The 144,179-nt window shown below is 44.8% G+C and overlaps 1 protein-coding gene across 6 annotated transcripts; it reads right to left on the bottom strand.

Moving 5' to 3' along the window:
- Positions 1-92,918: 92,918 nt before the first annotated feature.
- Positions 92,919-143,863, bottom strand: LOC309633083 (phosphoserine aminotransferase). 6 transcript variants are annotated; one of them, XM_082401487.1, is made up of 10 exons: positions 135,142-135,272; positions 133,520-133,638; positions 118,817-118,877; positions 117,813-117,882; positions 115,249-115,454; positions 114,243-114,415; positions 112,518-112,687; positions 104,878-105,006; positions 94,778-94,915; positions 92,919-94,098 (listed from the first exon to the last, which is right to left on the bottom strand). In XM_082401487.1, the coding sequence occupies exons 2-10, from the start codon at positions 133,595-133,597 to the stop codon at positions 93,993-93,995; spliced, it is 1,131 nt and encodes a 376-aa protein (XP_082257613.1). In that variant the 5' UTR covers positions 133,598-133,638; positions 135,142-135,272; the 3' UTR covers positions 92,919-93,992. The 6 variants fall into 6 exon arrangements, with proteins under 6 accessions (XP_082257613.1, XP_082257610.1, XP_082257615.1 ...); XM_082401484.1 differs by lacking the exons at positions 133,520-133,638; positions 135,142-135,272 and adding an exon at positions 143,663-143,863; XM_082401489.1 differs by lacking the exon at positions 133,520-133,638.
- Between the last annotated feature and the right edge of the window lie 316 nt (positions 143,864-144,179).

The raw sequence follows: 144,179 nt of genomic DNA, 5'->3' as shown, positions 1-144,179 counted from the left end.
AACAAATACCCTTAAATAATGATTTAACAAAGAAGCCTGGACCCTACTACAGAAATATGTCAGTGTCCCCAGCAGACACAGATGCGGGGGGCCATCTTTATGGTGATAATACAGTAAGCCATCAAAGAAAGCTGGATATGGACACAAGAGATATTTCTACTGTAAAAGCTGTATTATTGACCCCATAGAAATATTTTCAATTAAAAAAATTGTCAGACATTTTAATTCATTTAAAATTCATGTTATACCTTGCACCATACAATAGTTCATTCACCACAAGTTTATGGAATGCTGATTATGCATTGAGCATCATGAGAGATATTGAGAAATATAAAGGCAAACAAAATGTAGTCTCTACCCTGAAGGAACCTGCATCGTTTTAGTAATTATATATCTAGGTCTAACAGATAATACGTTAATCGTTATATTTTTAGTTTGCATTTGGGCCATGATTTGTAATTAAAAATAGGCTTTTGATTAGTCTATAAAGACCGTAGAATCAGGTCTCTGAAAAACATGAGAAATAGATATTTGCTGAAAACTATTACATGCCTAGCCCTGGGTTAGGCATTATGGAGCTTATAAATCACTGAACAAATGCAGAATATAAGCCTCCCACCATCTCCCCTTATAATTAGGCTGAGTCAGCTACTAGGACAGTTGAGTTAGCAAGACTAAACTACTTGGCACTGACACTCAAATCGGAACACCATGGGTGGTTATATTTTGACATCACAGCTAACTCTATCCAACCAACAAAGCCACTCCCCCACTGCAGACAAAACCTCTCAGTCTCACTCCCATAGAGCTTCCTTCCTCAACTCTCCCTCTGTCCATTCCTAAGCCTCAGCATCCTCCCGACTATCCTGTTACCTCCAACTTGACTCAACAACCTCTCCTTTTTGAAAATTCATGGCATCCACCCATTCTACCATCCCCTTCCTTTTTACAGTTAGTTGCTTCCTGCTTCCTGGCCATCCTACCTTCCCCACTTCAGCATCTGGATCAGAGCTTGTGTCTCAGTCCGTCTCCTGCCATCATCATGATCAAATTCCTCATCCAAGTTCAAGCTACTTTGACACTCCATAGTAGCCACACCTACCCTTGACCATCCTGCCTTTCTTCTGCCCTCTGTAATCTCCTCCTAGGAACTCATTCATTTCCATGGCTTCGATTATTATAACTAAAGATACCCAAATCTCTATCTTTACCCTCAGATAGTCCCCAGAGCCCTAGATACACATTTCCATCTGTTGGACAGGTATGTTGGTAGATGACTTGTTATGTGCAAGTTAGTTCATCATCCTTCCTCAACAAACACCCCAGCACAGTTCTTTCCCTTCTTCTATCTCTCATAGCCCCAGTATTCTCTCCTTCTCAGGGGTTCAGATGACTGGCTTCACTTCAACTCCTTGTGCCCTGTCACATCCAATATGTTTCCAGGTCCTACAGACTCACCCCCAAGAAATGTTTGTCTTTACTTCCTTGCTGCTGTCATTCATTGATGTCTTCTTTTAACAGCAGTGATAATATCATGTCATCTTTGTGTTTGTCTCAAGACATAAAACATTGCGGATGATTAACATCCATAGTTTAAATTCGATTCTACAATACGCTTTTTCACTTATTGTCAGGTATGGACCCATGTTCAGGGTCTTGATGCTTACAAAACTGAAGGAAAATTCTTTTAATATTATGGGTACAAATTTAGATACAGCAGGACCTTGGAAGGAGCCTATACAATGAAGGGTCCTGAACATTAAGATTCATTGGCTTCCCTGTAATGCATACTTTACTTCGTAAATACAGATACAACTTATAATGGAGGCATATTGTAATTTTTAACTCTAAAATTTTCTATTAAAGTGATATATTGTGTAATCAATGGCATTTTAGAATCAAAATTTCTATCTCTTGCTGGGCTTTTGTAATAGTCTTCTAAAGCTTTAATCTCATACTGCTCCAAACTTAACTCCATACAACTTTTGGGTTTACCTTCCTAGTTCAGAGCTTCTAGCATGTCACGCTCCATTCAAAAACTTCCCGCAACCTATGGATCTGACTACAAATCTCACCATCTGGCCTTCAAAGCCCATGATTATTAAAAACCGGAAGGATGGTAGTTTTGAGATATTAGTTATTTTTTTCCTCTCTCCCTCCCTCCAGTGAGTCAAGTCAACGTTTATTACTTTAGGAGAAGTGGCAGATATAAAGCAGAAAGAGCCTAACAGTATACTCCTGGCCATACCTTCCAAAAGCTTGAGTTCTCAGACAAATGCTGAGGATTCTGGGTGTAGTAAAAATACTGGGAAGAAATAGAATTTGAAAAGAGAAGTCTTTCCCCAGCTTTGAGGAAAATAGAGGAGAAAGAGATTTGGGTGCTAGAGAGAAATATTCTGAGTTCTGTTTTCCATACAGAGAGACCTCCACATCTCCAAAAAGGTTTGAGAGGCCCAAGAACAGAGAGGATCTGCACTCTATCTCAGAACCCTAAGGAAAGAGGAAAAACGTCCTGCTAAACTGAGACGTGCAGCAGCCTTGTTGAGATCCCCATGGTGTGTGGAGGTACAAAAGTAGCAAGTGGACACGGGCTCTAAAGCAACAGCCTGTATGAGTGGCTGATGGAAGACCAAGGTGGGCCCTGCAAAGTCTTGACCACAACCAACCTCTAGGGCTTTGCCACAATTCTGGGCAAAAGTGGTGGGGGGCTGGGCGGACACTGGGAATCGACTGAGATAAGTTTTTTGCCATGCCAGAGTAATACCAATTACATTGAACTTCAGAAAAATGAAGAACTGTATGTTTCTTACACACTTGAGCATGCACTGAGATTCATAGCCATTCAAGTGCTGACCCAGCCCTAAGATTCTAGCTACTCCTTTGCTGGAATTAAGGCCTTAATTCCAGCAAAGTCGTTTCAGAGCTGGCCTCCCTAGATGCCTCCATGTTCAACCTGCACAGGCACCCAGTTGCTTTCCTTTCAAAATACCTACATCTGAAAACAGTCTGGTTAGCCTCTCTTTACTGGGAGGATGTACATCAGAGCAGTCCAGCACCTTGCCAAGAGGGCTCTTCTTTGCAAAATTCAGAGATTTGTGGGTCTCTCCCCCTAAACCACAAATCAGAAAAGCAGGAAAGGCTGACCAGCAAATAATTCCACTAAGAAAACAGCAGCCCATTCTAGGTCAGATTTGGGTGACAGATGTGCTTACTTTCATTGCATAACCACCAATAAATAATCCTTGTGGTAATGCCCAGAAATGACTACCTTGTATAAATGTCACCCTCCTAGATTTGTGCAGCACAAAAGGGGAGATTCATTAATAAGGGCAAATTAGACACAGAGGACAACCCAACAGAGAGAGATAAATGAGACAGCAATGCCAGCCGATCTACCGCATATGAGTTACGAAGAAGAATGGGCACTTGGTTTTGAAAACATAATTTCCCTACTTATTTTTTCTCTGTTTTACAAAATGTACCAAAGCACACTTCAGCCATATTCTCATGTCACTAACAGAAGAAAGAAGAGTGTAGGAAAGTGATAGTAATCAGGCTGGACTTTGCTTTTATCTTCATGCCTTTCTTCCAAGGATCTTTCTGTCCTTAAATAATAATTGATTAAATTTCACAACATCCCTACTGAAGGTATCTTCTGATAGGCCCAGATAGAAGCAGAGAGAAGTGGAGTGGATGGGATCACCCAGGGTCAGGCCATGGGGCTCTAATAGAGTCAGAAAAAAACAAGAGAATCACCTCCCCCATCACCACTTATCATCACCGGGAAATAGCCTGTCTCCTCATGATTGTTGGCCAGATGACCCCCATTTTTGGAGTTAGCTATGTTTTTCATTTAATTATCCTTAGGACATCCGCCTTTGACAGCTGCTCTTCTGAGGTGGTGACCAGATAATTGTCAAAACGGTGCCTGTGGCCTCCAAAGAGTGTCACCTCCCGGGATCACTGTGGAGAGCCTCCAGGTAGCACATATCAAGTACAGTTTAGTAAATAGGGGGCTGCTGCCAAAGTACCTTCATGCTGACTAATTAATCTCTAATAATTAGCACTCAGATGTAACAAGTGTAGTATTTAAGGGCCGTAACAAGGGAAAGAAAATCTGCTCTTCAGAAATGTGCTCAACAGTTTGATTGCCTTTTTGAAGATAAATAATGGCACCCATCCATACAGGCACAAAAACTGGAGTAAGAAATTTACTTCACAGGCCCATGCTAAGTATTGTGCAAACATCCCTCAAATAATACTAGTAGGTCTAATTTCTTTAAAACCACTGCAAAGTCATAGAATCCTAAACTTATTAGAACTGGAGGCTCACTCCCTCTTGCGAGAGCACCAGAATCACAACTAACTGCTGAGGAATCATCGACAAGAAGACACTGGAACTCACCAAAAAAGATACCCCACATCCGAAGACAAAGGAGAAGCCACAGTGAGATGGTAGGAGGGGTGCAATCACAATAAAATCAAATCCCATAACTGCTGGGTGGGTGACTCACAAACTGGAAACACTTATACCACAGAAGTCCACCCACTGGAGTGAAGGTTCTGAGCCCCACGTCAGGCTTCCCAACCTGGGGGTCCGGCAATGGGAGGAGGAATTCCTAGAGAATCAGACTTTGAAGGCTAGCGGGATTTGATTGCAGGACTTCGACAGGACTGGGGGAAACATAGACTCCACTCTTGGAGGGCACACACAAAGTAGTGTGCGCATCGGGACCCAGGGGAAGGAGCAGTGACCCCATAGGAGACTGAACCAGACCTACCTGCTAGTGTTGGAGGGTCTCCTGTAGAGGCGGGGGTGGCTGTGTCTCACCACGAGGACAAGGACACTGGCAGCAGAAAGTTCTGGGAAGTACTCCTTGGTGTGAGCCCTCCCAGAGTCTGCCATTAGCCCCACCAAAGAGCCTGTAGCCTCCAGTGTTGGGTCACCTCAGGCCAAACAATCAACAGGAAGGGAATCCAGCCCCACCCATCAGCAGACAAGCGGATTAAAGCTTTACTGAGCTCTGCCCAACAGAACAACACACAGCTCTACCCACCACCAGTCCCTCCCATCAGGAAACTTGCACAAGCCTCTTAGATAGCCTCATCCACCAGAGGGCAGACAGCAGAAGCAAGAAGAACTACAATCCTGTAGCCTGTGGAACAAAAACCACATTCACAGAAAGACAGACAAGATGAAAAGGCAGAGTGCTATGTACCAGCTGAAGGAACAAGATAAAACCCCAGAAAAACAACTAAATGAAGTGGAGATAGGCAACCTTCCAGAAAAAGAATTCAGAATAATGACAGTGAAGATGATCCAGGACCTCGGAAAAAGAATGGAGGCAAAGATCAAGAAGATGCAAGAAATGTTTAACAAAGACCTAGAAGAATTAAAGAACAAACACCTAGAAGAATTAAAGAACAAACATACAGAGATGAACAATACAATAACTGAAATGAAAAATACACTAGAAGGAATCAACAGCAGAATAACTGAGGCAGAAGAACAGGTAAGTGACCTGTAAGACAGAATGGTGGAATTCACTGCTGCGGAACAGAATAAAAAAGAATGAAAAGAAATGTAGATAGCCTAAGAGACCTCTGGGACAGCATTAAACACAACAACATTCGCATTACAGGGGTCCCAGAAGGAGAAGAGAGAGAGAAAGGACCCGAGAAAATATTTGAAGAGATTATGGTCGAAAACTTCCCTAACATGGGAAAGGAAATGGCCACCCAATTCCAGGAGGCACAGAGAGTCCCAGGCAGGATAAACCCAAGGAGAAACACGCCAAGACACATAGTAATCAAACTGACAAAAATTAAAGACAAAGAAAAATTATTAAAAGCCACAAGGGAAAAACAACAAATAACATACAAGGGAAGTCCCATAAGGTTAACAGCTGATTTCTCAGCAGAAACTCTACAAGCCAGAAGGGAGTGGCATGATATACTTAAAGTGATGAAAGGGAAGAACCTACAACCAAGATTACTCTGCCTGGCAAAGATCTCACTCAGATTCGATGGAGAAATCAAAAGCTTTACAGACAGGCAAAAGCTAAGAGAATTCAGCACCAACAAACCAGCTCTACAACAAATGCTAAAGGAACTTCTCTAAGTGGGAAACACAAGTGAAGAAAAGGACCTACAAAAGCAAACCCAAAACAATTAAGAAAATGGTAACAGGAACATACATATCGATAATTACCTTAAACGTGAATGGATTAAATGTTCCAAACAAAAGACACAGGCTCTCTGAATGGATACAAAAACAAGGCCCATATATATGCTGTCTACAAGAGACCCACTTCAGACCTAGGGACACATACAGACTGAAAGTGAGGGGATGGAAAAAGATATTCCATGCAAATGGAAATCAAAAGAAAGCTGGAGTAGCAATAATCATATCAGATAAAAGAGACTTTAAAATAAGTAATGTTACAAGATACAAGGAAGGACACTACATAATGATCAAAGGATCAATCCAAGAAGAAGATATAATAATTATAAATACATATGCACCCAACATAGGAGCACCTCAATACATAAGGCAACTGCTAACAGCTATACAAGAGGAAATCGACAGTAACACAATAATAGTGGGGGACTTTAACACCTCACTTACACCAATGGACAGATCATCCAAACAGAAAATTAATAAAGGAAACACAAACTTTAAATGACACAGTAGACCAGATAGATTTAATTGATATTTATAGGACATTCCATCCAAAAACGGCAGATTACACTTCCTTCTCAAGTGCACATGGAACATTCTCCAGGATAGATCACATCTTGAGCCACAATTAAAGCCTCAGTAAATTTAAGAAAATTGAAACCATATCAAGCATCTTTTCTGACCGCAACGCTATGAGATTAGAAATCAATTACAGAGAAAAAAACATAAAAAACACAAACACATGGAGGCTAAATAATACATTACTAAATAACCAAGAGATCACTGAGGAAATCAAAAAATACCTAGAGACAAATGACAACGAAAACACGACGATTTAAAACCTATGGGATGCAGCAAAAGCAGTTCTAAGAGGGAAGTTTATAGCAATACAAGCCTACCTCAAGAAACAAGGAAAATCTCAAATAAACAATCTAACCTTACACCTAAAGGAACTAGAGAAAGAAGAATAAACAAAACCCAAAGTTAGCAGAAGGAAAGAAATCATGAAGATCATAGCAGAAATAAATAAAATAGAAACAAAGAAAACAATAGCAAAGATCAATAAAACTAAAAGCTAGTTCTTTGAGAAGATAACAAAACTGATAAACCATTAGCCAGACTCATCAAGAAAAAGAGGGAGGGGACTCAGATCAATAAAATTAGAAATGAAAAATGAGAAGTTACAACAGACACTGCAGAAATACAAAGCATCCTAAGAGACTACTACTAGCAAATCTATGCCAATAAAATGGACAACCTGGAAGAAATGGACAAACTCTTAGAAAGGTATAACCTTCCAAGACTGAACCAGGAAGAAATAGAAAATATGAACAGACCAATCACAAGTAATGAAATTGAAACTGTGATTAAAAATCTTCCAACAAACAAAAGTCCAGGACCAGATGGCTTCACACGTGAATTCTATCAAACATTTAGAGAAGAGCTAACACCCATCCTTCTCAAACTTTTCCAAAAAATTGCAGAGGAAGGAACACTCCCAAACTCATTCTATGAGGCCACCATCACCCTGATACCAAAACCAGACAGAGATACTACAAAAAAAGAAAATTACAGACCAATATCACTGATGAATATAGATGCAAAAATCCTCCACAAAATACTAGCAAACAGAATCCAACAACACATTAAAAGGATCATACACCATGATCAAGTGAGGTTTATCCCAGGGATGCAAGGATTCTTCACTATACACAAATCAATCAATGTGATACACCATATAAACAAACTGTAGAACAAAAACAATTTGATCATCTCAATAGATGCAGAAAAAGCTTTCAACAAAATTCAACACCCATTTATGATAAAAACTCTCCAGAAAGTGGGCATAGAGGGAACCTACCTCAACTTAATAAAGGCCGTATACGACAAACTCACAGCAAACATCATTCTCAATGGTGAAAAACTGAAAGCATTTCCTCTAAGATCAGGAACGAGACAAGGATGTCCACTCTCACCACTATTATTCAACATAGTTTTGGAAGTCCTAGCCATGGCAATCAGAGAAGAAAAAGAAATAAAAGGAATACAAATTGGAAAAGAAGAAGTAAAACTGTCACTGCTTGCAGATGATACTATACATAGAGAATCCTAAAGATGGCACCAGAAAACTACTAGAGCTAATCAATGAATGTGGTAAAGTAGCAGGATACAAAATTAATGCACAGAAATCTCTTGCATTCCTATACATTAATGACGAAAAATCTGAAAGAGTAATTAAGGAAACACTCCCATTTACCATTGCAGCAAAAAGAATAAAATACCTAGGAATAAACCTACCTAGGGAGACAAAAGACCTGTATGCAGAAAACTATAAGACACTGATGAAAGAAATTAATGATACCAACAGATGGAGAGATATACCATGTTCTTGGATTGGAAGAATCAATATTGTGAAAATGATTATACTACCCAAAGCAATCCACAGATTCAATGCAATCCCTAATAAATTACCAATGGCATTTTTTACGGAACTAGAAGAAAAAAATCTTAAAATTTGTATGGAGACACAAAAGACCCCGAATAGCCAAAGCAGTCTTGAGGGAAAAAAACAGAGCTGGAGGAATCAGACTCCCTGACTTCAGACTATACTACAAAGCTACACTAATCAAGACAATATGGTACTGGCACAAAAACAGAAATATAGATCAATGGAACAGGATAGAAAGCCCAGAGATAAACCCACGTACCTATGGTCAACTAATCTATGACAAAGGAAGCAAGGATAGACAATGGAGAAAAGACAGTCTCTTCAATAAGTGGTGCTGGGAAAACAGGACAGCTACATGTAAAAGAATGAAATTAGAACACTCCCTAACACCATACACAAAAATAAACTCAAAATGGATTAGAGACCTAAATGTAAGACTGGACACTCTAAAATTCTTAGAGGAAAACGTAGGAAGAACGTTCTTTGACATAAATCACAGCAAGATCTTTTTGATCCACCTCCTAGAGTAATGGAAATAAAAACAAAAATAAACAAATGGGACCTAATGAAACTTAAAAGCTTTTGCACAGCAAAGGAAACCACAAAGAAGATGAAAAGACAACACTCGGAATGGGAAAAAATATTTGCAAATGAATCAACTGACAAAGGATTAATCTCCAAGATTTACAAGCAGCTCATGCAGCTCAATATTAAAAAAACAAACAACCCAATCCAAAAACGGGCAGAAGATCTAAATAGACATTTCTCCAAAGAAGACATACAGATGGCCAAGAAACACATGAAAAGCTTCTCAACATCACTAATTATTAGAGAAATGTAAATCAAAACTACAATGAGGTATCACCTCACACCAGTTAGAATGGGCATCATCAGGAAATCTACAAACAACAAATGCTGGAGAGGGTGTAGAGAAAAGGAACCCTCTTGCACTGTTGGTGGGAATGTAAATTGATACAGCCACTATGGAGAACAGTATGGAGGTTCCCTAAAAACAACTAAAAATAGAATTACCATATGACCCAGCAATCTCACTACTGGGAATATACCCTGAGAAAACCATAATTCAAAGAGACACATGCACCCTAATGTTCACTGCAGCACTATTTACAATAGCCAGGTCATGGAAGCAACCTACATGCCCATCGACAGACGAATGGATAAAGAAGATGTGGTACATATACACAATGGAATATTACTCAGCCATAAAAAGGAACGTAATTGGGGTTTGTAGAGACGTGGATGGATCTAGAGACTGTCATACAGAGTGAAGTAAGTTAGAAAGAGAAAAACAAATATATTAACGCATATATGTGGAACCTAGAAAAATGGTACAGATGAACTGGTTTGCAGCACAGAAATAGAGACACAGATGTAGAGAACAAACGTATGACACCAAGGGGAGAAAGTGGCAGGGTGGGGGGGATGAATTGGGAGATTGGGATTGACATGTATACACTAATATGTATAAAATGGATAACTAATAAAAACCTGCTGTATAAAAATATAAATAAAATAAAATTCAAAAATTCAAAAAAAATAAAAATAAAAAAATAATGCATAATCCCACCATCAGTCAAAAAAAAGAACTGGAAAGAACTTCAGAAATCATCTAGCCCAACTTTTTCTTCCTGCAGATAAGGAAATTGAGGCCCAGAGAGGTGAAATGACCTGCCCAGGACCCTGCAGCTAGTTGGGAAAAAGCTGGGACTAGAAAGTGGGTTCGTCACTGAGCCTCGTGTTTCACCATGTCCCCTGTTTTCTTACATGAACAGGTTTGGACCCTGCCTGTCATTGGGCATCCTCAAGAACAGCCTGTGAAAAGTAGCCCCAGCAGTAGACTCGGGGGCCGGATGCCACGAGACCGGGATGCAGTCTCTCTTTGGTGCCTCCTTCATCTCCCTCACCTTGAACCACCATCTTTGCCTTGCTCTGCTTCCACTCTCACCATCAAGCTCTTACCCTATGTCTCATTCCTGGAGAACCCACTCCCAGATTGAAGGGTTATGCGATCCCCGCAATTAAAAGGCACACCCAGCTCAGGGCTACGTGTTTTCTTCTACAGAACACTGAGTCCAGAGGTTTTTATCTGCCAAAGGGACAGAGTTATGTTACACACACGTGCACATGCAGAGAGAGAGAAGGAGAGAGAGCGTGCACTTCCTCTGAATATCCTATCCGTACAACCATTCTAGACGGAGACAAAGATCTCTCTCCTATTAACCTCAGGGGAAATGATGGCGCCCACGGTGGATCATCTCCATTTATGCCTGCCACTCCCTCTCCCTTTGCTCCTTTGTCCATGCCTCTGCGTTCTTTTCCCCTCCCTGGCCCCAGATCTGATTCTCTTCCATCTCCTTATCTGAGCCAAATGATAAACCAAAGGCAGGCACTAGTCAATGAAGTTTCTCTGAAAGGGAGAACACTGGAGGCCCTGGTGTCTTCTTGCCATGGAAAGCCTTGCCCTACCCAGTATTTGAGAATGAGGAAAGGGAGTAGACAGGATGTGGACCTCTCACAGCCTCACCTCTGAGTGGTGCTGTGTTAACTGTCCATCAGCTAGGGAAATTCAGCTCCTCCTGGGCTGGCGTCGGGCAGGAAGTCTTACCACCAGTACACTGTTGTCCTTTATTTCTTTGTTTTGCTTTAGCTTTTCCTTTCTGTGAGTAGAAGGGGTGAAGGCAAATAATAAACCCTTCCAGAGCTTTCCCCTCCTGTTCTCATGTCTTGCAGCCAGCTCTGCAGAAGCCAGCCCCAGCCCTGGAGACGACAGCATGCATTGGCTGAAGCCCTGGATGGGTCCAAAAGGAGCACACCACTTCAACAACTCCTAATTCTCTTTGCCTCAGACTCCATCTGCATAATACAGGGCTTAGATTAGATGTTCTCAAAGGTTTCTTTCTGCTCTAAAATTATAGTCCTGCATTTTTTTTTCAGCCAGTATTTATTGAGCACCTACTTATGCAAATCGCTGTCCAAAATGCTGAAGATACAGAGGTCAGTTAAGCCTCAGTCCCTGCCCTCAAGGGTCTCGTATCAAGTGGCCACATGATTTGAAAAATACGATGATAGAACCATATCCAAGTGCTCTGGGCAATGGCAGTGAGGTTGTGGGTGAGGATGGGGGAGAGAACTTGGAAGCCTTCATGGAAGAGGGGACAATGGTATTGGTCATGAAAGATGAGTTGGAGTTTCCAGGTGAACAAGGCCTGAGGGGGGCGGGGGATGGAGGACGTTGCAGGTAAAATAACCTTCATACACAAAGGCCAAGGTTAGGGAATGTCAGATAGCATGGCACAGCTAGGGAGAGAAGAATGGCATACATGAGGGCTACATCATACTGAAGAGTTTAGACTGTGTATGTGACACGAGTTTATAAAATTGCTAATGTGTCAGTAACACCTATGAGACTAAGTCTGGTTTTTCTCATCACCAAAGTGCTGCATGGGAGTGTAACAGGAAACTCATAAAATCTTAACATCTGACCTTACTTCAACATGATATTTTTTCCTTTCTTGTGGGAAACAGGAAGCTAATAGACTAGGTCCATGGTTTTTAAGCAAGTTCCAACAAGATCCCCAAGATCCTTTCCCAAAAAAATAAGCTGCCTGTGGAAATAACGATGGGGAACAAGTAACGACTGCAAACTTTCTGGGTAAAATTCCTCTTCATCTAAAGACCACGCTTCTCTGCTTTCTGTTTCTATTATAGAAGAAAGAAATGAGCTCCCAGCATCCTGAAAGTGGTGAGAGGTAGGCTCACGATTCCTGCTCCAGGTACCACCTGCCTTTTTTTCAAATCTTTTCTTTTTTGGTGGGGGGAGGGGTGCAGGTGGGTGCTGCACCAAGTGGCTTGCGGGGATCTTAGTTCCCTGACCGGGGATTGAACCTGGGCCCTCAGTAGTGAACTTGCGGAGTCCTAACCACTGGACCGCTGGAGAATTCCCTGACCAACTGCCCCTTAACAATCTCCCTGAAAAACTCACAGAGGTTGGCTGTGGCTTGAGGGCTCCCCACTCCTTGGTCTGCCTCTCTGTTCTTTAAATCATGCCAGCTTAGCAGTCCACGACTACTTGAACACATAAAGAAACACCACCTTTGGCCAAGGACTGGAAACAGTGCGGCTAGGCATTGAGTTCTTGCCCTGTGACTGGGCAAGAACTTTTGATGTCCTGGAAACTACTGCCCCATCACAGCAGGAAGATTTAAGCTGGAAGCAGCCCAGAGAGAGACAGTATCCCCAAAACCCAGGCAGATTCTGAAAATGTCTATCACGTTGTCTCGTAAAAACCTAAAGACTAAAAGAATAAAAAGTACCCCTTCAACCCTCGTCACTGGTCCCAACCCCCACCCAGCAGTTTTTGTCCACAGCTTGTAGTGTCTCCTTCAAGACCATTTTCCCCATCCCCACAAGAACTCATTTCTCCTAAGCGAAGCAAATCTTAGACTGGCTTAATAAATTTAAAACTGCAGGTCCGGTTCCAGGGCAGGGAACCAACGCATTTCTCTGAAAGGGCCTGATAATATATATTTTTGGCTTTATGGGCCATACAGTCTGTCGGAACCATTGACTCTACTACTGCAGCATGAAAGTAGCTTTGGACAATTCATAAACAAGGGAACACGGCTGTGGTTCCAGCAGAACTTTATTTACAAAAACAGGCCACGGCAGGATCTGGCCCACAGATTGCTCATCCGTGACCCAAACCATGAACCCTGTGTGCACTTACATTTTGTTTTAAAGTAGAAGAGAGGTTCTCGTGCTTGTAAAGATCCAGATATGAGCGGAGTTTAATTATCTGAAATAATCACAGACAACACAAGACAACACAGGTATGACCTTGGGCACAGGGATTTCAATACCCATTCAAGTTCAGACACTGGAACCTCACTGTGTTGGGGCTGGTGAAGGAGACTGACCTCGATCCTTCGGGGGACACATTTCCAGTCCTCTTAATTCAGGCCATTCACAAATGGCTTGGAAAATGTTTAGGGACTGAAGCAGTTTGGGAAACCTACGAAATGGAACATCAGCTATTAGTGTCTGCCCCCCACCCCCCCAAGCGAACACACTGTAAAAGAGGAGCTCACACAAGCGTATTTTCAATGATTAATCTCACTGTTTCACTTTGAAACCTAAAAGGGGGGAAAAAATGGAAGCATTCCCATTTCCCATTGAAAGTAATCACAGCTTTATATCCCTCGGTGTTTACATAAAGAGAGCTGTTTATTTAGAATCCTTGCTGATAAGAACACCACAGGCTCATAACTTATTATATATTCCCTTTCCATTTTTTCTGTTTTTTGGAGGGGGGGGCGAATTATGTATATTTTATGATAACCCAAAATGACTTATACATAAAAAATACAGACTTTAAAGATAAAAAGGATTAGTCACAGGTAATGCATTTTCCATGAGTGGCTATAGGGCTCTCGGTTCCAAGAGGTACCGGCTGCATACAAATGAATTGATAAAAGTCTAACGCCGTGGATGGGTAGCAAGGCTCATGCTTTGCTGGAGATGATTCTTAAAGTTACAATAAATCAGACAGACAGTGTCGGCCTTTGAGGATAAACCTGTGATGGCTTGTTGTGCCTCTCTGAATCGCCTCAGAGGCCGAGGGACTCAAAAGTGCCTAGATGTCACATTAAATCTACCGGGAGGATGGAGCACTTCAAAGACGAACGCAATCAGATCTGATGGAAAATACATTTTCTGAAAGCTACTGACAAAAAAGTAATCTTTGATGTGGATGTTGAATAACAATTGATATTGTCTTCCCTGACATTTTTCATTATTGCTGTCTTATACAGCCTACTTCATGTATTAAAGCAATATTAACTGTTTGACAGGGACAAATCCTCCAACTATCACACAAGCAATTGTTTCTGAATTGTCCTAGCCCACTGCCTGTAAAACCTGTCCTGGTAACTGCTTTTAAATACGACGGTAGACTCTTTCTCCCGACTAGCTAGACAGTGTCTGAGCTCCAGCGTAGCTCAGTGGAGGCTGGGGAGTATTAAAAATGGTTAGGTGGTTATGAGGTGTCATTTGATTATAAGGGAGGAGCGGGAGTGTTTTTTGAAGGTGAGTTTTAATGAGAGAGGTCTATAAAAGTTAGTCCTTATTACTCCCCATCTTCGGTACACGTTTATACCGAGTAGACGTCCGCAAATCTCAGATCTGCTGCAATTCTTGCCATTCAAAGGGGAAAATAAAGGAACGTACAGAAGAATTTTGTTATTTATGCAGTGAAATAAAGCAGTCTCTGGCTGTGGAAGAACCTATAAAATATACTGGAATTAAGTCCCTCAATATGCTTCTGGAAAGAAATTCAAGCAGATCTGGGAGGCACATGTGTCACTTTCAAAACCCAGGCTACCTCCTGAGGTTTGATCTCTTAACCTCCAATTGTAAATACATGTGCTTTCACTGTAGGTACTTGTAAAGCTTAAAATCTCTAATTTTCTGATGACCTTGAGCTTCTTGAGAAATGGACAGGAGAAGTTCTATAAAAGAGCTAGAATTTTTTTTTTCATGAAATAGGGTTAATTGCACCCCAGAGTAAAAGACAGAAAACTAAAACCCCACAATTCAAAATCACAAAACCACAACAACCTGTGCTGTAAACTCTCAAAAGTTATCATTTGTGGCTAAGATACCTAGGGGATGTGATGTATATTCTTCACTTACATTATTATTATTTCCTCACCTTCCCTGGAGTTTCCAGCTTTCACACGCCTTGACAATATTGTAGCTCACCTGAATTTTTATGGTGCAGAAGTTTTTCTCAAAGTCTACTTGTCACTGGGATTGGAGGTACAGGGGGCTCAGTCTCCTTTACAATATTTGAAATAAGGCAGGTGATGGTGGGAAAAATGAACAAACCATTCCCCAAAAGTGGAGAATTATAAGATAAAGCATTGCCACTTGGGAATTTTTTGTGACCTTAGGCAAATCATTCACCCCTCTTTGCTCTCCATCAGGGGTCAGTAAGCTTTCTCTTAAAGGACCAGATAGAAAACAGTTGACACTTTGAGGGCCACACTGTCTCAATTCTGCTCTTATAGCACAAAAGCAGCCACTGCCAATACATAAATGAGTGGCATGGCTGTGTCCAGATAAAACTTTAAAAAACAGGCTGGTGAGCCATATTTGGCCCACAGACCAGATCTGGCCAGCGCCTGCTCTGGACCCCCTTTCTACAAAATGGGTACTAACAGAAAAACAGATCTAACACTTTTTACTGCTGAACAGATTAAACTAGTTCACAAATAAAACAGTGTTTCTACCTCTGATAGGAAAAGGCAACACGAAAAAGTCCACAACACAATAATTATCTTCCCAGAGTCATTTGATGAATATATTTATCCTAATAAAATGAAAAGGCTGTATCATTGCCTATTAACCCATTTGGTCAATTTTTTATGACTGTATATTTTAAGATTTAGCACAGCTATGTTCTCTTGAAGTCCTTTACAAACTCGCAAAATACATTATGTAGTTTCTCACATGGTCACAAGGAGTGGGAGGCTGGTAAAGTGTATCGAAATTGTTTAAGAAGAAGCTTCCAGATAGACACAGAAAGTTGCCCTCAGCTAGGCCTTTTCTGAATGCTTAAGTAGCCTTTCCTAATAACACAAATGTAAGATAAGTAAGTATGCATTGTTTATTAAGGTGCAGCAAGAACTGGAAAGGCTAGGGCCTCCCATACAATGACATAAAGACCAAATCAATCAGGACCAGTAAGGCTGTGCTGCAATAACAAGTAACCAGAATTTCTCCAAGGCTTAAAAAGCAACAAAGGTTATTTTTGTTCAGTGCTGCATTTCTATCTTGGGTCAGCAAGATGGCTTTGCTCATTTTAGGCACTCAGGGGCCCAGCCTGACAGACAATCTGATCCAGGCTTCCTTGATCAAGAAGGTAAAGGAAAAGTAAGTGTGCAGAACTTCACCCAAGCTCTTAAAAGTGGTGCACATTGAACTTCCACTCAAATCAAGTCACAAGGCCAAGCCTAACCTCAAAATGGTAAGGAAGTAAAATCCTTCACTTGTATACAGCAGTGGTGTCTATCACAGGGACCATGGTGTTTTCTTCGTGGAGAGAATGAAGGCCCTGACTTACCTGCTTCTGATGCGTAACTTCATTGGAAACTCTCTGCTGAACTGGGAAGACACTGAGCTGGGAAGGGCACAGACGGCCTCAAAGAGAGGCTCGCCACGGAGAAAGGAAAGGCAGATGGTGCTGGGTGGGGCTCCATTCCAGGGCTGAGAGGCTCACGGAAAAGTGCTGGCTCTGACACAACGCGGGGCCAGAAGCCCCTCTACGCTCAGCCCCACGTGTATGTATCAGCTAAAGAAAGCTGCAACCTGATGGCCCTGAGGCCTCAACAGGAATCTGCACTGTGCCACCTTCGTGGACAAACAGAGCCGTCCGGGTGGGCCCAATTCAAGAGTAACATTCCATAGACGGGATAGGACATCAGAGATAAGACCCTGGGTCTGCTGGTGGCACCATCAGATTCTCAACCCCACTGTCTCTCTGTCTAGAATGTGAAAGCATGACCCACTCAACTGGCCTGAGTCAACTCCTAGAACTTGGGGCTGGCGGTCCAGTGGTTAAGACTCCATGCTTCCACTGCAGGGGTTCGATCCCTGGTCGGGGAACTAAGATCCCGCATGCCGCAGCCAAAAAATATATATAAATAAAAAAATTTTAATAGTGTAAACTGTGAAAATCCAAACATTAAAAAAACATGTTTCTAAAAAAAAAAAAAAGTGAGATTGGCTCGGGGAGCATGACCTCACTACGTCATCCGAGGCTGGGGAAAGGGTCTTACAGTTACACAAGGAGGAGGGTCTATTCTCTTTTTTTCTTTTGTTTGTTCATCAGTGTCACGGTGTGAGCCAGCCTGAAGAAGTTCCTCCCTTCTGCTGAATCTGTGCTATCAGGCTTTCACCCACCCCTAAGTGACGATTTAATGAACTGTTATGCAGCTGGCTGGGAGGAGATGAGTTTTGCTGCTTAAGTACTAAATGTATAGAACAAAGGCTTTGGGAAACAATAAGGGGAGAGAGAGACCTCAAAAGCTTCCCAACAAGGGTAACAGGCTATGACTCCTTGTGCAGCTGGAGGCCCTCCTTCTCTGGCCCCTGAGAGCCACACTTACACCCTCGTATTCCACCTGGCAGCCACCTGCAGCTGACCCCAGCTCAGTTAACAGATTCAAATCAGACTGAAGCACATACTCAGTGCCAAGGCTGGGAGCACACCTTTCTTCCCAGCAATGCTGCTTTGCTCGCTCTCACAGCTCATCTGCCCTCCCAGGGTGAGCCATCACCACCAACCGTGGGGCGTGCTTCCCCCAGAGCGGTGAGGCTTACACTTAAGAGTCTCTAAGGTCTGAATACAACTTCTATGCTACAAGCTGTGTGGCTTTCAGAAAATCGCTCAACCTTTCTGTGCCTCAGTATTCACAGAGATAGGAGATAATAATAATCCTTACCTCACATGGAATTCAGGGGAGTGTCTAACACCTAGTAATTGCTATAGCATTAGCCATCACTATCATTCACATCTAAGTTTACTCCTTCACATTCTCAATTCTCATGCCACTCCTCTCTCTAGCCTGCCTGAGACGAGGAAGATGATGGAATTACTCTTTATTGAGCAACTATTATATACCAATAAATTAGTATATTTAATCTCACATATTCATGAATTTCATTTCATTTCATGGTCACAAGAGCCTACACACGTTTGTGCCCATCTTACAGATGACGAAACTGAGGCTTGGGTTAGGAAACGTATCCAAATCCACAACTAGAAAGGAGATTTTGAAGCAACTCTGAAATGCCTGTGAAGTGCTGCTTCTTCCCTTCCCTCCCTGAGCCAAACAGAGCAAGAGGAGGGGTGTGGGCAGGAGAGAAGGGACCTCATTGACTGACGAATCCTTCTACAGAAATAAAACAGCAGGGAGGAGGGCAGCATGGGAGATGGGAGGAGGGCACCGCAAAACAGACTGTGGGGCAGCAGTGCCATCTCAAGCCCTCGGAAAGGTGGCTGTCTCATCTCTTAACTCCCCAAGGATCTGTAGCTGTATTATTTCACAGCCAGGAAAGGACAAGCATAACCCTGTGAACATCTGTCTCAAGTCCATCTCTGCCCTCTCCACACTCCAGCCACTGGGTACACATTCCTGAAGACCCTCAAAGAATCTTCTGCCCCTTCCGACCTTCCTCCCCCCAGAGACACACACCCCGTCTGGATTTAACGGACATCCTTGAGTTTCAAAATAAAGCAACTCGACCAACTGGAAACTTTGTGAAATGTCCCCAGGGAGGTGTGTGCTGCCAGGCTCGACCGAGTCTCCAGCAGGAGGAGGTCTGGATTCTGGTCCTAACTGTCACAGGCTCACTGGGGCAAGAATCCCCCCACCTCCAGCTTGAGGAGTCCCCTCCTCACTGTGCTCAGACGCCCTGTCAGGAGAAGAGGAGATGATCTAACGGTTCCTCCAAATCTAAATAGCAAGTTCCAAATCTAACCCCTTCCCTGATTTGCTGTCCCAAACATACCTCTTTAAGTTCTGGAAAATTCCCAAATGGAATCCAGCACTGTCACTATCAATGCCCTCACTTTTTCCATGTCAGTTACATGGACCAAATTTGACAGAGTAAAAATGACCAACCTTAACAGAGAAGAGGAATGGTTTGTCGGTTAATCTTGAATATTAAAATAATTAAAACTGAAAAAATGTCACTGAGATATGGAAAGATAGCAACCAAATGCTTCACTATATATAACAACACAAAGCAAAAGCTCTTGTCCTGAGAGTACAATAAGCAGTAAACCAATAGAAGGGAGATTTTGTGCCAAATAGGAAGTGAGATGTTTGTGAAAATGCTTGAAAACCACCAAGTGTATACAAACGATCACCTAACGCGCCGTGATAATGGGAACAGCTGTAGCGCTGGCGATACTTGTCCTCAGGCTGTGATGATCATTTTTCTTAAGTTATGTAGGAGAGGTGTTAACCCAAATATTGTCTCTCTCAGAAGGGGAAAGAGAAGAGAGAAGATCTCTATGGGGCACCTACTCCACACCAGGCCCTGTGACAGGTGCTTACATACTTTCCCTCTCTCCCACCCTATGGGCAAAGTACCTCTGCTATGGATTTAATGTTTGCCTCCCCCAAAATTCATATGTTGAAATCCTAATCCCCAAGGTGATGGTATCAGGAGGTGGGGCATTTGGGAGGTGATAAGGTCATGAGGGTAGAGCCCTTATGAACAAAATTAGTGCCCTCATAAAAGAGACCCCGCAGAGGTCCCTTGACTTTTCTGCCATGGGAGGTTACAGAGAAAACATACCAACTGTGACCCAGGAAAATGATACTCACCAGACACTGAATCTGCGGGCACCCTGATCTTAAGACTTCCAGCCTCCAGAACTATGAGAAATAAATTTCTGTTGTTCATAAGCTACCCAGACTCTGGTATTTTGTTATAGCAGCCCAAATGGATTAAGATAACCTCTGTCCTTAGTTTTCAGACCTAGAAACTCAACTCTGTAGAGGTTACGAGGACCCTAAAGCCACTCAACCAGGCAGAGGCAGATTTGAAATTTAAGTCTCCAAGTCCACATGTACGTCTATCAGACCCTGTCTCCAGACATGATGTCATGAACAAGAGCTAATGCAGCAGAACAAAGAGTTTACATGCAGCAACACAATTAGCAAACAAAGTAAGAATATAGTAGACCGACTGTTTTTGTCACCCAATAGCCATTCACCACTCTTCCAGTTGAGCAGAAGCCAGGCCCCGTGGGCACATTCAGCCCTGCTGTTTTCACTTCCCAGATTTGAGGGGTAGAAAATTATCATCCCTCCTGGCCATCAGCACCCTGACCTCCACCACCCACCGGGCCAGCTTCAAGAACAGCTGGATCCACCTGTTCAAATGAAACAGGTCTGCTCTCCGTGGTGTTGGCTTCTAATTCAAGCAGCTGTCGGCACATGATAGCAAAGCTGGCTCCCAGCAGTTGCAAGCATGAATCCTACCAGCCTAGCAATCCCAACAGATACCTTTTAAGTATATTTTCCCCAAAGCTCCAGTTAAAAGTCCTAGGCTGATTACAATTTGACATGTTCTGGACAAACATTCTCTTTAGAACCAAGAAGGCTGCCAGACAAAATACAGGATGCCTGCCTCGTTAAAGCTGAACTTCAGATAAACAGTAATTTTTTTAGTAGAAGTATGTTGCATGCAATATTGAAGACACCCTAAAAAGTCGTGGTTTTCATCTGAGGTTCAGCTTTAACTGGGCGCCCCGTGTGGGCTTTGCCGGCTGTGGTCCGCTCTGTTGACTCTGGCAACCTAACAGCCAGTCGTGGGCGCTGAGCGGGGTCGGCGGGGACAGTGGGGGACTGTGGCCCGAGCCGGGTTGCACACCCAGCCCACAGCGTGCAAGGAGAGAGGGGCAGCCTCGTCTCCGCTGCAGGAGCTGAGACGCGGAGAAGGGGAGCGCCCCAAAAGGAAACCAGCTGCCCCTCCCAGGAGAGAGGAAAGGGCTGTTCAGCAGCCAGAAACAGCAGAGGAGCCCGAGCACCGGAGCGGCGGCCTCTGAGGACGAGGTGCACATGTTTCTGGTGGGCGAGGGGCCCGCGGGCCGTTCTGTGGGAAAGAGAGGAGCCCGCGGCGGCTCCTCCGCCTCCCGAGCCTGTGTGTTTCCCTAAAAAAGCAGCAGCTGTGCAAACTGACAGTTCACAGTTGTGATAAATCGCCTTAGGGAAGCACTTCGATTAAAGTCACATCTAACTAGAACACAAGAAGTCATCCCTGAACAAATCAATTGCGACTTGAATTTGCGGAGCCTTCGAGGGGTAGCTCTGGGCGCGCACCCACCCCGCTGTTGTTTTGCTTTCCTCGCAGGACGAGGGCTGCTCACTGGGTCGCGGGGACAGCGCGCTGTCTCAGCTGGGGAAGAGGCGCTTCCTCAGGACACAGGCGAAACCCAAAGTCTGAAATGAGGCCTTTATTCCATTCCTTTGGGGGATTTCTTAATGACGTAAAGCCCAACTTGGTTTCAGATCTGCCTGTCATTTCCATGCCAGAACCTTCCTGGGGGGGGGTCCACCCAGCAGCGGGGTGGCCAGGCGCCGCAGGGCTGTGCTCTCCTTCCCAAGCCAGTTCATCTCCATCTGTAGCATTTTCAGAGAAACTCACGGATAGGTTTTCTCCAACAGGTTCTTTTTCCTTCAGTTTAGAAAGTCATTCGCCTGCACAAAATGAACGGCCTGAAGACATCACTAAGCCTCTTCCTTCCAGGGTCAGGGCCAGCATGGCCCCCAGACCACAGGGGCCCAGGGCCCCACAATGGGCTTCAGGCCTTCCCCTCCCCTCCCGCCCCTCCCACCCCGCCCTACCCCTCCCCTCCTCCCACAGAAATCACATCCCTTTCTCCAGACTCCCCACTTCAGCTTGATTTCCAGCAGATCTTTACCCTGCCAGTTAGTAATTCAGGACTAATTAGGTGATTGCCTTCATTTATGGTAGCAGTTGGCGGGGGTGGGGGATGAAATGGCTTTGCCCCTATTCTTGTTGGAAAAATAAATTACAGCCATTGTCACTTGAGATCTTATTTTTCCCCCCAATCAAGCAAATTAGCAGCGTGGTTCATTTTCCCAGCATTCACTCCTGAACAGACAGCAGTGCCCTGGAATGTGGCTTAGAGCTGTGTGGTCAGTGCAATTGTTTGGGGCTGTTTGTGCCAACAATGAGAGGAGACGGCTGTCTCCCGAAAGAAGAGTGGCACTTGCCTTGCTTAGGCCAACGAGCTGCCGTGAGCTCTGCCTGCCTGGCTTCTGAGGAAGATGTACACCGCCATCTAGTGGAGATGGGGGCTCACTGCAATGTGCTCGTTCTCCCGCTTTTCCTTCTGGCCGGTAAGGACAAGCAATAATGTTTCTCGTAAGTGCCTAAAAATAGGGAGGTCTCTTTATATCACCAGGAGTGAAATGTTTGCCTCAATGTCTGTAATGAAAGTGCAACCCCATGCTTGCACAACGTCTGTCGTGTCAGTAGCCCTCTTTCATCCCGATGTTTAGGTCCAAGACAGGATTGTCATTGTCTGAGCAATGGGTATCTCTGAAGCTGGGTAGTTCTCCCCTGTCCCAAGTAGTGTGGGAGGAGACAGTCAGCACCTTCACAGGCGCCTTCATCTCTGCAGCCTCGCCATCACTCCTCATCTCACCCACAGCAAGCCCAATTCCAAAGTGCACAGGGTAGAGAGGCATTCGAAAGTTGGCTTGTTCAGCCAGGGGCATTGCCACTTCCCAGCGGGAGCCAGAAACACACCCACATCCTAAGACTCTTTTCAGTCTTGGTGTTGAGGGGGTTCCCACTCTGTCTCCTGACTACACACAAGTCAGTGTCTTTTTCCTTTCCGTTCATTCTACCTACATGAAAAGCACGTTGATCTCCCCAGTTGTAACACAGGAACCATGATTTTCTTGGGTTTTGTGTACAGGGGGGGGGAGAGAATGGGAGAGAGAGCAAGTACATCCCAATATGGAAGGGCTTGGGGCCGTGGTTCTCAACCAGGGGCCATTTTACACCCAGGAGACATTTAAAAGTGTCTTGGGACACTTTGGATTGTCACAACTTAGGGGAGGCTAAAAATCCTTCCATGCACAGGACAGGCCCCTCACAACAAAGAAGTATCCAGCCCCAAACAGCAGGAGTGCTGAGGCTGAGAAAGCTCACAGATATCTCCCTCCAGCAAGCCAGTGAGAGCACTGATTGTTCTCAAATGAGCCACACTGCAGAGGCTGTGGATAGATAATTCATCCTCTCCCAAGTCAGTATTTACCACCGTTTTTCTTCTTTTTAGACTCTTTCATTTTAAACATAATTTAGCTGTCTCTTTTTTTTCCCTCTGCTCTGCTGGGAAGAGAAAGGATTGGAAAGGGGGAGGGGAAGGCGACAGAAAAGGAGGATTAGAGGCCTGACCTGTTTCTCCTGGAGAAGCTGGGCACATTCCTCTCTCAGATGTGCTTTGTGACCGAGCAGGGTACAATTAAAAGCACAATAATTTGCTTGTTATTCAAGTCAGGCATTAGTCCGGGTAATGGCGTGCTTGGTGGAGAGATGGATTTCCTTGTTAGGAGCTAAGCACAGGATTAGCTGAATTCTCCATGGAGAAATCTTGATTTGTTCAAGGTCTTTCATGTTTTCTACAGAGAAGGGATTATGTCTTCTTAAAGAGGGGCCTTGCTTAAAAAGCTACAAAGTATAAGAAAAGGATTTAGGGCAGAGGGGCCTGTGGTTAAGTAGCCGAGGGGTACAGGGAATTTCAGAGCAAAGGATTATTTAAAGCCATAAAGTTCAAAAAATAATTGGTTTAGCACTACTGGGTCAGTGCCAGCGAGTCGCTGTAAAGGCAATTAAGCATGAGCTAATATTCATTTTACTTTGGCTAATTATTGCATGGATCCAGGAGAGGGAGGGGAAAGAAAACATGCCCCCTCCCTGGCAATCAGGGAGGACGTTGGTTTTGGTTTCTTCGCCTTATAGGCATGCTTATTAGTTGGGGTGCCCAGAGTCCAGCCATCACAAGGGCCTTACTAGATAAAACACAGGAAAATTGTTCTCTCAAGGCAGAACAGTGAATGCTCTGCTATCCCAGGGACCAAGCAGAAGCCACTACTGGTTTTAACTCCATCGATTATTGTTAGCCAGAGAGGACATGACATACACAGTCCTGACTTAACCCATGTGCCTGCTGAGCCTGGGTCAGGGGCTCTCAACCCAGAGCAACTCTGAACCCCTCCCCCCAGCTCCCCACCCCCAGGACAACTGACAATTTCAGGAGACATTTCTGCTTGTCACAGCTGGGGAAGGACTACTGGCGCCTACTAGGTAGAGGCCAGGGATACTGTAGGAATATCCTACAATGCCCAGGACAGCCCCACAGCGAAGAATTATCGGACACAAAATGTCACCAGTGGCAAAGGTAAGAGGTCCTGGTCTAGACAGATGCAATTTCCTCTCCTTGAGTAGGTGAAGGTCTTCAGAACCTCTGCTTCCTCAAATACATAATGGACAAGTCATCAGATGACCATATTTCATGCTAACTAACACGCTTTTCTTCCCCCCCTTTTCTACACTGGGTATTCATTCTCCCAATTCAGGAAATCGAGTGACGCTAAGAAAAACTTGCCCTGGAAGAATGGTCCACGGGGGCGAACCGAGACCCAAGTCGGTGTCTGCCCTCTCCTTCCACGATTCACACACACGCACCCAAGAGAGAAGACAGCGAGCTTCTCTGCAATTCCCTGGTTCGGAGTTTTGAGAAGTTTTATTCCCTTTTCTGAGATGACCCACTCCTCCCTGCATGAAGCATGTTCAGCGAAGTCATCTGTCCTGCAGCTTTACAGGAGTTAAAAGCCCGCAGCTGCGAGGTACCCATTTCCTCCCTGGGGAACGAGGACTCCCCCTGAGGGAGGTAAACGCTCAGGACAGGAGCGTCCGTGGAGCCGGTTACAGCCGAGGGGCTGTGACTCAGGACTGTCCCAGGCAGGCCATCAACTGTCTGGGAGAGCCTCCAGGATGCACTTAGCCTCCGTTTACAGGAGGTGAGGAGGGCAGAGTGCTGCAGACGGGGAGCGGGGGCGGCCACACCCAGACTAAACCCTACCGGGCACCCTGCAAGAGACAGAAAACCTCTCCCCTCAGGTCCCACCAGCCCTGCTCTCCCCTTCTGCGCACCCCCTCCAAACGCGTTTTTCTGCTTTGCCCCCTCCCATTCAATCCGTTCTAGGTACAGCGGTCACGGTGATCCTGGTAAGTCCCAAGTCAGAACGTGTCACTCGGAGCTCAAAACCCTTCAGAGGCTCCCATCTGGATTCGAATAAAAGCAAAGTCTTCTCCCTCTCTCCCCCTCCGCATCCCTCTCTCTGTCTCACTCTGTCTCTCTCTCTCTCTCTCTCTCTCTCTCTCTCTCTCTCTCTCACACACACACACACACACACACACTGTCCCTCCCCTTCCCTCAAGTCCTTCCAGACACACTGGCGCGCTGTCCCTGGCTGTTCCTAGCAGCTCCCTCCCTGTAGCCTCCTGCACTTACTATTCTCTCTGCCTAGAATGTTCTTTCTCTCTGTACCTACTGGGGCTGCTCCCTCCGGTCTGTCCACATGTCCCCTTCTAATTAGGGTAGCCCTCTTTCCCTTTGATGCCTTATTGTTCCCGTAATCTTCATCATCTGGTAACATGCTAAAAACTTCCGTGCTTTTATTTGGGGGTCCTCCCCTACCCGCACCTCTCACTCCCAGATTGCAAGGATCTCTGTATAACTTTTTCACAGCTGTCTATCTCGAGGACCAAGTACAGTGCCTGGCTCCAGCAAGCACTCAGATATTCGTTGAAGAAATTAGGAAATGAACCAGCCTACTTAGCTTCAGAAGCTCTTTCATGGAAGTTCCCATCACCCCCCCCCCCGCCCCGTTCCAGTTCTCAGCTAGTTGACTGAAGACTAGCACCCTGACAGTGAGGCAGCTCTAAACTGTGAACAACAAAAATATTTACTGTGTCTCCCAGGGGCACTTGTGTTGTGTTTGGTTGTTTTTTTTAATAATTTTTTAAATTAATTTTTAAATTTATTTATTTATTGATTTTTGGCTGCATTGGGTCCTCATTGCTGCACGTAGGCTTTCTCTAGTTGCGGCAAGCAGGGGCTACTCCTCGTTGCGGTGCGCGGGCTTCTCATTGCGGTGGCTTCTCTTGCTGCGGAGCATGGGCTCTAGGTGCACGGGCTTCAGTAGTTGTGGCACACAGGCTCAGTAGTTGTGGCTCGCAGGCTCTAGAGCGCAGGCTCAGTAGTTGTGGCGCACGGGCTTAGTTGCTCTGCGACATGTGGGATCTTCCCGGACCAGGGATCGAACCAGTGTCTCCTGCACTGGCAGGCGGATTCTTAACCACTACGCCACCAGGGAAGTCCATGTTTGGGTTTTAATTGTAGTGAAATGCACATAACATAAAATTTTATCATCGTATCATTTATGAGTGTAGAGTTTATAAATGTTAAGGACATTCACGTTGTTGGGCAACCAATCTCCAGAACTCTTTTCTTCTGGAAAAACTGGAACTCTATGCCCTTTCAGCAACCCCCTACTCCCAGCCCCTGGCGCCCACCATTCTACTTTCTGTCTGTATGAACTTGACCACTCTAGGTGCCTCATACAAGTGGAACTGACAGCATTTGTCTTTTTGTGACTGGTTAGTTAGCATAATGTCCTCAAGGTTCATCCATGTTGTAGCCTGTGTCAGAACTTCCTCTTTAAGGCTGAATAATATTCTGTTGTGTATACACCCCGTTTTGCTTATCTATTCATCTGTCAATGGGCAGCTGGGTTGCTTCCACAGTTTAGTTATGGTGAACAATGCTGCTGTGAACATAGGTATACAAAATATCTTGGAAAACCTGCTTTCAATTATTTTGGGTATATACCCAGAAGTGGAATTGCATCATATGGTAATCCTTTTAATTTTGAGGAACCACCATAATATTTTGCACAATGGCTCTACCATTTTACATTCTCACCAGTAGTGCACAGGGTTCCAGTTTCCTACATCCTCATCAACCCCTGTTATTTTTTGTTTTCATAGTCGCCACCCTTATGTGTGTAAGGCGGTATCTCACTGTAGTCCTGATTTGCATTTTCCTAATGATCAGTGATACTGAGCATCTTTTGATGTGTTTATGGGCCATTTTTGTATCTTCTTAGCAGAAATGTCTAATCAAGTCCTTTGCCCATTTTTTAACCAGGTTGTTTGCTTTGTGGTTGAGTTTTAGGAGTTCTCTGTACACTTTAGATATTAATCCCTTATCAGATATATGACTTCCAAACATCTTCTCTCATTCTGTGATTGCCCTTTTCCTCTGTTGATAGTGTCCTGCTGCACAAATTTTTTTAAATTTTCATTAAGTCCAATTTCTCTATTTTCCTTTTGTTGCCTGTGCCTTCAGTGTCATATTCAAGAAATCATTGCCAGGCTTCCCTGGTGGCGCAGTGGTTAAGAACTCACCTGCCAATGCAGGGGACACAGGTTCGAGCCCTGGTCCGGGAAGATCCCACATGTCGCAGAGCAACTAAGCCCATGCGCCACAACTACTGAGCCTGAGCTCTAGAGCCCACAAGCCACAACTACTGAGCCCGTGTGGCACAACTACTGAAGCCCACGCACCTAGAGCCTGTGCTCCACAACAAGAGAAGCCACAGCAATGAGAAGCCCGCGCACCGCAATGAAGAGTAGCCCCCGCTCGCCGCAACTAGAGAAAGCCCGTGCACAGCACAAGACCCAATGCAACCAAAAATAATTAATTAATTAATTAATTTTTTTTTTAAATGAAATCATTGCCAAAATCTAATGCCATTAAGCTTTGGGGCACTTGTGTTTTTTAAAAGGACTTTTTAATGACAAGTTCCCCAGTTTCAGCTCAGAGCCCTGAAACCTAACTATAAGTGTTCCCAATGCAGAAAGTATATAAGAACCAGAGTGCTTAATCAACATTTCTGTTGGCAAGCGAGGTCCCAAGGAGCGTGTGGAAGTACAGCGGAAGTAACACGGAGGACTTTTAGGAATGCTCTCTGCCACCTTTGTTTCCTCCCTCTTTCTCCATATATCCCTCCCATTTTTCCTTCCTTCCTTCCTTCCTTCCTTCCAGATAACATGTCTGGGGCAGGATATGGTGAGGAAAATGCTTTTACCTCACTCCCCTATAACAACACTGACTGCCCCATGAGCCTTGGAGAAACCATTTGCCTAATTTGGAGAGAAAAACTCCATTCAAGCTCTGCTGGGATTCAAGTTCAAATCTGCGTGACCACAAAACCCACGTTCATGGACCCACTTGCCTCTATTGCTTTTTTAAGCTATAGGAATGCTGGATGAGGAATGTTGTCTGTTATTAACTAGAAAAACATGATCCCCCTTTGAGCCTTCATGTCATTACCTATAAGATGAAAATGGACAAGCACAGCACGTTTCCAGTGTTAGTTTTGAAATTTTCAGTGCGATCTTACATGAAAATAACATTAACACAGAAGCAAACCTGCCTGATTCCCCCTTATGCCTTGACTTCTTGGCCTGCAAAGAGGTCTCCAAGACCCTCCTTGGATGATCCAGGGTTCAGCCCAGCACTGAGCTAGATGACCACGGGCTCCCTTCCAGCCCAGTGAGTCTTTGCATGACTGTTTTGGGGTTTTTTTCTAGACTCCCATTTCTTAAAAGTTTGAGAGTAGAACCAATCACAGATCTCCATTTCACCCGAGGGCTGGCATGCCACCAGGTCACCAATATTTGCTTTATGTACTGCTAAGAGATTAAGTGGCAGTATAATTTAAGAGAAAAGTTAGATTCCCTGGAAGTCAGGAACCCCAGCATCCTGCCCTTAAACACTCGAATGACCTTGAGCAATGAAAGGTCTCCAGACCTTCATTTCTCATCTTCAAATGAGAAGACAAATTGGACTACATCACTGTTTCCTAAAGTGTGGTGTGCACACCGCTGTGGAAATTAAGCAATAGGTAGAAAAAAGTTAGGTGCTTTTATCTTATGTATATATCTACCAAGCATGGAAATAAATACTTAAATATCCTCTCAGCTCTACAGTATCTTAGCTATTATTGCTTCAGCAAGGCTAAAGTCGGTGACACACACACAAGCAAGACCCAATGCTAGTACACGCGGTGAAGGTATCACACCTTCAGGAATTGTCCTTTCCACCCAAACTGTCCAGAAGTATTGACACCGATGAAATGGATAGCTAGTGTGGATCCTCATATACCAAATTCCCATGAGCTTTGCTGCGAAGACCTCAGCAGTGCATCAAAGCATCCCTCTGATGCAATGTGAATACGGTTTTAAAAAGTTATTCATGTGGTTAGTAACTAACTGCAGTTTGGGAACTCCCACACTTGATTTCTTGGTTTCTTCCACTTCTAGCTGTCTTTGACGTGTGATGTGCTTCGACGAAAGTCAGTGTGCTCTCTTCTTGTCAGTCTTAATCTATAACCTGTGTTATACATGTGCCTCATTAAGGACAAACTTTCTAGTTCCAGATGGGGAGTGTGGAGCAGGCTCTTTTCTCTCTAAATGAATGGGCCTCTCCTCCAAGAACACAGACTTCACATATATGGGTATAAACACATACATACACCAAAGTCAAGTCACCTTCTATCCCTCTATTCTCAGTTTAGGCCCTGAAGATATTGTTTACAGCCCGACACTTGGCCTGCAGGGAAGATTCTCATCCACCTGAGACCTTAGGCACAATGCCCTCAATCACCTCCTCTCTTTCTGTTAAATTCTGCAAAGGCAGGAAGTACCAGAGTGATGTAGAGGTTGGCTGGAAAATTGAGAAGAGGCCCCAAAGATGTAAGCCTTAGGATGACCCTAAAGAACAGATGGGGTTTGGACAGTCGCCATGGAAGCTAGAGAAAATTCCAACTGGGCAAGGAAGGAGTGGGCTGGGTTAGAGAGAGGTTCGAGGGGTGGTTTAGAGAGAGCATGATGGCCCGCTAAATCTTTTAAGCTCCACTCTGTGCCACTCACGTGTTACAAAAGGATTTATTTCAGTGTGAGGTAAGATGTAAGTGCTGCTTTAAAAATTTAACTGAACCAGAATGACCTGGGGACCAGGATGCTAGTCTACTATTATAGGTACTGTTCTCCTGGGGAAAAAAACCAACATAAAATGGTGCATTAGTCTGCTTGGGCTGCCATAATAGAATACTAGAGACTGGATGCTTAAACAACAGAAATTTACTTTCTGACAGTTCTGGAATTCTGCAGTCTAAAATCAAGGTGCCAGCAGAGTTGCTTTCTTCTGAGGCCTCTCTTCCTGGCTTGCAGACAGCTGCCTTCTCACTGAGTCCTCACATGGTCTTACCTGTGTGTGTGCATGGACAGAGAGAGGCCACTGATGTCTCTATCTTCTTATAAGGACACTAGTCCAATCTGATTAGGGCCTCACCATTATGACCTTATTTAACCTTAATTACCTCCTTAAAGACCCTATTTCCTAATACAGTCACATTAGAGGTGAGGGCTTTAACATAGGAATTGGCAGGGGTGGGGGGGATACAATTCAGTTTCCAATAAATGGTGTGAACTTGGACCAAAGCATGTGATCACAATGGAAATGCAAGGACAGGACAAGAGGGACTTTGGAAGGACAAAGAGAAGATATTTGTGAAGGGTAGAGAGGCATCAAGACAGCACTAATGTTAGCAACCCAAGCACATGGGGGCTGGAGATGCCTTCCAGAAGAGCCCCCTCGCAGGGCTTTATATGCCATTATCCTCCTCCCCATCACTCTCTCCTTCAGGGTGACTCATGCATTTTCCAATGTAAGAGCAGCCTGTCTTTTATCAAACGAGAATTGTTAGGACCAAGTATAAAGAGTTTTTATGATGGTACAATAGACTATAACTAAGGAAAATGGGATGGTATTAAATGAAGGGGATTTAGACTTCAGCCAAAAAAAGACCATAATATTGAGCTCTGTTAGACAGGATAATATTCAGTTTCCCAAAGGAAGAGCTGACACATTCATTCAGCGATCCAAAGCCAGTTTCAAAATTGCACTCAAGTGTGTTCGGCAAACCACTGTCAAAAGCTGTGACGCCTCTTCCTTTTTTCATCTAACTCCCAACGTACCTGAGAGCCAATGTCACCAGCCAGACCATCGTAACGTCCCATCTGACTAACAGTCATGCTAGCCCTTAATCATTTGCATTAAACGTCTGTGCCGTCAGAAACCTGAATATCGTTCACAAGCTGGCTTTGACTGCATTCCCCAGAAGCAGACCCTAAGATGAGGATTCGTGCACGTGTTCCCAGGGAGACTGGCAAGGGGAGGGGGGAAGCAGGACAGAGACGAGAGGAAGCCACGCGAAGACACACGGCCAGCAGGTCCTGCAGAGGGTAGTTTCACCCGAGTCCCTCAGGGTGCTCTGAAGTGCAAGTTGTGCCTCAGAGCTGGGCCCAAGGAGCTGGGCTTTCCTACTCCCTCATCTACCCATCACTGGCTAAGGGCTACACCAGAGTGATTTCCAGGCACCACAGTCACCCTTCAGGCACTTCAGTTTCTCCAGGTGTTCTGACAAACTCCCGTAGCCCAAGTGCAGTTTTCCCAAAAAGAGTCCCAGGTACCTACCGTGGCAGTGAAAGCACATCAAAGCCAGTGGGAACATAAAAACTGTAAAAAGGAATTCAAGGGAATCTGGCCAAACACACACACTCTAATTTCACAATTCTACTAAAATATAGGCAAAGGAAAAAGTCATGGATGGGCACAAAGATTTAACTGGGTATGTTTGTTGCAGTGCTGTTTTAAATGGATGTGTCACCTAGGATGCTTTTGGTTTCAAGTAACAGGAACCTCAACTCAAACTGGGCTCAGTCATACAGGGAGTCTGCGGTTCACCTACTGAAAGGTTCAGTAGTAGTTCGAATTTCCACCATGGTTCTACCTGGACTTCTCTGCCAGTTCTCCCAGCTCTGCCTTCCTCCATGTGCAGACTTTGGTCTTAACTTGGCGTCCACCTGCCTTTTTTTTTTTTTTAATGGCTGCAGCTGTTAGAGGAGAGGAATTTTTTTCCCTTTTTCCTAGACATAGAACACATAGAACATAGTACTGAGCTTCATTCCAATGGAATTAACTTAGGTTCCTTGCTTGCTCCTGAACCAATCCCTGTGGCAAATAGGCATGGGGCCACCTTGGGTTAGTTTACACCAAGCAGGGCTGATTTGGGCCGGGGAGGGAGAAGGGAAATCCTACCCTGACCATGTAGCTGATAGGCAGCGGACAAGGGGAAGTTCTAAATAGCCACTAGAGCCAGGCAAACTGACGATAACCTAAAATAACTGTAAATTGGACACTGGTTTTACAATTTATCTTCATTCGGTGGAATACCACACATCCATTTAAAACACGTAACGAAACAAAAAGATGTTCAAAATGTACTTTATACAGAAAGAGTAGATTATAAAACTCTTGGGAAGATATACACCCATTCATTCATTAACAGCCATTATCTCTATGTGGTGGCATTTTGTTTGGTTTTAAGATTTTCATGTTAAATTTTTACCTGTATTCATATTTTCCAAAATTTTATAATAAAATATTTTTCTTTGTAACAAGAAAAATATCCATTCTACTACCTTCATGCTTTTTAAGGGGCTGCATTTTTCTCATCTGCTTTTCCCATTAAACTTCCAAAGTAGGTAGTGTAGCATTTATTCTTTTTTTAATAAAAGAAATAGGTCCAACAAAATTATGTGACATCCCCAACTTCTCACAGCAAGTTATTATAGGAGTTGATGTTAAAAATCAAGGAATCTCAGTTTCTATGGCAATTCTGTTCCAGTTCTCCATGTTCAATGATTCCTTTCCCTGAGCTGATAAGGAATATTCACACTCTTGACACCTTTGCTCCAAACAAAATCAGCGCTGACAAAGGGACTTCTCCACTCGGCACCAAAAAGGCTCAACATTTCAAAGAAATGCCAGTTCCTTTCATATCACCCCAAAAGCAGTCTAGTGGACCCAGCCCTGATGAACAGGATTATTAGTGACACACAGTAAATGAGGTTCTCCAGGAAGCCCCCATTAGCGGCGCATGGCTAACTGCTGACTGCTGGGGCCAGTCCTGTTGGAATGGGAAACCTGACTCTACGTCCATGGGTTATTTTGTACTTTGTTTAACTGTCAGTGCTGGTGTGACGGAGGACTGATCCCACCATCGGGGCGCAGGGACTTCTCCCAGTTCACAGGCCCAGAGATGCACTGGGCTGTCTTTCCAACCTCTCCATCAATAGCAGTGCCAAGCCCTCCCTTGGGAAAATAACGCTAAGGGAAAGATCAAAATAACAGATCTATGTCCTTAGTGAACCACACTACGTGGGATATAGATAAATAATCGTCACACCCGCACCCTCATTACCAGCACCAGATTTCTCAGAACTACCACAAATCATCTCATTTTATCCTTCATGTATTTTCTATGAAATATCAGCCTTATTCTAAATTTGGGCCATTATTTTAGACTACCCAGGCCATACGGAACCCTCAATTATGAGGACTAATGAAAAACATAAGGTCTCTTTAAGGCCTAATGTAAAACTTCAAACTTCTGTGGCTCCAACATCAGCCTCCTTCCCGGAGGACATTCGCCTGGTACACGACTGCACTGTGTACTGTGACATCTTCTTTATCTATGGAGACATCGAGTGCGGGGCTCATCCCCTTCTGGGCACATGGAAAGATTACATCTTTGCTTCTTTTACCTTTGGGTCCTGTGACTAGTTCTGGCCAACTGGTTCTAAGGAGCAGTGATATGTGTCATTTCTGGGCCAAAGCACTTGACAGACAGTGAGACCCTCCACTCGCCTCCACCTACATCATCGATCACGGAAGTATGTGTGGAGATGGAGGGACCACGAGATTGAAGCAGCCTTTACCATTGAGCCAACCCTTGGAAGAGTCTCCCAGACCCACAGCCAACATTAGGTGAATGAAAGATAAATGTGTATGTTTTAAAGATACTTAAATCCTGTGTGGATTGTTACAATAACACAACTAGCCTACCTTGGCTAATAACACATGCTTACTATGGGGTCAGTCACAGTGCTGGGCACTCCACATGCATTATCTCACTTACTCTTCAAAAGTAAGATTGATTCTATTATGATTCCACTTCACTGATGGAGAAAACAGAAAGGTTAAGTAACTTATCCAAGATCACACAGCAACTAAGTGATGGAACTGGATTAGACTCCTCAACGTACATTCATAACCACCACATTGCTAAAGGAGCCAAAGGTGAGCTCATAATAATGAGCTGAGTCAAAAGAAGGAGAGAAGCAGGGAGCAAGAGAGCCTTAACGGCTAGGATTGAGAAAAATTTGAGGATTAGGAGAAAAGTAGGCACCTTAGAAAAAGGCCTAAGGCATCAACTCCCAAAATAACGTTTGGCAATTTAACTACATCAGAATTATTACAGGTTAAAAACTACAAATATATAAATAAACTAACAGTTAACTGAACTACATTTGTGTAAATGGAACATGTCACAATCAAGATGAGTATAGAAAAGTTTCACCTATTTTAAATGCTGAGAACAACTGCCTGTTTTCCTATCAGGTGAACACTGAGCCATTTTTCCTCACAAAATACTTTACTTCCAGTGACTACTCAGATGCCAGTCTTCATATAAACCCAACAAAAATTTTAGGAGAATAAATTCTATTGACCATTCGTTTGTTTAGAATATAACCAGACTTGGCATTCCATTGGACAGTAAATCAAAGAACCCAAAGTAATAACATTGAACCAGAGTCACTGTGGTGTGCCTTAGATGCAGACACATATATTGCCACTTTAAAGAAAATTTTCAAGATGTGATTATAAATAGACATCTCCTGAAGTTAGTAAAAAAAAATCTAAATTCAAAATTTCAAGCAATAAGCATGAAAGATGATTCTCCAGTAAATTAAAATTCATTTTCTAATAATGTTGGAAAACATCTACTTATATATATACACATTTATGCATATAACATTTTATTATGCTTTAAGGAAAGCCAATTGGAAGAATCAATATAAACGTATCATGTCTTAATATTCCCAAAGTTTAACTCCACCTAAATACTGACAATGAAAATATCAATTTTAATTTAACCCATAACTATAAGTTTGCTTTAGAATCTATGGAACTGTTTTAATTTCTTAACTTGTCAGAATCCACCTGCCCTGCACTCCTGCATTTAGTTCCTGGTTTCAACTTCCATCCTTTTCTGCCCTGTAGTCTTCATGTTTTTTCAGTTAGACTCTGGACTAAGAGATACAGGAAAGAACAACTACCCATCACCCCACTGTCCCACCTCTCCCCAACACACGATTGCCACTCCAGTTTGACTTCTCAGGGATCCCAGCACACAGCACGCCAGCACTTATTCTCACCCTTTGGTAAGTGCCCTTCCCGGATTCTTTTTCCTACCAGAACCTGCATATCCATCCTTCAGAGCCCAGTTCAAGTGCCACTCCACCATGAAGCCCCCATGAAAGTTCAACCCACTGGGATCTTTTCTAAATGTCTACTGTTCCAATCTTCTTTTATCACACACTCAGGATGGGGTTGTTTTCGTCAACATCTCCATGTGATTAGTCTTGTTCCCCCACCTAGACAGTAGCCTTCACACATTTTTATTCCCCAGAGTATCTAGCATGACATTGATCATATAGCAGAGGCTGAGTTTCAATGTGTTGTTTAGATAACTACGTATAATAATGAAATATTGAAAATGGGATAACAAAAAGTCAGACTTAAGGATTACAATCCAGTTTCCTCAATATAAGTAAACATCAGTCTTAATTGTGGCAAACCCAACGCCAATGACCTAATTCATCGTTTAAGGACCCATAAATAATTAATTTTTAAACATCCTTTGCTTCTAGGAGGGAACAAAAGGTTACAGCCTTGAGCTTTGACAATAACCCACTAACATATTCTGTAGAACAATGTGACCTGAGAAAGGCAGCTCAAAAATCATGCTGCAACTGAATTTCATTATGGCGAGACTAGATGGAAGGCAAGGGCTCCACAGTTGTAGTAATATTGATTTTTTGGAAAACTTGGTTTCAGTAGTACTAGCTTTTGTCCATTAAGCAGCAACCACTGCTGAGCATGTCAGACAAAACTTCTGAGAACCTAACATTAATGCTCTTTCATGCGAAATTTTGAAATTCAATTTAGTTATGTTATAGAACAGGAACCACTGAAAACAAGCTGACTCTCCAACAATAGGGGAACAGATGAGTTAAATGTAGGGTATGCTGCTGACGCCTCCCTTCCCACCTTGGGTGGCAGCCATGCTGCTTGGGCAGACCTTCCCCCACCCCCAATACAAGCCAGTCCAAATCATCTCATCCTCCCACACTTTGCTACAATGATTCTATCAGTTGTGGGCAAAAACCCAGCTAATCAGTTTGTGGCATTCCCTGGCTACCATGACTGGTTTCATCTAGTCCAATCAAAGTGAAGGCAGAGCTTTTGTTTGACAGCTGGGGGAGAAGATCTGTCTGGCAAGTCCAGTGCTATGGACTGAACTGCATCCCCCACCCCCAAATTCACATGAAGCCCTAACCTCCAATGGGATTACATTGGAAGATATGGCCTTCAGTTGGTTATTAGGTTTATAGGAGTTCATGAGGGTGGGGTGCCCTTAATGGGATTAGTGCCCTTATAAGAACAGACACCAAAGAGCTTGCTTCCTCTCTCTCTCCACCCACAGGCAGCAAGAAAAGGCCATGTGAGGACAAAGAGAAGGCAGCAGTCTGCACCCAAGGAGAGAGCCCTCACCAGATATTGACTCTGCTGTCACCTTGATCTTGGACTTGCAGTCTCTAGAATGGTGAGAAGTAAATTCCTGTGGTTGTGGTATTTGGTTCTGGCAGCCAAAGCTGAGCAGGACACCCGGTATGTAGGTGTGAAGCCTGAAACAGGAGGGGCCTTTTATATCCCCTGAAGAAAGCCAGCCTGAGGATGGAGCCTTCTGAAGAAGGGCAGACTTCTTGAGACAAAGAAATGCAAACAATGTCCTGATGACCTCACTCCTAATGTCACCTGAAGTTTGGGCTTCTTTCACTTGCTAATAAAAGCCTCCTAACACGCACAAATTATATAGGCACAAGAATAAGGTTTAAAAGAGAAAAAGGAAACATGAAAACATTGAATTTTCAGGGTAGGGAGGTTGGCAGTTTCTTTTATTCCAAATCAGTTCACCTTCATTAAGAGCTTACAAAGGGTCAGATATATGCATTATGTCATTTAATCCCCATTTTACAAGGAGATAACTGTAAGTGCAATATTAATGTTTGTTCCATAAATTAAAACTTGCACATTAATAACTGAACTGTTAAAAGATTACTTTACGTGCTCCTAGAAACCATTCTCCTATAGAATAATAACAGTATAGAGGTTGGTTGATACAGAAGAATCACTTTACATAATACACGAAGGGCAGATGGACAATCTCTTACCCAAACAAGTTTACAAAGGAAAGACAGCGCCAGCTGAACCTCACATAAATATCATTTAATCCTGCCCTTTATTACAGTGATAACAATATGGTTCATAGATAAGATGACCACAATACCAGGGACGTGGTAAGGATTCAATAAATATTTGTTGAATTTTATAAACAACCATGTGGTTAACTCTCTGCAATGTATTTCATTCCTTTAATAGTGTTTATTCAAATGCTTCTGTTGAGATAGCATTTCCATACTAGTCTGTTCAAACTAAAACTAAGAATTACACTCACCTGAATCCACATCAAACTGGCATCTCATTACTCTATCTGGAAGTCCTTGATATTTTAAAATGCTGTGCTCAATACTTCCATACGCCTCTCCAGACCCCCTCTCCACCCTTTCCACCCTGTGACCCATATGATCTATACTGACAAGCTTCCAGTTGCGTTTGGCCAATGGAGCAAACAGACAGTAGACAGGAGAACGAGGCTGGAATACTTATCCCTCTGGCTTTCCTTCTTCAGGGCCACCACAGGCTGGCAGTCTCCTGTCATTAGCCACTTCCATACAACCTGGCTCCACAAGTTGGTATCTCCATTGAGGGTAGTGCTAACAGACTCCCACAAACAACCCACTGTTTCTAGCCCCAGCACATGGCACAACTGCCTGTGATTCTGCCCCACACATAAATAATCCCTTTATCAAACTCACTACAAATTATCCAATTAGGGTATGACATTTGATTTCTCCAGGATCCTGACTGATACGTAGTGCCCAGGCAACTCTGTAATACAACTTGAAATCACAAAGGATACAGATGCTCTCTTAGCAAAATAAGACCTACAAGTTATGCAGATGTGACAGATGTGTCTCATATGTTGACTTAGTGGCCAAGTATTAAATATTACAGTAGAGATACCTAAATTTTTTTCAGATCTCCATAGAAACTAAAAGAGGGGGAAAAAAATTTTAAGCCACCACCCGGTGTCAAGGCCACCATGACTTCCTTTCCTTCCTCTACCATTCTTGGCATTCTAAGTCTCACCCCAACCCAAAAGTGAAAATAGGTAGGAGGAAGGGCACAGCTGTGATTTATACCCAACTTTGTAGGTCAAAGTACGGAGGAATCTGGGGAAAGCCACAGCTTGGGAAGAGAAGGGAGGTAGGAACTTCAGGAGAAGGGAAAGCATTAAAAGGACCTAGCCCCAAGGTTGGGGGACATAGGGTACAGGAAAGAGGAAGTATGTCCATGATAGAACACCCAACACTGGCAGAAGGAACCTCTAGGATACTAAACCAACATGGATGGTTGTGCAGTTGTGTGCTTCCCACCACACAACTCCAAGGAGCACCGTGTACTGTGTTACTCAATGGAAAGGCCATATAAGCAGCAGTCCTGCTGAATCTCACTCAGATCCCAAGTTCCCACGCAGTACCTTGGAGGGATTACCTAGACCAGATGTCATGCCCTACTTTTTAACCTCAAGCTTCTATCATTTGGATTCCATCACTATAAACATGAAGAACAGACGGAACCTTTGGGGCGTTCTGCGTGTGTGCAATGTCAGCTTACTTCCAATCATCCAAAAGCTCACAAGATTCTTTCACATGAGCGATAAACATGGAAAGGGGGCTACTCTAGGACTGGTCAGCAGTGTACCCTCAAAAGCACTTAAGGTATGTGTACATATATAATCTGAGTTGTCCGCCATCATGAAAACCTGGAACTCCAGTTGCTGTTGGAAAAATTCAAAAGTCTGGCAACGCTGGGCTCACAGTCCCAAAAAGCTGCCATCACTGGGCTGAATAACAGCCATGCCCGTAAACCAGGCCTTCCACCATCTGCCTTACCGACTTATGTTAAATCCTGGCTTCTGGAACCATCTAAGCAGGCCAAGCCTGAAAACTCAGACAAGGAGTTCCTGACCCCCCCTTCTCTGGGGAGAAACAAGACACTGCTTGTTACCAGCAACCTGTACGGCTCACTCTAATGAGGAGTCGAAATGCTTGGACCCTTGTGCCCGAGGGAGACAATCTCCTTCATCATAAGACGTGGCATCAGCTTTACTGTCGTTGATGAACAAAGAGTACCTACCCCAGATTACAGAAAGACTTCTAAGGACAACTGCACTTTCAGTTCCATAGTCTCTCTCCATCTAGAGACATTTAGGAGAACTCCTTAACTTTTCAAGCAGCATGCTGTTTTAGGTTTTACTCTGTACTGGGTCAGAGACTGGGTCTCTGGCTATGCCACCCACCCCAATCCCATCCTGGTGAGATGGTGAGAACATGTGCCCTCACCTGCAGTTCAGCTTCCTTGCTTTGGGAGGTGCAGGTTTGCCCCCCCATTCGCCTGTCTTTGGGGCTTTACATCACACTCTACCAGGCCTCTGATGAGAACAGAGGAGGAAAATACAAGAGCGTTTCATGAAACAAATGGGGAGCCACTCCTTTTTCATCTCTGTCAATCGTGCCACCATGACCATGAGAAACAGAAATGAGTACAGCCCTGAGGAAGCCTCGGCTAACTTCTCAGCCCAACAGCCCGTGGAAGCAGGAGGAAGTCTTCTGCCCTGAACACTGCCAGCCCTCCATACCTAATGCACCTAAAACAGTCGGCACTTATCCCACCACATCAGACTGCTGCGGGCAGAGCCACAAGCCCTTTTAGAGCTGGGAGGTCAGTGGTCTCCCAAGTCACCTCGGAAAAGTTCTCTAAACATAGCACGTGATTTTCAGGGTGGCTGCCACTTCCAAGGTTTTAAGGATTAAAGGGTGAGTGTTAACTTGGAAACCATAGGATTCCATAGCCCTGAAATGGCATAGGATGAATGAGCAAGGAAAACCCTGTGTGTGGATACCCAGGACCTCATAACAAAACCTTTGTCCCTCAGCTGGACAATGAGGTGCCACATGGGCTGCACAGCAGGGTCCCGGCAGATACCTTGGTCTAGTGGGGATGCCATGGGCAGGGACTCAGAAAACAATGTAACTGAATTAGGTCTTCATTCATATGACAACTAGAGTATTGCTTTTCATTCAAAAGATAATAACCGAGTTTTACTTCAATAACAAGTATGCTTTCTTTGCTGTTTACTTCTCTCTTATTAGAATCTTTGTGTACATGAGGTCTGGTGTTCATCATGGGCTTGTTCAGACCTATCTAGGATCTCCTGTGAATAGAATAAAAAGCTAAGTGTGGGCCCTAACAAACCAGAGGGTAATATGTTAACCAGATAGCACTCTCAAAGAGTCATTCCAAAGATAAATGCATTTTTGTGCACAGGTTCTTTCAGCTCCCAAGAAAAAAGATACGCTGTGCATCTGGTCCTGTTGATAACTTCTTTGGTTTTCATTTGTGCTCGTACCTGCGGTAACACAAGCAGCTATGCAGCCTGCTTCATTCATTCATGCATGCACTTTAAGTTTATGTACGAAAGTAAACAGTGGACCCTCCCACTTTTTTCAAAGTCTACATTTAAATAGAAAGCAGGGTCCGGGGAGACAAATAAAACCTTTTTTCCATCCTTGTTTAAATCTAAGTCTGTAACTCCCTGTAATTAGTCTTTTTCCAGGGATCTAAGGTACAGCATGGTGACTATAGTTAATACTGCGTTATATACTTGAAATGTGTAAAAACAGTAGATCTTATGTGTTCTCACCGCAAAAAAAGGTTAACTATGTGAGGTGACAGATGTTCATTAGCTTGATTGTGGTAATCATTTCATAATGCATACATATAGCCAATTACCATGGTATACACCTTCAATATATACAATTGTTATATGTCAGTTCTACCGCAATAAAGCTAGGGGAAGGGGGAAGGCAAATCTTCCAGCAGGAAGCTTGCTCTGTCCTACAGGCACCATCAATCGCTGGTACCTGCCCCTCAAGCCCACTGCCCACGAAAAGAACTCTACAAAGTCCAGACCCAAGTTATTAAATTACCCAGCCCTCTCAAGTCCTGAAAGATAGAAAAGGAAAAGTGAGGGAAGGTGAGAGACTATGGTGGTAAGAACAGTGCTAAAGCAGAGACACAAAGCAACAAATACAACGAAGTTCAGCGTCAAGGTTGCCACGGAGTCTTAAAGCAGGCCCGCTGTGTTTCGCTCCTGTGGAAGCACATCTGGCCTTCCATTAGTGGGTCTCCGAGCAGGGGACAACGTTATCACACCATATGTGCTGAGCGCAACAACGGGACTGATTTATGTGAGTGAGCGCGAGGGTTTCTCTTTGTATTTCATCTCCTTGTTGTTTCAAGAGAAATATAAGGATAGATTTATTCTGCCATTACGGAGAAGCTTCCTAGAGTTTGTTTGTTTAAAGTTGATAGTTTCCAGGAGGGTGAAGCAGATCTGTTTCCTACAAAAAGTTGGTGAAAGCTAGGATTTCCTTCCCTTCCTCTTCCCCTGAAATGAAAGCAGATTTATCCTCATCCCCAATCCCCCTCAAAGCTCATTCTAGAATCACGCACAAAGAACAAAGTCAAAGAATATTGTAGAGAATCATCACTCCATACTCTTAATGCTTATGTGTGGCCTCTCCTGTTTTTTTCTACTTCTTTCCACACCCCGAGGGGTAACTCTGATCAGCGGTGAATGACTTCACGAGGCTAATCAGGGAAATCCCAAGGATGTCAAATAACTAGATAGAAATTTTCGAGACAACAGGCCAGCTCTGCTCCCTTCATCTCCCTTGAAAAAAATGGTGTAATCGAAGTGGGTGTAAAAAAAGGAAGATGAAAGCTGGGTTTCCGATACCGGCACACGGAGAGAGGGCATTATTGCTTGTGGGATGTGCAAACAAGATGTCAGAGCTATCACCACATGCCCCACAGGATTCAGTCCCCTCTGGTCCTTTGAGCCAGAAAACCATTTACCTTGGGTGTCTCTAATCCTCTCTCCCACTAGGCGTCACCCCCATTTCTGAACCCAAACCAGACAGCACCCTAGAGTTATGTGACAGTCCCACGACAGCCTAAAACATCCCCTCCCCTCCCAATGCAGGTCCCCCAAATCCTCTTTCATCAGAGCTCCCATTTCCTCTAATCAACAGAGACCAAATAGGTGGAAAGCATTCTAAAGCTTAAACTAATTGACCTGAGGTGTGAGTGGCTGATAGCCATCCTAGAGCTAGTCTCTGCTTCCAGGTCAACTGTAGGTAATAGGAATGAATTTCTAGCTGGTAGAAATGCAGAATATGAGACAAAAGGGGAGAGAATCTTCTTAAGCATTGTGGGGAAGAAGCACACTTTTAGCCTGAACTCTCAACTTTATCAGACTACATCTACCTCCTACATGCACCCCATTCATCTCTTTCTTGCTCACTACTTTTTCCTAGTAGATCAAGAATAAGATGGAGCTCTGGGTTAGCAAAAAAGTCAAGGGCAAGAACCCAGCATTTGGAGGAATCCTTATTCTTTAGCTAACACACATCTTTGCCTTACGACAGGAAAGTTCTCTTTCCCTCATCTACTTCTTTCAAATTGAGAAGGTGATTTAAAGAATCAAATCCTACCTGTTATATAACAAGTATCCTGAAAAGCAAAGTAAGGTATTTGAAAACACGTGTGTTGTAAAGTGGTAACAAGTACAGCTTTAGACTCAGGCCGACTTAAGTTCAGTCTGGGGCTTTGTCATGTACTACCTGCATGATTTAGGGTAATTACGACCCCTCTAGATTTCAGTTCTCTCATCTGTAAAATGGGGTGATTCACACCTATGTCATGAAGTGTTGAGAGGACTGAATGAGATGAAGTCTGGAGACACTTAGCCAAGGACCCGGCATATTGTGAGTGCTCAGTAGCAACTGGTTTTTGTTGGGGAGGGGGTCGCGGTTATTGACAGACCCCGTTCTCACCACACTGAACACTAGCTGACAGGCATTGTGTCCTCCGCCCCTCACCACAGTACCAGGCACAGAGTGCAGACGCCATCAACACTTGCTGAACCGAATAGAGAGCACAGTGAGGACAGTAATCAAGTCATTCAGCAACTGTCTGTTAGGCACTTACTGTCTTCCACAGAACACCTTAAACTCTGCAGATAAAGCCATAAAGGCAAACAGGTAAACTCCCTGTCTTCGGAGAGTTTACATTATAGTGGTAGAAGGCAGATAATCAGCAAGTAAACAAATTACGTAATTTCCAATGATGATACAGCAGTATGAACTATGAAACATTAAAGAGAATTATGGAGTGGAGAATAACTTGGAGCGGGGAACAACTCTGTACAGGTACATTAATGAAGTCATCTTTGAAGAAGTGGTATTAACTGAGAACTGAACGGTAAAGAGCTAACCACGAGAAGATCTAGAGGCAGAGGATTTCTGGGAAGCAAATATAAAAACCCAAAGTCAGGTACAAGCTTTTAGTATCTGAACAACAGAAAAGCAGCCTGCATGGTAAGCATGTGAGTGTTTGGCGTGGGGTGGGGGACAGCAGAGCCCAGGACCTCACTACGGACAGCGAGGGTAGTTTGAACTGTTTTCTAATTATGATAGGAAGGAAGGCATCAGAAGTTTTCAGTATTTTCCCAGAAAAGATGCCTGCTTGGTACATGATTACGGGATGAAGCAAATGAGGCTGTTCGGGCTCCTGCATAATTATTTCATGCTAATACAGCAGGCAAGATTGCCAAAGCAGGTACTGCTGTGGTTGGTATTCAGAGCTGTTGTATCCAAGGAATGTATTTCCTCAGAAAAATAAAAATCAGCACTTGCTTTTAACTTCAGAGAAGAGACAATTAGATCAAACCTATCAATTCATTCAATGTCAGAAGGCTATAAAGATTTATGGGCACGGGGAGATCAGCTCGGTGCTTTGTGACCACCTAGAGGGGTGGGATAGGGAGGGTGGGAGGGAGACGCAAGAGGGAGAGGATATGGGGATATATGTATACATATAGCTGATTCACTTTGTTATACAGCAGAAACTAATACAACATTGTAAAGCAATTATACTCCAATAAAGATGTTAAAAAAAAAAGATTTATGGAAGTGAGGTAGGGGAATCTTGCTTTGAAGCCCTTCTCAATCAGAAAAGTTTTTAAAATCTTACCTCCGCAAGAGACCATTTTTCTCTTTATATTGGAGTTCAAACACCCCATTTACTAGGATTCACGCCCTAATCTCCAGGAAGTAAAATTTTATAGTGATTAATCTAAACCTCAATAACCCAGATAAATGAAAAATTCCTAGGAATGGGATTGTGCCTTACTAGTGCTGTACCATTCCATGTCTCATCAGGAAAACGGAAACCACTATAGGTATTGCAGACAGGAAATTTAATACAGGAAACAAAAACCTGGTAAGAGCTGACAGAGAGAAAAGAGAACAGGTGAACTTAGCCACAGGCCAGTAATTGCAAGAAGCTGTTCCCATCCTAGGACTGGAGGAACAAAAGGAAAATGTTACTCAGCATCCACGATCCCTACACCATTGCCAGAACATTCCATGCTGGTGTTGCTGGGACAACAGCCAGAGTTTCTTTGCAGAAAGTTGAGCCTAAAATTGTCCACAGCGGTCATGGTTGCCACTGGAACCAGAGTCTACAGGTGCTTTGTTGCTGGAATACCCACTGCCTGGGCAGGATGCCTCGAGTCTAGACTTGTCTACCACCACTACCATCTCTGCTGCACCGGAGAAGCACATAAAATATTGTTTCCTTCCTCATGCCTCCTAATCTCCCACCAGTGCCTCCAATTTGTAGAAAGTAGCTAGAAGCCATTGGGCAGGGGGATTTTAGAAATGCAGTTGTCAGACTTCTAGCTCACCACGATACACAGGAGAGCATGGAAGAGTGGAAATGGAGCCTGAAGCCAAGAGACTGGTAAGTAGCACTTCTCCTCTTGAGCTTCACTATTAGAAGTCCTAGTAAACTAAGGCAAATAAAGATTGCCTGGAGATGTTCTGAGAAGTATTTGTGACTACAAAGAAGAAAAGGGAGAATCTGAAAATCTAGAGAACGGGAAGAGGATAAGCTTGCGAGACAAGCAAGAACTGTAGTGCTTCCTTTGCATCCTGTCTCTTTCTTAAGCTACTTTCCTTTACCAATCAATCTATTCAAGAAACCAACCAAGCCTCATTCACTCTAAAGTGTAAGTGACTGATAAGAGTTTCAAGAACAGCCAGTAGAGTAGGCAGGAAAAACTTAGAAATATCAAGGAATAGTAGCACAATGAAAACTGACCTAAAACAGTTTCTCAACCTCAGCACTACTGACATTTTAGGCCAGGGAATTCTTTGTTGTGGGGAGCTGTCTGTTATATTATAGAACATTTAGCAGCAGCCCTGATTGATATCATGCCCAACTAGTGACAATTAAGAATTTCTCTAGACATGGTCAAATGTTTTCAGGGAGCAAGATCTAAAATATCTTACAGAAACCTACGTGGAGAATTAGAGTGTATGTAGGAATTGCCTAATGAGAGAGGAAGGGAGGGATTTCAGGCAGGAACAAAACATCAAATGCAAAGGTAAGAAAACCTAAAACAGGAATGAGGCTGAAGCATAGGGTGTAAGGAAGGGAATGGAGGGATGAAGCTGGGTGGCAGAAAGTGTTTACTATGCCAGGCTACAAGTTTGAGCTTTAATTTCTAGACAATGGGGAGCCATTGAAGGATCAGGAGCAGGGCAATGATTTATTCAAATTTGTGATTGGAAGCATGTCTTTGGTGGCTGTGTGGATAACAGAGTAACGGTAGAGGAGGTGAACAGAAAGGAAGCCAGTTACCTATTTGGCATCATCCTGACCAGATAATAAGGATCGATATGAAGGCAAGATGAGTGATACTTAGGAGAGAGGGAATCAATACAATTTAGTGATTAAGTGAATGTGAAAAGCAAGGAAAAGGAGTACAAGAATTGCAGGTTGAAGGCTCTAAACAGGAAAACGAAGCAGGCTAAGAAATAGATCTGTCATTTAGGTTGCACTTTTTTTTAGTTGACAGGTCCTACTTTGGATATGTGAAGTTTGAGTTGTCTGTGGGACATCCAGTCCAAGATGTCTAGTGGGTAATTCTATATATATAAGCCTGTTGCTCAGGAAAGGGATCTGGGCTAGATCTGTTTGAGGGTCTTCAGACTAGACAGCAATTGACATGCCCACGAATTGCACCATAGAGGGAAAGCAGACAGCATGAGCAAAGACCCGAGGACAGACTTCAGGAGAATATTAACATTTGAGAAAGGCAGAAGTCAAGGAAAAAAACAAAAATGTAAAATGAGTCTGAAACCAGCAAAAGTTTGAGAGGAGGGAGTTCCCTGGCCGTCCAGTGGTTAGGACTCAGTGCTTCCACTGCAGGGGGCACAGGTTTGATCCCTGGTCAGGGAACTAAGATCCCGCATACTGCACCTAACCCTCTGGTGACAATGGGTCTGGTATGCCTGACCCAAAGGCTGCTGAGGAAGGTTACGTAAGAGCAGAAGAAAAAGCCCCTGGAGGGCCACTGACCTGAGCCCAGCACCCCGCACGCTCCCCCTTTCTCCCTTGCCCACCCACTCCTATTATTGGGACACCCCTCTTGCTCCTTCCCAAGGAGGCTGGCTTGGGAGGGAGGGCTCGGGCTAGCCTTGGGTTCAAGCTCAGAGTGACAGTCTGGTGGGCAGGCAGGGTCATGACTCAGTTTCATTTACTAGTGACAGACCAATGGGTCTAGGCCTGTTGGCCCCGCTCCCCCAACTGATTTGGGGGGGAAGGCGTCAACCTTATCGAGGTATAATTTACATACAATAAATGGCATCCATCAAAGCAGACAACCGGATGAGTTTTGACAGATACTTACACTCATGAAAAACCACCACCACAATCAAAACACACAATATTCCCACCCCAGCCCCCAAATTTCCTTGTGCTCCTTTGCAGTCTTTCCCTTCCTCCACCCCCAGGCCACCACTGATCTGCTTTTGGTCCCTAAGGAGCCCGCAAGCTGCACGGCGCGGCCAAAAAAGAAGTTTGAGAGGAAAGGAGTGGTGAACTGCGCAGAGAAACCAAGCAAGGTAAGGACTAAAAATTAGTTCCACCATTGGATACCGTGATCAGGAGCCCCCGGTAACCTTTGTCAGGAAGGTCCAAGGATTTGATTGCAATGAGCAAGGAAGCAGATGAGAAAAAATAGCAAGTGAGACCAAGTTCTATACAGACAACTCTTTCAAAAAAGATAGCACTAGTATTTCCATGACAAGATTGAGCATGTTTTTAGGCTGAGAGAAGGGACCCAGAGAAGGAATGATTAATACTGGTCAGACCTTGAGGAAAAGTGTGGAAATGAAGGGTGCAAATAGTACAGGGCAAATTTGAGAGGAGGACAGGACATCTCTGAGACAGGGGTTTGAAGATGACGTGTTCAAGTGACAGAGAGTGTTCATATTTCTGAGAAACAGAAGGCAAGGCCACCTGCTAAGAATTAGATCAAATGAGGTCCTTCGAGAGGAAGAGCTACACTGGGCATTCCAGGAGGGGGTAAACGTTTCTTATAACTATCACAGGAAGGGAGAGAAATCAAACACAAGAGAAGGCTGACCAGGCAGCTTTGATGACCCAGCTGAGATCTGAACCCACTTGCTTTCAGAGGGGCCACTTTGTAGGGATGTGCAATTTTCTGGGATGCACTCAACAGCTCCAGTTAGGAGTAGACCGAGTTTGGGTAGACCCTGACTGCACTGTCCAACAGAATATGGTAGAAATGATGCTATGTGAGCTTCTAGGTCAGGCCTTTAGACGCTGGCAGCTTCTACTTCTGGTCTGTGGAATACTCTCTTGGAGCCTTGGCAACAGTAGAAGAAGTTCAACTTCCCTGCTGGAGGGACCACATGGTGAGGCAGAGACCACACAGAGAGAGCAGGGCGCCAGCTGAGCCCTGCATCCAACTAGCCCCTTCCGTCAAGGGGCCAGGCATGTGAACAAAACCCACCAGGACCCTCCAGACCAGCTGAGCACTGAATGACCCAGTCCGTGCAACACGCTGGGTCCTGCCCAAATTCCAGACCCACAAAACCATGATGGGAAATGATGAGAAGCTGTGGTCTCAGTGGAGCTGAAGACTTCAGAAGTAGGGCTGTCCCAAGTTTGGAGTGGGCTGGGGTCTCACCCTGGGAGCGGCTTGGTGAGGCCAGGTGGTAAGATCCTGGTAGTATTATAAACGTGGGGGAGAAAAATTGCTGACAGGCTGGGGAAAGGGGGGAAAAGCTTATCAGGTTCAAATTATTGCTAATCATTCCTAGCAGTTCTTACTTTAAAAAACATGATTCAAGGAGGAAAATTGTTCACCAGCAGTCACCTCAGCTGCCACTGTGATGCCTGGTGACACATAATTAGAAGACAAATGACAGATTAGTTTAATAATATTCATTAGCAACTAATGAAACTGACAGTGTTTCCTACTGAAAGCAGTTTGGGCTGTTAGTAGATTTCAAGCAATCTGCTCCTCCCCCCCCGCCCCTCCCCCTTCCCCTCCTCCCCCCCGCCTTTCAGCTAGAGGCCGGGGCGGGGGCTTGAGGGGGAAGGGTTGCAAATGGGTCATAAAACACAGCACAGAGGGGGAGACGGTTGAGGGAACAAAAAGAACAGGAGGAGACAAACTCAGAGCGGGAGAGGGAAGATTCCTGGGGGTCCTGGGAGGAGAGAGGAAGGAAGGAGGTGAGTGTGAACCCACCCTCCCAGCTGTCTTCAGACATCTAACTGCTGTCAAAAACAACATTTCCATTTGCCTCGGGGAGGAAACGGTTACGGGGGCGGGAATCAGAGCTTGCTTTCAGGCATTGTTGTTTTCTTTTTCCTTAAAAAAAAAAAATTTATCCTAAGTAAGAATTTTAACGACATGCAGAAATCATAGCCGTCTCGCTGAATCGCTGTAGGACTGACCCCCCTTGACAGTTCTTAAATTATTCAGCTATCAAGGGCCTGCTAAACATTAAATTAAGCATCCTCTCTCCCCTGTCCTGAACCATTAAGTTATGCAAATGCACAGATAATGGGGCATACGACAGCTGGAGGCATTAATCACGCAGCCCTGTCTCTGGGCTGTTGTTATGTAGAAACTGCATCTGCCAACAGGCCGAGCAGCCACAATTAGATCTCACTTGATGGAGTGAGAGGCACTGCCTCGCCCTCCGCGCTCGCGTTCGGTTGTAGACCTGGGAGTGAATAAGGCACTTGGGAGATGCGCTGGCCCTCGTCCTCCCTCTCCGCCCTCAACCCCCCTCTCTTTTTAATACCTGCTCCTCCGATTGAAATGAAAAATTACCTGTGATTGTTATCATTTGCAAACAAAACCCATCAGAAGACAAACCTGCTGTTTACAATGGATGTTTTTGTTGTTCCTCCGGTAGGGCTCCTTGGGGAACTTCCCGGATTTTTGTTTGTTTGTTTTTTTAACGAATTCTCGGTCCTTGAGGGGAGGCTGGGGCTTGGACGTAGGAAGGAGCAAACAGGTTTTTTTTTTTTTTAACATCTTTATTGGAGTATAATTGCTTTACAATGGTGTGTTAGTTTCTGCTGTATAACAAAGTGGATCAGCTATACATTTACATATATCCCCATATCCCCTCCCTCTTGCATCTCCCTCCCGCCCTCCTTATCCCACCCCTCCAGGTGGTCACAAAGCCCCGAGCTGATCTCCCTGTGCTATGCGGCTGCTTCCCACTAGCTATCTATTTTACATTTGGTAGTGTATATGTCACTGCCAGTCTCTCACTTTGTCCCAGCTTCCCCTTCCCCCTCCCCGTGTCTTCAAGTCCATTCTCTACGTCTGCGTCTTTATTCCTGTCCTGCCCCTAGGTTCTTCAGAACCTTTTTTTTTTCTTTTTTTAGATTCCATATATATGTGTTAGCATATTCCGTCAAGGTCTCCAGATTGCCACCTGGGAGGCCAGACTGACTCGCCCCGCAAGGCTGTTGCTGGAACCCTCGCCAGCTTACCTGGGCTCTCCTGCGGCTGCCGTGCTCCCGCCAGCGCCTCACCGTACAGGAGAAAGGTGGGGCAGAGACTAAGCCGGGGTCTCTCCCCGCAGTAAGGGGTGAATTAAATGGGCTCGGAGACACGCCACCGTCTTCTCAAGAACTTTCACCGTGCTTCCTCATGACTTAACACTCAATTTACAGCTTATGTCTTTTTAAAATCCACGTTGTTAAGCATTTATATGGCGGTCCATTGTTTTGTCTTGTCTGTTTGGGGTTTTTTTAGTTTTACTCTTAGGGTGTGAGGATAACATTGATGGCTTTGTAGCAATATGTATATATGCTTATATGCATACATGCAACTCTATATAGGAGTTGAGTTGGCCTATCTTCTTTTTAAACCAAAACGTTGATTTCCAACTGGTGTCTCAAGAGCCCTGTGGTTCTACAGTCCTTCCGGGTAAGTAGGAGGCCCACTGCGGGGGAGTCTCATGATCACCACCCTCGCCAACCCCAAAAGCAGCAGGGGCACCGCTTAACACAGCAGCTCAGTATGTGAAACAAGTCTTTTTTAAGTTTTTCTGTCTAAAAAAGTTTGGGAAACCACTGCTCTAAAATGAAGTCATAGAGACATTTAGACTTGGTCCCTGGCAACAGGCATTCCATCTCAGATCTGTTCTCCCTGTCTGCTAAATACAGAATCACTAAATTGCAAGCAGTCAATGGCACTGTTTTTTCTCCTTCCCTCGAAAGTTCTCCAACACTTTGAGGAAGTCTACATGTGTTTAATGAGCAAGAAACCCAGAGAGGAAAGGAGGAGTGATGATCTGCCAATCACTGAAGCCGGGCCGCCCTCCCCTACTGTCTCCACCAACCCCCATATCAGGCCAACTAGCTCTGAGCTGGGTCAGCGCACCCCTGACCTCCACATGCAAAGGCAGCCGATCTGTGCAGAGGGAGGGAGCCGGTCAGCTGGGGGGAAATCCGGAACCGGGGAACCTCCCAGGTTTTCTGGTGAGATTGAGTCCAGTCAGCTCAAGCATCGAGAGGGCACACCGTGCTCTTTCCAAGCCTTCCAGGCCCGCCTGCTCCGTGCTGTCTTCTCCTAGACTTTAAGCAGTGCTTCCTCCCAAGGCCTCCCAAGCCGGGGTGAACCCGACCACCAGGACCCAGGTCCTTCTTGCCTCACCTGGAACATGGGCCTGCTGAGCTCTGCTTCACCCTCCCCCACTCCGTCTTCCCACAAACCCAGTAGTGCCTCCAACGCCCATCTGTGTGGCCTTTCCCGTTTACAAGTCGTGTATGCATCTGACCAGTTCTTCCCCATCACGCTCTGGTGTCATTACTCTGGGGAGCCTTCCCTGACCTTCCTCCCCTCCCCACCCCACCCCACCCGTGCCAGGTGAGCGTAACTCACACCCTCTTCCACACTCACAGCCCCTTGTTACTTGCTTGTAGCTTTCACACTAGGAAGTCAAGTATTCGCATGTCTGTCTGTCTCTCTCCATCAACAAACTCAAGATCTAGTTGCAGGCAGGTTCCAGCTCTGCTCATTCCTAACTGTTGCCTAAGCCAGTGCTTCTCCAATGTTAAGGATCCTCCAAACCATGAGTCATAGGGATCTTGCTTAAAAAGCAGACTGATTCAGCAGGTCTGGGGTGGGGCCTGAGAGTCTGCATTTCTAACAGGCTCCCTGGGATGTCGATGCTGCCCGTCAGTGGACCACGCTCCCAGCAGCCAGGCCCTAAATGACCTTCCAACCCAAACCCAGCCTCTATGTCATATTGCCAGTGCTTAGTACACAATACAAGGTTGGAGTGACTACCTCCGCCAACCAGTTGTTAAATGACTAAGTCTACCTACCAATTCTCCTGTCTAATAAGCCCACAGTAAGACCTCAGTCACTTAGGCTGCTTGTCACTAGAAACAATTCAGGTGCGCAGACAAATGGATCATTAGCCCTTACTCCTGTGAAGGCTCACCTGGCTCACCTCTAGAGGAAGCTGAGTCCTCCCTCCTCGCTCCCCGAAATCCGTCAGCCCTGTCACTCCCAACAGGTCCAGCACGCTTCGTTTTCTTTGCAGCACTACTACTGCACTCAATTTTAAAAACCATTCTATCCACGTGTCTCTTCCCTTGCTCATTGCCCATCTTCCCACTGGAGGGCAAGGTCCATGAAGGCATGTCTGTCTCTCGCTCCATCACCTCATCAGTGCAGAACACAGCGCCTTGCATTTAGGCATCAGAAGTGCTGCCCGAACCACTGGGGCTCTTCTTCCTCTTATCAACACTGAATGATTCCAAGAGCCAAAAAGGCAGAGACCCCCATGGAAGACACCCTGTTTTCACCCTGGAGCAGAGACAAGGGTTTATCTGGAGAGCACTCTGTCATTTTTTTAACCTCAGTTGGTTTTTTAAATGTTGGAGTCCTCTGGAAATGCTGATTTGCATGAAAAGCAAACAAGTACCCTTCTTTTGTAATGATCTTTATTTCTGAGGACCCTAGTACCTCCTGTGCTGTTAACATGTGCTCTGAGACTGAGGAGAGCTTTCCATTTTCCTCCCAGTGTTTCAATCTTCTAAGGAAAACTGTTGAACAAAGAGCCCACCCATGAAGCTTGGCTGGAGGGGAAAAGCTGGAACATGATTTCAGTAAGACAGCTTTGAAATTTAGAACAATACTTAACATTGCAGCTGAGGAGATTTACATCTGGGTAAGATGTCTGGGTAAGAACACTGAAGGTTTTCCTATTTTCCTTAAAAATTCAGCTACACAAATTTCAGAAATTGTTTAGTTGGAGAAAATTGAGAAACAGGGTAGGAGGGACAAATATAGGCCTGTCCACCCTCCACTCTGAATTTCTGAATTTCTGAATCTCTATTTTGTTCAGAAGTGTTTTAGGAGTAACTGACAGGAACCCAATTCATACCAGCTTAAGCTGAAACATAGAAGGAATTGATTGGCTCATGTAATTGTCAAGTTCACAGAAAGATCTAGCATCAGGCTTAACTGGATCCAGGATCTCTACAAAGGTCAGGTGTTAGAAGATCTGTATTTTCAAATGCTTCAGCACAGACATATGAAATCATGTCTATGTTGGTTAAGCTTCAACTCTAGGGACAATCTGTAGCCCTAATAGAAACATTATACAAAAAATGGGAACCTATAAGAGACAACTACACACAGTTCTATCATCCAAATCTCTATCAACACCAAGGCTTTGCCAATTAACAGTGAGACTAAGAGGACAGCGGCTAATTAATTAACATGATGAATGTTAGGATTAAGTTCTTAACGGTCAAGTTAAAGATATTCAAGATATGTGGACTGGCAAATCTTTGAGACGTTCTTCCCCTTGCAAGAATAATGTTTGCTTATCATTTCTGCAAGACCTATGGCTTTTACCCCTGGCGATCCCCTCCCAGTGCTTCATCCCTAACCAGGCATGTGCCAAGCCACGGGTTTGGAAGATTTCTAGTTACTTATGCTGATCTTAACGGAAAAGAATCTTGCCTCTGGGATACCATCATCTCTGCCTCAAGCGAACCTTCCACTCAAAGACCTTGATGTGGCCACTCTGCAGACACAGGAGGGACTCCCACCCAGAACTGGGTTCGGAGGTCAAGACTGAAAAAAAGGAGACTGGCCCGGGTTCTTACTGTGATTAGGAGGTGGGGATGGAGAGAGAGTTTGCACAAGGAAAGGGGTGCGTGGTTTGAATCCCGCCCCCTCACCAAAGGAAGGAGCACCCAGGCTTTCTGACCTGCTTACCCACACGTGGGACAGGAGGGGAAGAGGAAGGAAAGAGGTTTAAAAGTTGGCAGCAAACATCAAAAAAGGAAGTCAGACTCTTTACTGCAGACCTAAAACAATAAGGATTTTTAAATTCGTAAAGCTAATAGAATAAATCAAACTACGTGGCTCCTGCTCACACTTAAATGTACTTATTAGCTGTCTGTATACGTGATAGAATCTGTGTGAGACCTGCTTTCCTTATCATCAGGAAGCAAGGTTAGAGAGCAGTCAACCCTACCCACCTGAAACATTTTGATGGTTAACGTTACCAGTCAAAAACCACCTCAGGGTTTCACATGACCCACTTGTTTCAGGTAGGGTTACAAGACCCCTGCTTCCCTATACGTCACACCCACACTCAGGCAGATTCTCTGCAAGTGCTGACAAAGGTTAGCACACTGTCCTGCAGCGACCCCAGCCAAGGGACAGGCCTCTGTTCCAACCAATCCAGATGCAGCTTGGGTCACATGCCTGAACTGGAACCAAGCTTCTGATGGACCAGGCCTGGTTCCCCTGCCCTGGCCTGAGGATCAGCTTTTATACGGCCTCTGAGCAAGGAACAGAGGGGCAGAAACGACAGCTGTCCACCTCACACCCTTCCCCAGTCACAGAGAAGACAGGGTCCTCTCCGGCTACCATCTTTCTTTCCCAAATGGCAAATGCAAGATGGTGTACCCAACAATGCAACATTATTCAGCCATAAAAGGGAATGAAGTACTGATACATATTTTTAACACAGTTAAACCTGGAAACATTTGGCTAATCAAAAGAAGCCAGGCATCAGAAGACCACATGTGATTCCATTTATATGATGTGTCCAGAATAGGCAAATCCAGAGTCAGGAAGTAGATTGGCGGTTGCCAGGCAGTGGAGTGGAGGGGGATGGGGAGTGACTATAATGGGTACAGTGTTGCTTTTGGGGGTGATGAAAATGTTCTGGAATCAGAGTGATGGTTGTACTTATGAATATCCTTATATCAACCTTATGAATATGCTGACACCACCAAATTGTATACTTTAAAAGGTGAGTTTTATGCTTCGAGAATTGTACCTCAACCAATAAATAGAAAATTTATATATATATATATACACACACACACACACACACACACATATAATATATAAAACAGGCAGCAAATGTGACCTTACAGATAAAAGTACTCCTGACAGAGAAGGGTTTGTGCTGTGCGGTTTGGATCCCCTCTCCCTCAGCCTCTAATGTGACCCAAGGAGGCTTTAACTATCCAGTGGTAGTTTATCCATATTCTTGCTTCTCCCCTTAAAGCTTCCTTCCTTCAAATCACAATTTCCCAAGCTGATCTTCTGCTGATCACCTTGAAGTTTGGAAACGCTGCATGGATTAAACAAAGTCAAAAAACTTCCTTCTGCAGTACTTCTGGGGCTCTCGCCGTGCTAATGAGCACTGTGGACCACTGAGAAGAAAATGGCACTCCTCACACTGGACTACCAAACAATTTGGTTCCCCTCCACCACACCCCTGGAAGAAACATCTTCTGGAATGAATTCCATGGAAAGTGGTTTGAAAAAACACTGTTCTCCAGAACTAACTGGTTCTTCTTTTCTTTGGATGCGGCGAGATCTGTACATAACAGATCTCATTAAAGCTTTTTCTTTTTTAATCTGCTCCAGGGTTTGATTCCTGGCTTTGCCCTTATTTTGGCTGTGTGACCTTAAACAATTGCCTCAGTCTCTGAGATTGTTTTCCATCCATCAGATGGAGATAGTACCTATCTCTCAAGGTTGTTAGAGGAATCAAATAAGAACAAACGTAAAATGCCTAGCACAGTACTTGGTACACAGTTGGTGCTTAATAAATGTGCATCTTCTTTCTTTACCAAATAGTTTGACATCAAACCCTTCTGGAAGAAGCAGGCATAGCTCTCTCTAACCCCCACAATGCTGGCACGTGCTGTGTCCATCATGGACTTGAAGTATTTGCTAAATGCATGGATGAATGAATCATCAATGCCCTGCTAGACCCCCCTCCCTGAGCCACACAAATCCAGGGTAGATGACCCATGACAATGGGACAGTCATAAAATGGGAAGAGTTCTGGCGCTTACAACTCGATATCTAGAAGAATAATTTTCACCAAACCCCCCCAATAGATATTTAAAGTGCAAGGCAGGGAGATGTAAGTGTTCCTAATCTTTGCTTAAGGACACTGATGACATGATGTTGCTTTTCTAGTGCAGGCAGATGGACGATCCTAACTCAGAAAGCATTAATGCAGAGAGAACAATCAGTACACACAGAAAACCCAGCACTTGGACCTTGGAACGAGGCCACAGGGGTTTGAATCAGAGTCCGGTCAAGTGTGACCTTGACCTCCTCACGTCTCGGTTCCCCATCTCAGCACCTACTTGTAGGGCTGCGGTGAGGATTCGAGTTAACAAGTGAGATGTGCTCAGAGCAATGCTGAGATCATAGTAAGCAAGCAACAAATATGGACTGCTATTATATTCATGGTAACTGACACTGTTATTAATGCCTCATCATAAACCCTTTGCAGCCCTGTTCCAAAAGCCTTCTCTCATCTAACTGTCCTCTAATCTCACAGGTGAAACAGAAGAGACTCAGCCATGCAGAAGGAGTTACTGAAGAAACCTTATTCACAGAACAAGTGTGAAAATGTTTTTTTATTGGTACTAAAAGGGAATTTTAAGGCTGTAACACCAGCTCTTTATTCCTTAAAGGGAAGCAGTTACTATAATGATGTACTTGGAGCCACACGGCTAGTTAGCACCTTCCCTCTTCATTGGGGAACCATGAAATCTATTATGTTCCCCCAGGAGGGCAGTTTTCAATGAGAAATTGCTACATTTGTAAAGAACATATTGACCATGATGAAAAGATTTTATCCACACCTACACAACTATAACAAAATTGGACATGACTAAAAGGTTTGGGCAGCCCAATTCTCAGGAACAAAACCTAGAAACAAATGTCATGATACCCATAAAAATGCCTTGATGTGTCACAGGACACCAATCTAAGCCTTTAATTCACATTCCCGTGCAGATGGCCTCAAAGGTGTTTTGGATCAGCGGTTTTTAATTTTTTTTTTTTTTTTTTAAGCAGAAGAGCCCTTTTCTCAAAATTTTACATGGAACCCAAATATGTAAACAAAAGACTATATTGCTGGGCCAGTCTAGGTTGAAAATCATAGGATGGCAGTTATACCCAGCAGTGGCCCCTGAGCTCCTCAAAGAATTTTCCAGGCACCATGAGATCTCATGAGCCCCCCTCATGAATTGATACTAAATTGAAGAAAATCAGGAAAAATGAAGGAGGGGGTATGGCAATAGAAGAGACTGTGCAATTACCTCCCAAAGACTGATCACACTCCAAAGGGACTTTACAATTACTGGATCCTACCAAGTTCTAAACCACATTAGACTTCATAGTGTTCATTTTTTTCCTTCAACCTGGTAAGTGGGGCTTTTGAGGAATATCAGACCAGCTCTAAGCAAATTTAAGAAACATTTTCTCTATACATTTCAGTAGTAGTTTCAGTAAATTTACAACCTGTGTGCTAAGGATGTTCTCATTCTAGACCTGGCTTTCTCAACCTCAGCTCTATCTGCACTTGGGGTTGGATAATTGGGGGGGTTCGGGGTAGGAGCTGTCCTCTTCATTCTAAGATGTGTACCTAGATGCCAGTAACAAGTCCCAAGTTGTAACAACCTACAACACTTCCATACGTTACCTAGTGTCCCTTGGGGGACACTATCCCCCCACCCCGTGAGGATTCTGTTCCGGACTCACCCCTTCCAGACCATTCCTCACAGTGGCAGGCAGGAGAAATTTAAAACAAATCTAATCAGGGGCCTCCCTGGTTTGAAGTCCTTCCTTTCGTTCCTTCAGCAACATGGTAAACATTTGTGAGCACCTGCTGTGCGCATGAACTTGCGCTGCTCCACGTGGCCTCCAGAGGGCGCCGTTCCCGACCTGAGCCACCTCCACTGTCACTTCCACCTGCAGCCCTCCACCACCCAGCCATCACGTAAACCTGGAGATCTGTTCATACTCCTGCGACTCTGTACTTGCTGTCCCCTGTGTCTGAAATTCCCTTTCTCAACACATCCACCTCCTTGGGAGTCTTTTTTTTTAACCATTGAACAAAGCTCCATCTACGCAACGTTCCGGGGATAAAGTTAGTAACCCTACACAATCCCTGCTCTGCCAAGTCTTAGCCACCAAATACAAACAAACACCTCTCTGAACCTATTGCAGCTGAGGGCTGATCATCTGCCTCTTCCTAGAGACTGAAACTCCTTGAGGAGTTCCTATACGCTCAGCAACCACTGCAACTGTTAGAAGAGTAACTGTAGTAGGATAAGAGTTTCCTGTAGTTAATCAAACATTTGAGGGCCACTCCCACAGTGTTAAACGCCACTAGAGAGGATAAAAAGCAGAGAAACAATCCACAAAGGAATATTCACTAGGAAAAGACACTACCACTTTTTATAATTCATTGTAAGGACAGCAAAACAGTAACAGATGTTTGACTGGAAAAATGGGTAATCGACCAATTTCAGTTCCACTGATTTCAAGATTGCTGGAGAAAGAGAACCCTGGTTGAAGCTAATTTTGAGGCCTCTTTTCAAAAGCTTTGTACCAGCCAAAAGCTGTTTATTAGGCTAAATCTCCGTTGGCTTCTCTAAATTTGTGTCCAGACAAATTGCAAATATCACACCATCCAGTGGTCACTGTGAGTCTGCTTTTCACAGGCTGATTGATTTTTATAATGTTCCAGGCAATTTCAAGTTGTCAGTAAGAACTAATTCTGTCTCGTTATTGCCTTCACTCTTGGCAGCTCCGTGACCACTTATTGGTTTTTTTTTTTCCTTCATGTTCATTTTCTCCTGCTAACTCTAAAGCCTTGTTTTCCCTCTCTAGCCTCATTCAAAGGTCTGAAGCTCTAATCATAGGGAGCTCCCCCAACACAGTTACAGGTGAAAGCATCAGCCCTTCTCATGGGCTCCAAAGTTGAACCCTAAAGCCCCATACCCCATGAAACCTCCTGCCAAACCTATTACGGCCTACAAAGCTGTATTACTTCATCAGTCCAACAACTCTGTAGCTGAAGCCCTCTCTCAAGTTGATATTAAACCAACTTGTCAGTCTGTATTCATGGAGTTACACACACTCAACTTACACAGCTGGGGAATAGAAACTGGCTCTGGCATGGCTCTCTGTGTATCATCATACAATCTAAAATAGGCATCATTTGTGAACTTTTTTACTCAGAATCCATATGGTGGGTGAAGCCTCAAAGTCATGAGATCTCAAGCAGCACATTTCATAGTAGCCAAATTATTAAATATAGTCCTAGTAGGGCTTACAGACTCAGAATCAAATTCTTGCCATTAAGCAGAAACACAGGCAATTACTTCCTTTGTATCACACATACTTCTTAGGCAGTGGAAACTGCTGGAAGACCTGTACTCAAAATAAACACTAGCTGCATAGCATGCCAAGTATTAGAAATAAAATGCTCTATGCCTTTTCCCTAGTGGATGAGATCTATGTTTTAGCAGGAAAGTACAAGTCTCTAACAACCTTATACACATATCTTACTCACATGATTACCAAGAACCAAACCTTCTTTAGCCAGAACCAGTAAGATGAATAAAATACGCCTATGCCCTTGAGGAACTCAAAATCAGCTGAGGCTCTTAAAACTGAGGCAGTGCCATAAAAGCAGCATAGGCTCTAGCAGTCCATAGATGGGAAAACCATGGATCCTCCCGGGTGTGAGTGTCAGGGAGAGTCCCACAGAGAAGATGAGAAAAGAGCTGTGCCCTGCACAGGGAGGGCCCTGAAAGGTACCCAGAGAGGAAGGACACGCAGGAAGAGGTAAGGCTGCACAACACTTTCTAGAGTGGTCCAGACACAGCCAACAGTGCGGGGGTATCAGTAGGCCTCAGGAAGAGGCAGGGTGGACACAGATGAGGCTGTAGCGGACTAGGAAAGAGTCTTGATTATCCTGAAGATGTCAGAAATTTAATAGGAAGATCATGTATCTGTTTTAGAAACTGGCCAAGATGGCCTTAATCCCCTCCAGCTGACTAAACTTGAGATAGGATTCTCCCTGACTCTAGGCCCCCGACTTCCCTTTTCTTAAAGCATTTTCTTTAGAAAACTTGAAAATTCTCTCTGCCCCCTTTAAAAAGTACGTACATCTTTTTAAAAGCCTCTGGGTTTTCAACCCAGGACTGCCTTTCTCCAGGTCCTGGGAAACGTCTCTTGAAATACAATCCAAGGGGATAGCACGTTCATCACCCGGTTTCTACAAAAGGGGAAAGGGTAGGAGCCTAACCTCAGTGGGCACCTTGCTCCAAGTTGTAAAACTCCCTCCTGTCACTGAGATATGAGAAGTTTACTTTTCCTTGGGGTAAAACCAATTAGCAAACATGGATGGCCTACAGCTCCCTCTCACTACAGCCCTTAAAAACCCTACCACCCTTTGCTTCAGTTGAGTTGGGCTCAGACTGAGATCTGGCCTCTCTTCCCTATTGCAATAGCCTTGAATAAAATCTTCCTTGCCCATTGAATTTTGCTCAGTATAATTTTTGCTGTGACAAAATATCCTCTTGGACCCACTTTCCCCTTCAGCTACCTCCCCATTTGTCTCCCCTTTTACAGCAAAACTCCTTCCAGGACTTGTCTAGACTCATTGTCCCTCTCCTCTGCTCCACTCTGATTTTTGCCCTCACCATTCCACCAAGACTTCCCTGTCAGTCCCATAAGTGGCCTCTCCTTGCTAAATCCCGGGTCACTTCTCAGTCCTCAGTGGCATGTGACCCAGCTGATCACTCCATCCTCCTGGAAATGTCTTCAGCTTCCTCCATGTCTTATTCTTCCTCTTCCCTCTAGCTGCTCCTTCTCAGGCTGTTACCGACCCCCTGATCTGTAAACTCTGGAACATTCCAAGACTCAGTCCTTGTACCTCTTCTCTTCTCCACCTACCCTAAACTCCTAGGTGTTGTCATCCAGTCTCACTGCACTTAGTACGATGGATTTGCTGACTGCCTCTTCAGCCTGTACCTCGACCAAGAATTCCAGATGTGCATTACGAGGGGTTATACGTAAATGACTACTAAACATCTCCACTTACATGTCTAACAAGCATCTCAAGCTTGTCCAAGACTGAGCTCCTGTCTGTCCCTCCAACCTGCTCTTCCCAGAGTCTTCCCCATCATAATAAAAGAAAAGTCCATCCTTCTAGTTGCATAGTTTAAAAAAAGCTTACAATCACCCTTGATCCTACATTTTCACATAACTATGTCCAATTTGTCATGATATCCTGTCACTATCAAAATACATCTGGAGGGACTTTCCTGGTAGTCCAGTGGTTAAGAATCCATCTTTCAATGCAGAGGACGTCGGTTTGATCCCTAGTCAGGGAACTAAGATCCCACATGCTGTGGGGCAGCTAAGCCTGCGCGCCACAACTAATGAGCCTGCGGGCCACAACTAAAGAGAAGCCCACGCACTGCAACCAAGAGCCCACACGCCGCAACGAAAGATCCCGCGTGCCACAACTAAGACCCGATGCAGCCAAAATATAAATAAATATTTTTTAAAAATACATCTGGAATCCAGTCAATTCTCACTTCTGCCCCTGCAGCCACCCAGGGTCCAAGCCATCATCTCCTGCCTGGATTACTGCAGTGACCTGCGACTGGGTCTCCTCTGCTTCCCTTCTGGCATCACCTCCATAATCGACTCTCATCGCAGCAAGCAGACACATCATTTTAAAATATATGTCCGTTAACATCACTGCCCTGCTCAGAACTTCCCTGACACGTCCCACCTCTGTCAGCACAGCCACGTCCCTGCAGGGGTCCAGCAGGCATCACTTGACTGGTCTCCACTCCTCAGCTGACCACAGACCCCACTACTTCCTCTCCTCCCTCCACTCCACTGATTCTCTCCTTCTCATTCTTCCACAAATCTTCTCCCACTTCAGAACCTTTATACATGCTGTTCTCTCTCCCTGGGGAGCTTTTCCTTGGGCCTCCAACTAAATGTTATGTTCACAGAAATGCCTGCCATGGAACTCTATTCAAAGTTGTTCCTCTTCTCCCTTCCTTGATTGATTTTTCTCCAAATCTCTAATTCTCTCCTATACTGCATATTTTTCTCTGTATTCTTTTTTTTTTACTACTACATCACTCCCTTGACTAGAATATAAGCTCCATGAGGGCAGGATACTGTTGTATCCCCAGCAACTAGAACAGTACCAGCATCCAGCATGTGCTCAGCCATAAGTGAATGGAGGTAACATGTAAGATGAATCAAAGACGGTGGGGAATAAGGGGATGTGGGAATACCAGAAATAAGGCTACTGCAGAGGTCCAAACAAGCGAGAAAAGGGGTCCTGAACAAAAGCTGTGACAGATGGAATGGAACTACAGACACACAACCTGTTCCTCTGAGAGGGGGATGTCATAGGAGGGATTCCCAAACTTAACTGGGCATGGAACCCTTCTAGGTGGAAGTGACTTACAGGCCTACAAGTTTCACGGAACCTAACGCAGGAAACCCAGGATTTGAAGTTCTCTAAAGTTGTTCCCCCAGCACTAAAGTCCAATGATCCTGTGTCAAAAGTCAGATGACTCAGTACACTTAGGCCATGTGCTCTCTTGGTTACATAATAGTCACAATAATGAAAACCCATCTGTGATGTGGGCATCTAATCTCAAAGACGAGTATTAAAATGCTGCATCAGTTAGAGTCCTTCCACTCTCCAGTAACAGAACCAGATTGGCACATGTGATAAAGACATCTCATCGTCTCACGTAACAGGAACTCTGGGAGCGGGCAGTCCAGTTTTGCTGACAGCCTGCCAGTCAGGCCTCACCTGGTTTCTCTGATTTTCATATATTTCTTAAACTTCGGCCTGTAAATTGGCTGCTACTGCTCCAGATGTTGTATCATCACAATAGCATTCCACCTTGGGAAGAAGGAGGGGCATAAGGCTACTTCATTACGTTCTGTCTTTATATGGGAATTTTTTTTTTTTTTTTTTTTTTTGGCTGCGTGGGGTCTTCGTTGCTGTGCGCAGGCTTTCTCTAGTTGCGGCAAGCAGGGGCGGCTCTTCATTGCGGTGCGTGGGCTTCTCATTGCGGTGGCTTCTCTTGCTGCAGAGCACGGGCTCTAGGCATGCGGGCCTCAGTAGATGTGGCACACGGGCTCAGTAGTTGTGGTGCATGGGCTTAGTTGCTCCACGGCATGTGGGATCCTCCTGGACCAGGGATCGAACCTGTGTCCCCTGCACTGGCAGGTGGATTCTTAACCACTGTGCCACCAGGGAAGTCCTATATGGGAAATTTTTTAAAAATTTTTCCTAGAAACCACCAGACTCGTTGGCCAGTGTCGCATTGCCACTTGGAGTTGTAAAGGAGGATGGGTTTGGGAATGGGTTTATTATAACTGGCCCAGACCTCCATGCTTCATCCCTTAGGGTTAAAAGAGGGGCCCCTGTTCCCTAAGATCAAGGGTTCTCCACCCTATCTGAACAAAAGAGCAGCCTCTTAACGGGAAAGAAGTGGGGATAGTGGGCAACGAACAATGGGCCACGGCTGCTGGTGATTGTGTCTGTTAGCTTTAAGGCCACCACACCAGTCCCAGCAGTTTCTAACAGTACATGGGATGCCTATCACCCAACAACCTTGACTGACTAGCACTGGCACCCTGGAAACGCTGTGTTGGGAAGTACCTACCAATGAAGTACTTGTAGGACCCCAGGAAAGAAGAGCTGTACTTTACAGCACCAGCTATGACCCAAATAGCCAAGGAGGTAGCAAGCAGCATGATATCTGTACCGCAGGTCTTTTCTTGTAGCTGGAAAGCCCCAGCCTGTGATGGCAATTCCTGTTTTCTTCCCTCTAGAAGATCAGTCCCAACCGCACTACCCCTGCTTCTGCTTCCTCTGAGTCTGAATGTCATCTGCCCACATTGAGGAGGAAAGGATGAAGCCCAGGAGAGGCATAGGCAGGAGGAATCCCACATTTCTCCTGACACCTGATTGAAGCACAGGTAAAGTGAGTCTTATGCTATCCTTACCAAGTTCTAAGTATGATGGACTGTACTATACACACAACCCCAGAATAAGAACTGGAGGTAAACCAACTTGCAAACTTTGTATCTGAAAAATCCCCTCAAATCTGATATCACCAGTATTTCTACACCATTTTTAGCATCTATTTTTATGAACCAGTTTTCAAAAGCACCATCAGCAACAGGTCTAGAGCGTTCATTTCCAAACCTGAATATTTTTAAGCAAACTTTTCATCTTCCTTAGCTAGATGAGTTCAGGAAAAACATTTCATTGATCAAAAGGGCTGCATTACAAAGGTTTGCCCCAAGACAACACAAGCTCCTCGAGAGCAGGGATTTGGGGCTGGTTTGCTCAGTGTCCCAGCATCTACCCCAGGTTTCCTCACATCAAAGCATTCCATAAATATTTGTTGAATTAATGCCATCGGATGACCGGCCTTCTTGTGCTGTATGATGTGAACTGCATGACTTTCCCCCTGAGGATTAAGATATTGATGGAGCATCCTTCAAGATCAATGGCAGGCCCTAGATGAGAGATAGGGATGTGTAGGAGGAAACCTTGCCAGTCAAAGCTATCTATCTATTCAGTCTTAAGTGGAAACTCAAAAGACACCCACCACGGGAGCTGGTTGTAGGCCCAAAGTCACAGCTCTCCTTACAAGGAACTGTGTCATGCTAGGAAGTCACTTAACAATCATAGCAGACACGTATATAAGTGTCAGGCCCTATTCCCAGTGCTTTATATAGATTACCTCACTTAATCTTCACAACAAGGCTGTAAAGCAGATTCTGTTACCATCACGTCCCTTTAACGGATGAGCAAACTGAGGCACTGAGTTAAATTACTTGCCCAGTGTCACATACAGAGCATCAGAACCAAAATTTGAACCTGGCAATCCGGCTTAAGTATCCGTGTGAATAGCACCTGCATTGTGTGGCCACCTTGGCCTCCCAGGACCTCCGGGATTTCAGTTTCCTCACTGTCTGGGGGTCGGGTGCAGACAGTGAGGAATGATGGATACATCAGGAGGTTATCAAACCTTCTCAGCTGCTTGATTGCTTTTTGAAGAGAAACCTTACTTGGCTAGTCAAATTCTTAGAAACAACGTAGAATGGTGGTTACCAAGGGCTGGAAGCAGGGGAAAAGGGGGAATTGTTATTTAAAGAGAATAGAGTTGCAGTTTGCAAGAGGAAAAAGTCTGGAGATCTATTTAGCACTGAGTATACTTAACACTACTGAGCTGTACACTTAAAAACAGTTAACAAAATTTTCCATCTTATGTGTTTAACCACAGGAAGGGAGGAAAGGAGGAAAGGATAGAGGAAAGGACGGATGAAAGGACTCTTACCTGGCAGCTCAAGAAGTAAAACAGAGGCGGAACTGCTGAATCAGTGGGAAAAGGAGCCTAAGGTCCCAGCCTCTCAGCTTCTTTCCCCAGATCCTCCCACCAGAACAGCCCCTCAGGGAGATCATCAAAGCAAAGGTTTAAAACCACTAGACAGGAAAACTTCTCAATTCTCTTTAAGACAATTTCAAAAGCCTCGGGTCAAATCACACTCTCAAAAGTCTCCAGCTCAAAAACCCTCATGGCCCCTCAATGCCAAATCAGTTCACACTCATCACCATGGTCCTTGAGATTGTCCACAATGTAGCCCCAGTGTAAGTGTCCAAGCTTACAGAGCACCGCCATGGCCCCTGTACTCAGAGTTACTCCTCACAACGGTCTCTTGAGCCTCTGTGGGTTGCCTATTTCATCCTTGTTTGTGAAGTGAGAGCTGCGTGCTCACCCGCCGCCCCAGCTCAGAAGGCTGTTTCTAGTCCCACCTTAGTTATGGGCGAGGCGCTACATCTATGCCACTGTCACCTGCACAAGGTGCCCAATTCCCCCACCTTGTCTGTTCTGGGGGCTTAACAAGTATCCAGGACTCTCAGATGGAAGGGTGGATAGGGAGTAATTCAGAAGAGACTTAGGCACAGGGGAGCATGATGATACCCCATCACTCCCTATCCCTCAACCATGGTTCTGAGTCATGGTTCACGATCAGGGAGAGAATGAACGCTGGGAAAGCAGCCAACGCCATAACCAGCCTGTAGCAATGAGGGCCAGAAAACTAAGACGAAAGTACACGGGGGCCATTGGCACATATTGTTCAGTTAAAAAAAAAAAAAAAAAAGGTATGCTAACTAAAGGACAGAACAATTATTATCCTTGACTGTAAACCTCTCTCTACATCATCCTTGGGTCCTAAAGCGACCTATTTCCAGCACACCTACATTCCACCAGCAGCCGAAACTCACCTCAGCACCCATGTTATATTCTGACCCAGTTTACATGGAGCTGACTGAAAGGCAAAGAATAAGAAAATGAGGCATTTGAAAGGGAAATCCATACTTCCTAGTTTAGAGCTGCACGAACTCCTTTGCCCACCACAGGAAGGGATTAGGCTACTCAAACCGAGTAACCCATTTCTGTTTGTTTGGGAACATGGTGATTATACTCAGAAGGCATAAATAAAATAAAGGACCCACGCATGCTAGATTTTTCATTTGGCGAGCAGAATGAAAATCTGAACATATCCCTGTGGGAAAATAATCAATTTTTCATAGAGTTGTTACAGGCTTCACAAAATCTACTGCACACATATTTTTAAAAGTAAGAAAATGGCTTTTTAATGATACTTAAAATATATGGCATGGCAAAAATTATTTAAAATGTGTTTCTGAGGCCTGTAGTTTGGTACTGCCTGCTAAAATATAGATGATTTGGACAAGGCTGTCTTCTCGGGATAAACGTGGGACCCAAGCTCACCTTATTATAAAGCTAATAGGAAGGTTGGTATTCAGGCAGTTAAGTAATTGGTATAAATCCCCTGAACTCACAACAGTTAGCGGTTGTCCATTGGCCTGTGTGCATTAAATAACTCCTCTTAACCCGGAGGCCAGCAATACATTGTTCACATAAAGTCAACACAAAGCAGAGCAAGAGGAAGCAGAGCTGAATCCAGGAGATATATGACCACGACTCACCCAACAGGTGTTTCCCGAGCAGCATGCCAGGCCTGGGAAAGTGGACACGTGATCCACGTGGTCTGGATTCCCAGTCCCCATCCACGCAGACTGGCTCCGTTTTTATGAGCCATCGGCTTGACTGTCCACATTGGTGGGCATGCTTTTCGCAGGAACACATCTCGGTTCTGAGCTGAAGGCTATGCCTACACCTGGGACCACCCCTGTGTGCGCATGTGTACGTGTGTATGTGCGTGCGTGCGTACGTGTGTATGTGCGTGCGTACGTGTGTATGTGCGTGCGTGCGCATGCGTGATTGAATGAAGTTTTTTTTTTATTTCTACATAAAGCGGATGTAATATACGAAGATCTCCGTTTACAAAAAGGCTTTCATTTTTTTTATCACGCAGCAAGTCACTGAAATGTTACACTATTTTGTGTCCAGCATCTCCCTTCAAGGAGCTATGAAAACAAGAAGTATCACTGATGTCAGAAATCACAGCCTAGCTGAGAAGACAAGTGACAGACCCGAAACAGAGAGCACAGCAAATGTCTGACACCAAGTGTAAAAGCTTCAGGAGTTCACAAAATCCAAAGTCGCTAAAAGCCCAAGTTGCTGAGAGGACTTGGAGCAGTGGGCATTAAGAAGGGCAGCAAAGATGGTAGGCTTTAGGTTACTAAAGGGGCGGAGGTGGCGTTTCACGGAGGTACAAAAAGCAGGAGCAATGACTTAGAAGCAAAAAGAAGCCTTCTGTTTGCCGATAGCAGTGACAGCACCTGGCCTGATCAGAGCCACGGGAAACAGGGCTCATTATAGTGTGGGTACTCGTTATGAAGGGGTAACAAGCTGCCCAGAGAAGTTGATTTGTTACATTAGGGAGCCATTTTAGGATCCGGAATGGGAGCAACCGGGTGTTCCTTCCGCATGGTGAGAACTCACCCCAGGATTCCTTTAAAGAGCACGCTCCCCTTGACATTGAGTTAATGATTTCATTTGCACTCAGCTTTCCAATATCCCATCTCAGTGGTTCCCAAATTATGGACCACAGAGTTATGGCAGAGGTCCCTGAAGGCAGATAAGCACTGCCCAAAAACGACTTGCTCCTGGCATATTGCCGCTGTCTCGTTCTAATATCTGTAGATACTGTGTGAGACATAAAACGCAAATTCACTCCAAAGCAACAGTCACCTGAGTTGCCCCAGGCACCAGGGCTACACATGGAGTCACTTTAACAATAACCCAAATGTCACTAGCTCCAATCTCCTTGCTGTTCATGCAGGACTTCAGCCTCCGGTAAAGTGCCCCTCAAGCGTTCCTAGGAGTTCCCAGGGATTTGGTGTCTGTGCCTGCAAACAACGCCGTCGTCCTCTCAGCGGCCACTGGGCGGCGCTGGGTCTGCACAGCTCCCTCTCCTGCGCCTTCAAGCACCCCGAGGCCTCCGCAGGCCAAACTGCAGGATGGTCTATATGGAGTTGGGGAAACATCTCATTCCTCCTGGGAGCTACCATTCCCAAAGCAGTCATACTGGTGCCATACACGATATCTTGTCGAGGGTATTTTAGAAAAACAGCTCTTACAGTTTTTACTTACAGCCCTTAAGCTGTAAATGAAAACTGTATGTGAAGGTGAATCTAGCAGAGGTTGGGCAGGAAGAAAAATACCAGGGACACAGCCCATGCTGTGCTTACAATCAACCTTCCCATAATGTGCTATCAAAATGCACATCCTGTTTGACCCAGCAAATTAAACTTTTAAGCGCACAAGGAAGTGAAAAGTGTAGGAGGATTTTCAATGCAGATTATTTGCAAGAGTGAAAAAGGATAAACACACATCTCCTAGTACAGAAGGGGTTAAATTATGACACACCGACAGGGTAGAATACAGGCAGCTGTTAAAAACAATGATGTCCGCTTGTAAGTACCACTGGAGAGCTCTGCGATGCATTGTTAAGTGAAACAATGCCAGTTTGAACAGGGGTCCACAGCCTGTTAGGAACCAGGGTGAGCGGCGGGCAGGCCAGCGAAGTTTCATCTGCTGCTCCCCATCGCTTGCATGACCGCCTGAGCCCCCAACCCCGCATCTCCCATGGAACCATTGTCTTCTACGAAACCGGTCCCTGGTGCCGAAAAGGTTGGGGACCGCTGAGTTAGAAGACATTAGGGACAGCGTGATCGCATTTCAAAAATGTGGAGGAGGGGCAGGGGAGATGTACATATGGATATTATATGTCAGGAACAAAACCTATGGAACTACTGACAACCTTTCTCCCTCACACCCATTCCTGAAGGGGAGTCGTTTTTTTACCACTCAGATCCTTTATGGAACTGATCTGGGAGACAGTAAGAGAGATAAAGAGTCCTCAAATGGCCAGATTAGTCTTCATGAGAGGAGATGAAAGAGGAAGTAGTGGATGAGAGAGGCAGGCAGCCACCCAGCCAGCCAGCCAACCAGGAGATGGAAGAAAAGAAGTACCTGGAGTTTTTAAAGAGGGGGGAGGTGGAGGTCCTGGAGCAGCTACTGAGGACTTGGTGTACGGGAGAGAAAGCTGGGTGATGTAGGTTCAACATGTTTTGCTGTGTCATGTGCTGTGTGGTCCCTCCACAGTCTACAAATACACCCATGACAAAGATCTAGAACACGCATGAGGTTTTGAGATCAGATTGGTGTTTCTTTCCCATGTTTCTGTGCTGCCCATGAGGTGAGAACAGAAGCTAGTTTAAGGTTGTACATGTATGAAAAACGCCAGGAAAGACACCCCAGAAATTGTCCCAGCGGTAAGCTCTGCCAAGGTTAATTAGGTACAGGTGGACTTTGTTACAACAAAAGTGTATCACATTTATAACTTTCATGGGCATGTATTTTACTTTCACTCAGGACAGGGATTTGGGTGAGGCAAGCAGGGTGACTACAGTGCAAAATTTAAGGAGACACTGACTCTCAGCGTCTTGCTGGTTCAGAGCCGCATGTAAACACCCCCGTGACGGAGTGCCTCCTTAACTTAGCGCCCTACCCACCCTGCTTGCCTCACCCCATCCTGGCTCTGCTTACCTTGTTAATCATAGTTCTGAATCTCACTTAAATTCAAACTGGGATGCTATCTGCCACACACACTGCATACAGAGTACATTGCCATTCTGAAAGCACTTTCGTATATGTATTTCACTGTCTCTTCATGACAATCTCAGAGGAAAATGAGACTAGTATTATAATTCCCATTCTACAGATGGAGACCAGAAATGTTCAAAGACCTGTCCAAGATCACACTGCTAAGTGACAGCAAACTCAGTTCAGCTGACTCTAATAATTACCATCCCCAAGTATTTCCATGATACCACCCACATACAAAACAAAGCAAACAAAAATTATCACTCATACCTATCAGGAAAACAATGAATCTCTGAAGTGAACCTAGCCCAGATATTCATGTCTCCCATCAAATAAGGCCCGGGAGCTCCCATCTGCCCCCTTGGAAACCACGGAGGCAGAGCCCACAGAAGATGCAGGCAGCCTCTAGCCAAGATGCCGCCCCATTAGGAGCAGCTGCTCTGAATTCTCTAGTAGCAGCAGGTTTTCAGGACGAGCAGCAGGCCTTCACGAGGGCCTACAGGCAGGTCCGCGGCTGCTGGCTGGCACCAGGTGTGAGCCATGGGAACTCTGGGAGCTGGGCGGGGGCGTGTGTGTGGGGAGCATCTGCACAGGAGGCATGAGCCTAAGAGAATCTCTCAGCATTGGACATCCCAAAAGGGGTACATGCAGCTACTGGTGGTCGGCACTTCCGGGTTTTCGCCTTGAGGTGAGTGGAAAGGAATAACACGGCACCACTAGCCACCAGCCTGGAGCTCAACCAGCCGGCCTGGCAACCTAGAAATTTGCTTAGGGAGTTAATCCAGGCAGACCCTGAACTACCCTGTCCATCCAGCTGTGTTTCAGGGCACAGCACGATTCCAACACTGCATGTAATAAAAATGAAGAACATCCCTCCCCCTGCCCTCTGCAGATTCGTTTTTCTCCATTCCCACTGGTACTTTCTTTTAAAACTAAGTTTAAAAATAAAGAAATCAGCAAAGCACACTCATTTGCCAAGTGTGCTTTTTTTCCTTCCTTCACAAACCTAATTCATACCTGGCAGAATTCATCCTGTTCTTGTTTACCTGTTCCTCTAAGAATATGAATCCATTTCCCTCTAGCCTGGGTTTTAGGTACATTGTTTAGCCAAGCCTTTGCCTCCCTCTTCTGTTAAAAAGAGGAAAAACATACAGCAAACTCAAGTTCTATATTTGTGAAAACGTTAAGAGGAAACTACCCTAGGGTGTTTACACAAGCTGTGTAAAGTGGCTTTAAAGAGGCTCTAGTATTACAGTATTACCCATACTACATTCGAATTAATACTTCCCAGAAAAAGTAAACTTTAAATAAGATCAAATCAGGATCAGTTGCACACCCACGTGAGTAGCTGAACAAAATCAATGGAGCGATTCTTTGGTCATCGGACTAAAAGATTCAAGACTGATTTTTTTTTCCCCCTTTTAGTAAAATATGAAACTCCCTGGTAACCTGAAGTATTATTGGGTCCTGTATCTTGCAAGGATTTACGGGCAATCTATCTAAAAACTGTCTTTCAACAGCTACACGAATGGCCGAAGTTGCTTAATCTCGTCAGGCAAAGATTTTTTTAAAACATTAACCTCACAAACAGAATATATATATATATGTCTCCTGCTAAGTACCAGAGTTTTCAATCATGAAATTAAATATTCCTTTGCAAACTCAGCTATATCCTAAAACAGCCAATGATAACCTCTTGCAATACTCAGCATTCTGCAGAGAATTGAGTTTCAAAAGGGCCTTATACTGTCCTGAACGTAATGGGAGATTCCTTTAAGGGAGTTTTTCCTTCTGAGGAAAACAGCTGTACACCGTGGACTACTGAAAAGCCCCGCTGGGCCTGTCTTATTTATGAGATGTTTCCACAGCGGGGTCTTCTGTGTTTACATGGCGCTGCTCCTCTTAGTGAGGGTGACCACTACGGAGCATTGTATTAGGCTCTCAGCGTATATACACACACTGCCAACCGGGCACCGTTACCCTCATTTCTCAGCGGAGGAAACAGGGTTAAAAGTCACTTACCCGAGGTGGCGAAGCTCGGGGAGAAGCAGAGCTGGGATGCAGTCCCAGCAGTGAAACCGCGAGACCTGTGCTCTCCAAGGCAAACTACCCCCAACCTCCCACCCCCGCAACTGCCTCTTTTAAAACCTCCTCCTTACCTGGTAGGCAGGCACACCTGAGACCAGTAGTTCCCTGGGGATAAGAATCACCTGGGAAGCTTGTTCACTCTACCTTCCCAAAGCCCCTTCCCTGGAGATTCTGACTCAGGGGTTCCAAGCTGGACCCAGAAACTGTCTTTTTAACAAATGATCCAGATGATTCTTATCATCAGAGGACTGTGGGAACGGTCTTAGATCAGGGGTGGCCGGGGCCAGGGAGTATTTTTGGCTTTGTGGGCCGTTAGGTCTCTGTCGCAACTACTCAACGCAAAAGGAGCCAGAGAAAATTCCTGAATGAACTGGCCTGACTGTGGTCCAATAATTTATTTACAAAAACAGGCGGCTGGCTACAGTTTGCCGACCCTTCTCTTAGACCATTCATCATACCATTAAAAAAGAGACATTAATGCCTGCTGTTTGTCACCTCACTAAGGCTGTGTCTCAATCAGGCAATTGACCCAATGAAAATCTTCCCAACACCATGAAACATCACTCTCATCAAGAGGATAAAGTCAAGGTTGTGTCTTCCCTCTCTCTTTAGGGAGCAGCACTTTTAATGTCAGATGCAGGTTTGTGACATCCTCTGGCACATAGGGGAGGACGTAAGTCAGGCACCAGCAGATAAGCAAAGCTTTCACTCTGGCATTGGTGAGTGCAGTAGGTGGAATTCTAAGATGGCCTCTAGGATCGCCATCCCCTGCTGAACACACACCTTCCTCCAATGATCCAATCACACTAATTTAAGTGCTACTTTGCAGGGATTTTGCAGATGAAATTAAGGTCCCAAATCAGTTGACCTTAAGATAGGGAAATCACCCTGATGGACCTGATCAAATCAAGTGAGCCCTTTAAACCTGAGTCTGGACTTCAGAGGTAGAGAAGTCAGAGAGAATTAAAGTGAGAGGAGGATTCAACATGGAGGAAAAGTCTCCGTTGCTGGAGTTAGAGATGGAGGGGCCATGTGGCAAGGACAGTGGGTGACCTCTAGGAGCTGAGAGCAACCCTGCTGACAGCCAGCAAGGAAAGGGGTGCTCAGTCCTACAACCATAAGGAACTGAGTTCTTCCAACCAATGTGAGCTTGGAAGCAGACACTGAGCCCCACATTAGAACTGGAGCCCTGGCCAAGGCCTTGACATCAGCCGATGAGACTCCCAGCTCAGCAGAGAATTTGGCCATGCCATGCCTGGACTTCTGACCTATGGAGACTGTGAGATAATAAAGTTATATATGGCAAACTATTAAGTTTGTACTGATTTGTTACAAGGCAATAGAAAACTATTACAGAGATGCCCAGGACTTTGATGTCGGAATTAACTGCTGGGGACTTTTAAGTCCAATAACTTCTGGGTTTAAATATGGATGGATGTGTCCCTTTAGATCCATATTCATTCATTCTGTCTGAATTCTCATGTGGCTCAGGCCAGTGTGCACAGCCCACCTTTCAGGAATGTGATTATCAAGATACCAACTGCAATAATGTTTACCCAAGACCAACTTGCAGGCTTCTTTCAACACGCCTGTCATACACAAAGCATCAAACCAGATATTGGGGGTGGATGGGTGATAGGGGATGAAAAGATAGACAAGTTTACATCTTGGAGGAGGGAGAGACGTTTGGAAAATTAACTGCCAGGCAGGTATTATAATTGAAGTGTAAGAAAACCATATGGGAGCTCAGAAAGCAAGAATAGATGGAATTTACATGAGAGGATGCAGTCTAAGCTGGAGAGTAGAAGCACACTGTATTTTAAAGGACAAGAATGAGGTGGTAAGTATAAGATGTTGGTGGAGATTGTAGAGGGTTTTCTTTATGCAATGGATCTTCGAGGGCCCCCAAAACTCTTCCTGCATCCTGGGAATTAGTAGCTCGGACCACCACATCATTTTTCCAGGTACCTATTGTTGTATTCTTTTTTTACTCCCTCATGAGGATGACTGATGCTCAGCTGAATTCAGAGGAGCATTTGATTTGCCTGCCATTCTCTGGGAATACCCCTGCTAAATGCATGAAAAGTCGCTCAGCATCAAAGATCATTCAGCCACGGATGTGAGAGCTACTGTCACTTTATAAAGCTTACAATAGCCAGCGTCCTCTTACAATTTTCCCCAGCGCAAGCTACAGAGGTGGGGAGGGTTGGAGGGAGCACGGGTTAATACAGGGGAATTTCCTTTGGCACCAGCTCCAAGCTGTCTTTTAACAGAGATGTTTAATTGATCTTTATTGAGCAGAACCTTCCCTTCTGCTTATAAAAGAAATGATTGCTTTTCCCTCTGGTTCTATCTGGAGAAGTTAATAGCCCCAGTTTTCTCTTACAGCAGATACTTAATGACTGGGAGACTATCATAAATAGAGTTTATTGTCCAAAATACAAGCCCAATTCTAAACAACCTTCACACTGAGATTGGCTTGCTTGTATCTGTTGATACTTGGAGGAGCTTTTCCCAACTGACGAGTGCATTGTTCTTTCCACTCAGGGTCTGCTGTCCAATTAACAAATTGGACAGTGAAGTAATCTATAGGCCTTTGCCAAAGACCACTGAGGATGCCCTAATGTGTATCAGTTTGATCCTCACATGCAGTAGCTCCTAGATGAGGCCCAAGAGCGGAGCCATAATCATTTGCGTACACGGTGCAGGAATATTTTGCAGGTGTGAAGACGATCATTGCAACACTTCCAGGATACAGAGACACTTCTGGGATTCAGTACAAATAGAGCCTTTACTGCTCGGTAGCTATGAAGAGTGACTGAAAAAAAAAAAAAAAGTAACACTTACCGAGTTCCTTTAGCTCATTTATAAAGGGTTTTATTGATATTAGCATACTTTTTGAAATAACTTCCAAACACAACAAGCAGGTATTAATATTTCCGTTTTACAGCTAGGAAATTTTGTATTAAATGTTCTGACAGCTGTGCTACTTGAGGACTAGATTCAGCAGTAAACTGGAGGCTAGGACTTGCTGCTACAGTAAACTATTACTATTTGGGAATTTATTCTAGAGTTATGAATTTCCTGGGTCTTTTTCTTTGTCTCTCCTCCTTCTGGCTGCTGGCTTTCCCCACCTGCCACCGGCCACGCCCTCCCCAGCCCTCCAAGTTGCCATCCTGGCATGGCAGGCACCATGACCATGATTTCTGAACCACATTTTGGAACCTGTAGTATGAAAAAATACCAGTGTTCTTAGGTGGACAAGAGGACAGAATTTTTGAAACCATGATTGTTCAGAAAAATCTGAGATATGTGATCACTCTTACAGTGTAGCTCTAGCATATTCTCCAATGATGAGCAAAGGAAGGTGTGGAAGGGAAGCACCTACCATTTACTGACACAGTTAATAGGAATATAATCAAGGCAGGTGTAAGGCCTGGGCCTGAGGTCTTCCCGGGAATGTGAGAGGGAAGGAGGGAGGTTTTATACCTAAGGTATTGGATTCCTTTTTTCCCCCCATTTTACTGAGATATAGTTGTCATATAACATTATATTAATTTCAGGTGTACAACATAGTAATTTGATATGTGTATAAATTGCAAAATAATTACCACAATAAGTTTAGTTAACATTTATCGCCTCACATAGCTACAATTTTTTCTTGTGATGAGAACTTTTAAGATCTACACTCTTAGCAACTTTCAAATTAAAAAACAGTATTGTTCGGTGCTTTGTTTCCACCTAGAGGGGTGGGATAGGGAGGGTGGGAGGAAGACGCAAGAGGGAGGAGATATGGGGATACATGTATATGTATAGCTGATTCACTTTGTTATAAAGCAGAAACTAACACACCATTGTAAAGCAATTATACCCCAATAAAGATGTTTAAAAAACAGAAAAACAGTATTGTTAACTATAGTCATCACGCTGTACATTACATCCCTAGGAGTTGTTCCTCTTATAACTACAAGTTTGTACCTTTTGACCATCTTTCTCATCCCCCCCCACTCCCACCTCTGGCAACCACTAATCTGTTCTCTGTTTCTGTGAGCTCAGTTTTCTTCGATTCGTATACATGAGATCATACAGTATTTGTCTTTCTCTAATTTCACTTAGAGTAATGGCCTCAAGGTCTGTCCTGGCTTTTTTTGCATCTGGTATCACAGTTAAACATTCAGGACCATGTTGGTGTTGTTACCAGGTCCTTGTCAGGTGTCATGGGCTGAGTTGTGTCCCCCCCAAAATTCACAGGATGAAGCCCTAACCCCCAGTACCTCAGCATGTGACTGTATTGGGAGATCGGGCCTTTAAAGAGGTAATTAAGTTAACATGAGGCCATTAGGGTGGATCCCAGTCCAATCTGACTGGTGTCCTTATAAGGAATGGAGATTAGACACACAGAGAGACACCAGACCTGCCCAGAGGGTAAAAGCCATGTGAGGACACAAGGAGAAGGCAGCCCTCTGCAAGCCAAGGAGAGAGGCCTGGAACAGGTCCTTCCCTCATGGGCCTCAGAGGAAACCAACCCTGCTGACACCTTGACCTTGGACTTCCAGCCTCCAGAACTGTGAGAAATAAATTTCTGTTGTTTAAGCTACCCACACCGTGGTGTTTTGTTATGACAGCCCTAGCAAACTAATACAGATACCAAAAAGTAACACGGAATGAGGCCTGGAACACCTACCACTTACATGTTGTTTGCTACATGCCAAATACTAACTCGATCCTCACCATAGCCCTATGAAGTGGGCACTATTATTCTCACCGCCATTTTACAGACAAGAAAACAGGCACAGAGAGGTTCAGTGAATTGCCTAAGGCCGTACATCTGACATGTGGAAAAGCTGGAATTTGAACCCAGTCACCAGTCTCGGAGTTCTCTGTCTTGTCTCAATTTTCTACCTGTTATCCCCCAATCGATCATCCACAAACCTTCCAAAACTGGTCCAGGAGGCAGGGTGGAAGGCAAACCTGAGGATACTGTGCCCCACTCTTGAGAGGCAAGGACTCACAACCTGGGAAGCTTAGGAGAGACAAGGAAAGCTGGTTCATCTCAGAGGCCCACAGATGGAAGGAAGAGACACCCGGGCCTGGTGGACCGAAGGCCTGGAGGCAGTAAGGCTTTTCCCATGATGGCTGTCACCCTGATCCACAGCTCTGCAAGACACAGCTCTGCCATCAGGTAGCCTTGGGTTCCTCCAGGCACGTTGGCCTTATGAGTACATGGTATACTACAGGCTGCTGGAGCATATTGGATGTAGAGTCAGAAATGGTTCACTCCCTCTCCAGCAGTCATTTCTCCAGAACAAGCAGGGAAAAGATACCAGAGACAGGGAGGTTCACCTTCATCCTCTAGACCCGGGTTCCTCAGCCCCGGCTCTAGTGACATTTTGAGCTAGGTAATGTGTGACTTTGTTTCTTTGTTATGTGTGACTGCCATGTGCGCTGTAGGATGTTTAGCAGCATCCCTGTCCTTACCTACCAGTAACCTGCCAGTAACACATCAGCTACTTGTGACAACCAAAAGTGTCTCCAGATATTGCCAAATATCCCCTAGGGGACAAAATCACCCCCACTGAGAAGCACTTCTCTAAGAGAAACAGAAAAAGGTACTTCCTCAAGACACCATTTCCATCTGTCAGAAGGCTGTCATAATAATATATGCAAACATTCTACATTTATGGTGTTGTACAGTGCACAACCTGCCCAACTGCCCATGGTCATCCACCTCCTCCCTCCCTCTCCTCAAGCTTCACAGGAAAATGAGGCTAATCTGCCCTACACTTTATCATTCCTTTCTACTTTCCCATATTTCTGAGATAATATAAGGAACCCGAGGGCTTCCTGACCTAAACTTGGGGTTCAGTTCGGGATTGACATTTCTCCACCCTGAGGTAAGGATTAAGAAAATAAAACCTGTGCTGACCCTTCTGATTTTCTAGTTCAGCCATTAATGTGACAGGCACGAGGTGCTGATAACATTTTTTTCTCCCTCATTGCTGAAGCAATAGATAATTTTATAGCTGTGTTCTCCTATCCCTAAAGCAGGCAGTATTAATTAGGAAATAAAGCAATGACAGGGTGTGCGTTAATGGGCTATTAATGCCTGCGGTGGGTGCCCGGCATGGTCTGAAGCCAAAGGCCAAGCGATTTCCACCGCCCGGTAAGCGCACTAATGGCCAATTAAAGTCCATCCTGAATCGGTTCTTTCCTCTTGGTCGGGAGTTTTTTCAATTTAAAAAGTAGTGAAGTTTCTAAGTATGCATAGGTTTGTTTTAATGCGATAAGAGGTGAATCCGCCCACAGAGGATAAGGGGGAGAAATCAAAGAAAAGACTGGAGTGTCAGGGACCGACACACTGGCCCTCAAGGCAGTCCCTTGACCCTGTTTGCTAGAGGCAAGAGGCGCCTAGTGTGGGCTTTTTTACTCCACCCATTTCTTTCCTGTGTGTTCAAGATGCAGGAGGGAAGGAGGCTGACATTTTTGTAGGAGCTTTTGTTTTAGAGACTATTTAGTCTTGTTGACACCATATCTTCTAACAATACTGGTCTCCTAATAAAAATAAGCGCGAAGGTAACGCACACTGGGTGTCTCCCATGTGCCTGTGCATGCATCTATATCTCACTGAACCCCCGTAGAGAGGGACTTTGAGTGTCCCCATGCTGCTGGTGGAGAAAGAGGCCCAGGAAGGTTCAATAATCTACCTAAGATCACACAGAGGGTGGGAGAGCCCGTTTTTAAACCATCTGCCTCCGATTCCAGGTGCCAGGGGGCAGACTCTCTTCTGCTCGCCTGGAGGTGAAACCATGTGTAATGATTAGTCAAATCCTGTCTTCGCTCATCAAGGTAGCTTGAAGGCTTGCATGTCCTCCAAGTAGCATGCAGCATAAGCAATAAGATGTTTGCCCAGTATTGTCCAGGGACTTGGAGTCAGCTGTCTCTAGTTAGGCTGAGCTGGTTAAAACTGGATAGGACCACTGATCTTCCAACTGGGTAAGTGCCTTTTGACCTTCTGCCATCAGAGGGCTGCAAACCCCACCCTGAGAACGTGCTGAGGCCTGTAGCCTAGTTACGCCAGCTCAGAACAATGATGAGCACACCTTTTCCCAATCACCTTTCCTCATGCTCCCCAAGCCTCATACTGCCCTGCTTCTTTATTCTTTCTCCCATAGATACCCCAAGCCCCTTGCCTTTGGGGAGGCAGATTTGAGACCTATTCTCACGTCACTTCCTCACTTGGCTGCCTCGTGAATAAACCTCCTCTTTGCTGCAAACCTCAGCATCTCAGTGTTTTGGCTGCTGTGCCTCAGACAAAATGGTTGGGAGCAGTGGTACAGGTCCCTGGCCTGTGAGGGAAGCTGGTTACTAGTAGTCACGTTGCGGATGTTTTCTCCTCCCGGGGGGCAGACGTCCTGCTCTACCGGAAAGAAGGGAGAAAGGCCAGAGCTGGACCCTTGCTCTCAGGGTCACCGTCACCTAGGAGCTTGTTAGAAGCACAGAATCCAGGCCCCACCCAGAACTACTGAATAACAGCCTGCATTGAACAAGACCCACAAGAGAGGCACACCCATATTAAAGCTGGAGAGGCACCAAGCTGGAGTCCAAGTAGCTCACCCCTACGGTCATCCTCTTCTCCGCAGCTAATGAAAACGAAGCAAAGATTCATCCCGAGCCTACTCTGCCTCAGTCACTTGGATATCACATGAGCTCATTTAATCCTCCCCAGAACCTGCAAATGAGACTGAGGGTCAGAGTGGTCAAGCACCCAAGGTTCCATAAAAGAACACGACCAAGGCTCACTGGAGCCCAGACCTCCGAAGAAGAAGGCCCCTGGGCACAGCATGGCACCACAGCAGCCCAAACCGTGGGCCTGGAGGGGAGGCCACGGTCCCCACGCAGAGTTCACACCATTCGACAGATGCCCACAGCAGACCACAAGGCAATGTGAGAAGTAAGTTCTGATGGTGGAATCTCTGAATTTTGAGATTTAAAGAAAAAAATCTGTTTTTCTGGGCTGGTTAAAACAGTTCTACTAAGGAGTAAAGAGAGGGCATCTCAAGGCCCCTTCTGGACTTAGAGTTTAATGCCTATTTATTGAGAACTTCTCTGTGCATTTGCTCAGTCCTACATCAAGATGAAGTTGTTCTCTGTGCCCTGAAAGCTTAGGTTCTAAAAAGGCCACAGAAATGGGTGAGACGTAAAAAATGCCAGAACAATGCAATGGCCTTAATCAGACTGTCTTTGCTTTGCTTTGCTTAGAAGTCACTGACTTTAAATTTAATATAGTGTCATGTCTTTATTTTTCTTGAAGTCTTTTTTTTTTAAAAGATCATATAAAGATTTTCTTCCATGGTAAGACTTTTATATTGTATTTTTCTTAAAATGGAGTATGGTACATTTACCCTCCATCAGATGATTACTTATAACTCACCTTGCTTTATTAAGAATACCGCTAGAGGCTTCTATGCCCCTAGTAATAAAAATATATTTTCAGGCCCATTCAAACCAATGAAAATCCAAGTTTTCAGAGCACAAGATAATGAAAATTCTCTAGATCGGTGTCTTTTACTTCTTTTAATCTGTTAACAGACCCTAAGTGTCTCAGATGAAAGGTACTGTAGGGTGAACTGCCATCGTTAACAGCATTCCATATAGGTAACTCTTGATTATTCCAATTTCTCAAAAATTTGAACACTTTTACTGCCTCTATAACATCTCTAGGGTGTGTGAAAGAAAAAAAAGAGGCCTGTACAATTTAGTTCTCAAAATATACACAGAAATATTTTGCACATACAAACAGGGAAACCTTATAAATAATGTATGAGGAGCAATGTAATGTCGATAACGGAACTACTCATTTCGAAAGACAACACTGTCACCAAGTGTCCCCTCACCAAAACTGATTGGGAATTTTTAGAGGCCGCCAAACCAGAGGTGGAGATTTATAGGAACCTGGGAGGTTTGAAAAATGGTTTTGGACGACCTCCTTGAGGAAGGCAACAAGCGTCATCCCAAATTGCAAAAATGGCTCCAGGTTGACTCCTTGTGTCCTCACTCTTTCAATGTGACATTCCAACTTCTCCCATCAAGAGATAGAGTTGATTTTCCCACCCTTGAACTTAGGTGACTTGCCATGGCCAATAGAAGGCAGCAGAAACGATGGTGTGCCAGTTCAGAGCTAGGTCCCAAGATGCTTCTACACTCCCTCTCGGAGCCCTGCTACCCCCATGAGCACAAGCCCCAGTTACTAGCTGGGGCATAAGAGGCATGTGGCCCAGTCAGGCCCCCGGCCCGGCTGACAGCCAGCCCCCAGCTGACCCCACAGGTGTAGGAGCAATTCCAGCCATTATAAGCAGGGTTGTGAGGAAGAATTAAGAGCATAAGTGTATGCTATAATTTATAAACCACTCTGTCAACCTACGACATTATTTTTCAAAAGCATTTTTGTTATTTTGAATCCCTGCATGGACATATTGAAAACAGCACTCCAATGATTGTTGGAGAGCAAAGGATGCAAACTGAAATTGAGAGTAAAATATATTAGTTTATCCAGATTCACATATTTGTATAAACTACTAGAAAATCATCTGAATAAAAACAGACAGGAATGAAAAAAACAGTCTAAAGAACACGGGTGAATAAACATGTCAATTTAACACCAACTAGTACATCAAAGATGTAATGGAAAGTATATGTTTGGTTCTCTGTATAATTTTGTATAATCTTCATCACAAAAGCATTATTTGATTTGTACATACTTGGAAGAAAACAAAGCATTAAGATTATCTGCTGGTGTGAAAACTGGCCCCTATACACAGAGGGCAAGGAGAGACTGAAGAAAGAGGCAGCCCGCTCCAGACTAGTCGGTGGCAGTTTTAACAAGCGAGGGAACCTGCTTACAAGGCTTGCCTTGATCAGCCAAAAGACAATAGATCTCAGCACCCACCCGCCGGAATCTTGAGTTTACACAGAGACCTTAACAGGGTTCAGTCACGTATACTGTCCACCTGGTCTCAAGAACACATTACTCTCTCAAGCCTGCGTTCTTGAAAATGGTTCCCACTGTGGGAATGGTGGGCAGAATGCACATTCCAAGGCCAGGGGAGGGAGTGAGGAGTCTCTGATTGCCCGGGTCCAGCTCTCGGGTCAACTGGCGGTTATGCCCTCTCAATGGCCTCCTCTGACATTTCAGCAAGGAAGGATGCCAGAAAAGATAGCCTAGGGCACAAACCACTCAACTTGTTATCACGAATGCCAGGGCAACCCAAGCAAGTGGATATACAAGCCTACGTAGGGCCTGGAAGTAGGAAGCATTGGGGGACTACACCTGGGCTGGTACTGACCTCCCTCCCCAAAGGGACAAGGAGAGCAGAAACCTGGATGGAGTCAAGAGAGAGAACAAAGAAAGGCAAGGTTAGACATGGAGCAACGTGTGGATCCAGGAGCATGTGTCTCAGAACTGCCGGGGCTCTGCAGACCAGCTGCATCCCCATTCTCCTTGACTCTCAATGGTATAATTAACTCAGGGTGGGCTCATTCCGGCTGCCAAGTCACTTCCGCCTGTCCATGGAGTTGACAGTTACTTGCTCACAGTGAACCAACCTCCCTGGACCTAACAGCTACTGCAGGAGGCGGTGGTGGAGAGCAAGGTGACGACAACGACCAGATGCGAAGGAGCAAGAGACACTCAGTGGACCGACTGCGTGGATTGATGGTGTGGGGTTAAGTCTGCAGAGCTAAAGGGGGCAGATGTAGAAAATGCAAAAGGGAAGGGGAATCATGAGGATATAGTCAAGCCCCATCACATGGATATTTCATCCATATATTGTATACAAATTCCATTAAATTTGCTCTGAATGCAAAAGAGAGAACAAAATTATCATTTAAACCACGTCAGTGATTTTATTTACCAACTCATTTGATGAGTTCATAGCCCAGGGTCAGAGGGAAATGGGAGCTGTGAGTCTCCCATCTCTCAGGAAGTCTCAGGCCTCAGAGGCCCCTCATAGCCAAAGTACCTCACCTTTTGCACTTTTCAAGCAACATTATTCCTAAGTGCGAGTCACCCTCTTCATCGGGTTCTCCAAGAAACAGCAATCTCTCCCAATGACAGAGGAAGAATGGGCTACTTTGGCTTTTTGAGAAACAATATGTAGTTCTCCAAAATGGTACCCGCCTGCGGGATTTTTCAAGAAAATTAATCACCAGTAGTGATTTGTTTGTCTTCACATAATGTATGACCCAGATGTGCTGAGAAAGAAGAAAAGGACGAACGAATCAAGGGCAGCTGATCCAAGGAGTCAAGGGGCAACTTCCACAGCCTACGTGGAAAGCTAGAGAAAGGGAACATCCAGCTGGTGGGAGCTGAAGACAGGGGCCAGTCCTCCTTGGGCTCGGGATGCCACCCTCTCTTCCTACATCTTCACGCTCTCCTTCTCTGTTGGCCCCTCCCAGCAAGAGTTAAAGAGCCACAAGGAAATGCCCTCCTCCACTCTATTCTCGTGTCCTTCTATCCACCCCTCCCTTCTTTCCCTTTGCCATCAATGTCTTGACTTGCCCTCCATTGCTCCCCTCCCATCTACACTGCGATCTGGTTTCTGCCCCACTACTCTCATGAAACTGATCTCCTTGAAGCTCCCGATGATTCCTCCGTTGACAAGTCCAGGGGACTACTTCTCAGTCCTTATCTATGTGACCACCAAGCCGAGTTAGATCTTAAACAACGTCTCTGTCTTGAAAATCTCTTCCCTTGGCTTCTGCGCCTCCCAACCTTTCTGTCTCTCGGCGCCCTCCCGGTCTCTTGCTGAGCTGATCCTCCTTGGGGTATTTCTCGGGGCTCTGGATTAGGCTCTCTGCTCTTCATCCTCTATGCCATCTCCCTGGAGGACCTCATCCTCTCCCCTAGTTTCCATTACCAGCTAAGTGTGTCTCCATCTAAGACCACTCTCTGCACCTTTCAATCTATATACGACTTCCTGTTAAACGTCTCCATTTAAATGTCTCATAAGGCACCTCAAATCCATCACGTCCGTATTACTGAATGTCCACTCAGAAAAACAGCCCGTGACAGGCAGTTCAATACGACAAATTTCATACGGTGATGAAAAAGCTAAAAGGCCAAATGGGATGGTGAGACGTCCCAGAGAGTCACAGCAGAGGAAACCACACCCACCCCACTGCTGGGCTGGAGGGCAAAGAAGGAAGTGGTGTTGCCACAGCTGCCAGGCAGAAGCTGGAAGCACAGAGGGAGTGGCTGCCTGATGGGGCGGAGGCTCAGAGCACAGCGGCCACCAGCCCTGCTGCAGCTGCCCGAACAGAGAGCGGAGGGCGAGGGAAAAATACGTTGGCTTCTCCCATCCCCCTGCCCTCCAAACTCCGGCCAATGCTTTCCATTGGCTGAACCTACCTGGAAAAGAGTTGGCGAGGAAATCTGGGCAATGGGGTTTGCAGGATCAGCCCTGTGACACGGAGCAGAGCAGTGGAAAGGCAGGGAGCCGGTCTGAGGCAAACAGGCAAATGGCAGCGCAGTACCCACTTCTCCCTACCTCTCCTGTGCCACTGAGTGGAACCATCTTCATACGCGACCTTTCTCTTCCCTCATCTCCCACATCTACCCATCCATCCTCTAAGGAGCTCATCCATTCCTCTCTCTTCCTCACAGCCGCCGCCATCACTCACTATCGTTACCGCAGCAAGCACCGCTCTGCCTTCTCCTGTCTCCAGACTCCCTCTTCGAAGCAGTCACTACACTCCAGCCGGAAGGATTTTTCTCAAATGCGTATCTGACGTCACTCTGCCGCTTCAGGTCCTACGATGGCTGGCCCACTGTGCTTAGGATCCAGTCCACATTCCATGGCAGGACGTCATCGCGTCTCCAGTCTCCCCTCCCCTGACATACGCCTCCACCCTCCACGTTCCCACATCCTGAACCTCAGGCCCCTGAATTTCCTGGGGCAGCTCGCAAGTCAGGGCCTTCACACGTGCTATTCTCTGTCTTCACAGAGCCCTCCCCTATCCTCCACGTCTTCTGACTTAACCCCTCTCGTGTTGGCCTCAATGGCAGTGCTTCTAGGAAGACTTCCCTGGTTCTCCTCACCTGTGCTCCCTTGCACCCAACACTTTCCCCGGTGGTAGGGTTATCAGATTTAACAAATAAACCACGCAAGTTTAACCGGGTGTCCTGTATTTTATCTGCAACCCTACCTGATAGGCACTTGTCCCAGAGTATGACAATTGCATGTTGACATCTTAATTTCCCTTCTAGGCTCCAAATCGCTTAAGGATAATGAACTTGTCAACATGATTCCTCATTTTGCTAAATAAATAGGTAAAGTTGGATGAATGGATCAGTGACTTGTGGATGGGAGTTTTTACTTGAAATAGTATAGAACTAGACTTCAGCCCTAAACAGGAGAGATGCTGAAGAGACTAAAAGGAGGCTAATGACAATTACTTACCCAAGTGGAGGCTCCTAGGTTAGTTCTGGGCCAGGCTCTCAGGGTGTAAGAGAAGAACTTGGAGGTGGAAACTGTACACTAAAGGGAAATGACAAGAAGGTATAACTGGAAATGATTATTTAAAGCCTTCAGCCTGCACAAAGCTAACAGACTAACTTCAGCCTGTTTGGGCATTGCTCTGGCTCAGTTCTGAGTCCTTCACACAGCTGGAAAGTTTATGCTCCTGCTGCTGGGGTTAAAACAGTGGAAAAGGCCAGAAGGGTGATGCCAAGGATCGTCGTACTCTGTTTACCTTGCAATGGTTTTCTAATAGAAAGCTTAAATCTTGCTATTTTCAGACCCGGTACCCAAGGGCCAGTACGTAACAAATATGAAAACAGTGAGAAAGGTGGTAGAAAGGTAAATTAGAGCACACCATCTAAAGAGGCAGACTCTACTGGCTGCAGACAAACCTCCATGCTGAAATGCAGGCCCAAATTTTCTCCCCCTTCAAGAAAAGACAGGAATCAGGATGTTAATACTTCATCTCATGATTTTTTTTAACGTGCCCGTTAAGTTAATAAGTATTAAATGGTTCAAACAAAACACAACTATAAGTTTATTACTCTGTGAGGGCTTCCAACACTCTGCAGTGGAATCAACATGTATCTCCAGGCTGAGATTCCCCTCGACTTGCAAACCTCAGGCAGATGCTGATTCAAATCCCAGAAGCCTCTAGTTGAAAATCAACGTCTAAGATGTTCTGCGGAATCTAGGGAAGCATTTGTTAATTTGCTCTGGGGCGAAATCTTCTATCAGTATCAATCAGGCGTGAATGTAGATAATTTTCCCATACTATCAATATAGTCATCTATACGTTTAGTCAACGTTTATTGAATATCGCATAGGGAAGGTTTGGTGGTCAGTAAATAGTGGAAAGAGGCCCAGAAGAACAGGGTACAGTCAGGCTTGAAATCCAGCAGGTACACGCCTCTGCTGCCATACCAGTTATTTATATACCTATCTACTACTTCCATCCTAGTTGGTTAACAGTCTCTGCCCCAGCCCTAGCCCTGTGGGCCTCAGACCCCAGCAGTGGGCCACTCATCTGTGGCCACCTACGGCAAGGTGGTGCTTTCCTGTAGTCGTCCTCCTTTGGCCACTTGTAATTTTGCCCTCTTCACGGTACCACACTAGTTGTTCAATATTTTGAGCATCACACACCAACTCTCTTAAGAGAAAGTAAAGTGATAAATGTCTCCCCAAATGCTCAGGTGGCTTTTGTCTCTCCCTAACCTCTTTTCTTGATTAACTCCTGCTCGACCATTCGGATCTCAACTCAAATGTCACTTCCCACTTCTCCGTCTGGACTGTGTCCCCCTGACACTTAGTCTCACAGCTCTGTTCTTTCACTTCATATCTTGTAACCATTTGCTTACTTGTTTGTCTGCCTCCCTGACTAAGCTGTAAGCTCCATAAGGGCAACAAAAAGCAGAACTTGTTTGGCAAACTGCACAGGCTTCTATATGGTTTAGGTGGGATTGGCCACCTACCCAGCTCCAAGGATGGGTCCTGTTGTATTCCAGCCAGTTAGCATGTCCCTTCCTCTGGGTCCTACTCATTGGCACAGGAACGAGAACCTGACCTAAGGCAGCCCAAGCAGAGTGAGCCTGGACACTCTGGCGGGGGAAGCAGAGCTATGGACCTGTTCTGAAGAGGCAATGTCACCAATGTGGTTATCATGAAGCATGACACGAAGGAGGACAAAGGCACAGAGTCCTAGAAAGGTAGCTCCAAAGAATACACACCATGGGACTCTGGAGTAAACTAGACCTGGGCTGGCCCTTGTCTTTGGACTTTTCAGTTACGTTAACCAATAATTCTTTTTTTTTTTTTTTTTTTGCTTTAGCCAGTTTGGACCAAGTTTTCTATCTATTGTGACGAACAAAATCCTAACTGATATATCTTGCCCCTGTATCCACAAGAACCTTGTTCATGGAAGACACCATATCTTGAACAATATGCCATTGGGAGAACTGGGGATGGCTTAATGGGGGAGGCGACTGTGTAACATCAGCTGGAGCCTTAATTTGAACATAGTTCTTTAGAAAATATGTTAGACTGCCCTAGATTTAAATGCATCAGAAATTCAGGAGTATTTTCCCTGGTGTGTTTTACAGCAGAATAGTTGCTACCTGAGGTTATTAACCTGCCCATCTGTCATTTCCTAAGAAGTCCTAAAGATTTCTGCTTTAACCCCTGGACTTTCAACCTAAAGAAACTATGGTTTTAAACTGGGGGAAGGAAACAGGAAAGAATGATTCAGCCTCTAGCCGCTTTTTACTCTGCTGGATAGGATCATTATTTTTTTCCCCCAGAATGACCTGTAACTTCCTACATTTCTTACGTTTCAACTTCAAGTTTCATTTCTCGGGATGCCTACAGCTTTTCACCTGGCTAGATGGAAGCCAAGATTTTACTTTTCTCTTGGGGGCCATTCTGCTAGGCTAGAGTCATTAGAAGCAACTTTAACTTTAGGTTGTTATATATAGCACATATTTCAAAGCATAATCAGGCTCTGTGGTTCATGATCTGGTTATTAGATTAAAGGTCTGTGTGGCCAAAGGGTTGTACCTCTAAAACCATTGAGAAATAAACAAACTTGACTAGACAGGGAAGGAAAAGTCTACAAGTTGTTCCCTATATCCTGATCAGGGGATTCTTTTCCTCCTTCCCTGGTTCACCAAAAAGCACACTTGCCCATACTGTTCACATTCTCAAAATATGCTTGTTACTCTCAGGGCTCCTGGAATATATATCCTCCAACAGTTGCCTTTCGACTTCTCAATGAACTGTTCTGCACACCCCTGCTTATATTTTAGGATTCTTTTTCCTTTGGGAGAGAGAAGAGTGGCTTGTAAAAATACTAGTGGAAAATAAGCATTAAGAATCACTTCACCTTCTCCATCAAATAAATCCACCTGAATTTCCAGTTCTGTGAACCAGATATGTGATTCAAAAGTTTGATGAAGAACAGAATATTCTGAGTCTCAAAATATCTCTCCATAAATTACTTATTAACTACAAAGGGACAAATAATAACTTGACAGTGGAGAAACTTCGTGGGCACCACCTTAACCAAGATGCTAATGAGACAGATGACCATCAGGTGACTCCTGTAAGGATGCACAGAGAGACACACTGTCACCTCTGTGGAACCCCATCCAAAGCACATAACATGAAACAACCATGAGGAAACAGGACAAACCCAGACTGAGGATCATTCTACACAACAACCAGCCTATACTCGTCACAAACTCTCAATAATATGAAGAACAAAGAGGCTGAAAAATTATTTCATACTTAGACCAAAGTGACATGAGAACTAAGTGCAACGCATGATTATAGACTGGTTCCTGGGCTGAAAAAATTAACCATTAAGGATGTTACTGGAATAAGTGGCAAAATTTGAATATGGACGGTAGATCAGTCAACAGTATCAACGTTAAATTTCTGACTTAGACCACTGTGCTGTGGTTTGGTAAGAAAATGTTGTTACGCTGAGGAAGTAATCACTATTTCCAGGTAAAAGGGCACAATGTCTCCTTACCCTTCAGGGGTTCAGGAGAAAAAAACATGTATATATGGAGAGACAGTGAATGCCAAAGCAAATAAAGCTAAATATTAATAATTGGTGAATCTAGGTAAAGCATATACAAGAGTTCTTTGTACTAATCTTGCAACTTTTCTTTAAGTTTGAAATTATATCTGTAACTATATATCTACCTCTACATAGATATGTAAAATAAACACACACAATTCAAAATAATGTCTCTCTTTGAAGAGAAACAAAGGCTAGGATACCAACAGGGATTGGGTCAGTAGATTCATTCATTAGGACCCTGAGTACATTTCTACTAACTTAAATTACGCTTTCATTTGAATAAAACATTTTGGATTTCCTTAAACTCAGTGCCAATTACTTATATATTTAAACACTCAAAGTATGAATTCCATACTTTTCCCCAAGTGAGGCCCAAGGCTGTCAATATTCTCATGTGCTAACAAGTAAGCAAGGCCAATTTCTATAACCTAACTATAGAACCTCTGTGTACGTAAACTTTTTCTAATATGCCCAGTTCCCTATTTTCTTAGAAAATCCAATTTGCTCTGGGATTTCAAATACCACAGGCTCTTGTTTTTGTCACAACAAACGAACTATTTTATTCTTTAGCTTCTTAGAAAGAAATTCAATAAATCTTTGCTCACTGCTAGCTTTTCTAGCTCTCTCCCAATATCTCTTTGATCAAGCTTTTCCACCCACTCTGGAAAAATCCAGGGGTAATTAGAACTTCTTACCTTCTTTAGCCCAAAAGGAGACAATTTATCACAAACTGTCATGGATTCCGATTCTAAATTACCAAGAGCCCAATTACTAACAGAGGCGAGGAATCTTCTTTCCAATTAAAGTGATTGATTTCTTTGCAGACGCAGTAGCATTTCACTTTTTAATTATGTTCATTCTGATCAAATGTGAGAAAATTCTTCTTCATTTTATTTTCCTTCCAAAGAACACGATACAACAAACATTAATCACAGAGTGATACAAGGCCAGACCTGCAAGTGCCTTCGGCAGAGCTGGACATCTATCAATGGGTCTTGTCCATTTTATGGGGTCTTAGTGGCTCCTTAAGCTCTAAAGGGGAAAAAAGGGAATAGTTATTGTTACATCACATAGTTCACCTAAGGGCTTGCCAAACCTTCCAGCATCTGCTAAGTTGTGACGAGACAGCATTAGATATTTAGATAAACACAGACTAGCGCAGAACAGAACAATTCCAATTTTGTTTCTTGTGCAGGCAAAGAACAGAGCCACAGGGCTGGGGATGAAGCAGTGTGTGGAGGTAAACATAATCAACGTGGGAACAAATCTGTTTTTTCTCACGTAGGTGGTATTAACATGATTATGTGTTGTCAAATTTTGAAAGAGAAAAATAGTCAAAATCAGTTTGGGAGAAGGACACTTTGGAGGATCTAAAGGAAGATGAGGCCACCAAGCCTTACACAGATTTCCCAAGGCCTGAAAGACACCTGTCTGTCCACTTTGCTTTTAATCTTAAAGACTGGCCAGTGGTGGCTCCCGCAGCCTGTTGACCCAGGGCCTGCATCCTTATCTCCCCTTCCACCTCTCTCCATGTGGTCAGCAGACTGGCATCCGTTCACTCACTTGACACATACAAAGGTCAAGGTTTTCGCTCAATGTGTATCTTCCAGCGATCTGTGCTCCAGACCACAGTGACTACCCTTTGTCCTGGTATGAATGCAGCTGCTGACCGTTTTCCAAACACTTTCACACAAATATAAAGAAGAGTCTGGGAGCCCTCCAAGATTCTAAATTTTAGTAAAAAATGATATTATATAATAAGCTTTTGAAAAATTAAAACATCCACGTATGTGAGACTGTACCTCTGCCTTTACTGCAGGCTGCTTGCGAAATTCAGGAAGCCCTGCCTTTCCATTCATTAAACGGACAGTCATTGAGCACCTCCTAAGGGCAAGGCAGCATGCCAGGTGATGGAGGTGGAGAAACAGGGCTTGTTCCTTGCTCTGATGGGGAAGGCACGTAAGCAGACACCCTCGGCACAGGAAAACACAGAATGGAGGTGCTGTGATGGGATAAAAGGGTCACGCTCATAAGAACAAAGGAAAAGAGCATCCTTCCAATGCAGGAGACACAAACAAGGTCAGGAGGTTGGCAGGTGTCTTGAAGGAACGTCAGTCTTGCTGAGTGGGGGCAGGAACTCCAGGCTTACCCGACGTAGCATGGGCATATATGCACGCCACATTCCAAGAACCAGAAACACAAGGAAGAAGAAGCCAGACCAGACACCACAAAGCTGTGACCATTGGGCTCAGAAGCCTGGGCTTTTTTATGAACCAAGGAGGAGCATGAAGGGGAAGTGATGGTCCAATGGGCTGTGCTGGTAGGGGCAGGTGGGGGCAGATGAGGCTGCTGAAATGATCCGCTGAGGGCTGACAGAGCTGGCTGTGGCAATGGGAATGGAAACAAGTGGAGATTCAAGAGATTTGGGGCCGGTACAAACCACAGGGACTTGTCACCATCATATGAATGGATGAGGAAGGAGGCAAAATAGACTCTGAGCACTATTCTATGTGAACACTTGGATGGCGTCCAAGCACTGGCTGGCTTTTGCTATTTAAAAATTTACTGTGGTTATTAGTCACATCCTGCACTGAGCCCTCGTTTTAAGCTCTTCAAACATCCCTGAGATAAGTGGGGGAGTTATTTCAATCCTCCTTTTCACAGATGAGAGAACCAAGATTGGCAAGGCTTAGCCCTAAGTAGGAAACCCAACTAACCCAACTAATTGGTGCAGAGCTGGGACGAAAGATCAGTATAGTCCTCATTACACAATCCAACAAAACACGAAGATAGCTCAATACTGTCCTACTGGCATGTTTCCAGCCTAAGTGGGACAAAGTTCATAGAACCTTATACCGTGAGCTGTGTTGTAACATGGTTTGTTGATATTGTCCATTCCAAAAGCCAACGGAAAGCTACCAGTATGCCGAATCATTAAAAACATGGATGTACAGGACTCAAGTCTTACACCTTTTTGAACAAAATACCCTTCACAGATGCTATTTTTAGACTCAAGTTTTTCCAACATAAAGTTTTTAAAAGAACAATCTGTCTAAAAAGCATGTAAAGAAATTCACTGACAAAGATTTAGTTGTTTTAGGACTTTAATGTCCTTCGCACGGTCAACATAAAACACTGACAATGGATAAACAAGAGGGGAAAAGACTCTTCAGCAAAGATCTTCCCGAACTCATGGCATCACTGGTCAAACACCATAAAGAGAACAGTCACGTGAACAAACAGTAAGGGAGTTTAACAGAGATTTTTAGTTTAACAGCATAACTGAAAAACAAAGAACCAACCAACCAACCAACCAACCAACCAACCGTTCTTCTACCCACTGAAAGGAAAGTAAAAGTGAATCAGGGAGCTTCCAAATCTTGTGAAGCAGCTTAGAAAGGGAGAGGGGAGGGGGAAGGGGAGGCACACAGCTGTTGAGAACGTAACACTCTAATGCACAAGGTCAAGGACCCTAACAAATTCTCAAAGTCTCAACATATATCAACAAGAACCGTATTATTAGAAATATAAATGCACAGAGATATAAATGCATAGAGATATAAACTATTTGGTATTAAAAACAGACCTTGCTACATAAACATATAGTATGTCACTTTTATCTCTTTATGAGAATAACAGTATAAAGAACGATCTCCAGTTTGCCTTTGAGTCTGGAACATCACAACACGGTCGGTGGTGACCTGAATTAATAGCTGCAGAATCCAGAAGACCCCACTACTGTCATCTTGCAAAGGATCAAAATTCAGCACCTAGAGGGCTCCACCCACCCTCCATGCTGTGTGTTTGTGTGTCTCTGAAAATAATAACCTGCAATTTGCATATAATTAAACTCATAGGCAGATTTGAATATGAGATCTAGGCAGAAAAAGTAGCAGCAAAGACAACAGTAGTTAGAATTTGGTAGAAAAGCAAGAGAAGATTTTTTAAAAGCTTCCAGTTCAAGTCAGAATTAAGGTTAAGTTTCAACAGCTTAGCATAGCTGTGGATGTTTTGCTGTTCTCTGAAAAAAGAAGAAAATCTATCATAAGCATGTTCATTCGAGAAAAATACTATGTTTGTTTAGTTTTTTTAGCCATGCCCAAGTGACTTTAAATTTTGTACATTGTTCAAGGGCAGAGTGTATATTCGTTAGGATGTGCTCATAGCTGGTGCATCTCCAAAAAATTCTTCATGAAGGTTGCCAGCTTCTGGACATCTTCGATGGTGACAGCATTATACAGAGAGGCCCGAATGCCTCCCACGGACCTAGAAGAACCACAGATGCAGCCGTTAAGAACAGGAGCATCTGGTTTAACATCAGGACGACCCTCCTTCCCGTCACCAGCTCCTGAGAGAGTCACGGCACCTGAGGCCATCGTGTCCAACCTCCCACCTGAAAGCCCCCGCAGGTGGCCAGGAGCTTCACACACCTCAGTCATTAGAAAATTCCTTTCTAACACAGTGAAGGACCGTCACGCTCACATGGAACCTAGGTTAGCTCAACTCTTCGATGAGCCTGCCGTACAGGGGGCAGGGAGCGGGCAGCTATTCTCATGCGTGAGAACATACATTTTTCATGGAGCTTACAGGATTAACTACTCTCTCTGATGTTCAGGGGAGCAACAGTGATCTGTTCTTACACTGAACAGGCTTGTGCCAGCTGCACCAGAGCTGGGATGGCACCCTTTGTGCTGTCAGAGCAGAGATTTTCAAAGGTAGTTTTGACCAAAGCTCCTAGAAGGTGTGGCCCCGCCATGCTCTCGGCCGTGGAACCGTGCTAAGGGGTCTGTAAGCAGCAGCAGGAGAACCCCCGTAACAAACGGTCTTTCCCAACTAGTTACAATAACTGCTGCTCCAGGATGAGCAGGCTCCTAGATGTGTTTCCTTCAGCGTCTGAAAACTAAACCAATTCTCTGACAAGCTTCTGGATGGGACATGTACTCACCTATGCCCTTTCAGGGAGATCATATTGAGTTCAAGAGCTTTGTCGAGAAACCTTTTTTCTAAAGCATCATCTCCTTTGGTGTTGCCAATGCGGAATGGAATATTCATCCTGCTTCTATTCTGGGGCTCCACTGGACATCTGAAAAACATGGTTTTTGTTCCAGCTATTTTTCTGCAATGTGCAACTGCCATTAACAAAGCAACAGAAAAAAAAATTTTTTTTTAAATCCAAATAAACCCATTTATATATTATACTTAAGCATTCAGTAAAATAAGAATCACATAATTCCAGGAAAATGAATATTATTTAATAAACAGAGAGGGATAATTGTAGTGCTGTATAGGGAAAATTGATTTAGATCTAAAACTTATACCCCAAATTAACTCTATGTCAGTTATTTGGTTATAGAAATGCAAAAAGAAAAAAAAAGTAAAGCATTAGTTACAAAAAATAGTTATGCTAACATATGAAGAAACATCATAACATTGGATTACTTGGACATTTTTTGTATGTTTGAACTATTTCCTCAAGTCAGCTTCCCAGAGTAAAACGGTTGGTGTGTGCACACACACACACACACACACACACACACACATACACCCCACACACACCCCCCCACACACACACACACACACACACACAACACACACACACACACATACCCCCACACACACGCACGCACACTCCCCCACACACAACACACACACCCACACATACCCACGTGCACACACACACACAAACACCACACCCACAAACACACACCCCCCCACACACACACCCACACACACACCCCACCCCCACACCCCCACGCACACACACACCCACACCCCCACACACACAAACACACACCCACAACACACACACACCCACACCCCACACACACCCCCACGCACGTACACACACAACACCCACACACACACACACCCACGCACACAACACACACCCACACACAACACACACACACAACACACACCCCCACACACACACCCACGCGCACACACCTACCCATGCACACACACACAAACACCACACCCCCACACACCACACTCACACAACACCCACACACACCCCATACACACACACCCACACACACACACACAACGCATTTACATGGTTCTTGACAGGAGTTGGGAATCAAATTCAGAACACATGTTTTGAAAAATATGAGAGTACATATTTAGAGATGGAATTAAACAAAATATCTGAACTAAAGCCCATCCAGAACATCATATATTCTGTAATTAATTACAACAGGTAAAGTTAGAAATGACCTATGTCCACCATAGAAATAAAATAAATTATAACATTTCTTTATAACTAAATATTAAGATGGCACATAAAAAGATAAATATAAAGATTAGGCTGCAAAATGGAAGTGGTTTATGATCTAACAAGTGAAAAGTTTTAGATGTTATGGCTACTCTAATTAGAGTATAAATGTGGATATAAAGATTCTAAGGAAGCAAAGAGAAATAGAAAATATTTGTGTTCAGGACGTGAGAATATGGGATAATTCTATGTTCCCTTTAATGTTACTTTAATAATATGTTATATATTTAAATATCATAATGGAGTATACTGAAATGTACAGGTGATTAGAGTAAGATTGTTCCCATCAACTTGCAATTCTATTGCCACTAGTTAGGGTGAAAGTAGACTACGAAGTAAATGTAATAAATGTGAACTGGATGCCCTAAAGCACAGCTGCTATCTAATCCAGTTTTAACTGTCAGCAACAAAAAATTTTTAAAAACCATTTTCCAGATGCAAACAAGAGATTAAAAACAGATCTGCTCCAGGACATTTATAATTTACTTAGGGAGACCACTCTTGCATATGCAACAGTGAGTTAACATTCTCTTATATGACTCATACTTAATTTCCAAGAGCCTCAGTTTCCTCATCTGAATATTGGGAATGATAATAATATCTCCATTTCATACTAGTTACGACAGTTCAGTGGTACAACATATATGAAGCTTCCAACCCATGGCAGCCACACAGCAATGTGAATGACCCTTTCTCTACAAGGCTGCAGAGAAAAAAAAATAAGTTGGTCCGAATAGTGGCTGTAAGATTTAAAAATAATGAGCAGCAGCTTTCAAAGCACTTAAAACACTGTATTGTCCCAAGCTGTGTGACCTTGAACAAGTTACTAAATCTCTCTGTTGTGCCTCTCTGATGTGAGGACTAAATGGCCACAAATTCTCTGCAGCCCTCCCAGCAAGAGGTGGGGTCTAGTGCTCCACACCTTTTGAATCCGGGCTGGCCTTGTGGACTTGCTTTGACCAAGAGACTGCAACAGGAGTGATGCTGTGCAACTTCCAAGCCGAGGCCTCAAGGGGCATGCAGCTTCTCTACCTGCCCTCTCAAAACATCACTGCCATGTAAGCAAGCCCGAGCCAGCCTGCTGGAAATAACAGGCCCAGCCAACAGCCAGCACCAGCTGCCAGACAGGTGAGGGGTGCCATTTTAGACTCTAGGTGAATCACCAGATGACTTTGGTTGAATAAGTGATCTCAGATGAGACCAGCAGAAGAAACCACCCCACTGAGCCCAGCCCAACCTGCTGACTGAAAAGAATCCTGAGCAAAAGAAATGGCCGTGGTTTTAAGTCACTGTCTTGAAGTGTTCTATGATGCAGAAGTAGATAACTGATAGAATTTAGAACAGTGTCTGGAACACATTCAATGCTATGTAAATAACTATTGAAGTCAATAAATTTGTCTTTTTATTCTCAGCACCTTACACAGGGCTCACACAGACTCTCAAAAATGAATGAGTCAAGTTTCATCTAGGATACGTTAGTATTTGACTTCAGTTTCTGATTTGGAAAGTAAGCAAGCCAAAATTATCTTCCATTGACAACCAAAGGAGACAAACAGAAGAAGAGATGACATGCTACTCTGGATTACAAGGAAGATATGTAACAACTCTCTCCATTTTCTCAAGCACATCCTATTTCATTCTTCCACTTCTACAGGGTGGGATTCATTAAAATTAAACAGCAAATAAAAGCAGTGTGAGGATGCCCCCATTAAAAGCTATGCTCGCCCCTCAGGGCACACACATAATTCCTGTTAAAGTTAATAGGAGTCAAATGCACATCGACGGACAGAAGAGACACAAGAGGGGAAACCAAGTATCTGGTAATAGGCTTTGAGCCTGAATTCTGGGCCCCCCTTTTCACAGGTAGTAGGTATCCTGGTTGACATTTAAATTAAAAATTTAGTGTCTACACTCTTTGATATTCTGCTGCCTCAGGCTCCCCAGGTGAGAGTCCAATTATAGAGCTGGAGCAGCAAAAAGGACATGTGATTTAAGGGGAAAAAATATTAAAAGGGGGAAGAATTAAGAACCTGGATTTACAAAGAATCTGTATTTACAGTCGTCCCCCACACATTTACCCATCCTACTGTGAACGTAGGTGGTATCATGACAGCAACAATGTCATAACAACTAGAAACTGAAGATTAAATTTGCACGGTGCCCGAGAGTGTCCCTGGTGTGGGGCTGAGGGAAGGAAGAAAAACATGAAGGGGAATTGGCTGCTCCCAACCTAGCAAGACGGCTGTGGAGGGAATTCAAATTCCACAGGACAAGCGCTGTGGAAGCACAGAGCTGAGCAAGTAACTCTGACCGAGAGAAGGTTGAAGATTTCAGAGGAAGGGAGGTGGGAAGGGTCAGGACAGGGGGGAGACGAAGGAAGGGCATCTAGCAGAGAGCTGTGTCTGCCAAGGCACGGGGGACCCCAGCAAGTTCTCTGCAGCACCTGGGGTGCTGGGTGCCTGGCTGGGGGCAGGACTGCAGACCGCAGAGGGCCCTGCAGACACGCTCTCCTGGGAACTGGATCGATCGGATCCTGGAGCAACGAGGAGCAATCAGGTCTGCACAACAAGGCGTTCTGCGTTTTAGAAAAAGCACTACGACACAGGGGCTGGAGGGTGGGGACACGGAGGGAGAGGCCTGCTAGAAAGCTCCCACAAAGAACTTTCTAGGTCAACAGAATTCGGGCTTGTGACCAAGACAGGGACACTGGGGAGTTTCAAGCATGGGCAGTAAATGCAAATGCCAATAGGGACCCAACGGTCATATAAATGAGTATAACAGGCCCAACATGCCAGACTCAGCACAAACTCCCTACGTTACCTGTTAACTGTGAGGGCCCATTCTTTACTCCCACAGAGAAACAGAGTCTCCCTTTTGCTTGAAACGTACGGCCCTCCCAGTCTGTTTCTCCCACTTTCAGAGACACGGGGATTATGAAATGAGACATCTGGATTTAAATCATCTTCCCACGTTCCAATAAGGGCTCACATTGTGTGTTTTAAACCCTGTGAGCCACACCGAGCACTGCCGTGGGCTGTGCTGGGCCACCGCTCCCAGGCGTTATCACTAAATCCCAGAGCGGGGGCAGGGCCTGGGGCCTGAATGAGTTGGGGGGCAGGGAGAAGGTGCCACGCTGACAGAGCGCTAGCACGGGGCCGGGTGGGCGTGGAAGCAGCGGGTAATCCTGGGGCTACAAAGCTTCCAGGACAGAGTCTGAGCAGTGCTCCCCAGGGAGTCTATGACGGAAGCTGATAAGGATGGTTGTGACTGGAAAAGCGGTGCCACAGTCAGTCACAGAAATTCAGGAAATTCTGAATGAACAGGGCTACAAGGGTTTCTTGACTCAACTTCCTTCTCAAGAGCTCCTGTGAATCGTGAACTCCCAAGAGAATAATTCATATAGGAACACAGTTTTCCCCAAATGCATGTGGCTGAAAAACCAACCCATTGCATCTCTGGGATGAGTATTCTAGAATGCCCACTGAGAAACACTGGGACTTCCCAAGGTACCAGAGGGGTATGTGTGAGGGGAAAGGCACCGCCTCAGCAGGAAACAGCATCTCACCAAGGTGGTGAGGGTTAGGAGGGCGCCAAGAAAACCGCAGGCAGTTGGCAAGCGATGACAAGACGCTCATTTCAGCGGTGTCTGCTCCAAAAGACAAACCAGAAACAAGAAGGGCGTGAAGAGTGAATCCTGAGGTGAGAGAAGCCCACAAAAGAGTCACTAGGCCTCTCCTGACTGCCTAACTTTTAAATAAAAAATTAACTCTAAATTTGCACACGATTAGGAAAACTAGAGTAAAAATATGAAGATCTATTCCCTTCCACAGAGGTGGTTTGCCATTAAGTCTTCTGCGCATTTTCAGGATCAGATACACAAATGTGTATACGTGTATATATGCGTGTTTCCACATGTACATATATACATATATAGTATTTACAAATACAAACATTGTGGGTTTCTAAGTGGAATAATAGACATGTCCTTTCTACACCTGCTCTTTTTCCTTTTGACCTGATGACGTATCAGGTCATCTTCCCAGTTTGCTCACAGACCTTCCCCATTCTCCACGCACACGTTACTCCATACTACGGATGGATCTTAATTTCCTTCATCAGACCCCTCCTGAAGGACACCCGGGTTGCCTCTAGATTTTCCCCGTTACGTAAGTATCCCACATGGACTGTGGGTGCCCGATTTTGTGCACACTTCTGTGCAAGGCAGAGTACTGGCAGAGGGCAGGTGCCTAGAAGTAGAAGTCTTTGGTCAAAGAGCAACAGAGTTTTGAACTTTGATGTATGCTGCAAACCTCGCTCCAAAATTGAACACATTTTTTATACTTAACATACCCAACGTGTGTTTGTTCCCTTGCCTACACCAGATGTTATCAGTCTTTAGAATTTCTGCTGATCAGAGGGGAAGAAAATCTCATGGTTTTAATCTGCATTTCCTAAAGAAGTTGGCCCCTCTTCATTCATCTATTAACCAGCTGTGTTTCTTCTGAGTTGTTTGCTCATACAGTTACAAACCACCCCCTGCCTTTTTAAAATTTGGTCATCCTTTTTCATTTATTTGTGGGTTCTTCTCTATACCAACAGTAACCTTTATATGTTAATACGCTACCAAACTTTTGTGTCTGTCATTTTGTTTTGTTTATGTCTTGAACTGTAGAAAAGTTTTAAATTTTCATGTAATGAAATATGTTTTACTTTATGGCTTCTGAGTTTTATGGCTTATTTAGGAAGGCTTCTGTACTCGCTACACTTACACAGAAATTCTCTCCTGTATTTTATATTTGCTTCTTGCATTTAGTTGCATTTGCACCTTTTCGACTGACTAGAATTTGTGTATGCTGTGATGCAAATATCTAATTTCTGTTTAAATGAATTATCAATGCTTCAATCAGTCAATTAGACAAAAAGTCACGTTAGACTTTAAAACTAATTTAAAATGCAATTCTCAAGTAAACATGGACCAGTTTCTGGACTTTTCCACCTATCTGTCTTTCCCTCTGCCAGCGGCTTTATACGTTAATAGATCATATGTTAACATTACATTTTATTAATGTTAACATATATGTTTAAAAGGTTTCATCTATCCTTTTGCACTAACTTTTTCAGGTGAACACTGAACTGACTTCTAGATATTTACTAATTTTTGTGACTACTGCAAATGGGATCTTTTCTTGTTTTTTATTGTTATTTCTGGAGTATGGGAAAGTAACTGAATTTTACATATTTAGACACAACTGATCACAATTCTGAACATGATCATTTCTAGTTTTTCCACTGATTCCTGCATTTTGAAAAAAAAAGTCATTATCATCTGTGATTTTTGTTGTTTCCTTAGTAAAGGCTCTGGAACCAGCCTCCCCGACTCTCCCCATGTTCTTATCCTGCCTGATCCCACTTCCCCGCTGCACCTGACCCTAACCTGTCTGTGCTGCTGTAAAACACTGTCTGTTCACAGGGTTGTGATGACAATAAAATGTATTAATATCTGTAAAGCCCCAAGGGCTCTGCCTGCTTTATTTTATTTTGGGGTTGTCACTAGACACATCACATGCTTTCCTCTCTTTCCTAAGGTCTGGACCCCACATGAAAGTGAGAAAAGGTGACCTCAGATGCGGATATGGATTTGATCACTTCAACAGCTTTATCATATTAAAATTAATATCTAATACACATTAAACACTATGTGTCAGGAACATCCTAGGTGCTTTCCATAATAACCACAAATACTATTAAGAGCTAACCCTTAAGGAATGCTCCCTATGTGCCAAATACAGTTTCTGGTGCTTTACACAAATTACCCAGTGCAAGAGCCCATGTTCTTAACCTCTACATTACATACTTTTTATTCACATGCATTTTCATTTAACTGCTCACCTCCCCTTCGAGGCCGTATTTCCATAGCAAAGAACTTCCTGAAAACCCAAGTGCACACAGAGACAACTAGTGAGCGTCCAACTGCTAACATAGAGGAGAGAGGGAGCAAAGCCTGCTCCTGACCCTGGTAACAAGGTCCCAGAGGAACACCATGAGCCGGATGACCTTTTCTGGGCAGGTGGCCCAGGGGGTGAATGGAAGTTCCCAGAAAGAGGTTTATTCGGAAGAGGATGCAAGTTCGGGGTCAAGGCTGTTCATAAGTGAATGAGGAGTTTTGCATGGGAAGGTGATGAGATTCCTCAGATGACCTGCCTGCCACATTGGCTTCGACAGGCTGCCTTCTGGAAAATGCCAGGTTGGGTGCTTGCAGTTAAAGGATCTCAAGTGGGGGGAGAGAATTCAGGGGATTCTTGGTGTTCCTTCTATGCTTTGTTTTTAATTTCCTGGATTTCTTCTGGAGGTATCACCATGCTTTCTGTCCTCCCATTTTGTGCCTTCACATCTCCTGAGAAATATACAGAGCCAAAAGCTCATAGAAAATTGGTCTCCCCTCCACAATAGCTGCCATGTGCTCTCACTCACATTCAGATCCTGAACACTCTTATGGAGCCAGGAAAGGTGACTTATTCTTCTGGGTATCCCCAGAGCCTAGAACAAGGCTAGCACAGAGGAGTGTTCAGGCGCCATCTGCTTGATGGATGGATGGACGGACAGACGGATGGATGGATGGATGGGTAGATGGATGGGTGGGTGGGTGGATGGATGGGTAGATGGATGGGTAGATGGATGGGTGGGTGGATGGGTGGGTGGATGGGTAGATAGACGAATGGATAAATGAGCTAGTGAATTAAACATGTCTTCAGACCTTTCCAAACTTTCTTTCCAATCCCAGCACAAGCCGTGCCCTTCAGGGAGCCCACTCTCTGCTCTCCAAACACACTACTTTCTTCCCTCAGTTCTTTGCAGAGGCCATTCCCTGCCTTCCTAAAAATTCCTAAAAGTACTTCCGCCTTCTCCTCTGCCTAATTCTTACTCCTGTCCAAGGCTCAAGCTCATGTAAAAGCCCTCCCTTCGTCTCCAGCCAAAGCAGTATCTCCCTGCCCCCAGCTCATGGCTCATTATTTAGCCCTTGGCCATGAACTCCTTGGACCATCTACTGCTGATCATGCATGCTACAATGGCTCCAGTAAGTGCTAGTGGAGTACCCTGGCCTCCTCTCTCACACGTCAGGCTCTAAAGTGGAAGATTCCCAAGGGCCAAGCCACAGAACCACAGAGCAGGCAGAAATGCACAGTGTGTACCCCTTCCCCCAGATGGCATGTGGAAGAGGACCCCAAAGGTCAAGTCATTCAGCCAAGCCAGACTCCCTGAGGGCTTGTGGCTGGGGTGTCATTGCAAGCCAAGAACTCATAGGAGCAGGCAGGCATTTAAGGGCAGAGGGGACAGCAGCAGTTAGGGCTGTCCCAAAAGTACAACCCCACCCATGGATGGTTATGGAGATGTGTTAGCAAATCTTGGGTAAAACATACAATTCTAAGGCAGGATTGAGGCACCAATTTTTTGTCCTATGAGGCCCACTAAATTCTTAAAAGAGTGAAAATTCCCTTGTTATTGTCAGCCAGATATTTTTTCTTACAACACACTCAACTCCAAAGAGTAAAGGCCGCTAAGAAGGGGGTCCTGGCTCGGCAAATGAGTGTAAGTGGTTATGCATGTATGTGTATAAACACACGTGCATACAGAGCATAAAGTCTGGTCCTCCCACAGCTGTCCCCTCCTTCAAGGTGGGGAAAAGCAAATGAAAACATCATCTGTCAAGCTCCTTGTTTGCCAGGCACTGTACTAGGTACTTTATATCTGGCATTTTGGTGACAGGCCTGTTGTAGGGGGTTGAACGGTGGCCTCTGCAAAGGTTTATCCACGTGCTCACCTCCAGAAACTGCGAATGTGACCTGGAAAAAGGGTCTCTGCTGATGCAATTAAACTAAGATCTCTAGATGAGATCAATCATCCTGGATTATCTGGGTGGACCCTAAATCCAATGACCTTGTAAGAGACAGAAGACAAGGCACACAAGAAAGGAGGAGGCCATGTGAAGGCAGAGGCAGAGACTGGGCTGAGGCAGCCACAAGCCAAGGAATGCCTGAAGCCCCTGGAAGCTGGAAGAGGCAAGGAATAGATTCTTCCCTGGAGTCTCTGGAGGGAGCAAAGCCTTGCTGACAGCTTGCCTTTGAACTCCTGGACTCCAGAACACTGAAAATAAATTTCTCTTGTTTTAAGTCACCAAGCTAGTGGTACTTTGCTCTGGCAGCCCTAAGAGATCAATACCAGGCCCATACGTTCTCTGGCGTTGGTCCAGCGGTCAACACACGTTCATGAATCAATTAGTCACAAAAACATTTAACTAGGAGTCAACTCATACCAGAGCCAATTCCATTCACCAACTGCAGGCCTGGGATGGGAGCGTTTGTCCTGTAATAAGCGAAAGAGTAAACTTTCCTAAAAGGGTAAATAACCCAGAGGAGGGGCCAGGAGTGGGTGTTTATACCAAGGGTCTCCAGTGAGTCCTGAGGTAAAGCTGAGAGCTTCCGGCAAGTATGTGTTTTGTCCCCAGGGGACATACAGAGGAGGTGAGGTTGGGGAGAGTGGTCTGCCCCCGGGGTCTGTGGTGTGAGAAACGTTACCACCCATTGGGAGACAGGTCCCAAAGCCCCGGATTCCTGGGAATGGGATGCAGGAGGGAAGACTTACCTAACTCATGCTCCTGCGGACTTCAGTGTCTCAGAGAAAGGTGGCTGCATCCATGTTCCAAAAGGACATGGCATATACACATTTTTAAGTTCACAAGAGGCAAAATGTGAGATAAAACCCCATCAACTTACACGTAGAATCCTTGAGAATTATCAACAATATCATAGATCATTTGCGATTTGATGGAGCTAAGCTTCTCCATGGCTGCTGCACCGCCGTTGTTCTTAATCCACTCCAGGACCAAGCCCATGACATAGATGCTAAAATAAAGAGTAAAAAATACATATATCCACGTAGAGAATGGACTTGAGGATACGGGGAGGGGGAAGGGTAAGCTGGGACAAAGTGAGAGAGTGGCATGGACTTATAAATACTACCAAATGTAAAATAGATAGCTAGCGGGAAGCAGCCGCATAGCACAGGGAGATCAGCTCGGTGCTTTGTGACCACCTAGAGGGGTGGGATAGGGAGGGAGGGAGGGAGACGCAAGAGGGAGGAGATATGGGGATGTATGTATATGTATAGCTGATTCACTTTGTTATACAGCAGAAACTAACACACCATTGTAAAGCAATTATACTCCAATAAAGATGTTAAAAAATAAATAAATAAATAATTTTTAAAAAAGTACATATACCCATTGAGTTCAGCTTTGCACAAGTGGAAAGACATCCAAGCAAACAGTCTGAAGTTGTACTAAAACAGACTTACAGACACCCTTAGACACAGACAAGATGAAAGTGGGCCATGTGTACACCAAGGACAAGAGCGTGTCACAGAGCAAACACGAAGATCAACCCAACTCTAGGCCCCTGAGGGCCATTCAGAAAAGAGGGTTAATTAGACTCTTCACTAGAGGTCACATCGGTGCCCACCTGTCCAGCCCAAGCCCGAACGCAAACTCTTCATGACACCGGGAACACAGCTCCCTGTCTCCACCCCTGCTGACATTTTATCCCTGCCACAAGCATCCTCAGACACCTAGCTCCCCAACCCCACCAGTTAACTCTTCACTTGCTGAACGCCCACACTTCCCCTAGTTTTTACCACTGGCTCTTTATTTTCTATTCCCAGGTGCCCGTGTCTTGGGCCCTGCAGTCCTGGAAGGCTGGCAGCACAGTGCTCACCTTTCCTCCCGCAAAGCCCTGCCGCACAGCCCACCAGCGGGCGGAGGCAGGCTGGCAGAGTGCCTAAGAGCCTGGGCTCCAAGTCCCCGTCCTGACTCTAGTCCCAGAGCTGCCCCTAACAGGCTACCCAGGATTAGTCAGCCCAGAGATCCAGACCTCGACTTTCCCACCTGCAAACAGGGAGGCCTACCCCCCGACGCTGGACACCCAGCATTTTAGCTGCCCTGCTCTTCCTAACTCCACCCTCCCACCCAGCAGGAGGACCCAGCGGGGTCCCTTGCTCCCCTGGTTTCAGAGTTGGACCAATCAGAGCCCTCCATAGGCTTTTCTGAATTGGGAATGAGAAGAGGCAGGATTGTGTGTTGGGGAAACGGTGAGTTATGAGGTAACAGCGACAAGGAACATTTGAAGGAGGCTCATCTGAGACACAGGAGTGCAGATGGGGTGGGATTTGGGTCCCTGGTTCCGGGAGGACCCGCTGCACCTCGGCCCTTCATAGAGCTTGTGTGCATCGTTTACCGAGCCAAAATATCAACTCTGTCACTTAGAGACCTCAGTGCTCTTGTGGGGACTGCAGGAAATGGGTTGGGTGAAGTGCTTAGTGCAGGGCTGGCACATGGCAGGTGTAGTTAGTAGTATCTTTACTAGTTAAGTGCTCAAAACTAAGCCCAAAACACAAGACATTGAAGAGCCGCGGATGGTTTTCCCAGTGATCTTCTGAAAGCCCCTCTGTTTAAAAGGGTGCTGAGGGGACTTCCCTGGCGGCCCAATGGTTAAGACCCCGCACTTCCACTGCAAGGGGCACAGGTTCGATCCCGGGTCAGTGAACGATGATCCCACATGCCACGCGGCACAGCCAAAAAATAAAAAAATAATAAAATAATAAAAAATAAAAAGGTGCTGAGGGCTCTCTGTGCACCTCACTGAAAGCCCACGGGACAGGAGCAGAGGTCTCCCGGGGAAAAGAGACCATCCTCCTCGAACTGGGAGTGTGGAAAAGGTCCGTGCTCAGCTATGGCCTCTCTCTGAGTGGGACAAAGGTCCCCCACAAGAATCTGTGCAAACTTAGTTGCTGAGCATCAATGTCCCGCAAAGATCTGGGGTAGGGACCCCCAGACACAGCTGCCTCCTCGTTTACTTACTAACACCATGACAGGGTGGGGAGGGGAAAACGCTCGAACACCAGAAGCTTGTCCCAGGGCAGCCCAAGATACTTGACTGGCTCGTTCACTGCCTCCAGGTGCGTGGAGAATCCCGGCGTTTGTACCCCAGAAGGTAGCAGAGCCCACACTGGGCTGCCCAGCGGGCACTGGGCAGGGAGCGGGCAGCACCCAGAGCCACGCGATAGCCCCTGTGGAAGCCTCCCCGGCCTGGGTCCCCAGACAGCCCTGGGAGGAAGGAGAAACAGCAGCTGGGGGCAGCGGCGAGGGAGCTCAAAGCAGAAAACAGCCTCTGAATAATTTACAGCCTCGGCTGGAGCTCTCTGGATAAAGACTGCGAAATCAGAGGGGCAAAGGAGAAAGAAGAAAGTAAGAGAAGGGAAGGACTATTCAGCGGTCCAGGACTCTCCCTTTTACTGATCAAAAAAATCCGAGGCCAGAGCTGCCATTATCCCACTTTACAGGTGAGGAAACAGGCTCAGACAGCTTTACTTGGCTAAAGTCATCTAATAAGTGGCTGAGAAAGCCAGGACTCCAACCCCAGTTGGTCTGACTCCAAAGCCCCAGCTCTTTTCACAGTAGCAAAGGCCTCTGGTTTACTAGGGGCTCCAGGACCCTCACCCACTCTCTCACCTGCCAGCGGGGCCAGCCAGGCTGGCACCAAGCCACACAGACACAGCTGCCAAGAGCAGCCGCCACGGGGGCATCACAGCACACATACGCGTGTGTGGACGTGTAGGCATGTGTTCCAGACGCGGTGCTGCCCTCCCACTTCTCTGTTCCATAAGGTGCTCTCGAATTTCCACCTTACCCCGAACTGCTCACTCCCCCACAGACCACAGAAACACACCCTGCCACACGATCCAAACACACCGAGCCACCTGCGGGTGCCTGCCTGCTCAACGGCTCTTTTTGGAAGCCGAGCTTCACTTCTACCTGCAGCTCTGTTACCCCAGGACTCCCAAGCTGCTGCTATTTGATTCATCAAATCAAGGCTGCAGCAAAGGCTCAGGCCAGGTCCACAGTCCCAGCCAGACCTCAGCACCAACACACTTCCCTCTTGGTGTGTGAATCACCCCCATGCCCAGACTCACTGCCCACGCTCTCTGGCTCATCTTAATGAGATCCGAGCAGGCACAGCCAGCAGAAAGCCCACCCATTTTACACGCTGCCCAGAACCAGCACCTTCAGCCTCGGTCTACAAAGCCGCAGCGTGAGGTAGGGGGCTCAGAGGAAAGAGGCTCTCCTGGAGACCAGATGCCCCTGGAGTGGAAGGATGTCCGGCCTCGTGAGTCGACTGGAGCTTCCGACGCATTTTTAACTCATGCTGCTACCCCCACACAATCCGAAACCTTCAAAACACAGGGGCCCTAAAATGCTTATGCAGCTTTGAAACCTGGTCCCCACTCACCAGGGTTAACTTTTAACTGATGCACGGCTTCACTTCTAAAATGCCCCCGCCTCACACAGGGCAGGTACACTGTCTCAGCCTGCGCGCTAAATGACTACATGAATCACAGCAGATCCATTCTCTGGAATATCACTCAGCAGTTCAAAGGGGGGAAAAAGACAGGCGTCTGAGCTGACATGGCAGTGTTCACAGTACATTGCTGGATAGAAAAAAGGATTCACAGAACAGCCTATATGGTAAAGTTCCATCCGCATAATTAAATATACGGCTCTGTTTGCATATGCCCTACGCAGCAAGCCCTTAACAATGGTTACCCCGCAGGCTCTGCTCGCCTCGGGAATCTTTGCCAAGACCATGTGTTAATTTCTTAAGGCAACACGAAATACTCTGTGGGCACTAGGGTTTAGAAAAGCACACCAGAAAGTTCCCTGGGAAACTCTCCCTGGCTGCTCTGAAGAATTAGGCCCCCTTGGCAGCCCACACTCCTATGCTGATAAGTAAGGCGGCCTGGGTCAGTGGGGTCATTTTGTTTCTTATTAGTTACTTTACCTCACACTACAGCTAGTTAGTCGTGGTAAGTAAAAATGTCTTGTGGGCTTAGAAGGGAAGTTTAGGCATCCGTTTGCTTGTCCATGAACTGGGCTTAGTGCGTTCCACTAAAGGGTTAAACAGAACGCCCACGCGGTCCTTTATTCCACCCCAATTCACTGCTCAGGGCTACAGGCAACTACATGAAGGCTCAGTTCAAACCGCCCAGGGCCTGTGGTCACTTGGCTCGGAGTTTAAAAGAAAAAAAAGAGCTTCTTTTCAAACTTGGGACACTTTCAAGGACTTCCATGTGATACAAAGTTGCAGTGTTCTGGGCGCCTTGCCCCCTTACATCTAGGGCCTGGGGAGGGTGTTCTACACAAAGCTTCCTCTCTCCATGCACTGCTCGTTCTCACTGCCTGAGCTTCAAGTTTCTAATCTTGAAAGCTGAAGTACCCCAAATGAAATCTAAGTTTTTCAAGTCATAGATTCAGGGTAACTACTCAATTATACAGACTTACTTTTTTTTTTTTTTTTTTTTAAATAGATTTGTTTTATTTATTTTTTGGCTGCGTTGGGTCTCCCGTGGCTGTGCATGGGCTTTCTCTAGTTGCTGAGGGCCTCTCACTGCGGTGGCTTCTCTTGTTGCGGAACACAGGCTCCAGGCACACGGGCTTCAGTAGTTGTGGCTCACGGGCTTAGCTGCTCTGCGGCATGTGGGATCTTCCCGGACCAGGGCTCGAACCTGTGTCCCCTGCATTGGCAGGCAGATTCTTAACCACTGTGCCACCAGGGAAGCCCCCAGACTTACTTTTTTCCTTTTCTCTTCTTTTGGGGTAAAAGAAAGCAAGACACCAAGGGGTGTCTTGGGTCAGAATACCTTTAACCCAATCTCTTTGGTCCTCCACGTTTATATGATTCTGATCAAATACTACTAGCGATCCTGCCCCGAGATGATCTCAGTGTTGACTCTTCTGATCTGTCTGGAGAGGAAACTTCGCCCCTTTTCCACCCTTGTTTCCGGGTGTCTGGCTGAGCCCACTCTTCGGGCAGGAAGGCTCTGGGCGGGGAGTATCTGCCCTGCCCCAGCCTGTGCCCCACCCCCAGGTGCCCAGGTTGGCCAGCTGACCCCACCGGTCAGGGCCTTGGGGTGGAGGCCTGCACAGGGGCTCGTAGGGGAGTGACCCTCTCTGAGTCACTCACAGGAGGACTTTCTCTCAGCGCCCACCAGGTCTGACTCCAGACCTTTTTATCTCCCACTAGACAGACTGACCTGCTTTCTCACTGTTTCTGCTGATTTTTCACTCTAATATTAACCGACTGCATCTTAACACATATCCATTAGAGTTTTTAAAAATGTACTTCCAGGTGACTCGTGGAGAAGGTGCCGGAGGGCAGGACAGCTCCCCCTGCTCCTCCAGCCTGTGCTCAGCCCCGTTTCAGGCCCCATTTCAGGGCCAGGGCTCTCCCTGCCTTCTCCCACCGTCTCACTCGCGGAGCTGTGGTGGCCTCTGCCCCCCTGGAAAGACCCACCTGCCCGCAAGCCAGGCCCTGGCTGCACGTCCTAACAGGTAAGGACGGACGCCTCCCGCCACCTCCTGCCACCTCGCAGCCTGGAGCCGAAGCTCCTTCTCCAGGGGCCCTGCACCGCTCAGCACGGCAGTGCTCCTTTCCCAGTTGGCTGGTGGTCACGGGCTTTCCCACTGCCAGAAACCCCAGAGATAAGACGGGCAGGTGAGGCAGGTTCAGCCCTGCCCCCCAATCCCTACCAGGCACCTCAGAAGCACTTTCAACCAGGGTGAAACAGAGTGGGATCGACAGGTGACCAGGAGAGCAAGCACTGGAACCCCCTCCGCGCCCTGAGGAAAGCGAGGAGCTGCGCCGGCCCATGTGAGCCGCACAGAAAACCAGCACACGTTTCCATCAGAGTTCTAGCTTCGGAAAAAGCTCCTTTCTTCCTCTGGTAAATTACGTGGAAGAAATTTCCTGCAGGCAGCGCCTCAGAGGGAGACCTCTAACAAAGCCCCAACCCCACGGAGCCGCAGCCTGTATTGTTGTATTTTTAACATGTCAATCTGTCAGTTCAGATGTGTTGTACGCGGTGTTTGTGGCCTTGGCTGACATGAAGCTCTTCTGTGAGATTTGCTTATCAACTAATTTGACTTAGTGATGAAACTGTTCAGTACTTTGTCCGTTCTGGATTTTAAAAGTTTTTTATTATGCATTATATCAAATTTACCACTGTATGAGTGGAAATTAAGACTTTATGTAGTTTTTATATGCTGTAATATTTCTTCAAATAAATCTCTCCTATAAATCAAAAAAAAAAAAAAAAAAAAAAGGGCCCGAACCCCTTTTCATCCGCTCTTTTAAGAGAACTTCTACCATCCCTGGAAAACCCGGGAGACTCAGAGAGCTGGACTCCCAGCAGCCAACCGTTCTCCAGAGATGGGATCTTTCCAACACAAGCCCACACTGAGAGTTTCGCTTGTGAAGAGCACAAAGATACAGGGTGTGCACACCTGGGCTCTCAAGCCAGATCGCCTGGGTTCCAACCCTGGCTATGCCACTTCTTGAAGTATGGCTTTGGCTTCTTCACTTGCAAAATGGGAATAATAATAAGAGTACCCACCTCCTAGGGTGCTTGGGAGATTAAGAGGGTCATACACATGACTATTTTACATCATAGCTGCCCTGGAAAGATAAGATAATCTATAAACTCTGGCTCTTTTATCCCCGCTGCTAAGGCTGGGGATAAAACAGAAACCACAATAATAATACAGAAGCTAACACGTATAAGTCACTGAGAGCCAGGCACTCACCAAGCACATTTTATACATATGTATTCATCATTCAATCCTCACAGCAACCAATTACTCCTGGAGACACCTGTTGCACAGATAGGTTAAGCAACTTGCCCAAGGTCACACAGCTTGTTAATAGTAAAATCTCTCAGGCCATTGCTAAATCCTAGGTGTCACAAAGATTTTCACAAGCTACCTGAGTCTGGGAGTTAAAAGACTGTACGGTGGGGTAGCCTTACTCTCCCCAAAAGTGCTGTAATGCAGCCTCTCACTCGGATAAGGGGAAGCCAGGCTAACAGGACCCCTGCAGACTGGGTGAAAAACCAGAGAGGTGTTTGTTCCAGCCAGTGTGTTCGATACCAGGCAGCCAGCTTCAAGCAGACCCAGTAAGGAAAGAAAAAGACCAGTAGTCCGGCCTCTGAAAGTCCTTCTCCAAAGCCGCACTGGTTGTTTGAGATGCAAGCATGACACTTCATGTGCAGAAAGCTTTTGGGTTAATGGTGAACCACCAAGGCTACCAATATCAAACAAAAACACCCCAAAAGAAAGGCAAGGAAAGCTGATCAAACAATGCACAGAGGGGGACGAGGGAGAGGTGAGCTGGGCAGAGAATCCTAATAGGATATCTGGGCTATTAGATCACTGATTCGTGGCATCATGCCCTACTTTAAAAAGTCAACTAGTATTGATGGGAAATACTGAGACCTCCTCACTGGTCCCCAAGCCGTACCCTGGAGTTACCTGAAGCAGGGAGGTGTGTTATACAGGGAGTTATTTCCGGCCTGCACTTTGTAATCCAGGACCGAGGGGCACTCTCTGAGGGCGAACCCCAGCAGGTCATCTCGGACGATCACCACCGTGACCCCTGCAGAGCCAACGTTCTTCTGGGCACCAGCAAAAATCACACCAAACTGCAAAAGAGAAAGCCTGCTGTTCTAGATGCACTGGGTCATTTTTCATAAATGTAGTCAAACTTCCCAATCTCCTTCCAAAGCACAATTTTTATGAGGAAGTGACTCTATTTTAATCCTGTTCGGAGTGCATTCCCTTCTCTAAAGGAATCTCTATCCGGGACAGCAAATCGATACACAAGAGTTCAGAGCCTGCAGATTACAAATCTGTCTGATCCTTCTCTCCAGAGAGGGGCCAGCCCAAACCCATCACTGTGGAGACCTTGTATCTATTTGTATTCACTCTAGTATACCTCTTTTCTACATCCAAGCCCATCTTTAAAATAAGGCTGCTGTCCTTGGTAACCTAAAGAAATCAATTTTTTTAATCATTTATATTTGTATAAAGGGATAATCAGAAGATACTGAGAAATAATGGGACAAGCTGCCTGAGAGAGAAGAAATTTTAGAAAAAAAAAGATGTTTAAAGATACTCTGGGAAATTTTTTCGTGTAAGATGTAGAACCCTCTTTCATGTCTCCCCATGAAACCTGTAGGAAAATTCAGGGGCATCCCAAGTGGGACAAGGCGGGAACAGTGTGGCTCGACAGGGAGTATTTTATAGTTGACATTGTTTAGAATTGCCAGTGCATGGTGAGTGAAAATAAAAAGCAGGCTATAAACAAAATGTGTACATCCATACAACAGAATATTACTCAGCCTTAAAAAGAAATGAAGTTCTGACATGCTACCACATGGGCGAACCCTGAGGACATTATGCTAAGTGAAATAAGCCAGACAGAAAAGGACAAATATTGCATGATTCCACTTACATGAGGTTATCTAGAACAGTCGAATTCACAGAGACCAATAAAAAAAAGTAGGATGGTGGTTGCCAGGGGCTGGGGGGAGGGAGGACTGCGGTTATTGTTTAATGGGGACAGAGTTTCAGTTTGGGAAGAAAAAGTTCTGGAGACGGATGGTGGTGATGGCTGCACAACAGTGTGTGTGTACTTAATGCCACTGAACAGTACGCTTAAAAATAGTTAAAATGGTAAAGTTATGGTAAGTATATTTTACCACAACTTTTTAAAAGGCAGACTACTTCTTAGTCAGTTTGTTTTAAATTCCTTACAGCTATCGTACCCCCCATGGCATGCACCTGGGGCACTCCTCCCAGTGCCCACCCTGGGGAGCTGCTCAGCAATCTACATGTCATGTCCATGCTCTTGGAGCTGAGCTGGGTACAAAGCAAGGTGGGGCTCCTTCATAGCCCCCTAAGCTTGGATAAAGCACATCTTTCCTTGATGACAGCAAGTAACTCCCAAGATGTTGACAAAATAATTTTCTAAGCGCCACTCTCAGAGGCAGATGAATTCCCCAAGGACTCAAGTGGGACCCCTGGGAGACGACGATTAACACAGGGCTGGGAATGTCAGGACGTAAACATTCTGACAACCAACACTGTCAGCCTTTCCCTTTTCTGGTATATATTAAAATGTCCTTAGAGAAACCGAGAGGCTGGTTCCCCCCCCCGCCCCGCCCCCCGCTGGCGCAGGCCTCTTTTACACTCTACCTTGGAAACATCCACTGGCTTGGACAGGAAGTTTGAGGACATGTCGCAGACCAACACTGCTCCGTTGACATCAGGGATAAAGTCAAACTCCACTCCGTGCACGGTCTCATTGGCGCAGTAATACACATAGGAGGCGTCCGGGCTGAGGTTCCAGGTGCTCGGATCTGGAATTTCTATCACAGGAGACAAGTTGGGGACTCCACACGTTTCCTCCCCTCTTTCCTTAGGGAGATAGGAGGCAACCAGGAATGACACCCCTCCCCTAGCAGGGGAAGACAGATCCCAGAGCATTCACAAGTGAAAGCACCCTATCCATCTTACATTACAATCACCACCAACAGCCTAAAGGGATGACCCATCCCACCCCTTTGACTGTTATGGGGGGCAAATAGTCTTCAAGAATGGCGTGGTATTTGGGTTTTTTCCTTGTTGCGCAGTATCCATCCATCCTATGCCCACTGACAGTTTCCTGTGGGCGTCAGCCTCCGCGACTCTCAGCCCATGTAGTTCCAGTAGAACCAATTCCACCCACAGCCCTGAAGGTACAATGCAACTCAGGCAAGGCCGCTTGACTGATACAGAATGGGACACAGGAGACATGAGACTGTTACTGGAAATGCATGAGCAAAGGCATTGAAACGTGGGAGAATATAAGGTCAGGAGCAGCTGCAGCCATCTTCTAAAAAGGAGGGGGCAGCTTTCCTGACTGTGGAGGAGACAGGGAAAGACACCAGAACCGGGAGACACTGTTGGCGGCCCTTGATCAAGCCATACCTAAAGCCAAACCAGCCCCTGGGCTTTGCAGCTAAGTCAGCAGCCTAGGCATACTCTTTCTGCAGCAGCCAGTTAGTAATCTTAACAGGAACAGGCAGCCAATCTAAATGGTATCAAACTAACTACCGACAAGGGGACGAAAGAATTGCCCAGGGCAGGGGTGACCTGCTAGCTGAGGAGGGACCACCTGCCAGCCAGCATTTCACTGTCCAGCTCAGCTCCCAGCACTTACTCGTGTAACTCCCAAGTTTGGGGTGGACAATATTCACAGTTCCAAACTTCTTGGCTTCTTCCGCGGCCTTAGCTGACCAGGATCCCGTCACCACATAGTCGGCACACCTTCCTGCTTTCAGGCCAATCAGGTTTAAGGGGACAGCACTGAACTGGCCACACCCACCTCCTTGTACAAAAATCACCTTGTAGTTGTCTGGAATGGCTCTGGGCAGAAGCAGAGGTGACAGTAAACAGGGTCAAAAGTTGAGAATGAGTGATGCTCTTCCAGCACTTTACCCTGGGGTGGATACACTACAAGAACGATGGTCAAGCCCCATCTCTGCCTTCCCCAACCCAGTCATTTATCTACTCAATTCCGTGCACAGATATTTACTGGGCCCTGTGGTGGAAGCCTATGGTTACTCTTTGGACAGAGCTAGTAATACCCTGCTGTTCCTTTAGGGAAGCATTGGCTGCCACTCTCGGTCCACCTGCTTCAAGGGTGGCCAATCCCAGCTCCAGGGGATGAGCACGTGACCCAAGCTGGCCAGTGGGGTTTGGTTCTGAGACCTGGATCCAAACTTCTAGAAAAGAGGAGCTATTTCTATTGAGGGAAAGAAAGAACTTGTAGGAGCTAAACCTGCGACCACTGGTGGCCATCTGGTGAAGCCAACACATAAAAAAGCAGAGCCAGGAGATGGAGAAAAAGACCTTCCTGACATCATGTGAGCTCCTAAATCACTCCTGCACTTTTCTGTTATATGAGATAATACATTCCTTTCTCTTTTTTTTTTGCGTAAGCCAAGAGTTGGGCTTCTGTCACTTGCAACCAAAAGTCCTAAAAGTATATATGTGCTGGTCCATGCTATGAACCAGGTGGACACTGTAGAGGATCTTTGATAATCCTTTAGACCTAAGCATGTATCACCTACCCAATATATATCAAGATTAACAGCAAAAATATTTGATTGCAACATGGAAAATTAAGATGATGATTGGCATGGCTACAGGCAGTAGGGTAAGGCCAGCTCAAGCCAGGGAAACTGGACCCAAGCCTTTGAGCAATGTCAGAGCTTGGGAACAGGTTACACAGACGGCCAAGGGACAGAGCTCCAGCACAGAGGTGTAAGGAAAGCACCAAAGGGCAGGGCAATGTGAGAGGGTCTTGGTCTCGCCAACACGAGGGATTGTGTGCATATATCTGGTTTTGAACCGTGCCTGCTGCCTATATCCAGGGCTCAGAAGGCTAGCAAAGCATGCAGACAGGTCTTAGGAGACTCTAACCATGAGGTTCTCAGCAGCTGGGAGGATGGCAGCCCAAGGCAGCGTTCCTGGTTTATGTTATTCAGATGTAGGGCAGTGAACAAGGCCAAGAACTGGATGGAAGGACACCAGACAGAGGTCTAGGTACAGGGGTACAAAGAAATCGGCCCATAAATTGAACCAGAAGTTCAAGCTGGAAAGGCTCACAGGTGTGTGGGTCAAATGCCACATCTCTTGCGCCAACATTCCAAGTACCCACCCCATGAAGGATGCGATTGTTCTGTGAACATGACAGGGACCCAGCAGGCAGCCCTGGCATGCTAAGCCAAGCAGAGGATTACCAGCTCCAAACACGGACATTAGCACGGGTTTCGAGGGCTCCTCACAAAAATGTCACCAAGCCCGCCCCACCTGAAGCATTTTATCAATGCAATTTAAAGGGAAGGTTATTAAATAATTAGTATAATTCCAATTTTGTTAATGAAATAATGCAAGGACGGACCCTAAAACGTTAACAGTGATTACCCCTGACTGGTGGGGTTATGGATAATTATGGTTGATTTTGTGAGTTTCTTTTTTCCCTAAACTTTCCACCATGAACATTCACTAGTTTTGTGAGCAGAAAAAAAAAAAAAACAATGTTTTGTTTTCAAGATGACCGTATTCATATGTCTATGTGAATATATTTATATACTATATAAAACCTCTCCTTTAAGCAGCAATCTATTTAAGAACACAGTTTCCTCTGGGTAAGAAAAGCAGTGCAGATAACTAGGAAAGTTCATTTGAGAAGCAGTTCCCAGAGTTCAGAACCCTTAAAATTGCCCAAAGAGTCCGTTAAAAATGAAGTTTCTACAAAGGCTCTGATTCAACAGGTCTGGATGGGACCCAGCACTTGAATTTTTTAATACTTCCCCCACGAGTTGATTCTGACAGGTTGTATGAGGCAATACTTTAAGAGCCAGTGAACTAAGTTATAGTTAATTATGCTGGCAAAGATGACCACTTCTTTGTCATTTAAATCCCTTTTAAGCCAGTTTAACTTCCACAGTGCTAAAAATATCTTTCCCAGATACAATGATTTCAAATCTTTGGAAAAACCACATAAAATAAAAATAAACATACAAATCCAGGATGAGGAACAAATAAAAAGCATTCTGTACTGATCTAGTGAATTTGGGAGAATCTTAACAAGATTATTTGTAAGAATAGAATATTCTGAACACACAGCAGAGTCTAAAAAATAATGCAACAGACACCCACGTATATGGATTACCAAACAAGAATAACACAATTTTGTCTTTAAAATTTTAAACTTACAATAATTCCCGCACAAGGTTCTCTGTGTTGTTAATAATCTTAGAGAAATCTGATGACCTGTGGCTCATTTCTGTGGAAAGAAAGATAAACAAGAAAAAAAATTCCAGTTCAAAACCAAAGCAACAAAAGTTAACTATAGCTGTAACTACAAAATTTACAAATCAAATAACAACGGGAAATGTCAGTTATTTTCCATTCAAATTGTGGGCCACACTTACATTAAGGGAAAATCCAAATTGATTTTCAAACTGCAAACATTTTAACCTTATTGTCACAGCAGAATGATTTTTCAAAAGTGGCAATATTCACTGAATGAGCCATGTACTAATTTATCCTTTGGTCTCTGATTACTCACATCTTTCTCACAAACAGGAATTGTGTGCAAAGGCTGCCCTTAGGACAATAGCACAAAATTCCACACTGTGCTCTCACTTCACAGAAATCTAGGTGCATGTGCCAGATCCACAGGAACAAAACTTAATAGCAGTGAGCACACAGTTAAACCCACAGTCTCTTAATAGTCTGTAGCCTTTGGAAATATCAAAAAAGAAAAAGAAAATTAAATTTTAAAAAAAGTAAATTTTAGAACTCAAAGAAACTTCATGAAATTATTAACATGCAAGATCTTCCAAAAAAGGCTTGTGTACTTTTAAACATTAATGAGTTCATGTTTAAGAACAGCAAAAACTGTAAAATGAATGTGAAGCAATTTTATAAATGTTTGGGCACTGTTAATGCAAATGTACAGGATCTTTTGATCTCAGATCTTATGCATAGCAAAAACCAATGATGCGACAGTAAGCTGAGACATATAAACCCCTCACCAGTATTTACGTTGCTTTCAAAATTGCTTCGATCAAACATGCTATGGAAGTTATTAAAATTTAAAAATATATCTACAAAGGCCTACAGGAAGACCCAGTAGAAATTCTAGGCTTGATGATGCATTTTAATTGGTTCCCTTTGAATCCTGGACATTCACAGAATCCAAAAGTAAATCTTACCAAGAACACTAATCCCAACTCCTTTGTAGTCTAATAACTCTTTTTGTATCTCTGACAATACCTAGAAAAAAAATAAAAGAAAATTTAAGATGATTTCAATATGCTGTGCACAGCTCTGGACATACAAACTGCAGTGGGGGAGGCACAGGGGAGAGGATCCACCCACCAGGCCTGTGAGGAAGCTTATGTCCCTGCCCACAGCCAATCCCCTTCCTCCCCCTATCCCCACAGAGCCCCGATGATGCAACTTACACTCAAGTTGAGAGTGAAATTATGCAACGTGACTGATGCTACGACACAGTTTTTCCAAAGGCATGAATTTACTTAGAGATAAAAACTCACTTGGACTTAAAAAAAGATCAAGTATAGAAGTTTTCTGATAACAATTCTTTAACTGTCAACTTCAGATCTTTGGGAAAAGTCTAATTCCCTAGAAAAATGTCCCTTCCACAATTGCATTTGCACTCTGACAGCAAAGGCACAAAAAGCATAAAGTTCTGGGGGACAACAAAAAAATCAATTAGGCCCAAGTTAAACTGATAACTCAATTTTCCATCTTTTTGGTCTGCTGGGATGGGTGGGGTGGGCAGGAATTAGGAAGCACCTGCTGTGAATTAAGGTTCGTCAGGGGTACTGATGTACTGATCTCTCCCCTCAACAACAGCCCTGAAGGTGATATTCTCATCCCCAATTTGCAGGTGAGGAATCTCAGCTGTGGCTCCAGAGGTACTTAGCTGTATGCCCTGTCCAGCCCCTTGACCCATCTTGTAAGATCACTGCAATCCCATAACCACGTTGTGCCTTACAAGGACAACTGGACAGGTGGGACCCATCTTACGGCCAATCTACCAGTGCCAGGAAACGGGGGGTGGGGGGGCAAGGCTCATTCCCTACCCCCACCCCCAAACACATAGCTCACTTGCTAGGGAGGTGCCTCATTGTTTTTTCCAAAGGTGAGTAAAATGCAAATTACTACACACTGAAAGAAAAACACATATTTCATATATATATCTACATAGATATATGTAGATAGATGTAGATAGATAGATAGATAGATATACACACTTCAGTAAGAAGAATAGAAAGCCCTTATCAGAGATGCATGCTGCATTGTTTACGAGTGAAATGACATGATATCTGTGATTGGCTTTAAAATTATCCAGGGGAAGAAGGGGAGAAAGAGGGTATGGGGGAGGGAGCGCTGAAACAAGATTGGCAAAATGTCCTTAGTTGTTAAATTTTGGATGGGTCCATGAATTTAGTTATATTATTCCCTCTCTACCTTTGTGTATGAGCGACCTGCCATAAAGTAAAAAGAGAGAAAGAAATGCTCTAAAAATGTACACAAAATAGGTGAGATAAACCCTCTGTAGAAGCATCCTGCCATCAAAGGAGGTTCCCTTAAAAGATACAGGCTAAAGACCTCATAAAACATAATCTAGGGCTTCCCTGGTGGCTCAGTGGTTAAGAATCCACCTGCCAATGCAGGGGACACGGGTTCGAGCCCTGGTCTGGGAAGATCCCACAGGCCGCGGAGCAACTAAGCCCGTGCGCCACAACTACTGAGCCTGCGCTCTACAGCCTGCAAGCCACACCTACAGAGTCCTCATGCCACAACTACTGAAGCCCAGGCACCTGGAGACTGTGCTCCGCAACAAGAGAAGCCACCGCAATGAGAAGCCCACACACCACAACGAAGAGCAGCCCCCGCTCACTGAAACTAGAGAAAAGCCTGCGTGCAGCAACGAAGACCCAATGCAGTGAAAAATTAAAATTAAAAAAAAAAACATAATCTAAACTGGATTGCATCTTGTCTGAAAAAACACCATTTTAACAATAAAGAATGAGACAAAAAAAAGAGGTTCAAGAATTTGTCATCGTTTTTGTTGGACACATTAGCAATGGCTGATCAAACAAACTTTTGGCAAATCCTTGTCTTTAGTAAATACAAACATCTGTCTCTGATAGAATCATCCTTGAACTTCTGTTCAGACTGTATTTCTCTCATAGATAGTATTCCTTGAAAAGACATCTATAAAAGTTTATAACCAAAATCATTATAACAAGTTTTAAAAACTTCTGCCCAAAAAGCATACCCCTCTAATCCAGTGGAGTTTATTTTTTTCAAACTGAAGAATGCAACCACTTTTGTGGATCATAACTAATTTTTTAATGGACTAGAGTAGACCAGAGCAGAGTAGAATACAAAATTGTGCATGTTGTAGTCATTAGGCTAAATATTTCATAAGCCTTTTGTTTTAATTATGTGCAGGTACTTGCTCATTTTGTGAAATATATTTTTCATTGTGGTTACAGTCAAAAAAAGTTTGCAAAGCTTCTCTAATCCTTATACTTCAATTAAATCAAGAAGACACATAAATAGCAACATCTGCCCCCCCCCCCACCGCCAGCTTGGAGAGCACATAGGAGGGCATAAATCCTCCCAGGAAAATAAATAATAAGTAATTGTACTACTGATAACAACTGCCTTTATAATAAATGCAGAACAAATTACACAGGAAACAAATGCGCAGAAGACTCCAAAACACAGAGAGGGAAAAAACGGTGAGGGTAGAGGAAACGTTTGCACAGCTCTGGCAGGGAATCTCACCTAAAACAGAACGCAATAACTAAGAAAAAACGAAGCCCTGTACTCTCAGCTCCTAAAAGCGCTGCCCCCAGAAAAGCAAAATGTCCTTTCCTTTCTACAATTGTAAGATTCTCTGTTCTCATCACAACACAGAGAAGTCTCTGTCCCAGGGAGATTCTACTCAGTTCAACAGCAGATAATTGTAAAGCACTTGGCTATGCCCCATGTTGCTACAACATATCATCAGAGTCATCCTGGTTAGAAAAATAAAAATGTAACAGCAGCGGCAGGGGTCAGCGCGTCCAAGGCACAGTAGAGACTTGGCCTCCTTCACAGCTCGGGCGGTGGGAGGGGAGAATGGATGTGGAGGGAGTGGGTTTTGGAGGTTAGGGGAGGAGCCGGAACCCGGCTGGGGGCTGGGAAGGCAGGGAGTAAGTTCCACTTGCACTCGAAAGGTCTGGTAATGGCCCAGGGGAGAATTCAGTCATTCATTTGCTCCAGAACAAAGTGAACCGAACTGGGCTAGCAGCCCAAGGCCTACCAGAATTTGAATATTAGAATGCCTTTAGGGGACACTCCAGTTGAAAAAAACAAAAACAATCTACGCGTGAAACAGAGAGGAGAAAAAAGGCTTTAGGGACGGGTGGGGTATCTGAGAGACAAGGAGGGAAAGCCTGGCCTGGACTGAAGGCTTTTAAATTTACATTTCTGAAAAGCAATGTTTCCAAGTTCTGGCTAAAGGCAACACTGCTTCCGAGGGGTCGTGCGCGGGCCTCCAGTTTGCAGTTCCCTCCAGTTAACGCAATCCTCATTCACCATTCATTCACAGTGTCCATTCACGCATCCACTCAACACTGCCTGGTTCGCAGCACTGCGGGACGAGGCGAACGCAGAGTTGAGAGCTTTTTCTTTTCCGCCGCGCCCCCGGCCCGGCCGGATTGAAGGCACAGCGCCGGAGTTTGCAGGTGCGCAGCGCAGCGAGCCAGCACTCCCCGGCCGGCCGAGTTCTGCACGCGGCGCACCCGTAGCCGGCGCCAGCGACAGCTGCACAAGCAAGCCTCGCCGAGGTCCTTCCCTAATGTATTCTTCTAGAGGCCCACCCACGATAGATCGTAAACTGGGAGTGCACGCCAGTGCAGAGCGTTCGGGGAACTCCGGGCAGGGGGTGGGGATCCGGGAGCCCCGGGCAGGGATGCACAGCCACCCACGCGCCTGCTCCCGCCCGGACCGCCCTGCCGGCGCGCGCTAGGGGGGACTTACCGAGCGCGGCAGTTTGGCTGGCCCGGGCCCGAAGTTGACCACCTGCATCAGGGAGTCCATGGTGCGGAAGCGGGAACTGGGAGTCTGCTGGAAAGGACCGATCGCGTGGGCAGCGCAAGTCTGCAGCCGGCGCCGACTCCGTGCTTTCTTCCAGCGCCGAGCCGGCGCCCCCATTGGCCCGCGCTGTCGCTGGCCCTGCGCTGATTGGTTCGCGCAACGGGGCTCGCATCCCCATTGGTCGTGCTCCCCAGTCGAGACTCGAGAGCAGTTGCTCCTCCTCGCGTTTACTGTTTCAACCCATTTTGATCAATGCAAGGCGCGCGGGAGATTGCACCAGCCAGGCGGCTCGGCTGCGCGCCCACCGGAGAACCTTGGGCGGCGAGAGGAGGCTACCCCTGCCAACTTGCGTTGGTGCTTCTGCACGCTTCATGAGGCGCTTTCCAGTCCTCCAACGCGGACCCTAGCCCCTCTCTCTGGGCTGCACTGGGAGATGGCGGAGTAAATCACCCCTCACCCCCATCCTCACCAGACCCTGCACTGGGCTCTTGCATTTGTTTGAACCAGCGGTCATTAATTCACCAAACTTTCCTAAGCACCCCCATGGGCGCCAGATACTCCAGGGGGGAGGAAGGGCCCCCAAGGATGGAATTGCAGGGTGAACTATGGGCCGGGGGTGGGTGCGTGGGGCATGAGGTTCTCTGCAAAACACCAAGGGGCCAAGGGTTAAAGCAGGATTAAGGGATGGAGGCGGCCAAGGACACTGAGAGAAGCCTTGGCCTGGGAAGCCTAGATGCTTCCCAGGCAAGTCCTTTTAAGTTGCTGATTCTCAATTTCCCCTCGGGAAAAGAGCGAGTTGGAACCTGGCAATACCTCTCAGGTTGTGTAGGCGCTGACAAACTGAGTTTAGAAACGTGAGTAGATATTAACAAGAACGCGATACCCCTGAGGAGCCTCAGCCCAAGCCAGGGGAGAGGCCCAGAGCCAGGCCGGGCGCAGAGCCAGCGCGGCTCCAACTTTTCCACAGAAGTGTTCTTCTCAGAAGAACTCCAGTGGAGATCCACATGGGGTTCTGAAAGAGGGAGGTCCCCTTCCTGCGAGAAAAAAGTTCCTTTGAAGTCTGGAATTTCATCATTTTTTTGAAATGTGAATTTTGCCTTTTACTCCTTAATTTAACCCAGTTTCTTATAAAAATATTTTCCCAAATCTTTGAGCAAAAGAGATGCGCCAGGAATACACACAGTGCCTGTCCTGGGGCTTTCCATCACACCAGCCAGCGTCAACCACCTCAGTTTGAAAAGATTTGTAAACTGACAGGGCTAGGACTTTTGTTTGCTTTTTTGTGGTATGTGGGAGGGATGGGGCTGGGATAGGAGGCACTGCTTTAGGTTTGGGAGGTGGAGGGCAAAGTTTCTAGAAAAAGCTGAAATGAACAAGGTCACCGCCTTCCTCAGCACCTTCATTTAGACAATTGCAAAACTGAGTAGAGGGTATGAACGTCAGTCCATAAACTCAGGTGTGCAAGAATTGTCACATATCCATTATTGTATATAATGACTTAGTGTAGACCCCCTAGCAGCTAATCTACCAAGGGAGTGGGGGAGTTAGCCTTCCTCCTTCCTGGAGTCCTTAATCCCAGGGATTTACACAGTCCTGTGGTATGGGATAGGGAGGGAAGCATTCATCCATTTGGTCCTCCTTCCCCAGAAAATGTGGCTGAGTTTTCTCCACTGTTGAAGTCTGTATGCTGCTTCAGTAAATTAGCTCTCTACCACTTTTGTGACCCACTGAGGAACACAGGAAATTTGGGTGGGGTCAGGGTGGCTGTCATCCCATCTGCCAAGACATGCCATGTAGTCATTCCTCTGAGGGCCTTGCAGTTTCCTAGATGATATTACAGGGAAGTAAGGCACACAGACCCTCTGCCCAGGGACATGCTGACCTCTGTCTCTCTCTCTCTTCCAACTGAAGGAAATCTCTTTTTCATTCTAAGAAGAATCCATCTCTTTGTATGTTTCTTCCTCACATTCTGTCCACAGACACCTTAAGCCGGGGCCACTTAGGGATAGAAAGACAGTGGCTAAGATTGTGGTGAACTGAAACGCACACGCCCATTTGTGGCAGAGTTGCACCAGCCCACCATACATTTATGCCTCCCCTTCCATGGAGCCTCTGTCAGGCTCCACATTTCACAGCACCCCTTGCATCAAGGCAGGTCATATGCCTGGAACCCACCAATGGAATGAAACAGAGGATGTCACTTTCAAACCAAGGTGGTTGAGGATAGCGTGCTTCTCCACTGCCTTTTTCCCATTCCACAGGCTGAAATCAAAGAATCCAAGGCCCTTGGGGATGGTGGAGACACAGAAAGGAAGGAGCCCCAGTCTCTGAATTACCTGCTCCGGCCTCGTTGTACATGAGTGAGAAATCAACTTCTCCTGGGTTATGCCACTGAAATCTGAAGGGCTATGTTATCCTAACTAATACACCATTGTAAATGCAACAGCTGCAGCTCAGATCCAGCTGGTTGTTGCCAGGTGAGGCAACCAAGGTTGCTCAAGCTATCTTCCCATATTTAAAGAGAAACCAGAAACCCAGATTTTTATGTGAAATTTCACAACTTTTAAACATCTACACATTTCAGACAACACTGTACAGATCAATATTGTGAGGGGTCACACCTAGCTTCCCTGCAGGCCTGATTCAGCCTGCTGGTCGCCAGCTCTCCTTCTAAGGACTGCTTTATAGTATTCTGTCACGTATTTCCCCTCATTCAGCACGGAACACCCTTCCTCTCCCTGCCTGAGTAAGGGAACAGGAAAAGGGAAGACACTGGGGAAAATATAACCTTAAAATATTATTCTGTCACCCTTGCCTATTCTGCAGTGCAGGTGTATAAAGATAGCTCAGGGAACCCCTGCATTTCACGTGGGCCCCTCCCCTCCTAGTAGATTCTCCTGAAATGTATATTTTGTAAATATCAGTTTTTCACAGGTATTATTTATTGAGCCCTTACTATGTGTGAAAGCTGGACTTCGCTGCCATTTCCAGTCAGATTGGTGTCCTGTTTAGAGGGGAGTAGGAAGAGAAGAGAAGGCAACTCTGAGGAAGGAAGAAACCTATTGGAAATGAGGTGAGGTTATTTCTGCTGCCCTTTTGGTAGCTGGAGATGAAGATCCTTTTTCCTTATTATTATTTCCAGAGAAAATGGGGAATGGGGCGAGGGAGTCATCACAGTTTATGTAGCAAAAGAAATTAAAAGTCACAATCCTATTACACTCTTCATTCTGACCCCAACTGATAGGAAAATATATCTGTCCTACTCAGTGTATTACCTCAGTTTATTTCCTCACCCTAGTTTCTTACTGTGATAAAATATACATAAAATATACCATTTAAACCATTTTTAAATGTACAATTCAGTGGCATTCGTACATTCACAGGGTTGTGCAACCATCACCACCATCCATCTCCAGAACTTTTTCACCTTCCCTAACTGAAACTCTGTCTGTACCCATTAAACAATGTCCCCATTCCCCCTCTCCCAGCCCCTGCAAACCACCATTCAACTTTCGGTCTCTGAATTTGACTGCTCTAAGTGAAACGGAACAGGACCCTGTGGGGCCTTCCCGGGGACTGACCCCTGTGTCCCCTGCCTCTTGTTTGTAGAAAAGCTTTAGGCACCTAGGCCTTCCCCGAGTTCCAAAGGGCAATTTTAATATCAGAGAAGTGAGAAAATGCAGAAACAAAAGAAAGCAGTCAAGCAAGACAAAATAATTTATCCATAAAACAAAGTCAAGGACCTTTAGTTCCTCCTCAAGGGCTGTAGATAATATCCTGAGTCATATCCTTGAATTGTTTTGCAGATGCTAAAGCCCCCACCAGGCGGGAGAAGTTAACTGCACGCTGCCCACCAGCACATAGAGCCCAGACTGGTTGGAACCACAAGGTTGATGACCGACATTCCCAAAACATCACCCTGTTGCCCTCCCACCCCATCAGTCAGGCAAGGTGATCACCTATAACCCTCAGCCCTAATGTTGCCTTTAAAAACCCTTCCCTGAAAGCCATCTGGGAGTTCAGGTCTTTTGAACATTAGCTGCTTATTCTCCTTGCTTGACACTTTGCAATTAATGCTATACTTTCCTTCACCACAGATGGGTGTCAGTAAACTAGCTTTGCTGCGTGTCGGGTGACTGAACCCAAATTTGGTTCGGTGATAAAAGTATCTCCTATAAGTGGAACATACAGAATTTGTTTTTTGTGACCAGCTTATATCACTTAGCACAATGCCTTCAAGGCTCACACATTTTGCTTTTTTAAAAAAATTTATTTAATAGACTATTTTTTAGAGCAGTTTTAGGTTTGCAGCAAAATTGAGAGGAAAGTACAGAGATTTCCCTCTACCTCCCACCTCTCCCTACACACACATAACCTCCCCCATTATCAATATCCCCTACTGGAGTGGTACATTTGTTACAACCGATGAACCTACATTGACACATCATTATCACCCAAAGTCCACAGCTTGCATTAGGGCTCACTCTTGGTGTTGCACATTCTGTAGGTTTGGACAAGTGTATAATGTATCCATCATTATAGTATCATACAGAGTAGTTTCACTGCCTAAAAATCCTCTGTGCTCTGCCTGTTCATCCCTCAATTCCCCCTTTTTGCTTCATTTCTAAATAATCAGTATAGAGAGCATTCCACCACAAGATTCACACAAGTAAAATCTCTAAGGGGATCATTTCAAGAGAAGTGATGTCTATGGACCAGTGGGCAACATTACACAGGGAACCGAATACTGCTTATATCTCCTGACATCCTAAAAAGATTCTGATATAGAAAAAGCACCAAGATTTTTTTAACCTGAAAATGTATTCATTTCACTACTTTTTTTTTTTAAAGGAAAGGAACAAAACTCCTGGCACCATCTCTCTAGCTGTAGACACACTATTCATCACACCCAGCACCCTGGCCCTGGTCATATACATATGCAGTTTTTGGATCAGCACTATTCACCTGAGCTATCTCATTCATTCCAGGGTCCCACGTGGAAGCATGAAAATGGACCACAGAACACTTGTTTAATCACCTGTCCAAAGTCTATGTGTGCCTACAATAGAAACCATCATCTCAGGGTTTTATTTCGTTTTGTTTTTTATAAATTTATTTATCTATCTATCTATCTATCTGTCTATCTTTGGCTGCATTGGGTCTTCGTTGCTGTGCGTGGGCTTCCTCTAGTTGCGGCAAGCTGGGGCTACTCTTCATTGTGGTGCACAGGCTTCTCATTGCAGTGGCTTCTTTTGTTGCGGAGCACAGTCTCTAGGTGTGTGGGCTTCAGTAGTTGTGGCACACAGGCTCAGTAGTTGTGGCTCGCAGGCTCAGTAGGTGTGGCTCACAGGCTCTAGAGCGCAGGCTCAGTAGTTGTGGCGCACGGGCTTAGTTGCTCTGTGGCATGTGGGGTCTTCCCTCCCGGCCCAGGGATCGAACCCGTGTGCCCTGCATTGGCAGGCGGATTCTTAACCACTGTGCCACCAGGGAAGCCCCATCATCTCAGTTTTAAGATGACTTTTGTAGTGTTAATAATCTGGTGGTAGTTTTGTTCTTTCCTTTTCTTTCTGGGGGCAGATCAAATACTAAGACAAAGGAAGGAGACAGAGCAAAGCCAGGGATATTGGGGGCGGGGGATGGGTGGAGCCAGTGCAGGACTTGGATCTTCCTGCTTCTCCCCTTTTTCTCATACTCCAAACTCCGAAGGACCACACACACTGCTTCAGAAATAAACAGTGATTGTGATTTAATTTATTTTTTGGCTTATGTTTGGTACAGGAAGGCAGCAAAGATTAATACAAAAATAACAAGAATTCAAATTCAAAGCTGCCATGGGTGAGAGCCGTTTCTGTAATCACAGAAATGAAATGGAAGAAGAGCAAGGCAGGCACTGTGGCTGGAGAGGAGTGACTGGGAACAAGGGGAAGACTGGTTCAACGTGTCATGGTTTATGTATATGGCGAACAGACTTTTTAATGACATAGAAATATTCCAGTAAAAAAAAAAAAAAAAAAAAAAGCTCACCTCTTTGGAGTCACAATACTCAAATGTAGACAAATTTATAGCCCCTAACAAAACATTAACAAATGCATTCAGACTCATTCATTCATTCATTCAACAAATACTGCATTCTTACCATGTATTACATAGAATGCAGGCACAGTCCCTGCCCTCCTGGAGCTTCTGGTGTTTGATATGTTTATATAGAATTCTTCTATATTTTACCAGTGCCATCTGCCCAAAGAGGCCTGCCCTGGACACCCTAATGTGAAAGCCTCCCCCTCCATGCCTAGTGCTCCTGAGATCTCTTACTCTGCGAACATCTCTTCTTTCCATAGCACAAATCACCTCTAACATGCTACATAATTGGTTCATTTATTATGTGTATTGTCTGTGTGGTAGCATGTAAGCTCTGTGAGGGCAGGGCTTTTTTCTGGTTGGTTTACTAATACACCTAGAACAGTGCCTAGCCCAGGTAAACTCACAATAAAGATCTGTTGAGCGAAAGACTGAATTTATAAATACGGATCTACTGTGGTACATTTCCTAAAGCAAAGAAAGGTGTGTCCCAAAGTTGAAGTCTTCACCTCTAGCGACAGAAAACCGCTTGCCATAATTAATGAATTACCCCCACCCCATTCTGCAAGGTTTCAGAGGAGGTTTTATCTTTTCTCATTGTCTTATTCAGTCTCTTAGCAAGTCTGTTCTACTTCCAAAATTTTCTCCAGTCCATCTACTTCTCTCTATCACCTGCCTAGTCCAGGCTCCCATGGGCTGTTCTAGATTCCTAGACCTGCTTTCCTTGCATTCACTTTGCCCCCCTTAGAATCCATTCTCCAAACAGCAGCAAGTCATCTTTTAAAAACATGCATGGAGTATATCATGTAACTGCCCTGCTAAAGTCCTCTAACAGCTTGCCATTACATTTAGAACCGCACTCCTAATGGGCCCACAAGACCCCCCTGACCTGGTCCTTGGTCACCTCTCGGCTCAGCCCTTGACTTGCTCAATCTCCAAACTGTTCCTTCAGTCCCAGGACCCTCTCAGGCTCCTTCCCTCCCCAGCATTCTCTCCCTCCAACCTCCCCAAGGCTGGCTCTGCCCATCTCTGTCCATTTTAGGCTCCATCTTGTCAAATCTTGCCTGACCTCGTTATCAAAAGTACCCCCAGGGCTTCCCCGGTGGCGCAGTGGTTGAGAATCTGCCTGCCAATGCAGGGGACACGGGTTCGAGCCCTGGTCTGGGAAGATCCCACATGCCGTGGAGCAACTGGGCCCGTGAGTCACAGTTACTGAGCCTGCGCGTCTGGAGCCTGTGCTCCGCAACAAGAGAGGCCGCGATAATGAGAGGCCCGCGCACCGTGATGAAGAGTGGCCCCCGCTTGCCGCAACTAGAGAAAGCCCTCGCACAGAAACGAAGACCCAACACAGCCATAAATTAAAAAAAAAAAAAAGGTACCCCCAGCCCACCCTCCAGTTCCTCATCGTCTTATTTCCTGGGCCATTTCTCTCATAACTTGCCAGTCTCTGAAATACTCATATACTTATTCATTATCCACCCTAGAATGTACTTCTTCTGAGAGCTGAGACTTTGCCTGCCTTATGTACGGCTATACCCCAGCATGAGGTATGGTACTTCTAGAATGACTATAAAGGGCAGGAAGAAAGAAATGACATTGCTGACAGTCTTTGTTGCTGAGAGAAAGAGATTATTATTTTTCTAGAACTTTCCATAGTGAATATTCAAAACTTAATCAACTTTTAAAAAGTTGGTTATTTTTAAATAGTGGGGTGAGGAGAGGCATAAGACTACCAAGAAGCCCTGGCGATCCTGGGATGCCACTTTGCAGCTTTGGAGAGCCTGTGACTGCTGAGGCCCATCCTCCCACCAGGTGTTTCTGCTGAGGCTGAAAGGCTGGTCGCTGCATCAAGTACTAACACGTCGTCCTGCAGTTAGAATTCTAGGTCAGTGTTTTCACTGACGATGGAATCCCTTCTATCCAACTGACACTGGATCCAATCCCACTTCTCTGACTTTGCACAACTACCTAAAGTTTACGACGGGTCTTGGCGAGTTGCAAGTTGTTGAAGGGATGTGTTTTATGGGGGAAGAAGAGGTAGTTAGAGGAGCAGGGCTGGGGGGTGGGGGTGGGTAGTGTACAACTGTTTCTCAAACTCACAGAGCTGGAAGGAATCTTGGAATGTGATCTAGAATCATCTATTCACACATTCTGAGAACCAGTCTCTCCCAGCATTGTCCTGGAGTGGTGGGCAGGAAAATTACATTCCCCTATAAGTCAGCACAAAGCCATTCCCAGAGGATTGCCCAGAGATTGGGGTGGAGGCTTGAAGAACTGGGGAGTGGGATGAAATTATCACCATCTTTATATTAAGGCTGTCTACCTATATCAAAATAAGAATTATTTTCAGCGTGTCACACACGTTTTTGGGTATCTGTTATCAATTTCAAATTGTAGAGCTCAGGAACTTAGTGCAACTCCTTCACTTTCTGATGAGGAAAATGGTCCAAGTGGTGAAGTGATACTGTCGGGGTGGAAGTGATGCTGTCTCTGTGACCTGCTTCTAATCTGTTCTCCCATTTCACAGAAGGAAAGGCTGAAACCCAGCTCACGGATCTGTCTAGGGTCACCAAGAATCGGGTGAATCAGACCAAGGAGAGGACACCAAACCATCGTCCTTCTATTCCAGAGTATGACCCTTCTACTTCCCCGCTTATTAAAATGATTTAAAGCTGTCAGGAAAGTCATTTAAATGCTCCCAGGAGAGAGCAAACTCAGAGAACTAGAACTGAACCTGAGCAACAGACAAGATCTAAAAACTGAAGTGTGTGGGCAGAGGAGGCCACCACATGGGTGCCCTGGGATGCTGCCACTCCCTCAGTAACAGGCTGCATCCTCTCAGGACAGCAGGCAAGGCTGCAGACAGCATTCCTGTGACTTTTTACCGGTGCTGGTTCCTAGTCTGCCGGCCCCAGAGTTGATCCATGATATCTCAAGCAGCCTTGGTTAAGCTTTTCCATTTTTCTCTGTAGATCTCTGGTCCCTTTTCACCCTAAGCTACTTCTCACCTCTTTTCATTCGTTTATCTCCAAGTTAGCTGTTGCCATCTTGCTAGTCCTCAATCTTTCTGCAACTGCTCAGTGCCACAGGTACATTTTAAATCATCCTTAAGGGGACGGCTCAGAGGAGAAGCTTTCTGACCGGTTTGCAATATAATTTTTTTTGCAATATAAATTTTGAGATGCGTTTATATAGAAGGCCCAGCATTTGGGAGATTCTCTCTTCTTCCCTATTTTTTTTTAAAGTTTTTGTTTATTTATTTATTTATTTATTGGCTGCTGCGTTGGGTCTTAGCTGCCCCACAGCATGTGGGATCTTAGTTCCCTGACCAGGGATTGAACCCACATCCCCTGCATTGGAAGGCGGATTCTTTACCACTGGACCACCAGGGAAGTTCCTTCCCTATTTTTTGAACTTCACTTGTTTACACACTGTTTTGGTCCCTGGAGACACATATGGTACTTTGCCTTTGTTTTCCTAGATCTCCTTACACAAGAAAAATGTGAATAGCATTTGTTGTTCCAAAATGGTTTTCTTCTTTTTTTCAGTTTTCCTGAGGCAAATGTAACATATGAGCGCTTTAAAATATTCAGGCCTTCTAAAAATTCAGAGTGTAGACAGAGAATGTCCAAACTTCAAGACAATTTTAGTTTAGGTATATATTTTGAATTGATAATATATTCATATGATTCAAAAGTTGAACATATAAAAGGTGTACAGTGAAAATGTCCTAGTCTTCTACCCCTCTAGGTCCCACCCCGTCTCCACTCGTAGCCACTTTTATTAGTTGCTTTAGTATCTTTCCAGAGTTTCTTTAGCAAATATAAGCAAATACAAATATATAATTATTTCCTCCCTCCCTTTTACACAAAAGGTAGCACACTACATGCACTTCTTTGCATCTTGCTTTTTAAATTTTACAGCAGAGCAAAATTTGGTTTAGAATGTAAAGTAACCAGAAATAAGCAGGCTTCCCTGATAGCGTAGTGGTTAAGAATCCGCCTGCTGATGCAGGGGACATGGGTTTGAGCCCTGGTCCGGGAAAATCCCACATGCCACGGAGCAACTAAGCCCACGTGCCACAGCTACTGAAGCCTGCGCGCCTAGAGCCCGTGTTCCACAACAAGGGAAGCCACCGCAATGAGAAGCCCACGCACCACAACGAAGAGTAGCCCCCCTCGCCACAACTAGAGAAAGCCCGCGTGCAGCAATGAAGACCCAACTCAGCCAATAAATAAATAAATAAATTTATATTAAAAAAAAAAAAAAGAAACCAGAAATAAAAGGCCATATACACATGTGTGCATACACACACATGGACACACACACTTCTTTTTTTGGTATAACTAAGCAGGATAAATTAATTGAGCCAGTAATTGTTCAGCCTGCTCCTCCTTATGGGCCTTAGGAGAAGGTCTGATGTTCCATTTCTGATGCAACAGTTTTGGATGAGAAGATCCTGTTCGACAGATAATAGCAGAAGATGGGGGCAGGTGAGCCCATCTAAGAGCCAGAACTGCTCAGGTTCATGCTTTGCTTATTCAAAGACATTGAGACTCAACTCTTTTAGGGCCAACCAAAACTGGGGATGCCTCTCTGAGGTGATTCTTTTTATCACCAGGAAAGAGAAATCACAGCACACGGAGAGACAGAAATTGGGAAATGGGCTGCTTCTTTATTCCCTGTAAATACAATGTCAGTACAATTACAGAACTCACCATCTGTCTGAGAGTGAGACTTTTCAACAGTCCAAACCATGCCAGGGTGCAAAGCTGGTGAAGTTCACTCCTTATCATGTGGCCAACCAGGGAGTATGCTTAGAAGTTCAGTCACGCCTCTGAAAACATAACTGTTCGGAGAAATCCTCCCAATTTGTTATTTCTCCCAACACAAAAACTAAAATTTCATGGTGTCAACCAATCACAATCTTCCTTAACTTCTTTTGGATGCGTGTGCACATACACGCACACACACACACACACACATATTTATTTCAAAGGAACAACCAAGCCTATTTTTCCAGAGGGACTTAGCCCTTTCAAGAAACACCACATTATTCTCCTTCGTCACAACACAGACAAGCTATTTCCTGAAAGGAACACAGAAACTCTAGTGCATTTTGCTTAAGAACAATAGTCCCAGTTCTGTTAAAAACATCTTATATGTTTATGTTGGGGGAACTCAGACCTACACAGGGAATTTTCCCAAGAGTCTTCCATACTAGCAACTCAAACCACTCTTCAATCAGCATAACTCAGCTTCTGGCTACATATCTTTTCCATCTTTGGCCATTTCTACCCTGCAGCAAAACATCAGCCAGTGACAGCATCCAACTTTGGGACCAGAATATTTGGAGGACAGTTTGAGATTCTTCTTTCTTTTGCTTCTTTACACCCTATACTGTCAATAAATAGCTGGCTAAGTCAATTTAACTGGGGAGATATAGGGTATGCTATTTTTCTCTGTTTTACCTTCTCTAGCCAACTCAGGAAGAACAAAAGTTAAACCCTGTTAAAGAAGTGAGCAAGGGACTTCCCTGGTGGTCCAGTGGTAAAGAATTTGCCTTACAATGCAGGGGACCCAGGTTCGATCCCTGGTCAGGGAACTAAGAGCCCACGTGCCGTGGGGCAACTAAACCCATGTGCCTCAACTAGAGCCCGCACACCCTGGAGCCTGCATGCCACAACTAGGGAAGAGAAAAAAACCCATACGCCACAACTAGAGAGAAGCCCGCCCACCACAACAAAGAGCACGTGCACTGCAACAAAAGACCCTGCATATGCCTCAACAAAGATCCTGCGGGCTGCAACTAAGACCCAACACAGCCAAAAATAAATTAAATAAATAAAGGGAGATTGGGTCAAGATGGCGGAGTAGAAGGACATGCTCTCACTCCCTCTTGCGAGAACACCAGAATCACAACTAACTGCTGAACAATCATCGACAGGAAGACACTGGAACTCACCAAAAAAGATACCCCACATCCAAAGACAAAGGAGAAGCCACAGTGAGATGGTAGGAGGGGCGCAATCACAATAAAATCAAATCCCATAACTGCAGGGTGGGTGACTCACAAACTGGAGAACACTTATACAACAGAAGTCCACCCACTGGAGTGAAGGTTCTGAGCCCCACGTCAGTCTTCCCAACCTGGGGTCTGGCAACGGGAGGAGGAATTCCTAGAGAATCAGACTTTGCAGGCTAGCGGGATTTGATTGCAGGACTTCGACAGGACTGAGGGAAACAGAGACTCCACTCTTGGAGGGCACACACAAAGTAGTGTGCACATCGGGACCCAGGGGAATGAGCAGTGACCGCATAGAGACTGAACCAGACCTACCTGCTAGTGTTGGAGGGTCTCCTGCAGAGGCAGGGGGTGGCTCTGTCTCACCGAGAGGACAAGGACACTGGCAGCAGAAGTTCTGGGAAGTACTCCTTGGCGTGAGCCCTCCCAGAGTCCGCCATTAGCCCCACCAAAGAGCCCGGGTAGGCTCCAGTGTTGGGTCACCTCAGGCAAAACAACCAACAGGGAGGGAACCCAGCCCCACCCATCAGCACACAAGTAGATTAAAGTTTTACTGAGCTCTGCCCACCAGAGCAACACCCAGCTCTACCCACCACTAGTCCCTCCCATCAGGAAACTTGCACAAGCTTGTTAGAGAGCCTCATCCACGAGAAGGCCGACAGCAGAAGCAAGAACAACAATCCTGCAGCCTGTGGAACAAAAATCACATTCACAGAAAGACAGAAAAGATGAAAAGGCAGAGGGCTATGTACCAGATGAAGGAACAAGATAAAACCCCAGAAAAACAACTAAATGAAGTGCAGATAGGCAACCTTCCAGAAAAAGAACTCAGAATAATGATAGTGAAGATGATCCAGGACCTCGGAAAAAGAATGGAGGCAAAGTTCGAGAAGATGCCAGAAATGTTTAACAAAGATCTAGAAGAATTAAAGAACAAACAAACAGAGATGAACAATACAATAACTGAAATGAAAAATACACTAGAAGGAATCAGTAGCAGAATAACTGAGGCAGAAGAACGGATAAGTGACCTGTAAGACAGAATGGTGGAATTCACTGCTGTGGAACAGAATAAAGAAAAAAGAATGAAAAGAAATGAAGACACCCTAAGAGACCTCTGGGACATCATTAAATGCAACAACATTTACATTATAGGGGTCCCAGAAGGAGAAGAGAGAGAGAAAGGACCCGAGAAAATATTTGAAGAGATTATGGTCGAAAACTTCCCTAACATGGGAAAGGAAATAGCCACCCAAGTCCAGGAAGCACAGAGAGTCCCATACAGGATAAACCCAAGGAGAAACATGCCGAGACACACAGTAATCAAATTGGCAAAAATTAAAGAAAAAGAAAAATTATTGAAAGCAGCAAGGGAAAAACGACAAATAACATACAAGGGAACCCCCATAAGGTTAACAGCTGATTTCCAGCAGAAACTTTACAAGCCAGAAGGGAGTGGCATGATATACTTAAAGTGATGAAAGGGAAGAACCTACAACCAAGATTACTCTACCCGGCAAGGATCTCATACAGATTCGACGGAGAAATCAAAAGCTTTACAGACAAGCAAAAGCTAAGAGAATTCAGCACCACCAAACCAGCTCTACAACAAATGCTAAAGGAACTTCTCTAAGTGGGAAACACAAGAGAAGAAAAGGGCCTACAAAAACAAACCCAAAACAATTAAGAAAATGGTCATAGGAACATACATATTGATAATTACCTTAAACGTGAATAGATTAAATGCTCCAACCAAAAGACACAGGCTTGCTGAATGGATACAAAAACAAGACCCATCTATATGCTGTCTACAAGAGACCCACTTCAGACCTAGGGACACATACAGACTGAAATTGAGGGGATGGAAAAAAATATTTCATGCAAATGGAAATCAAAAGAAAGCTGGAGTAGCAATAATCATATCAGATAAAATAGACTTTAAAATAAAGAATGTTACAAGAGACAAGGAAGGACACTGCATAATGATCAATGGATCAATCCAAGAAGAAGATATAACAATTATAAATATATATGCACCCAACATAGGAGCACCTCAATACATAAGGCAACTGCTAACAGCTATAAAAGAGGAAATCGACAGTAACACAATAATAGTGGGGGACTTTAACTTACACCAATGGACAGATCATCCAAACAGAAAATTAATAAGGAAACAGAAGCTTTAAATGACACAATAGACCAGGTAGATTTCATTGATATTTATAGGACATTCCATCCAAAAACAGCAGATTACACTTTCTTCTCAAGTGTTCATGGAACATTCTCCAGGAAAGATCACATCTTGGGTCACAAATCAAGCCTCAGTAAATTTAAGAAAATTGAAATCATATCAAGCATCTTTTCTGACCACAATGCTATGAGATTAGAAATCAATTACAGGGAAAAAAACGTAAAAAAGACAAACACATGGAGGCTAAACAATACGTTACTAAATAACCAAGAGATCACTGAAGAAACCAAAGAGGAAATCAAAAAATACCTAGAGACAAATGACAATGAAAACACGATGATCCAAAACCTATGGGATGTGGCAAAAGCAGTTCTAAGAGGGAAGTTTATAGCTATACAAGCCTACCTCAAGAAACAAGAAAAATCTCAAATAAAAACTCTAACCTTACACTTAAAGGAACTAGAGAAAGAAGAACAAACAAAACCCAAAGCTAGCAGAAGGAAAGAAATCATAAAGATCAGAGCAGAAATAAATGAAATAGAAACAAAGAAAACAATAGCAAAGATCAATAAAACTAAAAGCTGGTTCTTTGAGAAGATAAACAAAATTGATAAACCATTAGCCAGACTCATCAAGAAAAAGAGGGAGAGAACTCAAATCAATAAAACTAGAAATGAAAAAGGAGAAGTTACAACAGACACCGCAGAAATACAAAGCACCCTAAGAGACTACTACAAGCAACTCTATGCCAATAAAATGGACAACCTGGAAGAAATGGACAAATTCTTAGAAAGGTATAGCCTTCCAAGACTGAACCAGGAAGAAACAGAAAATATGAACAGACCAATCACAAGTAATGAAATTGAAACTGTGATTAAAAATCTTCCAACAAACAAAAGTCCAGGACCAGATGGTTTCATAGGTGAATTCTATCAAACATTTAGAGAAGAGCTAACACCCATCCTCAAAGTCTTCCAAAAAATTGCAGAGGAAGGAACATTCCCAAACTCATTCTATGAGGCCACCATCACCCTGATACCAAAACCAGACAAAGATACTACAAAAAAAGAAAATTACAGACCAATATCACTGATGAATATAGATGCAAAAATCCTCCACAAAATACTAGCAAACAGAATCCAACAACACATTAAAAGGATCATACACCATGATCAAGTGGGATTTATCCCAGGGATGCAAGGATTCTTCAATATACGCAACTCAATCAATGTGACTTACCATATTAACAAACTGAAGAATAAAAACCATACGATCATCTCAATAGAAGCAGAAAAAGCTTTTGACAAAATTCAACACCCATTTATGATAAAAACTCTCCAGAAAGTGGGCATAGAGGGAACCTACCTCAACATAATAAAGGCCATATACGACAAGCCCACAGCAAACATCATTCTCAATGGTGAAAAACTGAAAGCATTTCCTCTAAGATCAGGAACGAGACAAGGATGTCCACTCTCACCACTATTATTCAACATAGTTTTGGGAGTCCCAGCCACGGCAATCAGAGAAGAAAAAGAAATAACAGGAATACAAGTTGGAAAAGAAGAAGTAAAACTGTCACTGTTTGCAGATGACATGATACTATACATAGAGAATCCTAAAGATGCCACCAGAAAACTACTAGAGCTAATCAATGAATTTGGTAAAGTTGCAGGATACAAAATTAATGCACAGAAATCTCTTGCATTCCTATACACTAATGATGAAAAATCTGAAAGAGAAATTATGGAAACACTCCCATTCACCACTGCAACAAAAAGAATAAAATACCTAGGAATAAACCTACCTAGCGAGACAAAAGACCTGTATGCAGAAAACTATAAGACACTGATGAAAGAAATTAAAGATGATACCAACAGATGGAGAGATATACCATGTTCTTGGATTGGAAGAATCAATATTGTGAAAATGACTATACTACCCAAAGCAATCTACAGATTCAATGCAATCTCTATCAAATTACCAATGGCATTTTTTACGGAACTAGAACAAATCATCTTAAAATGTGTATGGAGACACAAAAGGCCCCGAAGAGCCAAAGCAGTCTTGAGGGAAAAAAACGGAGCTGGAGGAATCAGGCTCCCTGACTTCAGACTATACTACAAAGCTACAGTAATCAAGACAATATGGTACTGGCACAAAAACAGAAACATCGATCAATGGAACAAGATAGAAAGCCCAGAGATAAACCCACGCACCTATGGTCAACTAATCTATGACAAAGGAGGCAAAGATAGACAATGGAGAAAAGACAGTCTCTTCAATAAGTGGTGCTGGGAAAACTGGACAGCTACATGTGAAAGAATGAAATTAGAACACTCCCTAACACCATACACAAAAATAAACTCAAAATGGATTAGAGACCTAAATGTAAGACCGGACACTCTAAAACTCTTAGAGGAAAACATAGGAAGAACACTCTTTGACATCAATCAAAGCAAGATCTTTTTTGATCCACCTCCTACAGTAATGGAAATAAAAACAAAAATACACAAATGGGACCTAATGAAACGTCAAAGCTTTTGCACAGCAAAGGAAACCACAAACAAGACGAAAAGACAACCCTCAGAATGGGAGAAAATATTTGCAAACGAATCAATGGACAAAGGATTAATCTCCAAAATATATAAACAGCTCATGCAGCTCAATATTAAAAAAAGAAACAACCCAATCAAAAAATGCACTGAAGACCTAAATAGATATTTCTCTAAAGAAGACATACAGATGGCCAAGAAGCCATGAAAAGCTGCTCAACATCACTAATTATTAGAAAAATGCAAATCAAAACTACAATGAGGTATCACCTCATACCACTTTGAATGGGCATCATCAGGAAATCTACAAACAACAAATGCTGAAGAGGGTGTGGAGAAAAGGGAACCCTCTTGCACTGTTGGTGGGAATGTAAATTGATACAGACACTATGGAGAACAGTATGGAGGTTCCTTAAAAAACTAAAAGTAGAATTACCATATGACCCAGCAATCCCACTACTGGGCATATACCCAGAGAAAACCGTAATTCAAAAACACACATGCACTCCATTGTTCATTGCAGCACTATTTACAATAGCCAGGTCATGGAAGCAACCTAAATGCCCATCGACAGACGAATGGGTAAAGAAGATGTGGTACATATATACAATGGAATATTACTCAGCCATAAAAAGGAACGAAATTGGGTCATTTGTAGAGACGTGAATGCATCCAGAGACTGTCATACAGAGTGAAGTAAGTCAGAAAGAGCAAAACAAATATTGTATATTAACGCATATATGTGGAACCTAGAGAAATGGTACAGATGAACCAGTTTGCAGGGCAGAAATTGAGACACCGATGTAGAGAACAAACATATGGACACCAAGGGGGGAAAGCGGTGGCGGGTGGTGGTGGTGGTGGTGGTGTGATGAATTGGGAGATTGGGATTGACATGTATACACTGATGTGTATGAAATGGATGACTAATAAGAACCTACTGTATAAAAAAATAAATAAAATAAAATTCAAAAATTCAAATAAATATATAAATAATAAATCTAAAAAAATTAAAAAAAGAAGTGAGCAAAACTTGAGCCAAGAACTGAAAGGGGGTTAAAATCAAGAGAACACTCAATAGTGATCCGAGCAGTGAAAAGCTGGAAGAAGGACCTCAGTTCTTGTCTTCTTTGAAGAAAGAATTCAGCAAAGAGACCAAGATTGTGACAAAAATACAAGTGTTTATTACAAACAAAATGAGTGTGAAAGGACACACAGGTGGACTCAGAGTGAGTTATGCACCATAGGGGCAGCTTAGGTTGCTTATATAGGGGCAGTTTTCCAGGTTGTCTCTGGCCAGTCATCTCCATATTTGGTACTGGTGTGCAAGCACATCTCTCAGCCAAGATGGATTCCAGCTGGCATCTTCTCCCTTCTTTTGTCCTTCCTCTAGACTGAGGGCCTTCTCTTCACACATGTCAGGCTGGGAAATCCACAGGAATGCACCCAGTCAGGGCCCAGTGCTCCCACTGGTATCCCATCTCAAAGCCTTAGCAGGAGACCAGGTGCAGCTGCTCAGCCTGGTGCTTATCTCTCTCCTACCTATCTCCTACCTCTATAGCATGAATCAAATTGCAGGTTAGGTATTTGAAAGACTATAAGGGCTGAAAGTGCCCTTCAGATGGTGGTGTCTAGCACCCCATCTTATAGCGGACTAGAAAGTAACTCATCCCAGATCACACAGCATATTAACGGCAGAGGCAGAAACCAGATTGCTCTCCTTTGCTCTTAGACCACTGTTCAAGGGACCATTTCCAGCTACTCCTCATTTCCTTATGGAGGGAAGGCAGTAGACTAATCCTGTCGCTAGTCTATATTCACAGGAACGCTGGGTGGCCTGTGCTCAATTCACTTAGCTACGTCCCTGGACTCTTCTAATTGCAATCGACACAAATCCCGCTCCAACCATCAGAAGGGAAATGAATCCATTTGTTGAACCTGGAAGCAAACCTCAGGGCGGGTGGGAGGGTAAGGCTTGGCTTCAGGGGCAACCTAGACAAGAAACCCACGTGCTGGGACTCTCTTCCCTTGCTTCTGCTGTGAAAATCGTCGTGGAAGGACTACAGGGCCCTTGGGTCTCACGCCCACTCCTGCACTCAGGGGTGCAGAGCAATAGGATTGGTAGCACCCACTGAGTCACAATACTGAAGTGAGGGGGGCCTAGTTCAACCCCAAAAGGGGATGCTCTTGGCAGAAGAAAGGCTGAGGGCTGGGAAGGCAAACATGACATTTCCTCCTCAGCTTCCCCCTCCTTTGCACAGCTGGGCCTGGTGACCTCACCCCAACTCGTGTCAGTGACCAGAATCCTGACACGTTCTGCTGATGTGCCCCGTCCTCCAGACATTCCGGTTCATCACCGTGCAGGCAGACTCCTTAGAGTGAGATACTAGCCCAGCAGAAATCCAAGTTTCAACAGAAAAATCAATAAATAACATTATATTCTGAACCAAAGTTCTAAGTCATATTCCAAAAGAAAGACGTTTTTATTTTTAAATCACTAAGTCCTTATTGCTGCAAATTGCACATGAACTTAAATGGCTAAACTCAGAAGACCATGCATCATTGGAAAATATTTATCACAGGCAAGGACACTTTATTTATCCCAGAGCTTCGGCAAAAAAATCTGTCTTTCCTGCACTCCCTGTCCTGTCATTTCAGATTGAACTTCTGAGATTTATTAGTTTTATTCTTCTCCATTCTTCTCAAAAAGAAGAGAAATTTCACCCTTTCCTTTTGACTGGTTTAAAAAACTACAGAATTGTTTGTTCTGCAAAAATCTCAAGGACTCTTCAGTTCCATGTATGAATTTCTGTGCCACAGATATTTTTCAGCCACAGGATTCCAGAGCTTTCCAATGGCTCACTAGTTTCAAATGATAAGAAGGCCAGGAGCAGCAGACTCTTCCCTCCATGTGAGCGGAGGCTCAGATGTCCTGAGCTGACTCTGCCGTTGGCCACAATTGATTGCTGTAAGAGTTATCCCCAGACCCAAGGGGCGTTCATCAAAAATCTCTTCCAGGATTTTAAGGTGACATACATATAACAAAAAATTTACCATCTTAACCATTTTTAAATGTACAGATCAATAATGTTAAGTACATGCATGTTGTTGTGCAATCTCCAGAACTCTCTTCATCCCACAGAACTGAAATTCCACACCCATTAAACAACTCCCCAGTCCTCCCTTCCCCCAGCCCCTGGCAGCCACCTTTCTGCTTTCTGTCTCTATGACTATGACTACTCCAGGTGCTTCATATAAGTGCAATAACACAGTATTTGTCTTTTTGTGGCTGGCTATTTCACTTAGCATAGTGTCCTCAAGGTTCCTTTTCAGACTCCCTTCTTTAGCATATGTTGTAGCTTATGTCAGAACTTCCTTTCTCTTGAAGGCTGAAGGATATTCCATCGTATGTACATACCACATTTTGTCTACCCATTCATCAGTCAAGAGACACTTGGGTTGCTTCCACCTTTTGGCCATTGTGAATAATGCTGCTATGAATATGGGTGTACAGACACCTCCTTGAGATCCTGCTTTCAATTCTTTTGGGTATGTACCCAGAAGTGGAATTGCTGGATCATATGGTAATTCTATTTTTAAGTTTTTTGAGGAACCGTCATACTATTTTCCACAGCGCCTACCACATTTCACATTCCCACCAATAGTGCACAAGGATTCTAATTTCTCCACATCCTTGCCAATGACTGTTACTTTCATTTTTTGTTTTTTGTTTTATAGTAGCCATCCTAATGGGTGTGATTTGGTTTCCCCAGGATTTTTAACTGGAACTAAGGAAGTCAGTCTCTTCCCATGACAGAAGCTATGGAGGTGAGACTCTTAATTGTCATGTTTCTTGACATGTGAAGGAAGACAGCCTGTGTTGAGTTTTTAGGGCACTTATTAATCCTACCCCTTTCCCCTCCAAAGTTTGGAACCCAATTGAAATCTACTCACAGAAGCCAAATAGACTCCAATAAGGATCAAAATAGCAGTGCCAGTACTTTTCAAGGAGGACTGGAGACTACGACTGAAAGCCAAGTCCAGGCCTGTCTTCCCATTCCTCTTTCCCCACCTAATGGAACTGACTTACCGGCAATGGCAGGCCTGCTCTGCCCACCTTGCGAGAGAGGAAGAGAAGGCCTGGTGGGTATACTGCACAGAAACGCTGCATGCTGCCTAGGGACAGGCAGGGTCCGCAAGAGAACCAGAGGAGGTGCCATGCTTGTGTAACCACCCCTTTGCCGATCTCATCAGCCAGAATAAGCCACTCCTTCATCCTGGAAGCAAAAAGGGAGTCTGAAAAGAAGAATGGAAGCGTAGCCCCCAGAAGCTCTGAGAAGACGTACGCTCATCTTTGTGGGCTTCGGCAGACACACGAAGGGAGGAGGGAATGTCCCCCCCTCCCCTGCCTCCCCAGCAGTTCTAACATTGGGGTGTGCTTGTTTTTACCATCTTTATGGGAGTATAATTGCTTTACAATGGTGTGTTAGTTTCTGCTGTATAACAAACTGAATCAGCTATACATATACATACATCCCCATATCTCCTCCCTCTTGCGTCTCCCTCCCTATCCCACCCCTCTAGGTGGTCACAAAGCACCGAGCTGA

The sequence above is a fragment of the Balaenoptera borealis genome (genome assembly GCF_965194805.1).
Source record: "Balaenoptera borealis genome assembly, chromosome: 8".
NCBI classification, from domain to species: domain Eukaryota; kingdom Metazoa; phylum Chordata; class Mammalia; order Artiodactyla; family Balaenopteridae; genus Balaenoptera; species Balaenoptera borealis.
This window is presented reverse-complemented; position numbering and strand designations above follow the sequence as displayed.

Coding starts and splice junctions, on each gene's coding strand:
- LOC309633083 (XM_082401484.1), bottom strand. CDS start 143,848: ATGAAGGAGTGGCTTATTCTGGCTGATGAGATCGGCAAAGGGGTGGTT. Junction 118,878..143,662: donor GAGCAGGCCTGCCATTGCCG/GTAAGTCAGTTC, acceptor TTTTTTTTCTAG/GTATTGTCAGAGATACAAAA. Junction 114,416..115,248: donor CAAACTTGGGAGTTACACGA/GTAAGTGCTGGG, acceptor CTCCTGTGATAG/AAATTCCAGATCCGAGCACC.